Raw genomic sequence first — 144,179 nt, 5'->3', positions numbered from 1 at the left:
AAGTCAGTTAGTGCAGACACCAGGTCATTTCCACATGAAGGAATAAAGTTAAGCCCCTTTGAAAGTACTGATATATGGGCTTCTTGCAGCTGGAACGTTGATAAATTTAACGTACCTTTAATTATTTTCGGCCCATCTTGGCTGTGCCTAAAGGGCTGTTGAGCTTCCTTTTATTAGATGCCTCTGAGCGTATAGCTGGAGAATTCCTCTGTGTCGTCGGTCATTCTTTCACAGTTTCAGGATGTTCCAGTGAAAAACGCTTTGAAGCGAAATTAAAAGTTAGTTGCTGTGACTTTCTCCCCACCTCATCATTTATATTTCCAGGCGTTGTGATCACTCGCTTTGGTGTTACAGAGGGATTAGAAGTCTCTGCCCCTATAGCTGGCGTTACATGGGTCAAACCATTCGCGGATTCAGACGGGGGAGGTTGTATTACATGCCTTTTATTCTGTTCACTAGAAACTGCAGTAACGTCGCTAATATCGTCCAAAGTATCCAGGTTACTTCTTGTTTTAACTTTATAAGCAAACGAGGATTCATTTTTGGATCTATTGCTATTATTTATAGGGACATTCTCCCTGGGCCAAGAGAAGATATTCCCTCTGCCAAAATCATTGATGTCACGAACAAGTTTTCGTTTTTTAGTTGCTTCCATTCTGGCATCCAAAGTTTGTAGTCTCCCTACCATGTCATGAAAATGGTTAGACATATTCGAAAAGATAGGCATAGCCAATATATCATTTTCAAGGGTGCAAATATCTTTCTTCAGGTCTTCCTCTATAGATAAAAAGTACTCATTCATGAGCAACATATAGTCCAAACCTAATTTGATATTCAGCTGTTGCCACTTCTTGAGCAACTCTGGGTAGGCGTTCCCATATGAGGGCATTTTAAGAATACATAACCCTCTGGGAACAATCCCTCTGTCAATGTATGCTAAAAAACTAAAACGTTGCCATTGCAAACGTTTAAAAGTGTTAGCCTTTCTTTCCAATGTTTGTAACACTTTGTTAAATTCAGAGACAGCATCTGTGTCAGGTACAGCAGAATCCAAAATTACAGGATTCATTTCCTCAGCAAAAGTTAATAAAGGATTTGTCTCGACATTTATCAGAGACTTAACAGAAACAGTTACACTTGCCATAGCAGGCTAGTAGGCTGCAGGACGGACCTTGATGGTGGAAAATCCTCACGGCAAATATATAGCAAATATCAAAAGTGCCAAAGTACTGCAAGTAGACAATCCAAAGGGAAAAACCACTTTAATGACAAAACACAGCAGAGCTTTCGGACATAATCCTTCTTCAATACTACAAACTTATAAAATTTCTTTCAACTTATATATAGGCCCAAAATAGTCATGTGGTTAGCAGCTCAAAAATCACATGACCATAAATATCACTGAATAAAACAAGTTTAAAACAATACAAATAGTAATAATTTCATTCTATAGTACATAACAAAATAATTTAAAATTCAGCATGCTAATATAATTAACAGCCAAAGTTACACATAAAATTCACATTACAAAATAAAACAATATACATAATTATAAATTCAATCTACTGAGCTTAACCAAAATTGGTTTAAGGCTCAGCGTACTGTTCAAGCCAGGAGAATGGTCACCAGCAAACCTTAAAATCCACTCATACTCTTTAATTTCTAAAAAAATTATTTATATCGCCACCTCTTGGGGAGGGGAAAACAGAGTCAATAACCCTAAATTTAAAAACATGATCTTGTCCACAATCTAACATGTGTTTATATAAAGCATTTGTTTTGACACATCTTCTAATTTCAGACTTATGCTCTGTAATCCTCTCTTTCAACCTATGAGTGGTTTTGCCTACATAAAAAGATTTGCATAACACACAGGTAGCCAAATACACTATATGTGTTGTGTGACAGGTAGCTGAAACATAAAATTTAAAAGTTTTCCCTGTTACTGGATGAACAAAAAGGTCACTCCCTGTGTCAAAAATATCCCCACAGCATGAACAATTGTGGCATTTACATGTACCATACTTAGAGGAAAGCGTTTTCATAGTGTTGGTAGAAAAATCCTTATAACATAAGGAATTTTTTAAGGTTCTCATGTTCCTATAGGCAAATAAAGGTATATCACCCAATAAAGCCTTTAGTTCATTTGAAGCCATTAGTATCAACTTTTTTTTATAGCCAAGAGGGACTTTTGGAGAAGGTGGGAACTGAACTCCATTTAATTTTTAGGAGAGGGGCGACCATTGAGAATTTGTTAGAAAGGGATGTCAACATTTTATTCCATCATGGTGTTCCAGGGACCAAAAAAATATGAGTTTTGTGGCCAATCTAATTTTATTCTAAGTACTGATAAGATTAAAATCAACCACACTATTAGACCGTCGGGGAGATTTTCTTGTAACCCACAAGGGGTTGTTTATGCTGCCCTTTGTACAAAATGTAAATGTTTTTACATCAGGAAAACTAAGAGGAGGCTAAAAGAGAGAATCTATGAACAAGGGAGGGATCTTAAAAACCACAACCCTAACAGTGATTTATTTAAACACACAGAAAAAATCCTAACCATGATTTCAAGTTTTTTGTGGTTAAAAAGGTCCCCCAAGATCCCAGAGGTGGACCATGGGAAGACCTACTTGAATTTAAGGGATTATGTTGGCAAGTGAGATTAAATGCTCTCACATTCCCAGGTCTCAATGACAGTCTTAGTTTGAGCAGTCTTTTAAAATTGCAGTCTTATATAGTTTAGTTAAACTACATCAAATTAAAATAGTTTGATTTTTTTAAGCTTAAACATGCTAAAATGATTGTTCACAGTTTATTTTTGTGCTTGTTTAAGACCTGTAAGGTGTTTGTATGTTTTGTGTTTTTTTACAGGCTATGCAATTCTTGTAAAGTATAGCTTTAACTAATTTGTATTTTATATTGTTAAGATGTTTTTTACTAGTTGACTGAGTCATGTGATGTTCTCTGAAAGGTACTTATTTGTGTTTTAATTGGAGTTTTAAATATTCTGAAGAAGTCAACTGAAATAAAATTTGGTCGAGTTTGTGGAAGTCACCTTTTGCTCCTAGTTTTCTGTGGATTTTATCCTGCCTTGGTTCTTGGTTTTATTTGTGAACTTTCTTGGAATCCCAACCAAATTACCCCTAGCCAATAAAATACCAGCACAGGTCTCCCATCAAAACAGCAATGTCTAATGAGATTACCCTAATCAACTAAGTAGAATAAATAATGAAATGTACAAACCATGTTTTTACGACAAACTCAAACCTGCTCAACATTTTATTACTAGAATTGTGAAGTTATATTTAGTATTTGTTATATTTCAGGAGTCATTTACTTCACTGTTTTTGAAACATATGGTTCGCCAAGGTCTATGAAAATGTTGGAGCATTAATAGCACCAAACCCCCACTCCAAATAATTCACTTCAGAAGTTCCATAAGGTAAACCAAAATATTTAATGTATAATTCATGGAATATCATCTCATGAATTCTTGTGGTAATCCTCAGATGAAGGATCAGACAGTCCCCCCTTCATGAAAAAAATTCAATGCAAGTCAACAGGAAATAGAGTCTAAAATAAAAATGATCACTCTGTGAAGTGCTTAAAAGAACATCAGATAAAGAGAATGTGATGGGGACGATCGTTGTTCAACGATTTTTTAATGTATTTATTCATTCATTCATTCAGACATTTTCACCTTACTGAAAAAGATGCATTTCAAGTCGAGAAGAAATTTGAAAAGAATTTTAACAGAAAATGTAATTGTGTGACCTGCTTAAAATATGAGCAAAGAGACAGAGACATAGACTCTTGCATCAAAAGCACACATATATGTTTTGTTCAACTGTATTTATTCATTCATTCTTTTAGGTAGGTGGACTAAGCCACAAGGGTACATTTTCAGTCACAGCATTTTCAAATACAATGCCAACTGCAGCACAAGAAATATTAACTCAAAGTAGTACAGTGCTCCACCAGCTAGAGTAAAATGATTTTATATAATCAATCTTGCTACAGGTTCAGCAGTACAAAGTTTCCTCTTAAGAGGATATAAAGTTAAGTATCAAAATTATGTAGGGAGGGTGGTGAATGAAGGAACTTATGAGTTCTGCTTTAACTGTGGTTAGATAAAGCTTAGGGGAGTTTGAGAATAAACATTATTGTGTTTTGCCTTGTTTGAGACATGGTCTAGGAGTGTTTGTTTTGCAAGCCTCAGCTACATGGAGCCAAGATGTATAAAGAGAATTAGTGAGTTTATGATTAAAAAGCAGTTGAAAACTGGCAATGCAAATATATGAGCTTAGAAGCTAATTTTAAATTAAATTAAGATGGGTTTTCCACTTATACTTCATAAAATGGAATCCCAGGGAGAAGGCCCTACTAATGAGAAGACACCAGTTATGAAGGACAAGCTTTGGTAGTTGTAGTGATTTGCAGTGCAGAGTAAGCTATAGTGGAAAATTGTAAGGGGTCTGGTGCATACCTCTCAACTCTCCGGTATTTGTCAGAAAATACCACATTTTCTACCGAAATAACAGGATGCCAACAAATTCTAACTATTCCCTTTTAAATTATGATTATTTTAACAGTTTAATAAAAACGTTCAAAACTAATAGGCACAAGACAAGACGAGCATACACTGCAAAGTCCAACAAGGTTTAATAGCTGAGTAAAACAAGCTTACAGCAATCAGTAGCATGGACGTCGGGAGGCATACTCACTGAACGCACTTCAGTACATTTTTTTTTGTGACTGGGGTAGAACGTGGAGGGCACTAGGACCCAGGGGTGAAATCTAAAATTCAGGTAAATAAAATAAAATAACAACTTAGCAAATGCAAATGCCTTGATTGAGACAGCATTGTAATTTGCAGCTCATCTGGCATTTGCGTCATTGTCATTTTTTCAGTAAATGGGAGATAATTACCCAATTATCGCAGTTCAAAAGGCAAGGGAAAGTGGTGTGAAAATGAACTGACTTTGTGGTTCTTAGATTCGGCTTGTCTTTCATTGTTTAGCCGGTATTGTGCTTGAGAGTGAAGGGGGTGCATCAGTGACGTCAGCAACTGCAGTTGTTTAGGCGAGGAAGTTTTAACGGCATTCTTTTCTAACAAAACTTTAAATATACCTTAGCACCAGCAGTGTTTTGTAGAATTCCATACAGTTTTTACTGGATGGTGGTGCTGAATTCCTTATGTGACAGCTTTTGTTTTATTTATTTATTACTTTGGATCGTTTTTTTTCTGGAGTCTCCTCTTAATAATTTCTGTTGTCTGTTCTGTTTTCTGCTGCAGGCCTCTGTTCTGTTTTCTGCTGCAGGCCTTCTACTTGTATTGTGACCTGTTTATATATATATATATATATATATATATATATATATATATATATTTTTTTTTTTTTTTTTTTTTTACTAACAAACTTTTTTCCTTTTTGGAAGGAATGCATTCAGTCAGTTTTTCAATCCATGTCATAAGAGAGAACTACAACAAGTTTCACTGTATTGCCCAGGATTTCTTTGGTTAATTCCTTAGTGAGTTAGGGGAGATACACCAATAGTAAGTGATGTATAACTGTAAAAGTTTTATATTTTTACAAGTTACTAGAATATGAAAATTGGCAATAACAAGTAAAGTAAAAAAAAAAACAGGGATATGTTTTGCTAAATCAGCTAGGAAAAATACTTTTTTGTTTTAGATTAGGAGTTAGAATACACTAAGTGATGTAGCTGTACACAGCCGTTTTTAAAAATTGGCAAAGCAACCAAAAATTATGTAAATATGCTTCATTTGGTGTCATGTTTTGGTCTAGTCCTTGTAAAACATGTAGCTTTCTGTCAAGCCATTAACATATATGTTAGCTCTTATTTTTTTGTAGGTTGGCAATGATGCAAGTAAATCAGTGTGGTGCATTTTTAATAAGTATTTAAATAAAACACAGGGATGTGTCATTGATTGTGCTTTGCATTTCTGATATGTTCTTCTTAAAGTTTGTAGTTTTCTGGCAAATGTGTTGTGAGTTGCAGTCACTAAATAAGGTACATTTGAGTTTCAGATGTCATATGCTTCAGAAAAAGCATTCTATTACAAAACCTGCAATTACAGTAATGTTCTAAGTATATAAAGTCTATCCTTGATAAAATATTTTCCTAATGATGTCTTTCTTCCCCATCACACCTCCAACATTTGCTATCTACCTGAGGAAAACTTCTTTGGAGTCTGCTTGGGGTATGAAAATACCTATGTAGAAACTTCCAAGCAAAGATCCGAAATCTTCTAGACTTTGTAGCATATTTGGAAGTCATACATATATTGTCCCATTGTTTCTTTGTGATTTGCTTATCCAGTCTCCCTTCCTAGTGTTTTCTAACCTTATCTGATTGATTCCTATAGTTATTATGCAATATTTTATTGCATCTTTCCATCTTAAGCCAGACTTCAAGATAACAAGGAGGTTCATAAGTCTGACTTTTCTTTTTTTACTGATGCAGTACTATTTCCCCTATTGAACATTATGGATTTTGACACATATTTCTTGTCTGCTCCTCATAAAATGCACACTTTTCTGGCAGATTGTTCAACACTGCAGTAGTTAGTAAATAGTGAGACATCTGCACATAACTCTCGACCTTCCTTCTCCAAAATGAAAAGCAATACCTCTTATAATGTGGAACAAATGGGCAAAGTGTGGAACACTTGCTAACAGTTTACTAACATCTTCAACTAGGGAGCTCATAGGATGTTTAAAATTTATTTTTACTTGGAGAACCTTTTTAATGACTTGATTTTGTTCTATTTGTCTTGTTTATTAGTTACAAAAATGCCTAACACTGAATGTGTGGCAGATTCTTTCAATGTGGAACTTTGAGGAACATAAACTTTTTAAGACAACAAATGAGAAATGTTCCTAATAATAAGGTACACTTGAGAAGCATGCATCTGCACATTACACTTCATATTTTAGAGAAAAACTATGCTAATTAAAAACCTGTTATTTTACCAGGACAGCTCTGTTAGTACATAACAACAATATTAGGGCCTGAGTCTCCCTAAGTTTTTCATTTTGTTTGGTCTCATTCTCATCCTAAGGATTGAGAGGTATGGTTTTTAGTACTTTGTGCAATTTGTACAGCAATTTGTCTACCAGTCAAGGCAGGAGTAATGCAGGAGGTGTGTGTGTGTGTGTGTGTGTGTGTGTGTGTGTGTGTGTGTGTGTGTGTGTGTGTGTGTGTGTGTGTGTGTACGTGTATATATATATATATATGAAAACAATGTGTGCACACACATTCCACATTTGTTGTCACTGCTGAGAGCATTCATAGGTAGTTTATACTAAATGTATAAAACAGTGTTGTATTAAGTTTTACTTGAATTATCAATAACTAAATGGGGAATAAAAAGGAAAACTGTATTTAAAGGAAGTGGGTATGGGGAGAAATGGATTACTCATCTTTTATTTTTTGCACATATTATTTTTCTAGTAGTTAAGTATTACAGAAGTTTGCTGGAAGTTTTGAAGCTGCCTGTAGATATGTAGTTTACAACCCTACAGTGTACAAGGTAAATGGGCCATGTGCCCATTCACAAGTTGCCAGTACCCACCCTTAGAACTTAGCTTTTTCAAGGAGTTATAGGCAAATAATATCAGGGTTGAATTTATAAACACCCATCTAGTTGTCTAAGTCCTTCTTAAAGGAAGATAGTGTCGCAGTGCTTGATCTGTAGAGGAAGTTTGTTCCACAGAAGAGTAGTCATTGCATGATAAATCTGTTTGTTGTGATTTGTTTATTTGCTGAAGCAGGTTCAGATTTCTGGTTCTAGTGTTCACCGGTCTGTTTGATTTACAGATAAAGAAGAGGTCTTGCCCTGCTGGGTCCCTAATAGCCTGGAAGGCAAGACACAGATCTCCTCTAGGAAGTCTACAGGACACTGAATAGTGGGGGCAAAGCCTTTAGCCTCTCTTGATAGCTCATGTCCTTTAGGTCAGTGATATTTTTTGTCACAAGTCTTTGGTGCCTGATCAGTGCAGAATATAGAGAGGCAAAGACTTCCTTGGATCAAGAGGAAATACTTTTTACAGTCAGTTATGTCAGACAGAAAGATTTCATGACCATTGTAGCAGCATGATGATTAATGAATCTTAACTACCAGTTAGACTGCTGACCTGTGAGTACCTAAGAAGTCTGGCCTTGCATTTGTATGGTAATTAGTATCCCTTATATTTTGCAACATGATTACCCAAAGATGGCCCAAACAAGTTTATGATGGGATAGTTACACATTTTCCCTATTCTTGAGGGTCAATGGTACTAAGTCGGGGATGAATTTGCAGTTACCCATCCATTAGTCCAAAGTATATTTGAATACAGTAGGAAAGTACTCTGCTTTATATGGAATAAAACATGGTTCAATAGAAGTGATATTCTGTATGATAAATGCCTGTCCCTCCAGCATGTTCTATTGAGTGGGTGTTTATGACACCACCAAACTTGTTAATGTGTAATGGATTTAACAGAACAGGGTCTGGTCAGACTAGGGAAGAGGTCACCTCTGAATAGTTTGTGTGATTCTGAGAAGAGAGTCCAGGCTTTGAGACAGCCTGCATAATTTTTATGATTTAAGCTATGAATTTTCTTCTTTTTTTTTTTTTAGTGAGAAAGCATTGTGGTCATTCCAGCTGTGACAAGTGTTTCAACAGGAACATACTAAAAGGGACATTATACTTAACGATTGGCCTAATGAGTGCCAATTACACTAGAATAATTATGTCTCTGGATCTGGACACCATGCATTTAGATACAAGTTGTGCAAAGAAAAAGAGCTTCCTTACAACAGTGGGTATGCGGTCATTGAAGGACATCATATTGTTGGCATAAGTTCACAAATGAGAGTGGTCAGGGTTACGGACATATAATTGCCTTAATCTACTGAATCCTCATCTTTGTTGAAGGGTAAGGGAAGGACTGTCGCTGTCCTTCATTCATCTGGCATAAAACATGCTTTGAGGCTAATATTGATTAGCCTCTGTAGGGGTTCTAACAAATCATGTTTCAGACTAACTAGTAGGCAGCTTGCTATGTTATCTGGCCCTATAGATGTAGTGTTCTTTGCCTTAGATAGTGATTTTATAATGTATTGTTTGGAGATTATAAGGTTAACTTTCCTGGTTAACAAATGTTAAATAACATAAATACATACATACATGCATACATACATACATACATACATACATACATACATATATAAATATTACAGATGCAGGTATTTGATCTGAGAAAACTGAAGGGTCAGGGTGCTTAAGCTGAATTTGTTGGCCAGTTGATTGGCACTGTCTGCTGGATCTAAGTATGTGTTATCAGTTACTATTAATTCTACACAGTGCTGGGCATTGTTTCTGAGATTTCTAACATAGATAAATAAGGTTTTATGGTTGTCTTTTTGCCTGGGTGGTTTTGACTGATTTCATTAGGATCCTGAATTCCTTGTTTCGATTAATGTTTAGTTCAGCAAGAACTTTTTTGGGATTCTTGAAAGTTAGATTTATTTTTGCATGCAATACTTTTTTATTACTATGCACCCTGTTTATATTAGGGCTCCACCAAATGGGGTTTATTTTTGAATTTGGTGTATTTATTTCTGAGGGGAACCAGATTTGTTTATGCAACTATGTACAGACTTTGGTTGTAAAACATTCTGTAATGTAAAAGTTTGATATAGGCTTAGTAAACAGACCCCATCCTCAACTTTTGCCCTGTGTCTCGAGCAGTAAGAAACAAACTCTACTCAAGATGTGTGCACACAAGATCCCTTACACTAGCTTATATCAGGAGTAAGAAGAGTGTGGTAATTATTTGTTTAACGTTCCTTACAATCGGACCTATGAGAATGTTCATTTGTTCTTTCAGCATGTAACACCATAGGTGCACAAAAAAAGGTGACTGTTTTCATTTTGGTGGTGGGAGGTAAAGAAGCAGGTTGTATTTGCAGTTATGTTTTTTTGTCTTCGCAAGCAACTATCTTCTCAGTACATTAGGATATAGTATCTATCTTGTCAGCTCTGAATGTTGAGCCTTGGGAACAATTTATGTCTTCCTTGAAAGAAAAATTAGAGTTTCTTTCTTGGGCCTAGTGCAGTTGCCTTGGTTTAGTATGCTTCCCTTAAGCAAACGCTTGAGATTCAGTTCATGTATGTAGGGTGCTAAGGGTGTAACTGTCAACAGTTTTTCTCTTTGGTTCCCATGGATACACATCTTCTGTTTTTCTGAGATTGATGAACTGGATCTTATTTCCACTATTTTCTCCTTACTAGGTAAACAGCTGTTTTATTGCAAATGTTTTAAATTGATAACTATGTTAGAACAGCAAAAGCAGAGCTCAAAACAACTTAAAAGCAGTAGAGCAGGCCTTCATTTAGAAAACTCATGCTGCTGATGTTGTGTTGCACTGACAAACACCTTTAACAGACTCTACTATATTTTTTAACTGGAAAGTAGCTGCTTATTTCAATAATTCTATACTGACTATAGTAAACTACTTTTCTGCTGTGATTCATATACTGTCTCTTAAAAATCCAGTTTGCCCAGCAAACATCATTTTGTTTACAGCAGTTGATAATTCAATTTACCTAGCAGTTCTAGTTTTGCTCAGCTACTAATCCTGTACTAAATGTCATACAACACTGAGAACTGGGAACAGTTTTTCTGTCATTGGTAATTATGTCTAACAAGGTTTATAGGACAAATTCAGAAAGTAGTATGCAGCAATGCTGAATTGTCCTAATAGATGAATATTTAGAAAAGTAGGTGGCATTGTGTGTGCTTGATGTTTAGTGTTTACGTTGCCTTGTATAGCTCTATGGTACTTACAGGCACTTGGGACTATTTGGACATTTTGAAAGTACCCACCCTCTTCATCACAAGAGGGCCGTGATTAAGGGACAATTAGTAAGAGCAGCCTGCATGACATCATTGGAAGTGGATTTTAGGGAAGAATGTAATAAACTGAAGGACATGTTCCAAAAACGAGCATATCCACTTGAACTTCTAGATCAGCTTGTACAAGTAAAAAGAACATTGTGGGAAAATGGATAATAATGTTCTGAGTCCTTTACCTGAGACTTTAGCTGATTCTCAAACTAGTTAGATAACAAGTTTTATCACTACTTTTTCCTCACTTACTACACAAATAAGGAAAATTTTGTTTAAGAATTGGGCTATAGCAACAGAAGATTGTGCTATTAGATCAAAAATTGTAAATGCACTTAAATTGGTGGTTAGGAGGGGCCAAACTATAAAGAACTTATTGGAGCTGTCCCTTCCCCCTGTTGTTTATATGCCAGGAATGAGAAAATGTGGGGCTTGCACCCACTGTAAATTTGTCACAGTAGGAGAGATGTTTAAGATACATGACATCTCATATAAACTATGAGGGAACTTTAACTGTTGTATACCAGGGGTTGTATATTTAGCCCAGTGCCAACAGTGTACATCATTTTATATTGGGAAGATCGAAAGGCAATTCAAACAACGTGTTTATGATCACCAATAAAACATAGGGAAACAAAACATTAATAATGCCTTAGCTAAACATATTGTTGATTTTCCAGACCACCATTTTGAGTACTTGATAGTGGAGCAAGTTAAGAAAAATATTAGGGGAGGACCATGGCCATTAGACTTAGAATTAAGAGAACTTTTATGGCAACTAAAATTAAATGCATTTTACTTCCCAGGCCTGAATGATTATTGTTCTTTAGGTTGCCTTCATAAATTAAAAGCTTTAGACAGATGATTTTTATTGTCATATTAAGTTGTTTTAAAGCCTACAACTGTGATACCTTTAAATTATAATAAGGTAAACATAGGGTATTGATGTCCTTAATTAACTAATTTTAACCTGTGGATTAGTATATAATGCATTATGGTTATTTAAATAATTTGTCTCAAGAGGTTCATGTGATTTATCTGAATGAAAGCACTAACGTGAATTAAATTTGATTTGGTTTGCTGGTATTGGACTGCTTGTTCCTTTTTCATCTGGCTTGGTTTTAATAGTTCGTGACTTCATTACTCAGTGATTTGCCAGAAAACCACAAATTTTATCAGGAACAGATGAAAAATATGAGGCAAAAATCTGGACAATTGAGAGGTATGTCTGCCAGTGATCTATTCAGACAGCAACATTGTGGAAGGGGTGTGGTGTGGTCAGCAGTTTAAGGGAGTGGGCAGACAGCAATCTGCTGCTGTGAGTGTGGTTTGCTGGGGGGGAGGGGGTAGCAGTCTGGGAGCTGTGAGTACAAATCTGAAAATCCTGTCTACACCCCTGATCAATAGTCTGTTGCACACTCCGGTAACTGCCAAGCAATAAAAAGTTAAAAATGATCAGGCTGCACAGAATCCAAGTCACAAAGTGTAAAACGCTTTTCGTTAGGAAACACTTCTCCTAACTTCTTCAGACAATAGTGCTCAGAAAGAAAAAACAAGTTTAAGTACTATCCTAGTGACTCATACTTGTTAATACAATTAAGCCAATTAAGCACAGTCACATAATTTAAAGGTGTAATCCTAAAATACTGAAGTCAAACAGTTTGTTTTTTGTTAAGTCATTAGGTAAAATGAGTGCCTTAGTTTTATAAAAAAGCAAAGTTCTGTTGTCTTATAACGGAACATATAGTAAATTAAATAGTATTAATTAAAATTGTAGTTAGCTCACTTTACTTATAACTAATGTTCAGGGACCCGTGGAAGTAGTAATCTTTTCATAAAAAACTGTGTTGTGTAATGTTTCTTTTAACCTATAAAAGGTGGGTGTAACTTAGCAATTGTAACCTCCCTAGGGCTAATAAGCATCTGTTATTTAACCATCCAACAAAAATAATGTGTGTGCAGCTACTATCTCTTAAAGCTCTTTAGTTTTAGCACACATAGAATAGAAGTCATTTCATTCAAGCCCAGTGGAAAGCATGCATTGAGTCTAAGCTGCCACAAAAGTTCCAATTTCTCCAACATAAGTGTAGATGCCTCTCCTCTACTATTCATCTCAATTGAGTTGATGGCCTTAAATTTGAAACTGTGGTTAGGGTTTTCAATGCAGTGTCGAGGTAGTGGGCTCTCCATTTTCCTTTTGGTAATGTAATAAACATGTTCATAAATCCTCTCCTTAAACTTACGATCAGTCTTGCCTACGTAAAAACTAGGGCAGCACTGACATAATGCTACATAGATTAAGGCTTTGGAGTTACAGTTAAACTTGTTCTTCAGGAAATAGTCTCGCCCCCTAATAATGAATTTTGACCCTGTAGCAATGTGTCGACACTGGTTACATGCCTCACATTTAAATGTCCCTGGGGTGCCTCTAAAAGTGCTGTTACTACTTTCAGTAAGTTTTTTTAGGTTCCTTCCTTTTTTCCAGGTGACCAGCGGTTTGTCTCCCAACTTTCCTTGTATATCCCTATCGGACAATAACAACTGCCAGTTTTTACCCAGTATTGTGATCAGAGCTTCATAATCTAAAGAGAATGTAGTCATGAATCTCAAACAGTTTTGCTCCCTTTGTGGTCCAATACTATTGCTAACTACGGGGTTACTCAGTTCTATCTCTACTGAGACATTGGTTTCAAAAGTGTGAGCTGTTGTCCATTCTTGGGAGAGGATGGGTCTGAAGTGTCCAGAGGCCCTTTTACTACTCACCTCCCTTATAAGGTCAGCAATCAACTCAATGGGGTACCCCCTCTTGAGGAACATGGACTTCAAAAGTTCACATTCCTCAAAGAAGTGGTCATCCTCCGTAGTCATCCTGGCCGCTCGTACCAGTTGGCCCTTCACTACACTCCTCTTCTGGTGCAGTCAGTGAAAACTAGTGTAATGTAAGAATGAATCCAATAAAAAGTACTGATAGATATAATGCACGGAATCCCCAATATGTGCTCGCTCATCTTAGTGCAACAATAGCAAGAACACACTCTGTTCGTTCGTTAAAATCAGCTATTTAATGCCCAAGACAGAATAAAAATGATAAATACATCCAACAAATTCACTTTGATGCCAAAGTGTTCGAAAGTCCATGAAAATGGCGAACGTAGGTTTAAATACATCCAAGAAATTCACTTTGATGCCAAAATGTTCAAAAATCCATGAAAATGGAGAACGTAGGTTAAGCGCTTTCACCCGATAATCGGGCTTCTTCAGAACACTGTATACCAAAATAATACACCTTAAATAAATATTTTGGCACCAAAAATGTTTCAAAAAATTAAAGGGACATTGCCCATGTAGTTGTGTTTATCCTAAAGTTGTTTCCCATATTTTTTAGTTAAGCATTCGCTATGAGTGCAAAATAATCATAAAAGTGTGCACAAGTCTAAATGACTATCAAAACTACAACAAGTATGTTACATAGTGAACACTTAATTTACATTTTATACCATTGATGATGCAAATAACATCTTGCTGACTTTTACGAAACATCTCATAACAGTGATCTGTCAGTTATTAATTATAATAAAATATACTGAAAGCGATATCACTGAACATTATATATATGTCTAAAATAATATATATATCTAAAATACTACATATATATGTGTTGATTTTTTAAAAAATGTGTAAAAATCATAATAAAATAAAACTGCTGCGCTTCTAAGTATGCGCTAATCTTTTGTTGTTATATGTGCAATCAAACATTATCTGCTTATTCTCCTATACCTGTCTTGAAATAAAAATTGATAGGTGGATGCTTCCTCTTGATGTTCGCACAATTTATACAAAGTATTGCTGGTGGCTACTGCCCATTTATATTCTATTAAGCACCATAATGAAACATAAAAAGACATAAAAAAATTGTTCTATCACTATTCCTACATATGTATAATATATAGGGCATATAAAGTGTGTCTAATATTAAAGTATTAAAGTGTTGGTTTATATTCGTACTATGTCGCTTGTCATAGTGAATGTTTAATTAATATAACTCCCAATTACATAATATCATATCTATAGTTAAACTGTGTCAAATGAAAGCTATATCAGCTGACCTGGGTTCAAACGAAGAACGAATATATAATAACCATACACAAATCTCTTTTAAATATGTTTTGGGTAACATATTATTCTACTATCTATATTCTCCTTTAAAGTTAAGGAATCCTATAAAGGGATGACTGTCCTTCTAGGTAAATGTAATGATGAAAATTACTCCATGACTTAAATATTATTGTACATAAAATTTATTGTACATACATTTTTACTAATCCTGATTATTATATATCTATAGTTCAAATAAATAATTGATTGATTAAAATTGGTCTTATCTAATATAAATTTATATAATTATATTAAAAAATAAACTAATTAATTTTCATGAAAAATTAATGTGTTAAAATTGATTTTAATGAAATACTGTCATTTAATCCAGGTATGGTGGTAGCAGTCAAATAGATTTGCCACCTTACCTCCTTATATAATAGATGTATTTTAATGTCACCCCCTCTAGGGTCAACTTTAATAGTATCAATTATTGCAAATTTAAATCCTTTAGTATGTCCCTTGGTTTCTACGTGTCTTGACAGTGCATTGGTTGAATCCTTCTTCCTAATTTTATAATTATGTTCATAAATGCGTTTATTTAAACTCCTCTCTGTCTTTCCCACGTAGTAACAATGGCATTGATTACAAGTCACCAAATATACTATCATTTTATAGTTGCAATTGCCCTTTGAACACTTTATTTTGGTTCTCATAATATTTTGTAGTTTAATTTCCTTAGTTAGTTAGTAATACCACAATAGAAGATTATACTAAGAAATGTGGACGTTGCAATCAATGTAATTACAATAATGAAACTAAGGAAATTAAACTACAAAATATTATGAGAACCAAAATAAAGTGCTCAAAGGGCAATTGCAACTCTAAAATGATAGTATATTTGGCGACTTGTAATCAATGCCATTGTTACTACGTGGGAAAGACAGAGAGGAATTTAAATAAACGCATTTATAAAATTAGGAAGAAGGACATTTTTGATGAATATTAACTCTTTAGCTTATAATGAGAACTTTTGTTTTTTAGCAGTGGATGTTTGCAATCTATACACGGTGATCCCACAAACCTTGGGAACAGAATGGGTTATTGACCATATGAGATTTAAAGGGGTAGAACATTCAGAACTGAGATTGGTGGAGGAATTGCTAGGTATAACACTGTCCAATAACTATATTACCTTTGAAAAATAATTTTTCAAACAGCAGATTGGTGTAGCTATGGGCTCCCCTTGTGGAGCTAGTTTCGCCAATTTAGGCATGTCCAAATGGGAAAAATACACCATTTTTGATAACCGTGGATTGAATGAGTGTATTTATTATTACACCCGCTTTTTAGACGACATTTTTATGATTATTAAAGGGGGTGTTGAACTAGCTGCTGAAATTCTGGAGCAGTTTAATAGGTCCACCACCTTTCTCAGGTTTACTAGTAACTTCCATATAGATTCTATGAGCTTCTTGGATGTTAAACTATCTAAAGATAGAGCCCAGAAAAAATACCTAGCAAGGATTTTCCAAAAGAGTACTTACTCTAACTCATTCTTACATTACACTAGTTTTCACCCGCTGCACCAGAAGAGGAGTGTAGTGAAGGGCCAACTGGTACGAGCAGTCAGGATGACTACGGAGGATGATCACTTCTTTGAGGAATGTGAACTCTTGAAGTCCATGTTCCTCAAGAGGGGGTACCCCATTGAGTTGATTGCTGACCTTATGAGGGAGGTGAGTAGTAAAAGGGCCTCTGGACACTTCAGACCCATCCTCTCCCAAGAATGGACAACAGCTCACACTTTTGAAACCAATGTCTCAGTAGAGATAGAACTGAGTAACCCCGTAGTTAGGAATAGTATTGGACCACAAAGGGAGCAAAACTGTTTGAGATTCGTGACTACATTCTCTTTAGATTATGAAGCCCTGATCACAATACTGGGCAAAAACTGGCAGTTGTTATTGTCCGATAGGGATATACAAGGAAAGTTGGGAGACAAACCGCTGGTCACCTGGAAAACAAGAAGGAACCTAAAAAAACTTGCTGAAAGTAGTAACAGCACTTTTAGAGGCACCCCAGGGACATTTAAATGTGAGGCATGTAACCAGTGTCGACACATTGCTACAGGGTCAAAATTCATTATTAGGGGGCGAGACTATTTCCTGAAGAACAAGTTTAACTGTAACTCCAAAGCCTTACTCTATGTAGCATTATGTCAGTGCTGCCCTAGTTTTTACGTAGGCAAGACTGATCATAAGCTTAAGGAGAGGATTTACGAACATGTTTATTACATTACCAAAAGGAAAATGGAGAGCCCACTACCTCGACACTGCATTGAAAACCCTAACCACAGTTTCAAATTTAAGGCCATCGACTCAATTGACATGAATAGTAGAGGAGAGGCGTCTACACTTATGTTGGAGAAATTGGAACTTTTGTGGCAGCTTAGACTCGATGCATGCTTTCCAATGGGCTTGAATGAAATGACTTCTATTTTATGTGTGCTAAAACTAAAGAGCCTTAAGAGATAGTAGCTGCACACACATTATTTTTGTTGGATGGTTAAATAACAGATGCTCATTAGCCCTTGGGAGGTTACAATTGCTAAGTTACACCCACCTTTTGCAGGTTAAAAGAAACATTACACAACACTGTTTTTTTGAAAAGATTACTACTTCCACAGGTCCCTGAAAATTAGTTATAAGTAAAGTGAACTAACTACGATTTTAATTAATACTATTTAATTTACTATATGTTCCGTTATAAGACAACAGAACTTTGTTTTTTTATAAAACTAAGGCACTCATTTTACCTAAAGACTTAACAAAAAACAAACTGACTTTAGTATTTTAGGATTACACCTTTAAATTATGTGACTGTGCTTAATTGGCTTAAATGTATTAACAAGTATAAGTCACTAGGATAGTACTTAAACTTTTTTCTTTCTGAGCACTATTGTCTGAAGAAGTTAGGAGAAGTGTTTCCTAATGAAAAGCGCTTTACACTTTGTGACTTGGATTCTGTGCAGTCAGATCGTTTTTAACTTTTTATTGCTTGGCAGTTACCGGAGACTACTGATTGCTGTAAGCTTGTTTTACTTAGCTATTAAACCTTGTTGGACTTTGCAGTGTACGCTCGTCTTGTGCCTATTTTAACAGTTTAACCCATGGCAGGATACTATGACCTGTCTGAAAAGGTGAGCCACCCACTTTAAGCAGCAAAATGCAATTGTGGTGTAAAGTCCCAAAACAGCAAGACTATTTGGAAAGAAATGATAAAAACAAGCTGACACTTTAGAGATTATGATTGCAAGCAGAAATGACGACACACAAGTAAGATTGTAAACTATGTAAAATTGTGAAGTACTACTTTCATACATATCACATGTGTACAGTGTGGGCAGCTCCTTACAAAAAAAAAAGCATGCATGTGCATGAAGCCAGTGTCAAGATATATGTAGCCTCAACATGTACATAAATTAACTGCTCATGCAGGGTGTCATGAAACTATTTCCTTACTCAGCAGGAGTCTTCTTGCACATTCATGCAACTTATTTTTCTGCATCTCACTGTGTAATGTAAACAACTGTAAAGGCTCTGTCCTTCTCTGCTCATCTGGCATATGTTTCACATTTTACCTATACAGGGCCATTCCTAATCTGCACATCTCCTAATTTTCAGTGATGCTGTTAGGGTCCACCAAGATCTGCATAATTTTGAAAATACTCCAGGGCCTAGTCTAACAGCTCACATACTAGTGTTCAGTGCACTCTTTCTCTTATTATGGCATTCTGCATATCCCAGTGTGCCTGAGCATGTGCCACAGCTACTTACAATTATCATATATGTTATGACTGAAAGAGCATATACTACTATATTTGTGATTACCAATGGTACAGAGATGACCTTTATGAAGATACAACTGAAGAGATGTGCAGTGCTATGCAGAACATCTTGAGATGTTGTAAAACACTACGATGAAGTGTATGTGCATTCACATACACTCATACCCACGCACATCTTGCTCTAGGGAGCATTGTACAGGTAAAATGGATAACTGTGGGATACTTAAACTGCTAAGTGGTGGTTCCATATCTGCAAACAGGCAGTTAGATGCGTCTTTCTGGTTAGCAAGTGTTATCTAACCAGTAAGAAACTTATCTTAATCCAGCAGTCCTCACATTTTCCTAGAACAGGTGTTGGGATAATGGTACACCAATGGAAACTATGAATGTCCATTTTATAATATACAGAGAAGGTGCCAGTTTGGTGGAATAATTCTAGTTCCTTGAATATTAAATACTCCTGAAAACATAGTAAATTTCTCAGCTAAGGTTTCCACGCATTTCTGTAAGTGTGGTTTTATCATGTGTCACACTACTATACTTGTATGGGTACCTACAGCTTTTTATGGGTCAGGTAGATGAGACAGTATATGTATAAAATGCATTTGTTGTTATTTAATTTGTTTATTAATCAGGTGAATCCACAAGGCATAAGTAACACGTTCCAGAAATGACCTATCAAGGCTGTTTGGTCAACTGACTTGCTCTGTCACACAGCTGCCAAATGGAGACTTAAGGAATCAAACTTACGACTACAGGATGAAGCTGGTTAGCAGCATGTACCCTTAATCTTCTGTGTTAAACTGTTAAAATAAAATAAAATAAAATATATGGAGGCTCACTTAAGACAATTATTATTTAAGCCAAAGCACCATCTCCACAAATCATACTTTTGATCTATAGTTTTTAGAAAGGGAGAAAAGAGTAACAAATTAAGGTTTACTTCCCAAACAAATGCCCTGCTAGTTTATCTTGTTATGCCACACAATGTTTCTGGCTGTACAAATAATTGTGTTGCTATTCTATACTTTACTCCGTAGCATATCCCCTACTTCGAGGTGATCACTGCCTAACATATAAAGCTATGTCAAACCCAGAGCTGTTGGACATGCTACACCTAAAGAAATCCCAATCTCTCTGAGCTACACACTCTAGGGACCTAAACCTTGTCACCACAATAAAGAGGACATGCTGGAGGGATAAATTCCTGTCTCAGAGACTTCCTATACTCTGGAACAGGCTACCCATCTATGTCAAGCAAAGTTCTTCATTAGCACTCTTCAAGAAAAATCTTGGTGAGTGGATGGGAAATAGGAAATACACCCCGGGGATCACTTCTGTGTCTCTGCTCAACAGTGGCAAAGGAAAATAACTTTCTTGGGTGACGTAAGCCAGGGAACCTTGTTGGCTAGGCTTACATAGGCCCTTGGGCCAATAGCCTAGTACCTACCTAGTACCTACCTATGAACCTATGAAAAGTGCTGGATGTGCTGTGTACAGCAATATTTAAAAGTATTTCTGAAATAAACTAGCCCATATTGTATGAAAGTACATTTGTGTAAAATCTTGCTATAATGGTAGATGTCCTTGCCTTCACTGCTGCAGTATTCAAAACGTATGGGGATGCCCTGCTGTGAAGCCCGTTGTCTGGCCAGTCTACCAAAGTCTACCATTGCTTTAAGGTAAGCTGAATGTCACCTGCACACTCCTCGTGTAGTGTAGGGCATAAAGGTGGCATTCAGGTATACCATCCTCAGAACTGATTGCCTCCATAGGAAAAGTAGTCCAAGGAAAACCAAAGAGAACCTGTACATCCAGGAAGGAAAAAAGACTAGGGGGATGGAGGGAGGGAGTGAATACTGTAGCAGTGAAGGCAATGACATCTACCATTATGGTAAGATTTTACACAACTGTACTATGTCCTTACATTCATCATTGCAGTATTCATAACTTATGGGAGAGTGCAAAAGTTCAAGAAGAAACGTGGGAGGAGGAAGCAGCAGTAGATCCCTCTAAGAAGCCATGAAGAATGGCCCTAGCAAAACCAGCTCTAGCTCTGGAGATACCATCCAACTTGTAGTGTTTGGTAAAATTATGCACAGAAGTCCAGGTAGCTGCTTCAAGAACAGAATTAGTGGCTGTGTCCTTGAAAAAAGCACCAGAAGAAGCCACGGGTCTAGTAGACTGAGCCTTTACAGAAGGAAAGCTCTCAACATGAAACGTGTAACAAAAAGAAATGGCCTTTGAAATCCAAGTAGAATTAGTATACTTGGAAACAGCCAATCCTAAAGACCTAGGATGAAAGGAAACAAACAACTGATCAGATTTTCTGATAGCTTTAGTCTTATCCAAATAAAATCTGAGCTGTCTATGCATGTCTAAAGTATTCAGCACCCTCTCACTGTCAGATTGAGGAGAGGGAAACATTTAGGCAAATTAATAGACTGATTAAGTGACAACTCAGTAACCACCTTGGGCATAAAAGGAGGATTAGTACACAAGGACACCCTATCCTCATGAAATATCAAAAAAGGTGGACAAGCCATAAGGACTTGCAATTCAGGCACCTGTCTGGCAGAAGTTAAGAGCTAACAAAATAACTGTCTTCCAAGAACAATGTTGCCAGGAAGCTGAAACAGCAGGCTCAAAAGGAGCCTGAGTCAATTTCCCCAAAATGAAATTAAGATCCCAGAGAAGGGGAACAGGATTCCTGGGAGGTCTAATATAAAGGACACCTTTAAGAAATTGCTTAGCCTCAAATCTCAAAGCTAACAGGGGACTTAAAGGCAGACAAGCAGAAATAAGTGGGCCTTAATAGAATAATAGGCCAAATCAGCATTGAGCAAATCACACAAATAAGAGATAACCAAAAGAACATCCACAGTAAGTGGGTCCACGTCATGAGAAAGACACCAAACCTAGTAGTAGGTTTCCTGGCCTCTTTTAGGACCTGCAGCATGTACTCAGAAAACGGTGTCTATGTGGAATCAAAACCCTATCATCCACAGTGTTAGTTGAAACATGGACAGGTGGGAATGGATGAGAGATCTGTTGTCTTGTGTGAGTAGATCCACCCTGTGAGGTAACTTGTGATGATTGCCCTTGGCTAGATGCAGAAGTAGAGGGAGCCAGTGCTGTAGCAGAGGAGTCAGCAACAAAATTTTGGGAGCATTCTGTTGAATCATGAACCGGACTCTTGGAATGACAGGAAGAGGAGGGAATGCATGAAGAAACATCCCCTTCCAAGAAAATGAGAGGGCATCCATCTTCCAGATCACAGAACCTGGAACTCTGGCACAAAACACAGGAAGTTGTTTGTTCAGAGGGAAGGCAAAGATCTACTTGAGAAGTACCGCTCTGGTGAACAATGTCCAGAAACTTATCCCTGTGAAGCACCCATTCTTGGGACTGAGTGAAGGACCTTCTCAGAGAGTCTGCCACAATGTTCTGATCTGAAGGAATATAAACTGCCTGAAGAGTCACTTGATACTTGACAGCCAGATCTGATACCAAAAATATCAGCCAGCAAAGAAGGAAAGATCTTGCCCCCCCCTCCCCGTTTGTTGATGTACCACATAACTGTGGGATGGTCTGTAAATACTTTGAGAGGCCCCAGAGAGAAAAAGAGGATGAAAGGCGTGAAGAACCAGCATAAGAGCTCTCATCTCTTTGACGTTGATGTGCTCCTTCTGCTGATGAAGTAACCACACACTATGAACCTTTAGGGAGCCAAACGTTGCTCCTCATCCCACATCTGAAGTGTCTGTGAATAGAGCCTGAGAGGGAAGAGGAGGATGAAAAGAGAGCCCTGGATTCAGAGACAACTGCTGAATCCACCAAAGAAGTACCTGCTTAAGAAAAGGGAGACAAGGAACTGTAAAGTCTAGAGGATGTGCAAGTTGAAGCCACACCAACTTCTCAGAAACACTGGAAGTTCCTTATGTGGAGTTTAGCCAGAGGGAGCATCAGAATGGTGGAAGCCATTAACACCAAAGGTCTCAGAAACTCCCTGGCCATAATGAAGGGAAGGAGAAGAAGAGTTTGAAAGTAAGAAATGAGAGTTAAGGCCTTTAGAGGAGGCAGGGATGCTAACATTGGCACCGTCTGAATCCTGCAACCCAGAAAGACATGATCCTGAGAAGGAGTCAGGGAAGACTTTTTGAAGTTTATTGTGAACCCCAGGCTTTGAAGAAGAGAAATGGTAAAACAAACATTTTGAAAAAGGACCTCTGGAGAGCAGGTCGTCCAAGTAAGGAAATATTTGGATCCCTTGAAGCCTGCAAAAAGCAATCACAGGAGAGAGGCATTTGGTGAACACCCTTGGGGCAGTAGAAAGAACAAAGGACAAAGCAGAGAACTGAAAATGCGAAGAAGCAACAGAGAAATACAAAAACCTCCTGAAAAGAGGATGGATTGGAATATGAAGATAGGCATCATTGAGATCCAGAGACATCAGAAAGGTCTGAGCAAGCAAGAGAGGAAAAAGGGTCCGAAGGGACAATATCTGAAAGGAAGGCACCTTCAGAAAAGTATTTATATGAGAGAGGTCTAGAATTGGTCACCAAGTATCTTCTTTTCTGAGCACTAGAAACATTCTTGAATAAAACCCCTTCCCCCTTTGTGACACAGACACCTCTTGAATAGTACCCTGAGACCACAGATCTCGAAGAACTTCTGGGGAAGAAAGGAAATTGTTTCTGAGGAGACTGAGAAATTCACAAAAAAGGAGGACAGGAAATCCACACCATGAAGTATCCCTGACAAATGATTGACAAAACCCAAGAATCCCAGGTGATTTAAAGCCAAACAGGAAGAGAAAGAGAAAGGTGAAGACAAAGATGGAATGTGGCTGGGAACAGGTGGATAGTCAGACATCAGCTCATTTTTCAGGAAAGGAAGGCTTTATAATCCCTGCAGTCTGAGTGGCCTTGGTAGGAGGAACCCGTTTACCACCCTTTTTACATTTAGCAGGAGTGTGAGATTGCCTATGAACAAAGGCTGGCTTAGAAGGGTAGTTTCTCTGAAATTTAGGCACAGGAGAAACAGAAACATGTTTAATCTCAAGTAAGGCCTTCCACTTGTCCTGAGGAGACAAACAAACCAGCAGCCGCTTCCCCAAGCAAAAGATTATTATCCAGAGGAGAATCCATCAACTTAACCTTAATATCATCGTTTAAAGGGTGAAAAGTTCCAAGATGGCTGCACACTGAGTAACAGCTTATTATAGCTCTCCCAGAGTGAAAACAGAAACTCAGCAGAGAAGGCCAGTAGACTTGTGTTTATGGGTGAATTTCAGTAACTGAGTAGTAAGTACACTGCCTGGTTGCCAGGAATAAAGAAATATAGAAGACCTGAAAAAATATCAGCTACAAAAAGTGGGGAAGAAGCACTGACTACAGAGAGTTCTGCAGCTGTTCAGTAACAAGTAATGCAACCTTCAGACATGAATTCCAGTAACCTACAGGAAAGTATAAGACAAATGCATACAGACCTGGTTAAAATAAACAAAACACTGACAGAGTATATCAACACAAACAACAAAAGGCTTGAACAAATGGAAGAAACTTTAAACAGATATTCAGATGAGATGATAAAGCTACAAAAATCAGAGGTCAAAATGAAGAAAAGGCTGGATGAATATGAGACTGCTCAGGAAGAGATGTTTTAAAAAAAATAATAGAATTAGAGGACAGAGCAAGTAGGGAAAACTTGAGATTTTCAGCTATACCAGAGAAGCTGGAAGGAACAGAGTGCATTAAATTTATGAAAGTACAAATAAGCAACTGGACTCGTATTCCACAGCAGGACTTCTTAGTTGAACAGGCACATCCTGTGTATGCTCCAAATCTGGCTATAAGAAAGCAACCTAGACCTTTAATAGTAAGGATGCAATCCTACCAGAAGAAAGAGCTGATTCTGTCAAAACTGTGGCAGAAGGACAAAATACAAAGCAGGAGACAGCAGAGTGTTTGTGAAGACTGCTCGACTTAAGAAACGCCAGCTGTACTCGGTTGCATACCACCTACTCAGAGGTGATCTCTGCCTGACATTCAAGGCCATATCCAACCCAAAATTGATGGACTTGCTCCACCTAAAGAAAACCTTATCCCCTCGAGCCACACACTCTAGGGATCTAAACCTCACCACAACAATAAATAGGACATGCTGGAGGGATAGATTCCTGTCCCAGAGACTTCCCATGCTTTGGAACAAGGTTTCAATCTACATTAGGCAGAGCTCCTTGCTAACACTCTTCAAAAGAAACCTTGACGAGTGGATGGGAAACAGAAAGTTTACTCCGGGGATCACTTCAGTGGCTCTGCTGGACAGAGGCACAGGGAACTAATCTAAACAGGTGTTGTTTTTATTTTCTCCCCCTCTTCTCTTTTTCTTCTTGTGCAGTTTTGGGAAACATAGGCAATGTAATAAAAAAAAGGAAAAAGGGAACCTGGTTAAGGAGGCATGACAGAGTTCAAATTTATGTGCTTTTTTCATTCTTGCATGGGGAGATGACTGATTAAGGACCTTTGTTTTAAGACAGAGAGCAAGTAAATGAAAAAGAATGTTGTATATTGTAAGGCTTTTTTTCTGGCACTTGAAGATATGTATATTAAGTAGCATTTCTGCAGCTGGTCTTCATGCCTCCATGGAGACAATCCGATAAAGAGAAATTGGAGACAGTCTGGTCGAAGGGGACTGGCTGAGGGAAAAGAAAAAAGAACAGAGAAATTGACTAGGACATAATGTTCCCTGAAAACAATCAGGTGTTTTCCCAGGTATGACAGCTTTAAAGATAATACAAAACCAGTTAGACTTGAAGTAAAGTTATTTCATATTTTTTTAAATGCAATGGGGATACTAATATAAACAGATGTTTTTTTTTCTTGTTCACCCTTCTCTCTTTTTCTTTGTTCAGTTTTGAGAAATGTAGACACTGCAGTACAAAATAAAATGAGGAGGGGAGGAGATGGGGAAAGATTGGAAGGGTCTGGTTAAGAGAGTATGACAAAAGAAAAATCAGTGTGCTTTTTCCCATGCTTTTGTAGGGAAATGATTGAGTAAAACCCTAGGTGTTACCCAGTAACAAGTTTATTACAAAGCATGTCAGTGAAAAAGAATATTGAATATTGTAAGGCTTTTTTTCTGATAAGCAAGGTACCCTTAGCAGTTTTGTGTTTGCTTTGCATGTCACTAGAAAACAATTTGATAAAGACAAATGGCTTGGAGAAAGTGTTTACTGAAAGCATTCAAGTGTTTTCTCAACTGGAAGAGTTATAAAGATATACAAAATCAAATAGCACTTTCTAATAGCACAGACTGTACCTTGCATCTTATCATGACTAACCTTTCTTTTTTGTTAACTTTAGCCTGTCTGTGTAGCTATCAACCTAAAACTTATTATTTATTAGGCAGCAAAAACTTCAATATTTGAAGATGCACATAGTTGTGTGTGTTCTTGTTACCTTCATAGGTTTTAGGAAGGTTTTTTTTTTTTGGGGGGGGGGGGTTTGTCCTGTTTGAGGGCTTAGAAAAAAACAAAAAGTTATGTAAGATGTGACATAGGTGCAAATGGATATGACATGAAACAACTGTATAAAAGACTAACCTAGCGAACAGTATATACATGTAACATAAAAGTTGGAAACTAGACATTTAGCAAAAGAGCAGTTATATATAAAAGGTGGTAATAATAGCCATGTAAGAAAATGCTTCCTATTATGTTTTTCAATCTGAATGGTCTTACAGATAAAAAAGAAAGATTAGTGAACTACATTAAAAATGTAGAGTACAAGTAGCTATACTATGGAAGACACACCTGGAAAGAATTGAACATGTGAATTTAATATAGAAAGGTTTTCAGGATGGTTATTCAGCGGAGTATCTGAGGCAAAGGAAAAGAAGAGTACTTCTATTAATTACAAGAATAGCTCCAACAGTGATAGAAGTGGGGAAAAAAGATAATAATGGAAGATACAAGGGCTAATGGTTAGGGAGGAGGATTACACTGGCATGCATCTATATCCACCTAAAACTGCTATAATGGAGCTTAGGAAAATTCTGGTAGAAATAATCACTTTTCAGCAAGGAATATAACTTATAGGTGGAGACTAGAATTTGGTTTGCAACAGTTAAGATGTGTCTGGGAGGCCTAGAAGGGAAAATATAACAAAGGAGGGTAGATTTTTGAAGAAATTTATGAAAATGTTTGGCATAGAAGATGTGAATTCAGCACTATGAGTTCTAAGTGACTTTACATATTACTCACAGAGCTACAAAAACTGGCCTAGGCTAGACAGATTTTATATTGCACAGGAACATGTGCATTTAATTAAAGGTCTTGAAATGCACCCAATAACTATTTCAGATCATGCACCAATAACAACTAAATAAAATAAAAACGCAAGTTAATAAAATAAAAATGAGACACTGGCTCTTTCCCACCTATCGGTTGAAAAGAGAAGAATTTAAGGAATGGGTTGTGAAATTAATTTAGGAGCTACTAGAGAAGATAGAATTATCTTCTAAAAATATAGCTGAGTGGGATAAAATTAGAGTTTAAAATTAGGTTGTAAATAAAAGAAAGGAAGATATAGTTAAATAGTAACAATAATTATTCAGAGGAATTCATTGACAAATGTTAAAGTATTGCAAAATAGGGGAATTTCTCAGAACAAGAAAAGGAGCAACTGCAGAATGCTAAACAGAAAATAAGGGATTACCTCGATATTATGCACAAGTTTAGAAAGATTGCTGTTAGGCAACTGTTTTTTTTTTTTTATAATAATTCTAGAGGACAAAAACTTTTAGCACAACAACTCAGGCAACAGAAAGTGGAATGAGCAGTCACCAAGCTTAGGGAGCCTGTAACAAGGAAGATAACAAGAGAACCTGTAGAACTATTAAAAATATTTTGGAAATTTTATGAAAATTTGTATAAAACAGAGAAATATGAAAATCAAGAAAAGGTACAAATGGAAATGTTTATGGAAGAATTACGTATGCCAAAGTTAGAGGTAGATAAGGCTCAATTACTAACAATAACAATAGGAAGGGATGAGATAAAAAATGGCTATGTATAACCAATCTACAGGGAAGTCCCCAGGAATGGATGGTATTCGTGTGGAAGTTTGGACGTTAGGAGGGAAAAAAATGATAATGATTTGGATGGAGGCTATCCTGACAATTTATTGACAAAAATTGAGAATGAAGTTATGAAAGAGAGGAATGGAAGATATGGGCCTATTTTAGATCAAGATGTTTCATTAAGTAACTTTGCATGTAGTAAGGATTCAGATGACTTTGTCAAGTCCATTATATTGAAATATAATGGGGGTTCAGGATTAGTTAGACACATTCTTAACAAAGAATGGAATAAATTCATGCTTTTTACTGATTTAGATGTATTAAAAAAAATGAGAAAATTAAAGTTGTCTACAAAAATGCAAGACATCTGAAAGATTACCTGTATAAAAATAACAAGATTAATGGCAGTAGTAATAATAATTACAAAAAGAAATTTGGTACATTTAAATGTGGCCGATGCTGTCAGTGTGAATATATCAGTAACAAAGAAAGCATTGTTTTAGAATGTAGAAACACTACTTTAACTAGTATGGCATATTATAATTGTGAGTCTAGTGGCCTAGTATACTTAGCATTATGTCAAGCCTGTCAGGCTTTCTATATAGGAAAAACAGAGAGAAAGCTTAAAAGGAGAATTTATGAACACATGCACGATATACAAACTAAGAAGGACAGTAATGCCTTGTACAAACATTCACTGGAATGCCCTAGTGCTTTTTTTAGATTTTTTGTTTTGGAAAAAAATAGCATGGATAAAAGAGGGAGCATGTGGGAAGAAACCATTGAATACAGGGAATTGTGGTGGCAATTGTCCCTGGAATCCAACAGGAAACTGGGCTTAAATGAACATGTTTCCCTTGCCCCACTTTTAAAATTGAGAGCGGCCAAATTATAAGTATGTATACACAGGACTGCTCCTTTGGCTTCACTGTCATGCACACAGCACTTTAGTTTTTATTTATGTAGGTGATATGTTGTCTTTTTGGGATGTTTTAAAACAGAAATGTTTTTAAGGTTTAAATTATTACAATTTTAATTGTGCTTTGCTGCTGTTAACGTTATAGGTGCATTTTTACATTGTGTCTTGCTTTCATAGGGTTGTGTCAGGTTTCGATTCTGTTACAAAAGGACTGATGGAAAACATTTGACTGAATTTTAATGGATCTTCATTGGATAATTAATTTAGTATGTCATTTATTTTTGAGTATTTAACATGATGAGTTATGCTTCAGCCCACATCTGATAAAGTTGTTGAAACGAAAATGGATTTTTAACTACGTTAATGGTATTTTTTATACTTCAATAAAAGTGTTTTGCTGCATTAATTCCCTCCGAGGCTTTATTGTTTCACTTTGCAAGGTAGTTCTCTGCTTTCTTGTTTGGTTTTAATCACCTCGTTTTTGCCTTACTTTGGTTTATTGTTTCTTATTCTGTAACAAGGATCAGAAGTAGGTTATTATAATTCTGCCAGAACCAATAATTTCCCTGAAGCCCTTTTCTACATTAACATGAATACCAAGAATACATCCCACAAGGATTATCATTCTGCCTCATCATGCTAAATCATGAAAAAACGTTCGCACAGTGCAGCTACTCTCATATGATCACAGTGAGGCACAACATGCAGACTCAGATGTGATGTTGTAACAACATCCCACACACAATCTTTCATAAATTATTTCTCACAAATTAACTGGAAATGCCAATATAGTTGGAAATATCCTATTATCCAAAGTCTGGATACCTTCTGGCTGATGCAACCCCTTTTCTTAAAGGCATTTCTGATACTGACTTAGCCTATGGTGCTGAGTTACCAGTTATACCCAGCATAGATGCCAGAAGCTAAACTTGTACACATAAAATGGAAACCCATGCAAGCTCTAGGGGAACTTGTAGAAGGGTATTAATGATCAGACTGGGCAAAATATACAGTTGAACCACAAAGAAATGAACTACACAGCTTTAGCAGAATTTCAGACAAGACATGCGATACATCATGGACAGGATGAAGTTGATAAAAATTCCTGCTGAAGGCTAAATTACCACAGAGTGCAAGGTCTTCATTTGTCATGCTGAAAAACACTATTAAACTATTCAAGATAATCATTAAAAGTATTCCTAGAAGAGGCAGCTTCATTTACATAGGATCCATAACACTTAGGGAACATGATTACTTATCCTATTTGTTACTTAAAATTAATGGATTATACGTACGGATAGGGTCCACATAAGACTTCATGTCATAGTACCAAAAATACATCACATTACTAAAGCACACAGTCCAGCTGAAGTTTACATAGTTTTAGCACAACAGGGTGAACCAAGAGTCTGATGGAAATGCCTATCCAACACAGTGTTAAGAAGTAAATTGGAAGAATGTAATATGCATACTCTTGAAGCGTAGAGGCAATATTTAATATGATAGAAACAGTTGAGTATCTGCAGGCAAGCCAGACAGTCCAAGCTGATACACTCCTTCAAAAGTAGAATGATACACTAATGTGGCCCTGCATACAAGGATATGATTATAGGAGATGATTAAAACCACAATATGAAACAATTATTATTCTACTTACAATTTGTGACATCTTGTCATTCTGCTTTTAAACTTTTCTGTGTTTGACTGCCTGCATGTCATGATCCTATTAGAAGTTGGGGTATGTTACTATGTAGGGAAATATCATATTAATTTGCTGTCCCAATTTTTTGTGCCAGATACACATATATTTCAGAGCCATTTTCCAGATTGTTGATGCCTGCAGGTTGGGAGATATGGTCTGGTCAGTATTCTTGAATTATGTTTGACAAATAAGGAAATGTACTGGTTCAGATACAGGAGTTTTTATTGTTAATGTGCAAAGGGTGTTGGAGAGTAGTAGGCATGATATTCACTTTAGTGCAAGAGAATTAGTAATGTTAATTCGTGAGTGAGATGCATAGGCAGTGAGTTTCTGCTGTGACTGGCATAGTATAGGCGATGGGTATAATGCACTTTAAGACTGTGAGTATGGGTAGAGTTAAGCAAGAAATAATGCTCAACAAGGTGTGTGTTATTGTGTAAATAATACATGCCCAGGGGTGTTCTGAGGCCTAATGCAGCAGGCTGAGGGCCTCAACACCAACGGAAGGGCATTATTGTGCTTAGAGAATGGGCTATATAGTAAATTGTTTTGTATTTGTTTAATTGCTATATGTATTTTAATATTTTTGATATAAAATAGCTCCTCAGCCTAATATTTAAAACTTGCTGTAGTACATGTAACTGTTGGAGGAAGTCTTTTACATCCAAAATGTTAGTCTAGTATTTAATATCTACACACACACACACACACACACACACACACACACACACACACACACACACACACACACACACTCTCTCTCTCTCTCTCACAGACACATACACATACACACACACACACACACACACACACACACACACACACACACACACACACACACACACACACTTAGAAGCAGTGTACGTATAAAACAAACATGATTAAACACAGTTAATAATGCCAGCCATTAAAAGTTTCACACCTGCATATCTCTCAACTGTCCAGATTTCTTTTGGTCCGTTTCTCATAAAACTTTTGTTTTGCTGGCAAATCATTGTGGGTTGAAGTCACTAAATAATGACTTACATCTGAGTATCAGACTTCATCTCCTTCAGAAAATATATGCTAAAACAAAGCCTGTTCTATCAAGGCAATTCGTTAGTTGACTGGAAATGGTGCTGGCTACTACTTCAGACAAGATGTAGAAAATTGATATAGGGTAGTTGTGGTCAGGGGCTGTGGTGTTTATTATGATGGTTGAGGATTTCAAATAGGTTAGGGAGATGTTGAGAAGGCTGTATCTGTTATATTGTATCCCCACGTTTTAATTTGTTCTGTGGCTAGGGATGTGGTGAGAGGGCTTTAGCTATGTTAGATCATATCATCATATCAAATGGTGATTGATTTTTTATGGTGGGAAATATAACTTGAAACTGCAATGAAAAGAGAAAAAAGCTATTTTGCAGGAAAGTAAACACCCCTACATGTAGAACTTCATTCCCACATACCCTTACTTTAACATCTTCATTAAATCAGAACTAAAATGACAATTATACATAGACTAGCAGAAAACAAACCATAATATTTCACATTTTTAGGCAGTATACACACATGCTTTTTTAACAATTGTCATTCACTCTAACAGTACATATTTTATTATTTTATTTATATTTTATTATTATTTAGGAATTGCTCAATTCCTGCTGTCCCTTAACTTTCAGTCCTCCATCTGAACATAATTCTATTCCATATGTATTGTGTCTACAATTTTCATTTATTTCTATGTAGTTTGCTCCCTCGTGTTTTCTAAAGATCTCACTTCTTTTATCTATTTTACAATATTCAGTATTTCAGTTACAGCTGAATGATTTCCATTTTCTAGTAATTGCTTTTTTTGGCAGCCAACAGAATTAAACTTAATAAGGTCTTATCATATCATCATCCTTTTTTCACTTTGAATTATAGCTTTGTGCTTGTGGTATGTATATGAGCCTTAAGTGTGCAGCTCTAAAATATATCCTTAAATCAGGTAATCATAAACCACCTTGTTTTTTCCTAGATAAATTCCTTCAACTCTTTAAACTATTATCCACAACTTCTCTTCTGGTTGATAAAAATAAGCCTGACCTGTATACAAAACTAAAGGAACTAAAACCATTTCCACTGCTTGTATGTTGCTATCCATATCCATAAACAAGAGCTTGCAGTTTGCCCATTTTTGCATTATCTGCTGTTTAGTCTCTTTCCACATATCCTTAGCTGGGATAACAGGATCCCTTTTGACCCATACTTTTAAATACTTCATTTTATCGTGTCCCCATAATTGCTGGACAAATTCATAAGGAAGTGCATAGTTTATAGCTATTGCATTTGTTTTGTCTTCATTAACTTTATACCCCAAAAGACTTGAACCATCTCAGGATGTTTCACAGCACTGAAATGTTCTTTTCTGGTTTCATCATGTACAGAATAATATTGTCTGCAAATACAGCCAGCTTTTCTGGATTACCATACTAATTACATTCCTGAATTTCTGAGTCCCTTACTTTATTTGCCAGTGGCTCTAAACATAAAGCAAATAACAAAGGGGAAAGGACACTCCTACTGGGTTCTTCTGTTCAGATACAAGTTGTCAGAAAGGAATACTCCCACTTTATTTTTTGCCTCTGATCTCTCATATACCAACCTAATTAACTTTATTACTATACTTATTTCCAACCAGTGTAAGAAAAAAGTATACTAATAACAGACAACGAGTTGATAAACCATACCAGTAGACTGTGCTGTAAAAATAATAATTGATAGAACTGATACGTCAAAAAGAAACTATTTTAGCATTTTCATTCATTTTATTACCGAACTTCATCAGAAATACACACAATCAACACTTCCAACTTATATAGTCCCCTTATTTACAATAATTAAATCAGTTAACCAATGAAAAACTTCCATAAATAAATATTCAATTAGAAATATTCATAATACATGATATACAACTTTCATTCAAAAACATTTTTTGGTATGGCAAAAAGGCTTATCATGGGCTTCAAGTTATTAATAATACTGAAAAAATCCCAGCTCTCAATCATAAAACACTACTGATAGAAATGTTATCATTAATCCCTGGTAGGTGGGTAGCATCTAACCTTAACTGCCAAACCAGCTCCCGTTTTTTCCAGGAATGTTTCCCAATCCCCTACCAAGACATTTCATAGAACTATCTCTAAAATAAAAAATATTTTTTTAAATCCTTATATATAAGACTATGCCTAAATAATGCATTTCTTACATCTTTTTTTCCTTGTAGTGTAATAATGTTCATAAATTCTTTGTCTTAAGGCTGTCTCAGTCTTCCCACATAGAATGCATCACAAGATAAACACTGTGCTAGGTAAACTACCCCTTCAGTATTTTATCTACCATTGTCATTTAATGCTCTTAGGAAAAGACCAGCACAATGTTGGCACTTTTATATATTGACATCTTGAACAAGTTCCACATTTTGGTATTTTTACTTTATCTTTCCTGAACATGATGACAAAAAATTTTATTTTGAATGAAAATGTGCTATATAATGCATCTGGGTATTTTTATTGAATATTTATTTATGGAAGTTTTTCATTGTTTAATTGATTGAATTACTGTAAATAAGGGCAGAATATAAGTTTTGAGTGTTGATTGTGTGTATTTCTGATGAAGTTCAGTAATACAATGAACAAAAGCACTAAAACAGTTTCTTTTTAACATATTAGTCCTATCAATTATTATTATTTTACAGCACAGTTTCCTGGCATGGTTAAACAGCATGTTGTCTATTAACATTATTATTTTATTATGGAATGAAAATGCTTCCATTGCCCTACTCATACAATCCCAGCTTACTCTTGAATGCTTTCTCTGCATCAAGACCCAAAAACAGCAGGATTTTCTTATACTTTGCTTCCCTATGGATCACCATTGTTCTAGTAATGTTGCCAGATGTTTGCCTACCATCCGCAAAACCACACTGATCCATATCTTACTACTTCTGGCAACATCTTTGCCATTCTTTTAGCTATTATAAACAAATACTCTATAATCATGGTTTAACACTGAAATGGGTTTATATGAAGATAGGTCTGATGGGTCTTTATCATCTTCCGGTATTACAGCCACTACAGGATGCTGGCACTTCCCCTCCTTTTAAATATTGTTAAACAAAACTTTCCTGACCTTTATCACTTTCTTCCCTCCTAGTTTCCACACTTCCACTAGAATACCATCTATTCCTGGAGGCTTTTATGCAGATTGATTGTGCAACACCAGCCTTTATCTCCTCTCCTATCTTAACTGTTAATTGTCAAGCCTCCTCTACTTCTAAGCCTTGGCATATTTAAATCTTCCATAAATGTTTCTATTTGTGTTCATTCTTCATATCCATATTTTTCTGCTTTATACAAATTTTCATAAAACTTCCAAAATGTATCTTAATACCTCAAGAGGATCCCTAGTTATTTTTACTGCTGTAGGTTCCCTAAGTTTGGCAACAACCCTTTCTACTGTTTGTTGTCCAAGTCATTGTGCTAAAGGTTTCTGTGCTCTAGAGTTATCATAAAATAGTTGCTTAACAGCAATCTTTCTAAACTCATGCATATTATCCAGATAGTATATTATTTTCTCTTTAGCACTCTGCAGTTGTGCCTCTTCTTGTTCTGTGAGACTTCCCTTATTCTGTAGTACTTTCACCTTTGTCAGACCCTGTAAATAATTCCTGTTACCTCTTAACCATATGTTTTTATTTAATTTCTATTCTATTTTTAAGATCTACTTTTATTTTATGAAATTCACTAGCTATAACTGAAAAAAAATTCCTTCTTCCCTAATAAAAAGCCATTTAAGAACTGGGTAGTAAGTTAACAGGTAGGTGGAGAAGCGGCAGTACCACATTTTTACTACATTATCCTATGTTGTTATTGGAGCAGGAGGTGAAATAGTTATTTAATGTGTACTGAAGCTTTCAATTAAATGCACATGTTCCTGTGAAACAGAATTTTTGTCTAGTGAAGTTAATGCAGTTCGGAGAATTGCTTGTGTCTTTCGGCTTTTCCCGGTTAGGGGTCGCCACAGCAGAACTCCGGTCCGCTAATGATTGGCAGTAGAGTTTTACGTGCAGGCTTGCCGGGCCTAACGCACAACTTTCAACGAAGGAACGCCTGGAGAATAATATGTCAATTCTCTGAATTCCTGCTACTGGAATTCACATCTTCCATACCAAATATTTTCATAAATTTCTTCAGAAATCTACCCTCTTTTGTTACAGTTTCCTTCTAGGTTCCCCCAAATACATCATCACTGTTGCCAGTCAGAGTCCAGTCCCCACCAATAAGCAATATTCCCTACTGAAATCCAATTATTTTTCCCAAAATTTTTTAAACCCCATAACAGCAGTTTTACGTGGATTATAAATATATAACCAGCATAATCTTCCTCCCCTGCCAGTAGCCCCTCACTATTACAAATCTACATAATTATCCTTTTTTTTTTTTTTTTTTTTTTTTTTTAGTATATGCTGTCAAAGATCTTGTCATATCCCAAAGATTTGTTGCAAGTGACCTGATAATCATCCACATTGCTCAGTTTTGAATTATCTTCACTGTCTTGTACCCAGTGAGTGCTAGGACAGACTCCTGTTGTCCTGTAACCTGAACTTATCAGGCTAATCAGAAAATGAATTAACAGGTAATCTGCCATTTTTCTGAGAGTTCGTATTACTGCGGCCTGGGCATAACTTGACAGTGTTTGTGAGTCATCTTGAAACACTACTGCGGATTATCTTACAAAAAAGGGTAAGTTACTGCTGTTCTGAAAGTTCAAATTACTGCTAGCCTATGAGCAAGTAGTATTCTGACTAACTGTATGTATATATTAGCTCAGCTTTAGGACATTGCTCTCTTTTTGTCTGAAGTGTTGTAAGCTATGTATAGGAGCTATTCCTGGAACCAGATTTGACTCCTTTCTTCAGTCCCTTCAAACACCAGGGAAGTGCATTTCAACTGTCATTTAACATCTGAGACAAGAGTACTCCCCAGACCTTGGGTATATTGCAAACTGGGCACAACTTAGTTTGTCAGTGTTTAGGAGCCATCCTGGAACATTGCTGGTGATTTGTTTGTGAGACAGGGTAATTTGCTGCAGAGTTCAAATTAGTGCTATACTGCAATGGTTGTGTGCCATGACACTCCACGCTACTTTGTAGTAGGTGGTGCTACACGGTAGCTAGTTAGTGCTTTTCGATAGTCACTCTTAAGACTGTTTAGACTGGACAAACTCAGGTGTCTGGCCATTAGTTAATGTGCTTATCAAGTGTTTGAATGTACCTGTATTGCTGAAATTTCCACATGGTTAAGTTGCTAGTCCTTTAAAATAAGTTGACTGCATTTGTGCTGAACTGCTATTAGTTATCTGCTCTGTCCCCTCAGTGTTACTACATTGATACCAGTTTCAGAATTCCTTCTGCTGTATCAGCTGTGCTGCTCTCATAATGAGTGTGTCTGTGTTGTTGCTGATGCACTGAACTGCTCTTACCATAGCTCTCCTTCTACACCCAACATCTAGCCACACTACAATCAAGTATGCATTGAAAACTTTCACCAAACTACATTCAAGACCCACAAAATGGAAAGCAAACGGTTTCTACCCCTCCTGATGTCAACAATATAGCACTTGGTGCTCTCAGGCAGAGTAGCAACTCCCATATGATCAGAGACAACAAACGTTTTCAATCTGTAAGAAGTGCAGATATCTGTGCAATCTGGTGGCACCTGTCTTATCCAATACAATTGCCTGTGAGTATCACACACTACCACAGACTTCTCATCACAGCTGCACTAAACAGACTTATGTGGAATAAAAGTCACTACTGAAGCCTTCTATGAATAAGGCTAGATCTCATCAGATACCCACCACCATATCAATCACCATGGTAACACGCAGTGAGTTATCAGGAGGCAGACTACAAACCACCCAATACCGCAAATTCCTCCAGTAAAAAAGAAGTGTCTTAGTAATTGGTGACTCTGTTACCAGGCACACTGACTCCACACTCACAAGATTTTAAAAACACTGGGTTAGAGAGTTGTCATACTGATGCCAAGATCGGTGACATCACAAGGTCTACAAAGTCCCTTTCACCACAATGATTATGACCTAGTGGTAGTCTGTGTCACTGTGAATGATGAAGTGCATAACCCTGAAGGATACGTAGTGAGACATGTTGGAATGCACCATAGATAAAACACTGGTGCTGATCGGAATCATTCATCTGCTCAGAATAATATCTAGAAACTAAGAAAAGACAATATGCTTCAACAAACTGGATTAGTATTTGGTATCCTAGTGTGTCCAGTAAAAAAAATTGGATGACTAGCAATCCTGCATCTTTCTTTCCACGTACTGGCTAAAGCCCTTGCTGCAACCATAGTGCCTTTTTAGGTAGTCTGGGTAATGGACATCTGAGTATAGGAAACATCAATGTAGCCATTTCCAACCCTGAATTGGACCACTATCAACAGTGCGTCTTCTCAAACTAAGAAGCCAAACTGCCTGATCTTGAGGCTCCCCTGAATTGGAACATGTACACAATTTCATAATTACTGAGAGTTGTTTTTGGTAACAATATCACTCCTTCCATGCATGGTTGCATTCAGACCTGATGAAAACCGTGGTGGTGTTTCAATTTTTGTCAAGGACTAAACCACCACTAGACATATTCTTGTAGACCCAGAGACTGAACAACAAAGTCAAACGTACCCTAATAAGACAATCTATCAACTTATTGCGTATTACATGTCACCGTGCATGTCCAGATTAAAATGCAAGAATCCCAAGTGTACTTAAGGAACTATCTATTCCCAAATATACTTAGTAATGTGAGATTTCAACTACCCCTCAATAAACTAGAGTACCTATAACACCAAAGTTGGATAAGTCCAAAGATTCTTAGGACTTAAAATTCTTTGGTACAGACAGTTAACAAAACAACTTGATAACATAATATTCCTGACCAGGTCCTATCCAATAGGGCCACTACATCTACCACTCCTCTAGTTTCTCCATCCCTGGAGAGGTCTGACCATAAACTTGTAACACTCTCTTTCAAAACTGATAATACCTCTGCAGTCAATAAGTTTGTTCTAAATTCAGGGATTTCAAATGGTCAAGCCTCCTCAAACTCAGACAAACTAACCCAAATCACTTTTAACATTACCAGACCTGGAAAGACAAAGGTGGTATTTATCAAATGTGTTCTATTCCCAAACAGTTAAGTGCCTTGACCTAGCCATACTTACTAGAGCAAAATATAATGGTTTAAAAACAAAACACCCTGGTGGCACACCAGCATAAACTCTGTAATAAGATAACATTTCTTAAACTATACAACAGATCTTGATGCAGCATTTAATATCACAAATGTCAGAATATGCATAAAGAATTAAAAGCTACTATAGGGGCTAGTAAGGCAAATCATGAACTTAGAAGCCAAGGATAGAAGCCCTCTTTAGCCAAATTAGGAAGCTAAGAAATAATAAAATGTATTCTGAACTTATCCAAAATAGGACCACCCATTCAGACCCATCAGGCATAGCAAATATATTAACAGACAAACTTAGTGCAAACTTTATCCTTGAAATGAAACAGCTGTATTAATTCCACAGATCTCTTATACTTCCTAATATCACAAGAGAGCACATAAATAAAGGTGCTCTCTAAAACCAAACTTGCTTCCATGTCGCCATAAATGGATGCCTAATAAATAGCATCAAGCATGCCTTGCGGAGACCCACTTTATACTAGTACAGGCAATTGTATCTGCAGGATATGCTCACAAAGAAAGCCAAACTGCAGTCATGATGCTCCAACACAAGGGAGACCCTACCACAACCCAGGAAACTACAGACCCATTGCCATGGAACTCATCATATGTGATAACAAACTATATCAAAATTCTTATCAAGCTAGACCCTTATCAGTCTTACTTTGTCAAAGGGATATCCTGCCTCCTCTGTTTTCATTTATTTATGATTTGTTAACTAGGTTAGTCCCACTAGACCAGGGGCCTCTTTTCAAGGAAGACCAGCGGTAATAACCTAATAGAGAAAATTTGGCCAGGGCACCTGAAAACTTCCCAAACTTTTTTTTTTTTTTTTTGTAAGAGCTGTGGGATCTTTTACATCCACCTGAACTATCACCAACAAAGGCAGATGGGATCTAAATTTAACTTCTCATTCAAAGGATGCAATTTAATTTCTTTGAGAAGGTCAAACAGGCTGACAGTGTTCCCTCTGTTCACAGAGCTTATCTGTATCCGGCCAAAGCATTTGGCACTATATTTCATGCTGGCATAATAAACAGGGTAAGTGCCCTAAAGGCAAAGTTCTACATTATAAGGTGGACATTCAACTCAAGGAAAGAGAGAACACACAGTTAAGGTGTCAGGCGCATCCTTAGAAAGTATGAAAGTCCAGGGCTCAGTTCAGGGATCCCTCCTTTTTGGAATGTACTTTTTTAATCTCAAAACTAGGAATTTTTGGACCTTTAGTTAACTAATTTAGCAGATGACTGCAAAATGGATGTTACCATTAATACCCATTACAGCAAGAACTAACATTTGTAAACAAGTGGTGTATGGAAAAAAATGCTAAAATTAAAATGTGAAAAAGTTTCACATTTGATAAGCAGTCCTCTTCCTCAGTGTAAAGATTAGCCAGTGCCCCACTCCAAAATAAAATAGTCTGGGATCTTTGAACTTGGATTGATAATTCCCTTTCCATGTAGCAACAGTAACCAGGATTTTTTTTTATTTAGCACAACTAATGGTTAAATGCAGATCATCCAAGTTCAAATAAGTTAGCAAGCCTTTTTATGCAGCCTAATTAGGACAAGCATTGAGTAGAACACCACTTTTGGGTGTACCTTTCTAGACATATTAAGCAACTAGAAAGGCCATACAGGTTTCTAACCAATGAGATTGCTGGCCTAAACTCCCAGAACTATGCTTGAAACTCTATCCCTCTCATTCCTGGTGATCTACACCTTGATTTCCATCCTCCTTGATCTCTTGTATATTAGCAAGTCAAACATCTCCACTAGTAATAGACCTAGAAGTGTTCTTCATCCTGGAAACTTTCACAACCATGTCTCCCTCAAATACGCTTCCACACAGGGCCAGATCCACATCATTCCTGATTCTGGCCCCCCCCCTTGACCCACACACTCAGATAATTGCCCAAATAAATACTTAGACCCCAAGCACCATCATACAGCCAAGCACTGGGATGGTACTTTGAAATTTTCCTAAGCAGGTGCACTTCCAGGGCAAGGCCCATCACCACCTTAGTCTCATTAACTGTCTGTACCACTCCAGATGCATCTACTTACCTCTACTCCCAACACCTCTGTCTTCTAGCAGCCAAGCCTCCAACAGCCAACAACTTGTAGTTCATGCCTAGCCTTGGCATTTCCTTTCCAGACACAGAGAGGCTCTCATCCTCCTTGGAACTTGTATAATCCTGACTCCACCCAGAACTGGTCCCATAGTACTGCTGACCTTCACAGACTATAGTCACTCACACTTTGGCACCCTGGCAATCAGACACAAATGACTGCATAACTGCCAACTTGTCCTGCCTGTTACATAAATACTCCAAAATGAAAGCTAGTACCTGGACCCAAAGCCACTCTTTTAAATAAATCCAATGAAAACGGCCAAAAAGTTAAAATTCAAACACTTTAATGGTGTAAAAGCAATAAATAGTGAGCACTTTTGTTTAAAACAATGTTAAACTTCATCAGACATGGTTTCAAACACATTTCCTCTTTAAATACCAACAGTTTACATATGATTGGTTGTATTCCTCTTACTTCAATACCACCAAGCCTTGTAGTGGTGTTGAAGTAAGAGGAATACAACCAATCAAATGTAAGCTGTTGATATTTAAAGAGGAAATGTGTTTGAAACCATGTCTGATGAAGTTTAACATTGTTTAAAACAAAAGCGCTCACTATTTATTGTTTTTACACCATTAAAGTGTTTGAATTTTAACTTTTTGGCTGTTTTCATTGGATTTATTCAGAAGAGTGGCTTTGGGTCCAGGCACTAGCTTTCGTTTTGGAGTATTTGGTCTGTTCTTGTAGATTTTATTGTTTATGTGCCATTACATAAATACTTGGACTCTCGGACTCCACCATATACCCAACCACTGGGAGACTGCATTTTTCCACTGCTAGCAGCATTTTCAGGGTGTCGGATCTGACTACCAGTGCTGTCCCTGCTCAGCTGCACCATTGTAACCCCATTCACTGCTTCTAATCCTAGCATCTCCCAGATTATGGGCCAGCACCACTCACCAACATCCTCTTCTTGATGCCCAGCTACAGCAGTCCATTCACACACAGGTACTTTCCCCTCCCTGGGACCTTCAGTGACCATGGATACCCCTTTGTCTTTCACTCCAGCCTGGAACCACATCAGTTCCAACCCAGGGACAACAGCCAGTCACCCCAGTTACCTCACTCACCCATCCACAAACACCTGTATAATTGCCCAGGGGCCCTAACCAGTAAATATATGTATAACACTTGTCCAACCCAGTCTTCATAAATGAGCTAAAGAATGTTTTCTGATTGTCCTTGGCCTGAAAGGTCAGACTTACCACAGATTTGGCTTTGGTAAGCTTTATTTGTCTTCTGAGTTAAGTTTAATGAGAGTGCTTTTATCTTGCTGGGTGCTGCACCTCCTAAATTTTGCCATGATTTTTTTCCTTCTGTTATACAGTCTATTGGTTTTTGTGATTCTACCAGGGTGGCTTGTTTTTTTAGTTTGTTCTGTACTTCCTGGTAGGTACAGCTGGCCTCTGTGCAGCTATTAACATGCTTATATAGGGATTCTGTGAAGTGTTCTGTATAGGCAGTAGTGTTCTTAGGGTTAATGGTGGCTGGAAATTTTGCCAGGTTATCACTTAATAGCAGGAAGTTAGCCTTAGAGTAGTTCCTGAATATTCCAGGGTTAGCTTGGGGTCCAGGTTTTATTTTTACTTAAAAGGAGACGAGTTTGTGTTCTGACCTTAGCAGGCAAGACATTACACTAGGTGGTGTGCAGCACTCTCCCATATTAGTGAGGACCAGATCCAGTATGGTTGCACCCCTGGTTGGAGTATTGACTATCTGGTCCAGGGAGTTTGTTTTTACAAAATCCAGGAATCTCTGTGCCTGTACATTTGGTATTGTATAGGATTCCCAGTTAATAGTGGGGTAATTAAAGTCACCCATGAATATGGTATTGGGTTGGATGGTGAGTGTTTCCAGTAAATTTAAATACATGGTATGGGTTTTCTGGGTCATAGAGGGGGGACCTATAGCTTGCAAGGATGTTGTATTGGATTTTGCCTATGGTGATTTGAACATGGAGCAGCTCAGGTGCATTGTCCTCATTGACCAGTCTTGAGGTATATTTATTTTTGGCATAAATTGAGACACCTCCACCTTTAGTCCCTGGCTGTGTAGTAGCTGGTCTAAATGTATGGAAGGCATATAACCTTGTACTGTTGGTGTGCTCCCTGTGGCTTTAAACCATGTCTCAGTGACCGCACAGACATTGGCATTCTCTAGGTTGAAGAGCGCTTCTAAGGAGTGGAGTTTTTTTTCTTTTCCAGACTTATCCCAATCCCAACACCATTCCCCATGCTGGCAATCCACAGAAGCTAAATGCTTTAAAAATTGACCCAGCTGTGGTAAACTGGTAGGAAATTTACTTAGTGTGAGTTGTATATACGTAATCATAAAGTATGAAAGTGACCAGCAGTATACCTCAGGGCTTGATGCTGGGACCTCTATTGTTTTGGTATATACTTCTCAAAAAGCTAAGCTCTCTGATTAATTAAGTTTGTAGATGATTTCAAACTGGCAGTTGTTAATTTACTCTTCGATACCCAAACCATCCAGAATAAATTTTCCCTAGCAAACTCTTGATGTATTAAAATAGTTTCAAACTAAATGCTAAAACGTATAATACTTTTACTTTTGATAGACAGTACCTCTACTCATAGTACTCCTCATATTACTGTGATCACACGCCACTATAAAATAAAAATGTAGTTGGTGACCAAAGTACTTTGCTTGATAGTTCTCTCTCTCTCTCACTTTGAGTTGTCAAGAAATCCTTCTATTTAGCCTGGCTAATTGCCAGAGGAATATCATTAAAGTCTAAAGAAGTAATTACTCCCTTATACTCAATATTGATTAGGACAGTCGAGTGGAGTAGTCCCTCCTCCTTGTGATATATCTCACAAAACATATCCCAACAATTAAAAAGACTCCAAAGGTTCTTAACTAGAAAGACCACGGCCTAAAGTCCCGGAACTGCTAAGAGAGTTGTGAAGCTCTTATCACCTTTATTCAGTGTCATACTTTTTTGAGGAGAAAGAGCTGTCTCTGTTACTACACCATTATACATCACACTGTTCTGGACCTCTTGTTTTTCAGTAAGTCCAATATTACCACCAGTACCAGAATCAGCAAACCTAATTTTTTACCAACAGATATATAAACCTGCCCCTGTACTGTATTTTATTTATAACCTACATCCTTCCTTAAGACAGATGATTGGATGGGTATCAGGAAATTCACTCTGGGATTGTCTGGTAATGGAGAAAGGAGATATCACCTGAGTAATGGTATTAGCAAGTTGTGAATGGTCATAAAGCTCAGTGGCCTTAAGGGTATCCAAAACAATAATGCCTGTCTGTCTTTTTTTTGGGTGGCAAAGATCTTTCTTGAGAGGTCCATAAACATTTCTGCAATGGTATGATTCAGTTTTGTAAAACGCTGAATGTTGTAGAGGAAATCCCTTGGCCATCAAGTAGTTGGTGGGGTTCTGGATGCCGCTTTAATTTTATTTCATTTGTATCAGCAGGTAGGTGGAATGCACTATACTTGTTAAGATATGGAAACATGGTTGGCTGGATCATTTCAGTAGATCTTTATCATTTAAAAAAAAAAAGGCGATACAAAGTTGGTACTTTTAGCTTGAACATCTGTATTCATTGATTTTTATGGCTGTCTTGGATGCCAAAGTTTAATTTGAGGGATGCTAAGGTGTCACTTTGTCTAACTTGCAAAGGATGTTTGTTCCAGAGGTTGGGGAATGCATCTGTCTGTCCAGCTCATTTATTTATGTGCCGGTGGAGGTTAAAGTCTCCATCGCCAGGTTGAAAGTGCCACAGCTGGAGAGAGATATGGAGGAGCTTTCACCCTGGAACCCCAGCTGCCAGAGTAAAAAAAAAATGTCCATAGCTGGCCAGATGGTTGGTGGTATCCCTGGACAGTTATCCAGGTGTATGTGTGGTTAGATGCTCATGTGTTCTTGGGTTAGGATGGTGAATGTTAAACCAGTCATGGTAGGCCTGAGGTGAGACAAGGTTAGGTGAAAAGTGCCTGTCTGGAGCCAGGAAAGAAATGCAACAGCTGGACAGGGAGAACTGGGTGTTAAAGAATGGCGGGGTTGCAGGTGGTGGAAGTCTGGACGATTTGCAAATTTTGCAGTTAGGGAGGCGGAAAAGGGTTGGGGAAGGTGCTGTTCAAGTCCAGCTGCCTGGGTGAAAAAAAATCAAATTCTCCCTCAGTGTTTAGCTGTATCATGATGTCCTGGGCTGTATTTGACAGGGCCCTTGAACAATTATTCACAAGCTGTGACTGGATGATGCAGGGGGCTCATGGGTTAGGTGTGGTGTAGGTCCATCTTGAGGTGGAAGCTCTGGGGGTATGCTGATATCATGGAAGTACCTAGGGGAGAGCACTTTTCTGCATTTGAGGCTGGAGTGCTGTGGATAGGTAGGAAAAACTGGGTAGTGGAGGGGGAAGCTGTACAAAAGAAAACAAAAGTCCTTCATGGTGGTTGTATTCAGTGTGAAGCCTCACATCTGCTTATTTATTTGCTGGTCAGGACCACTAGGTAATTGTAAAGATATTTCTAGATAGCTACCACCGGGACACTGTAGTATGAGTTCAGGTCAGGTGGGGGTCTTGCTTGGTCCAGGGCCATACAAATCCCAAAGGAGGGAAAGGCACCTGTCTGCACCGATGAATCAAGTGCTACTGCTGGACATGGATAATAAGTTGTTTGGTAGTGACAGAGGTCTTATTTCCTGAAAGTTTGCAGGGGTGGAAGAGATGGTCATGGTTGGAGTGGTGATGCTAGGCAAGGATGACAGGGTGGTGAAGGTCTGGTAGCCTGGAACTGTTGATGCTAAGGAAAACTCTGTCTTTCCAAGTTATTAGATGTGTGGTGAAGAACTGCAGTTCCAAGTATTTATTTACTGACCAGAACCTGCACTCTGTTATGCAGGTATTTGTTTCTGGGTGAAAGGGGTTGCCTATAGGTGAGTGTTTATGGTCCCCACAGGGTCAGAGATGGTGTGGGTTCAGCCTTGGGGGAACTAGAGTTACAGAAGTCCCTTTCTGCCTCCAGGAAAGGACAGCTACAGTTGGCTAGGAAAGCAGAGTTTTGGAGAGGAGGTCCGAGCTCTGAAACACCTCAGGGGAAGGAGTCACAGCCACCAGCTGAGGTTGAAGTGGTGCATTCACAAGTGTAAGCACAGTGTAGGGGGCTGGTGTCCAGAAAGTCTAGCTACCTGGGGAGAAATTCAAAGTCCCTTCTGCTGGTTGACTTCATGGTGTTGTCTGGGTGTGTAAATATTTATTTCCTGTCCAGGATTCTTGAGAAATTATCTATCTAAGAGAATGTATATATGTATTCAGCAGAGTCCTGGAGGGTGGTTCTGTGGGACAGGTGTAGTGTGGGTCTAGATTAGGATGAAAGCTCAGGGTACAGAGTTATGGAAGTCTTAAGACAGAATATTGTCTGAAACCAGGAAAGGAGTACCACTGCCTTGCAGGAGGGCATGGCGGAGGGGGTGAAGGTCCAGGTGGCAACATTTCCTGGGGAGATTAGTGGCTGGCATCTGGGCTGACAGTGCTGCTGTCATGTGATACAGTAGGGTGGGAGGGCTGAGTTTCTGAAATCAAGCTGCTTGGTTAAATATAAAACACTCTTGGTGGTCAGTTCTGTGCTAGCTACAGCTTTAGGTTTATGGCCAGGACCCCTTGGCAGTTATCCATGTGTGTTTGACTGAGTTATAGGGTCCCAGGGTTAGGATTTTATGGGTCTGGCCTGAGTTGGAAGCTGTGGAGTAAAGTACAGTCATTGAAGCACCAAGGGAGAACAGCACCTGTCTGCAGGTGAAACAGGAGTGCCACAACCAGGCAGGCAGCGTGAGGTTTTAGGTGAACATCTGAGTGGGGAAAGTTCCCAGGTGAGAGTGTGATGGCTGAGTTGAGTGTGTTCCAGCCGGGGTGGAGAATATGGTTGTGGGAGTGGCTGGAACCTGGAAATTTGACTGTCTTGGGGTAAAAAAAAATCCCTGTTTGTGGTTACATTTATGTTGATGCCTGGGGTTCTAATTATTGGCCAGGATCCTTGAAAACTCTGTGTGTGTCAGTGCAAGTGGAGTCTTGGGGTCAACAGAGATGTGGACTCAGCTTGGGGTGAAAGTCCTGAGGTGAGCAGGGACAAGGAACTTCTCAGAGGAAAGAACACCTCTCTCTCTCCATAGTCAGAGCCAGAGCTGTACAATGGGGCAGGGGAAGCAGGGTGCTGGGAAACCAACACTCTTGAGGTTCAGCTGCCTGAGAAAAAAGTTAAAGTCCCCAGTGGTTGGGTATAACATAGAGCATTGAGTTCTAATTATTTGTTTACTGACTAGGACCTCTGGGCAGTTGTGCTGCTGTTTGTGGCTAGGTGCCCTGTGGTGACTAGTGGTTGTTACAAAAAAAAAAAAAAAAAAAGAAACATATAATTTATGACAGGCAATCATACATTTATATAAATGAAAATAAACCATACTGACACATTTTTAGTTACAAACATTACTCATCACTTCCAATCTATCCAGTCATTGTCAGTCAAACATTACATAGTTCAGTCCACTCTGGCCTTCTTTTAAACCTCATTCCTCCTCCATAACATTATTGTGCATGCATTATTCCCACAACCCCCATTTTTTCTATGTAATTTGCCCTTAGCCTTTTCTAAAGATCTCATTTCCAGTTATTTTACCTCTGTTATTATATTCACTACTTCTAGTACAGTTTGGTTTAGACTTCGATTTCCATTTTTTAGTAATTGCTTTTTTGGCAGCTACCATAATTAGACTCAGCAAGGCCTTACTATGTCTAGGCAATTCTGATTCTGTTTCATAGCTCAAAAAATAATTTCCTTACTTATACCAATTTGTTTACCCAGTATTTCTGATACAGTAGTCTGCAGGAAATTTTTAAAGTCTGCCAACTCACGCCCAGAAAATATGTTCCCAATTACTTCTTTCTTTCCCATCACACCTCCGACATTTGCTATCTACCTGAAGAAAAATTATTGAGTTCACTTGGTGGTATAAAATACCTGTGTAAACTCTTCCAAGCAAAGATCATAAATCTTCTAGACTTTGTTGCATATGTGGGAGACACACACATATCCCCTATTGTTTTTTTTGTGAATTGCTTATCCAATCTCTCTTCCCAATCCTTTTTAAAGTCCTCTGATTGATTCTTATAGTTATCATGCAGTATCTTATATGCTGTGCTAATTATCGCTTTTTAACATCAGCTTCTGTTCCAGATTTTACTAAAACCTCTACTAGTGCTGGCCTTTCACTTTGGATCCCCATATTTCTTTCTCTTTGCCTATAGACTGACATCAATCCTTGATAGGTAAGGCAATCTCTAACCTGCAGTCCAAATAAATTCTTGGCATCTTCCCATTTTGTTACCTTTCCCTCTCTAATTATTTGCTCCAAATACTTTGGTTCCTTTGCCAGTTTTCTCCAGTAAATTCCAGCCCCCTCTTGCCTATTGTCAGTATCTGTAATTGCAGTCACCCCTATGGGCAGAATTTCCTTTCTCCATTCCTGTGTTGGCTTAGTTTTTACAATACTTTCTGTTGCTTTATGAATATAATATTCTGTATGGTTATTGTTATTCTCCTTAAGGATCTGCATCCAAAATCACAGTCTCTCCTTGTTCAGGGTGAGCGGTTGTTCTTGAATTCAGCTGTGATATGGTTCTGACCCAGGTCATGGAAGGCCCTTTGGGAAAAGGGACCATCTGTGGCTGGAAATGGATTGCTATAGACAAGCAGTAACATTAGGATGTTGGAGTGGAGGTCTGAGACCTGGAAATCTCAAGGGGTGGAAGTAGTGGCCAGCAGCCCGGGTGAAGAGGTGTGACCAGGCAAGAAAAGCAGGGTGATGGTCTCATCATCACGGAAGCCCCTAAGATAATAACTAAAAAAGCCATTAGTATAAATTAATGTAGCTGTGAGTTTTTTAAACAATGTAGTAATTTATTTATTCTTCAAATGTTGAAGCACCTAAGAGAATAATTGCTGCCACTGGTATGTGGAGTCCTTTTGGGGAATGGATTTAAATTCAAAAGAATAAAAAAATTGGAAGTAGCATCTTACAAATGATGTATTTTTTCTGATGCTTGAATGTCATATTCATGTACAAGATGAAATATTTGCTAATTTAGTTCCCTTTTCATTTATTTATTTATAATTTCTTTCTGTGTACAGTTTCTGGACTGATTATCTGAAAGAATGTGAAGTAGAAGTGACAGTGGATGCTTGTCATCAAATCTGAGGTTCTGAATTGGAGTTCTGTGGATTAATCTGGGTTTGGCAGGTTCATCTCTCTGGAATGCCTGAGAGATGAACCTCATGATGCCATATGGATGTGCATTCTCAACAGCAAATGAAGATGGAGCAAACCATGGTGTCAGATGGTATGCAGACTCAGACCTCTCGGCCAGGCAGAGGAAAAGGCTTCTGTAAGGGAAGGTTCAGTAGTTGAAAGTCAGTGTTGGAGTCCTCCAGCCAGAGTGAGAAGTCAGGTAGTGCCATCCTTAGAAGATCTGCAGGTGGAAGTCTGAGTGAGAGCAGGTCTGTCTACCTGTGCACAAAGGGAATTCCACAAGATCAGTGATGGTCATAGGGACTTTTCTTCAAGGGGACCTGTGTAGGAAGACAGCCACTAAGAGGCATGGATGTAGGCAGAATTGTAGCAGCAGCCAAGATATAAGCATGGGGAACCTCTCGGCCTAGCAAGGGAAGCAGACTCTGGAGTCAGCCTTGTGGAATTCAATAAGGGAAGGTTTGCTGATCCACATTCAGGGCAGGGATGCTAAAATCAATGTTAGAAGGGATGGGTGTTGCGCTTCTTGAAAGTCCCACGAGTGGAAGTCCAAACGGCAATAATGCTACTATCTGACTTCATTTTGCTGAGGGATGTTCCCAAAAGTCAGTCATGGTCAGAAGCTCTCTCTTCCAGAAAGCCTTGAGGGCACTCATGATCCAACACACAGCCACTAGGTGATAGGGTGGTGGTGTAGATTATTGCAGTGGCCAGCCTACAGGCATGGACCCCCTGTTATCCAGGTACTAAACTAGCACATGAGGGTTGGAAGTCTATAAGGGAAGCCTCAGCAGTCCAAGGCACCAGTAGCAGTGCTCTGGTCTAGATGAGAGAAGTCAAGATATACACCTCAAAAATTCTGCTTTGGAAGTCCAAATGAGAGCATATTTGCCTTCCTGTAGCCTCTGAGATTTTGTCCCAATGGACAGTCAGTTCGACTGACCATTTCCCAGTGGCAGAGGATCTCTATGTCAATGATGTTGTGGTTACTGTACACAGGACTAGTTTCTCTACCAAGAAAGCCAGTGCAATTTCTGGTTTTGAGCAGTTAATGTTCGCACCATTCAAGTTAAGAATGATGTGCCCACACTGTAGTGAAGGGGGTTCTGTCATTCACAGAGGTGTACCATATTATGAATGCTAGTTGTGTCTTTTTGTTTTGACCACCTTTTTGCAGAAGGGTCTTGCTGTACCCCTATATTTTACAAGGTTCATTCCTTAGAATTGCTGACCTACAGCTCTTGGATATAGCATCCAGGGTGTCCTAGATGGGTAGAGGCCCCCTTTTAGTACAGGCTGTGGTTACAGCCCCACCTTCATTCCATCATGTGGTGTTTCTTTGGTGGATATTGCCAGTAACATGTGCTTGTTTCTAAGATTAAACCATGCAAGTCTGGGTACAGTGAAACTGCAAATGGCTCATTAAGTGATTTATGATTCATTTGATCACTGTATCTTTAGTTGCACAACTAAGGCAATTTCAGAGTTAATGTATGATGATATTAATGATTTTTGATTGCTATACAGTTACTTAGTTAACTGTGGTGATTCAACAGTTAATACACACAGACAAGTGCTGACCTCCAGGGATGCTGATATTGGACCAAAACAAAAGCAGGTCTCAAACCAAGTAGTCTTGGTGATTCTAGATAAAATTTTAATGATTGTATGTCCTCATGACAATGACAGAACATTGTAATGTCTATCATGTCATCTTTCCATGGTACTGTCTGTGCAAACTATGGTGACCATAGGCAACAGGGAATCATGACTTAATTCTGGAAGAGTCTGAGAAATAGTACCATATGCAGGAAAGCCAGAAGGCATGCAAATTAACCACTCGTGACATAGAGAGGTATTGACAAAAAGGAATACAGGACTCGCTTCAGGCCCTATAATTACAGTGCATACACTTTACATCAATTACCGAGGATACTTTGCAAGGCAAGTCTGGTGCCAGCAACATTGGTAATTTCTGGTCCAATAGCATATTAAAGTTCTTGTTTCAATCTTTGGTTGGGCTGGTAGCCTACAGTGAAGTAAGCTACTAACAGTACCCTCATCTCCAAGCCACTTGATGCTTCTTTGATGCTCTTAACTGAGGGTCCCAGGGTTTCTGAAGCATTTTCTTTTTTCAGAAAAAGTCTTTACAGCATGTCATTTGATTGCATAGGTCATCTACGAGTAATGTGACATGCTTCTGGTAATATTCTTTTGTTTTTTTTGGAACTGAGGCCATAATTAAGAGGAACAGCCAGGGGCTTCATACTGTGCTGGTTGAGGCAAAATTTTTGTACCAGCACATCACTGGGTCCTCATAACAACAGGCCTGGAGTGAGTCTTCAATTATTTTGACTGACTCAGCAAGTCTTGCAACTACTTCCCATAACACTAGTGGTAAGACTCAACAAGTCTTTCAACTACTTCTCATAACACCAGTGGCAAAACAAACACTCTTTCTGGAGATCTAAACGTGTACTACCATATTAACGCCAGATGGCATGACTTGTACTTAACCCAACATATTTTGTTTCTGAAACATGCTGTCCTTATGTAGCAGCCGAGCAGAATACTTCCCTTTAAAACCTTTCTGGACAGGTGGATAGGTGATTATTGATTTTCAACAGAGTGATGTGGCTTTGCTTGTTGATCTCCTCAGTACTTCATAGGTTTATAGTTTCTTGTGAAATATAAGCCTGTCAGCCTTCATCAGAGACTGACACCTCTTTATCGAAGTCCAGACGAGGGGGGATCTGCAGAGCTAGGGCTGAGTGGAGCTTCACAAGTTCAGTCTAAGGAAGTGGGCCCCTTCCCCAGGGAAGGCTGAAGAGCAAACTTGATCAGACACATGTATGCAGCTTATGAGGAATGTAGAGAGAGAGAGTGGACTTTAGAGGTGTCTAGTATGCTAATATTGGCATCCTTTAGCTGGCCAAAAGAGAGTTGCCTGAGGATAGCAACCTTGTTGAAGCCTGTAAAAGATGGCTTGGTGGTCTGCGGCTGTGGTAGCAGTGCTTCTACTGTTTTGAAAGAGGTTCGGCTTTACTCCCTTGACATTCAGTGGGTGGAAGTCCAGATGAAAGTGGATCTTCATCTAGGGCTGAGGGGAGTTCCACTCAGTTAACCATGGTCAAAGATTGTCTCCACTGGGAAGGCTTGATAGCAGACATGTTGTGGCATGGCTAGGTAGTCTGTATGAGAACAGAGGGTTGTAGGGACATTTGGCTTGTACATGAATGCAGGAGTGGAAAATATGTTAAGTCTCTCAGAATATCTTGGAATTATGGGTTTAGGAAGTCCTTATGAAAGAGGATCTGCCTATCTTGACTGGTAAATTCCATATTTTTACATGAGGTGGTGGATTCATCCCTATGATCAACTCTGGTGCACACATAATCCAACACAATTAAGTTGCCTCCACAGGATAATGGAAGACTGGCATACCTCTCAACCTCTTAGAACAAGAAATGTGGACAAAGCCATAAATAAATGGGGGGGGGGCAAAGACCCACAAATAGGGACAGTTTTTAAATAGTGCTCTTACAAACTTAGAAAGTTGAGAGAATAATAGGTTTTGCATTAATGTGAATTTTCTGAAAAGTATGAAGTCTAAAACTCAAATGTTTGCCTTTACTTTCTAACTTCAGTCATTAATAATTTGCCACTAATTTGCCAGAAAACCACAGTTTTATGAAAAACAGACCAAAAATATGATGAGAAAATCTGTACAGTTGAGAGGTATGAAGATTGGTGCATGTGTAGTTACTGCATACACCATGTGCACATTTTGAATGTTTGATGTGCTGTTGCATGCATAGTGTATAGGTGTTTACCTTAGACCTTTTTTTTTTTTTTTTTTTTTTTCTCATCTCTCCCATTATTGAAAATTGTTTCTTAAAGGGTCCTCTTTTGGGCTGGGAAAATTACTCCCTTAAGGACAGAGGCACATCTTCCCTCTTTGTTTTGCAGAGTCCATTGCCACAGACTTTTCTTTGAAGGCAATATCTGCTGATGCTGAGAATGTGTTTGGTTACTTCAGGAGCAGGAAATGGTTCTCTGTTGTCTAGCATTCCCTTCCCTTGAGAGCAGGTACATAACTGTCCTTATTTAGCTATGTCTGTTGCCACAGACTGTTCATGAAGGCAGTGTTGGCTGATGCTGAGAATGTACTTGCTACAGTAGCAGGATAGGGTCCATTGTGGGGCTGAAAAGAGCTCCTACCACTTATCAATTCACCTGGGCACCTGTTCATATCTTCCTAGTTTTGCGAAGCCCTTTCATACAGACTAGGCTGTTTTCTGAAGGCAATGCTATCCATTACAGGGGAAAATGAGGCACTGTCTTGGTAATCTTGCATTCAAGTTGTGCTTCCATTTTAAAGTTACAGTGTTTGGTAAGTAGAATGCCTGGATATTTGTTAACAAAAGTTTAAACTGGTTTGGGGTGGAAGAAGAATGTGGCCTAGAGTATAATAGAGGAGTTACAGTGGAACGTAATGGGAGCTACAGACTGTAGTGGGTTGTTTAGTCTTGCAGGTATAGGCAGCAAGGAACAATATATGAGGAAACAACAAGTAGAAAGGTAGTAACAACAGAATATACAGTTACTGTTGGTGGGAACAGTCTGAAGAGTAGCAGCAAGACAGGTAGACAGGAGGACAGATGGATAAAGCAGTATGATAGGTGATCCACAGGAAACCAGTAGACAAAGATAGAAGGTGGTGGTGAAGTCAGGAGATGAGGTAGACAGTTTATGAGAAGCAGATTGATGGAGTAAGACAAGTATTGAAGACAGGTGAAGTTATGGTAGATACAGCCATGGCCAGGTATGAGGAGGCATGTGAAGGAGATCAGTGTGGAATTCAACAGAAAGAGGAGGGTGATGCACAGAGGTGGGAGATAAGATGAGTAGGTGGCCAGCCGAAAGATTATCATGGGTGATCAGGAGGTAGGCAGATATGACAGGAAATAGACCGGTGTAGAGTGGGAGAGATACAAGGGATAGTTATGGTGAGGGACTTGTTTGCTAAAGATTCAGTATTTGGTGAGATAGGAAAATGAGAAGGACCTTGGAATAGGTAGCCAATGCTCTAACACTTAGAGGACATAGCTGGTCACAAAAAGAGCAGGAACAGTTTCATATGGTAATTCATGTAGAAACAAAACACCTGGTGGTAGGGACATTACTAGTGCTCTTACAGAAGAGTAAGAACATAGTGGCAGTGTGGACATGTTTACAGAGTCTGAAGTTCCATATCAGGAGCCATTACTGTGATGAAGGAGCATCTGACAGTTTTCCTGGGGTAAAGCACAGAGGACTGTGGTAATAGGGGAATGATGGAGTCTGGGAGACTGACAAATTCATTAAGATACAGATGCTGGAATTCATTTAGGAGAGTTTGATGATCAGTAAAGCAAGGGGCAAAAGATATTCTGTTGTAGTCTCCAGGAAAAAAATGTGTTGTTAAAGCAAATGCGGAAAATTTACATATGAATTATTGCACCTTTAAACCAAGCTGGAAACTGTGGGTTTAAGCAGAATGCTGGCCAGTGCAAATACAGGATGGCAGTAAAGGGGGATGGGTGACAAGGTGAAGGAGGATGACGCCTAAGGAAATGGCAGGAAGTAGATGTAGTTAGGGTCAAGGATTCTGCTAATAACTATAGTGTGACTACACAATGGCAGTACAGAAAGGTTACATGGGAAGGCAGTAAATAAGTACTTGAATGAGATGGTAGGAAGAACAAAGAAGGTTATCACAATAGGGAAGGAGTCAGAGGGCAGCTGGACTAAGTAGGTGCCAGGAAAGGGCAAAGATGAGAAACAAAACTGACAGATTATAAAAAATTGAGATGGGAAGAGCCTAGTAACATTTGGAATGAGAACTAAAAGGAATGCGGTAATGAGTAACTGAAAAAGGTATTGCAGGCAATAATTATGTTTTCTCCCTTTTTTTTAATTTCTCCAAATCTTTTGGGTTTCTAATATGATGACAGGAGTGGACCCCATTTCTAAGTTAAAGTATGATTAAAGTTCATGAAATTAGTATTGTTTCGATCTTTGATGTCAACCAGAAGTGCTCTTTGCAGCACCCGCAATATGCCCAGTAATGACTCCTGCAATTCTTACAAGGCTGCATGTATTGCTAACATTATCTAAATATGATTATAGATTCCTTTGTTATAAGACCCATTGCTCCTACTACTATTGGAACTGTCTGGGTATCTTTCTTTCACATTGTTTCTGCCTGCAAGTCCTGATATTTTATGGCTTTGTACACAAGACACTGTAGTCATTGGGTGTGGCAATTTCAATTTTCAATGCCACTTCTGTCTTCTTTTCATGGGCCACTACGTCCGTTTTCTAGTATCTGCCTTTTGAACAGTTGGTAATGGGAGATCCGATGTGATGTAAACTTAATTTTCTATGATGCTTTGTGCCTCATGTTTCCAGTGTTTTTCAGCCACTTCAATACCATAATGTTTGCACAATCCCTAGTGCAACAGTCTTGCCACATCATTATGCCTTTCAGTATACAGTCCTTCTACCATTAATATGTCACAACCAGCAATGAGGTGTGCGGCTGTTTCCAATTCTGTTTTACAAAACCTACATTTGTCTGTTTCTCCCACATGTTCAATGGACTTTGTAAACCAATGTCTACATAGCTCACTGTTTTGGGCCGCCAGTATTAACCTTTCATCTCTTGGTTAGAATTCACCTTTCATTAACCATTCCTGCATTTCATCCTGATCAACATGAGGTTCTTCCATAAGTTTTCTGTACTTGCAACTAAATTTATGGATTTTTTCACATTTCTTGCCTTCTCATCTGGTCCTTCACCTTATATTCGTTCTTTTGTTTTATGGCACATTCAGTTGCTGCCTGATTTTTATCTACTTCCGATTTGATTTCCATTCCTGCTTGATGCCAATATGCTTCTACTAAATTAAGCAGCAAAAGTCATGTTGGATTTATTCTCCTTTTGTTTCAAAACTTTCACTACTTGTGGGTCTTGTGAGGTTAACTGATATGTGTGCAGTCCCACGACTGCAGATCTATACATGTAATCAATTTCAAGGTGGCTCATCTCTCCTTCAGAATGGGGAATATATAATCTTGGTATGCACTGATTTTTATAAATCATTTGGTGAGCATTAAGCATCCTTATTTTCCTGTCTAATCTATCCAAAACATTTTGGGGCCAGTCAAACACTCCAAAACTGTAAATTAGGATAGGAAGAGCAAATTGGTTTATAGCTTGAATTGTGTTCCTAGATGTCAATGCTGCTTTCAGGATTAATTTGTCTTCAGAAATATTCCTTACTAAGTTTTATTCACATTTGTTCATGTTTTATTACTGATCCTTCATCAATTCCCAAATATGTTTACACTCTCTCTTGCTAAAGTTCTTTTATGTCATGTTCTTGTCCCAAACTGATGTTTTCTTGGTATTGCAGTTTTCCTGCTTTGAAGGTTGCTTTTGCACATTTATCAAGATGACATTCTTATATCATCTGAAAAAGTTTTGACTACTTGCAGTTGTGCTTTCAGTTCCTCATCTGATGAGCTGATGAGCTATACAGTTGTAAATCATAGACAAAGAGAAGATGAGAACTCTTTTACACTTTGTTGTTTTCTAGGAGCCAAATTATAGCCATGACCTAAGCTGTTAAGTAGACAGCTTAGTGGATTAAGTGTAAGACAAAATAGCAGCGGTGACAGAGAGTCAACCCTGTAATACCTCCCTTTGAATTTTTATCCCTGTGATAATAATTTGTCCTTTATCATGGCTTAATTGCAAAGTGGTCTGCCACTGTTTCATGGTCACTGTAATGTAGCCAATCAGTGTAGGATGCATCTCACTACATTTTTAAGCACTCGTATCCATGAATGTGGGATACTATCATGTGCTTTTGTGTAGTCAATCCATGCCATACTTAAGATTCTTCCCTTTTTTACAGTTCTCCACTATGACTTTATTTAACAAATGATCCTTTGTTCCATATGACTTTTTTATTCCCCTTTTGTTCTATTGTCATAACTGAGTTTTCTTCTAAATGACTATAAACTCTGTAAGCATCAATTCCAGTGTATAGTTTATACATTGTTGGAAGGCAAGTTATTGTTCTATAATTTTTAGGGTAGCTTACAGTTCACTTAAGTAGGAGCATTGTTTTTCCTGTTGTTAACCAGGTTGGTGTCTGCTCAGGGTGCTCATATAAATAGTTCTTACTCATAGCTAAATCTTCGTGCAAAGATGTTAATACATTTAACCAGAAGTTAGGTACGGCATCTGGGCCTGGAGTTTTCCAATTAGAGATTTTTCTTAACTTTGTTTCCAGTCTTTCTGGCTGTTACTTCACCCCATTAAATATCCTATACCTTTAAACTTTTTATTCTTTCCTTTACTTCTTCTATCCATTTAGCTTCATTATTTACCACAGAATCTTCATAAAATACTTCTCCAGAATGTATCTAGTTCTTTTTTTGGTGGTCTTTCAGTTCTCTTTACTTTGCTTCCCAATTTTCTATAAAACACTTTTGGGTCATCAATAAATTGCTTATTTGTACTTTTCCTTTATATTTATCTGCGTATCTTCTAAGGTTTCCTGCCTGTGCTGAGATTTTTAGTTTTTTTTATTTGCGATAGTGCAAGATAGATCCTGATCTATTCTAATACTGCACATTGCTTTTATCACATCTATCTTTCTTAGTATTTTTTGTTGATCTGTTCCCTCTTCTATATTCTTCTAAAAGTGACACTTCTTGTCTTAATTGTTTTATAGTTTTCTCTATTTGATACTTCCATGATGGTATTTGATTTCTCCACTGCCTTTTCCTCACTACCCTGTTTTTCTGTGGTAGAACTTTATCAATGATTAATTTAGCTGCACAGTAATATATCCTATTTCCTACTGTCATATTGCATGGATCTCTACGAACAGTCCTAATTACTGTATTCATTTGTTTTATCAAACTTCTGACTTTGGGGGGTTTATTGGCCTTTTGCAATCTATTTCTTTCATTGATTTTAATATGTCTATCTCTATTAAATCAAGCAACTCTTCTCTTAGCTCATTTTCTTCTAAACTGAGGAAACATTTTTTGTTTTTGATTTCCTGCAAACATTCTATAGAAAGTTGTATGGCATCTTCCTGTGGCAAAGTCTCTTCAATTTCATCCTGTGTTATCTGTTGCTCTGTCATATGGGAACTCGCTGGCCTATCACTCCTCAATTTTAACTGCATCAGAGTTCCCACAGCTTTCTATTCCTTCCCTTGTTGTCCAGCTTCACGTGAACGTTTGTAGTGGTCTCCTGTGGAAGGCTGCAAAATATCTTCATATGGCACCTGACCAATCATTTTCTATTCCACTGGTTCCCTTAATATGGATATCCATTGCTCTATCCTGTTGTGGTGCTTTCTGAATTAGATTGTTTTACACTGAATCCTTCACTTCACAGGTACTCCATAACCTCAGTTTCTATTTCTTTAACTTCTCCATTATTAATCTCCTTTTCTACTTTTCCTCTTTGTCTTCTTATTTTCTGTATTGTAAAGTTTTCCATGTCCAGATTCTTTTGCCTGTATTTCTCTTCAAATATCTTTGGTGCTGTTCTTTTTGTATTGGTTAGTTTTGCTTTCTCCTTTGCATAAATATTACACCACATTAAATCTATTTTTCTTTCCCATGTCCACATTTCTTCTTCAGATGTCTCCTGATCTTCCTGTTTCTCCTTAATTTGGGGACTCACTCTATCATGCTGTGATGTAACCTGTGTTAGACCTTCTACACTAAAGCCTTCACTTTGCAGGCACTCCATAACTTCAGCTTCTATTTTTTTAACTTCTACTTTGCTAATCTTCTTTTCTACATTTCCACTTTGTAGTGTTATTTTTGTGAAATTTTCCATATCTGGAATGGATCCATGAGAGACATCTTTTGTGTGCATTTATCTCACTTTTTGAACCCTGACTGCCTATGCTCCTTGGGTTCCTTTTCTCTATCCTTGTCTTTGGACATTTTGCAACTCTGAAAAAAAAAAGGCCGTATAGATAATCTAGTTAACAGCAAACAACTATAAAGGGGAAACTACCTTTTTTAATATAAAAATTGACAAGAAGCAGTAAGGAAGAAAGAAGAATCATCCTCTAACTTAAATGGATTTTAACTTCTACACAAACAAGACAAGGAAAATGCGGGGGAAATGGCACTCTAACTTAAATGGGCTGCGAGAGCCCTCTAAGTTAAACAGAAACTCTCACCGGGTTGGGAAGGGGATTTCTAACTAACTATGGCAACCTAATGCAGACAACACAAAAACTAACACTCTAGAAAGATAAAGGGAGTATAAAGAGAGAAAATAGACTGAAAAAACCTACACTTAGCCAACGAGCCAGCAGGAATACTTCTCCATCGCTTGAGTGGCAAATGACATTTGGGGATGTGGTCCAGAGCATCATGAGATAGGGCTTAGCCTTGAGCCAGTGGAAGCTCTCGAGCTTTAGTATTCGACCTAGTTGGAGCCATGAATGGCTCCAAACCCAACCAGCAAGAATTACAGCGAGACAGGACAACATAACATTCTCTTTTTCTTTCCCATGTCCGCATTTCTTCTTCAGATGTCTCCTGATCTTCCTGTTTCTCCTTAATTTGGGGACTCGCTCCATCATGCTGTGATGTAACCTGTGTTAGACCTTCTACACTAAATCCTTCACTTCGGAGGCACTCCATAACTTCAGCTTCTATTATTTTTAAACTTCTACTTTACTAATCTTCTTTTCTACATTCCCACTTTGTAATGTTATTTTTGTGAAATTTTCCATATCTGGATGCATTTGCCTGTATTTCTCTTCAAATATCTTTGGGGCTGCCTTCTTTATATTGATTAATTTGGCTTTCTCTTTTGCATAGATATTGCACCATATCAAATCTGTCTTTCCCGTGTCCATATTTCTTTTTTATACTTTTCAAAAATCTCTAGGTTTTGTTGTTTATATTTTTGCACTTCCTCAGATGCTTCTTTTTCCAAACAGATCAATGTTTCTTGCTCTATATACTGTTTTTCACAAAAATGTTGCACTAATGAATACAAATTTTTATTTGAAGCTTCTGACAGTTTTTCTTATGGAAGTATTTCTCCTCTAATTTCTCTCAATCATTTTATATATCTTGTGTCTGGAAATTCTGAGCTTTCTGCATAATAGTAACAATACATAATTTCTTTCTTATCCTCAATAGTCCACAGTTTATCATCTTTATGGCTCTTCTTTGGCCTATCAGTTTTTGTGATTTTTGTGGACTGCTACTTCCTTCTACAACAGGGGGGACATCCTCCCCCTGGGCCTGGCTTGACCCCATTGTAGGAAGTTTTCCATACTTTGAGGATTCTACACTGTAATTTTTTTGAGTCCTGGCACCAGTGTGCCTACCAGGACTGGGCACTTTTTTACCTTGGGTCTTGTGCACCCAGCTATCTTTTTTTAATTTTTAACCTACTTCTCTCCATGATATATGCTATATAAATACAGTCTATATATCTGTGTAATCTTGGTGAGATTTTGTGAAAAACAGGGTCCACCTCATGAAGGTATTCACCAATACTTGAGGATGAATTCAATTGCATCAATACTATGCTCCTTAGCTTGCTGACTTGTCATCTCTCCATCCAGACCCCTATAATTATGTCAGTATGGAGGCTTTGGTGGGAAGATAGCTGAGCTGGAAACAATGCTACTTTTGAATCAAGCAGTCCTGATTTGGGTAACAAAGATGTTAACTGTTGAAATTAGGGATTTGGGTTTAGTGTGTTAGGTATGCAACAATGAAGGGACTGCAATCTACATGAGGGAATGTTTAGAGGGGGTGATATAGGGTACGGAAGATGGAGAAAGTAAGGAAGAAGGCTGGGTCATCAAGTGAAGGAAGAGGATGGCAATGAATCAATAGTAATCATTATGGCAGAACTGCATGAAGCAAATGGGGATGGTTGATACAGTAGTATCCTCATAGATCCCTTAGCAGATGTGTGATGACGTAGTTGGGAATAGAGACACGGAATGGACAGGGAAAAGACTGGATTAAGATGGGAGATATCAGCCTTCCATATACAGGTTGGAATATCTTTTTCATGGTATGCAGTAAAAAAACTGCTTGCGGTATTCCATTTATAAAGCTTTGTGTAAAAGATGGTGGCTGAAACAGAAAGGCAGATTCTGGCATGCTGCTCTCTTCAGGCAAGAATGAAGTAAAGGTTCTTTGGATCAGGTATGCTGGCTGTTATTGACCAAACAGTATTACGGTTTGCAGTAGCTAGAAAAACGAGACAAGAGAGGGCATAGACACTAGAGAATCTGGATTATATGATGTCTGACTATGAAAAGCTGGATGACTGATAAAGATAAGTATAGGTAGGCATACAAGGGAGCAGAACAGCTATTGAGTACCTTTACAGAGAAAGTTTAGGGGAGTTAAATAAAAAGGATACCAAACCATAGAGGAAGAGAAATCTTGCATCCCTAATGAAATAAAATACAAAGTAAAACAATGTAAAATGCACAAGGATCGAAGACTGGGGTGGTCAGTGGATGAATTGTATGGAGAGATGAAGTAACATACTAAAGTGTGTTACAAGGGAAAAGGCAGAATGGGAAAACAAAATAAATTTTGAAAGAGCAGTGACTGATTTTTTTCTGGTAGCAAGTACTACAAAGTAAGAAGGTAGGGAAGTTGTTTAAGTAAAAAGAAGTTATGTACTCACCATAACATTCCATCTGAGTAGTTCTACTTCATTTGCCTTCAACCTGTGGGATACCAGATCCATATCGGATCTGAGCCGGCAACTTTACTAGCATCTGCTCTGAGCTCCAAGCTCCTCCCCTTACCCATAATACACGTCCACTACCTTCCAACCCCCAGATCGAGTTTGCAGAACCTTGTACTGATAACCCAACCTGAAATAATACTTGTGACCTATAACTGCAGCCTGTAGACTGTTCATATACCATGGTCCAGGGGAAGGAGGAAGGGACGGTTGAAGACAAATGAAGTAGAACTACTCAGATGGAAAGTTATGGTGAGTACATAACTTCTTTATCTGAAGTAGTTTACTTCATTTGGTCTTCAACCTGTGGGACAGAGTCCCCAGCTACTAAACTCCTGGGAGGCCCTCATGGAAGGATATTCTGGAGCACCGTGGAACCAAAGGATGCTCTCCTTTTGGAAGTCAAATCCAACTTGTAATGAGAAATAAATGTATGAGATGAGGACCAAGTAGCTGCAGAACAAAGATCATCCAAAGACATTTTAGACCAAAAAGCTGCAGACGTAGCCATCGATCTAATGGAATGAGCTCTCACCTGACCCGAAGGAGAAATGCTTATGTCCTTATAGACCTGAAGGATCCATGAAGAAATCCATCTGGCAATAGTGACTTTGGAGATAAGTTTCCCCAAAAAGGGTTTATAGAAGGATACAAACAATTGATCAGATTTACAGAAATTTTTTGTCCTGTGTAAATAGAATCGTAACTGCTTATGAACATCCAGCAGACAGAGTTTGTATTCCATCTTGTTAGTAAAATTAGGAAATAACACAGGCAAACTGATGGTCTGATTGATATTGACTGGTGACCCCACCTTAGGAAGAAAGGATGGATTGGTCCAAAGGGAAACCCCATCTCTGTAAAAAATCATATAAGGAACTTTGATGGACAAGGCCTGCAGCTCTGAAACCCATTTGGCAGAGGTAATAGCCAACAGAAAGGCTGTTTTCCAAGATAACTATTTCAGATCTACTGTTACAGGAGGCTCGAAAGGCGGAGTGACCAAAGCTTGAAGAACCATAGTAAGGTCCCATGGGGGAACAGGATCCTTGACCGGGGGGGGCGTAACAAGAAGGTACCTTTAATAAAGGCTTTACATAGTCTGGAGGAAGCTAAAGAGGCAGAATTCTCGCCCACATGAAAATGAGAAATGGCAGCCAACTAAACCTTGACAGTAGAAGAACTAGTTCCGTGCTGAAAAATATCAGCTAGAAAATCAAGAATGGTGGAAATAGGAGCCGTGAAGGGGTCTAAACTCCTTTGAGGGGTCCAAAAGGAAAAACGTTTCCACTTGCTGCGATAAACCTTCCTGGTCAAAGATGTATGAACAGCCACCAAAATAGATCTAACTGAAGAAGATAGTCCAGGAATCCTAGCAATCATGGGAACTGGAGCAGCCAAGCTGTGAGCTTCAAACTGTCCAGATTTGGATGAGGAACCACCGAAGGGTGTGAAATCAGATCCAGAATGAGATCCAGGATCCAAGACAGAGCCAGAAGGTGAGACCAAAGGAAGGGAAACTATACCTGGCGAGCCCAAAATGGGGCAATGAGGATAACTTTGCTCCCCAGTCGACGAGCTTTCTGAAGAAACCTCGGGATAAGAGGTAGTGGAGGGTAAGCATGCAGAAGACCGTGAGGCCATGCATGAACTAGAGCATATCTGGGGTACTCCCCTGGCAGGGGGTTCAGAGTGAAAAACTCGCTACACTTTGCGTTGGAAGGAGAGATGTGAGGAGATCGCAGCAAGGATGACCCCACTCGCAGAAGATCTGTTCCGCTACTGAAAGATTCAGAGACCACTCGTAAGGCATCAGAATAGTCTGACTTAGCCTGTCCGCTAGGATGTTGGACCATCCTGGAATTTGCATTGCGATGAGAAAACAACCACTGGAGATTTCCATTCCCACACTCTCATGGCCTTGCAACAAAGGGGGTAAGATCTGGTCCTTCCCTGTTTGTTGATATACCAAACCACTGACGTGTTGTCTGACTGAATTGCAATCATTCCCAGAGGAAGAAAGGCATGAAGGGCCTGCAAAACTGGAAAGGACTGCCCTCATCTCTAGGACATTAATGTGCAAGCTGGTCTCTACAGGGGACCACAGGCCTTGGACTGTCCTGCCCAAACAATGTCCCCCCACCCTAGTTGGGAGGCGTCTGTGGTCACTGTGGCTTGGGCCAGGGCTGGAACAAAGGGTCATCCCTCCAAAATGTCTGGAGGACACATCCACCATATGAGGGATGACCAACAGACTCAACTGAGTTGAATTGGATATGCCAATGGCAGTTCCAACAGGGACCATTGTACTGCTAGAGTCCACTGTAGAATTCTCATGTGTAACTGGGCACATGAGAGAAGAGTTATGGTTACTGCCATCGAGCCTAAGGCCCTCAACACCGATTCCGCCATTGGGAGATGAGAATGGTAGATCAGGGAGATATGCATCCTCAGGTTTTGTACTCTCTCTGAGGTCAGGAAGATTTTGCACTGTAAAGTATCTATCCTGGTGCCAATGTAGTCTATCACCTGTACAGGATCTAGGAGTGATTTGGGTGTAATGATTGTGATCCCCAAACGCAGGGCAAGGGTCAAGAAATAATCCCTGGTTTGGGAGAGTAGACGTCTGGTGGGAGCAGTGAGGAGCCAATCGTCTAGGTACGGATAGACCTGAATCCCCTGAAGCCTCAAGTGAGCCGCTACCAACGCCATCACTTTGGTGAACACCCTTGGGGCTGTGGTGAGACCAAAGGGTAGGGCTTGAAATTGGTAATGATTGACTCCTACCTGGAAGTGGGGGAACCTCCTGGAGCTTCTGTGCATCTTTATGTGATAGTAAGCATCCTGGAGGTCTAACGAGTACATCCAGTCGCTCTCTTGCAGGTACGGCATGATGGACTGTAGTGTGACCATCCAGAATTTCTCTTTGGCAACTGACAAGTTCAGGGTAGAAAGGTCCAGAATAGATCTCAAGTCCCCAGTTTTCTTTGGCACCAAAAGAACCTGGAGTAGAAGCCCGATCCGGACTGATCTGGGGGGACGGTTTTGATGGCTCTTTTTTTGCAACTTGGAAATTTCCTGTGCTGCTGCGTCCCTTTGTATGGGTGGTACATCCAGGAGGTGTTTGGGAGATTTGGGGGAACCCAAAAAGGGGATAAGATTATCCTATGAATATGATCTGAAGCACTCAGCAGTCTGATGTTATGGACTCCCATACAGCTAGGTGCAAGCACAATCGTCCCCGACTGCCTCCAGAGTAGAGCAGTCGGTCCACCCCTCAGGGTTGCTGCCTGGGTCTGTCTGTAAAAGGTTTAAGACCCAAAATTCCTTGGACCCCCCTCTGCCTCTGGGCCGGCATCCATTCTGTCTCCCTCTGCCTCTGGGGGAAGAAGAGCCCTGAGTGTCCCGGGAATACTGTGAATTCCAGAATCACATCTTCTTTTGCCCTCTCTGTTTTTGAAAAAAGGACCTTTGAGGGTTCGAGAAGCAGATCCCAATGGCAGACAGTGTCTTCCCATCCTTCTCACTCTGGACTAACATCTCTTTGATGGTCTTACCAATGAGAGTAGAGCCGTCAGAAGGGGCATTGGCAAAGGACGCCTTGAAAGGTACCGAGAATTGACATAATCTGAGCCAGGCATTGCGCCTCATGGACACACCAGACCCAGCTGTCCTAGCCGCTCCTTCAGTAGCATGTGAAAGGAGTCGCATGGACATGTTGGAGACTGCTTTAAAAGTGACCATCCTTGCGGAGAACAAGACCCTGTCCTCCTGCAATATGGACTTAGGGGGAGACTCCTCTAGCTCCTTTACCAGGTCTCATTGGAGTCTGGTGACATGGGCCAGGTAGTTCAGCTCCCTAATAGAAAAGGTAGCTGAAGAGGAAACCCGCTTCCCTAGGCAGTCCATCATCCATGACTCTCGGTCAGGAGGATGAACCGAGGAACTCTACTGGTCAAGTTCCTTCTTTGTGGCTGCTGCTTCCACCATAGCGTCTATGGGGGCGCCCTTGTTCCATGCTGGCCTGTCTGTGGGAGGACTCAACATTTTCTCGGGTCTTTTTAGAATTGGTTCCATGGTGTCAGGCTCCTTCCATGCCCGCGAGGTGACCAGGTCCACCAAAGGATCCATGGGAGGGGACACCTAAGAGGTAGATGGACCCATGCTGAAAGCCTCCAGGAACACGGACTCATCGGAAGGTTTGGGGGAAGACCAACCTCCCCGTTGGCGTAGGATTTCCATGATGTCTCCAAAGAAGACATTCTTGGGAGGTGACCTAGGGGAACATTCTCCATCATCCAAGTCCATATCCTCGGTGAGGGACTCGGGGGAGTCCAAGTGCCTCCTCTTGCACGTATGCTTGTGAGGCACCTCTCCAGTAAGGCTCTCTGGAGGGAACTTGCAAGCCACTTGTTCCTCAGGAGGAACCATCTGGGGCTCCTCGAGCATGGGGTGTCCCTCTGGTAAAATGATGGGGACCGTAGAAAGAGGCAAGGGGTTCTGGGTGGAGTGCAAGGGGCCAGTCAGGGGTCTCGATCCAGTGGAGAGAACCATTTCTACCATGCTGAATGCTGAAGGAGAGCGAACCTCCTGAGAAACCAATAAGGAGGCAGGTCTCCCCGGGTCCAACGAGAGAATAGAAGCCGGGCCTAAAGTGGATAGAGCTCCAAGAGAGGGAACTTGGCCTGACAAATGTGAAGCTGATGAAAAAATGTTCCACTCCCTTGGATCCGACACCCAAGCTCCGGCTCCGAGAGTGGCATGGATCCAAGCTGGTCAGATCCGACATGCTCCAGGCAGCTGTTGGCATTGAGGAAGCAGGTACTGTCGCCACCGACCCCCTGACTAAAGCCATCCTCGGATCCGACTACTCCAAACCTGATGGACAGATCGGAGAAGGAGATATCGGCTGGAAAAAAGGAAGCGAGCTCCCCCTCCTGAGGCAGAGGGGGCTGGCAAGACTTCCATCTGGATCTGAGTACGGATGAACCTCCACATCATTTTCATTCAATGGAGAGTTGCTGGTGGAGAGCCAGGGTGAAAGTTTGGGCCTGCCTGATCATCATGAACATTGGTCTAAGTGCTAGGGAGAGACAGTGTTATCTGGCCTTCCCTGGGGTTGAAGTTCATAGCTGTGGTGTGAATCTTGGCTTCCCAGCCCCTACTGTCTCAGTAATGATGACAACAATAGGGATGGCCAGTTACAAATTGAGCAGTGAGTGCAGAAGCTGTGGTATATGCATTCCTTTCGGGGCAGTGGTATATGTTCATAGGATGATACTAACCTATTGGCCTGGAGACCTTTATAAGCCTAGCCAAGAATTTTGCCCATGTTCCCACAAAGTCAGCACCTGTTTCGACTGTCCAACAGAGACACAGTTGGGATCCCAGGGGTGTATTTTCTGTTTCTCATCCAGTCATCCAGGTTACTCTTAAAGAGGGTAGTGAGGTACTCTGACATGGAGAGGGAGTCTATTCCACAGGTGGGGGAGTCTTTGGGACACAAATCTATCCCGCCAACAAGTTTCATTAATGTCACAAACCAGGTTGAGGCCTTACGTGTGTTTGATTTGCAGATATGCAGCATCTCCATCATGGCTGGGTTTGAGATGGCCTTGTATGGCAGACGCAGGTCACCTCTGGATTAGAACCCTAAACACCATCCCACAAGCTAACTGCCTTAGCCCTTTGAGCCACTGAACCATATGGTTTGGATCTGGGCCTTCCAGATTCTTGTGCCTCTGTCTTAACCACAGCACCACTGGACTATTCTGAGTATATGACTAGGCACATTTGGGGCAAGATACAGACTTCTCACACCTGTAATAGGGAACCAGTCATAATGGAACCTCTTACATTGTAGATGCTGGAGTGCAGTAGCATCAGAGTATCCCAAACCATGATTCAGTTGTGTTGGCTGGCAGTATACATGTTGGAGCAGTGGCAGGGTTGCATCTGAACCTCACGCACCATGTAGTCTCAGTGATACAAGCATCACACTATCTTAGACCTGGAACTGGGTACAGAGAGCAGAATACAGTGGATATAAAAAGTGTACACACCCCTGTTAAAATGCCTGTTTTTTTGTGATATAAAAAAATGAGGCCACAATAAATCATTTCAAAACTTTTCCCACCTTTAATGTGATCTATAACCTGTACAATTCAATTGAAAACCAAACAAATCTGTTAGGGGAAAATATAAAAAAAATAAAAAACTTACAATAAGCTGGTTGCATAAGTGTGCACACCCTTAAACTAATACTTTGTTGAAGCACCAATTGATTTAATTACAGCATTCAGTCTTCTTGGGAAGGAGTCTATCAGCATGGCACATCTTGACTTGGTAATATTTGCCCACTCTTCCTTGCAAAACTGCTCCAAATCTGACAGATTGCGAGGGCATCTCTTGTGCACAGCCCTCTTCAGATCACTCCACAGATTTTATATTGGATTTAGGTCTGGGCTCTGGCTGGGCCATTCCAAAACTTTAATTTTCTTCTGGTGAAAGCCATTCTTTTGTTGATCTGGATGTATGCTTGGGGTCACTGCTGTGCTGAAAGGTGAAATTCGTCTTCATCTTCAGCTTTCTAGCAGATGCCTGAAGGTTTTGGGGCAAAAGTGACTGGTATTTGGAGCTGTTCATAATTCCCTCCACATTGACTAAAGCACCAGTTTAAGCTGAATAAAGCAACCACAAAGCATAATACTGTCACCACCATGCTTCGCTGTGGAAATGGTGTTCTAGTGATGCGAAGTGATGTTTTTGCGCCAAACATACCTTTTGGAATTGTGGTCAAAAAGTTTAACCTTGGTCTCATCAGACCATAAAACATTTTCCCACATGCTTTTGGGAGACTTGAGGTATTGTTTTGCAAATTGTAGCCAGGCCTGCATGTTTTTCTATGTAAGAAAAGGCTTCTGTCTTGCAACCCTACCCCATATGGAGAATACGGGAGATTGTTTTCACATGTAGTACACAACCAGTACTTGCCAGAAGTTCCTGCAGCTCCTTCAGAGTTGCTGTAGGTCTTTTTATCAATTCTGGAGGTGTGTCCAGTTCTTTGCAATGTCACTGTTGTCCCATATTTTCTCCACTTTTTGATGACTGTCTTCACTGTGTTCCGTGGTATATCCAATGCTGTGGAAATTTTTTTGTATCCTTCTCCTGACTGATACCTTTCAACAATGAGATCCCTTTGATGCTTTGTAAGCTCTCTGTGAACCATGGCTTTTGCTGTAGCAGGAAACTGAGTAAATGTCAGGAAAATACTACTAGGACAGCTGAACTTTATTTGGGGTTAATCAGAGTCTCTTTAATTGATGGCAGGTGTGTGCCTAAGAAGACTGAATGTTGTAATTAAAGCAAAAGTGCTTCAACAAAGTATTAGTTTAAGGGGTGCACACTTATGCAACCAGCTTATTTGTACATTTTTTATATTTTTCCCCTAAGAGATTTGTTTGTTTTTCAATTGAATTTTACAGGTTATAGCTCACAATAAACGTAGGAAAAGTTTTTAAATGATTTATTGTGGTCTCATTTTTTTATATCACAAAAAACTGCCATTTTAACAGGGGTGTGTACACTTTTTATATCCACTGTATATGCCTTCTAGTGGCAGTGGCAGGTAGCAAAGTTGAGAATCTCCTCCCAGAGTGTGTAGTCTCCATCTTGGATAGCAGTCAGGTGTCATACAGTCTCAAATCAGAGGCTGAGCACAGTTGACAGTAGTACAAGTTCTCCTAGGGGCAGTGGCTGCAGGCCATACTGCAATTCACCCAGAATTTTCATTTTCAGTTACACTCTATAATCTTTAACCTAGACCTGGGAGATGAAGGAGCAGTGATATATGCACTCAACCTTGGGGCAGTACCAGAAGACCAGAGAAGAAATCTGGGCCTGTAAGGCCCTGCAGCCTCTGTCTAATCCATGCCATCATTAGATCATCACAGAAGCCAATCTTGCAGCAGTGGGGTAGTAAAATATGAGGTCCTTTCAGAGTAGGTGAGAGGCACGCAGGATGTGAAGCTGGGCCACCCAAATGTGAAGAGATTTTAATAAGAGGGTGAAAGTGTCTTTTCTTTCTGATGCTGGGTGTAGAATGAATGGCACTGGGTACTGTCATCCCATATATAGTAAAAAGGATTAGGGTGCCAATCTGGGCCTGCTAGACCATTCTGTTGGTTTGGTGAAACTTACATTAGAACATCTCAAAGCAAGTTTCAAGGGTCTGTGAGAAGGCTAAATACGAGTTCTGCTAGGTAGGTGTGAAGGAGTCACAGTATGAATCCAGGCCCCACAGACTCTGGCTGTATTCTTGTCAAATGTGATGTCAGACATTTCAGACCTAGAGATAGATGTGGGAGACAGTGGTAGCATATGTGGCCTCCAGTGGCTGTAATGGTGATATAAGGTGATAATCGTTCCTTCCTTTGACCTGGAAGGCTTGGAAGCAGTAGAGTCTGATTACCTGAAACCCAGGTACTGGGGAGAGTGATGCATGAAAGACCCTTCCATAGAAGAGGGCATGAAGCCATTATGTAAATCTGAGCCTTTAAGACCCCCCTGTCATCTTGATCTTTGCAAAAGCAATGTCAAGACAGGTCCCTATTAGTTCATCAAAAATTCAGTTCAGCAAATGGCATTTCCAGTGCATTTACATTGAACATGCAGTTTGAACTGTTCATACTGAGATCGCAGTACAGTGAAGATTGGAAAATTTGCCATTCCCTCACTGTAGTGCGATCTTGGAGTTGGTATATATAGTTAGTGGGGGAGGGTGCAGCCCCCCCCCCCCCCCAGAAGAGCGTAATTCAATAAAGGGCATTTCCGATGAAATGTCGTTTGTTGAAGTGAGTTTTCACTGATTTAACATAGACCGATCAAGACAGTGTGGTATCAAAGGCCAGATGGGGAGATTCCTCAATAAAAGAATACAGGGTGTAAATAACATGTCCTATGACGACTGCCTCAAAGCCCTGTCCCTGTACTCAATCTCCTACAGAGTATGGAGGGCAATCGATGCCTAAACTAAAAGGCATTCTCCAGTCCAGCTCTGATAGATCTGCTACACATTCAGAAACCAAATAGCACTAGAATTACCCAGTCTAAGGATCTAAACCAAGTCTGTGACATAAACAAAACACGTTGGAGGGAGAGGTAAGTGTCTCAGAAATTACCTTTCTCTGGAACCGACTCTCCATTCATGTGAAACAGCTCTTCTTTAACATTTTCAAATGCAGTTTGGACCAATGGATGGGAAATCGCAAATTCATCTATGAATTGTCACCTGTGGTCCTTAAAGACAAGGGTAGTTTGTAGAGCACTAAGGGTAGGTATATATAGAGCACTAATAATTGGGAAAGGTAAGGCATGAATGGCTAGGCTTAAAGAGGCTCTTGAGCCATTAGCCTAGTAACCTCCTGTGATCTGAAAAGCAGTTGTTCTTGCCACAGGGTGGCAAAGCATGGTGATAATCTGTGTCTCCTAGGCCATACAGTCTGATGATGTTAATGACTGTAGTCATAACATCTCAAATTTTGAGTCTGGAGTTTGGGGAACAGCTGGATATGCAGTCTACTGAGATGGTAGGCAGAGCCAGGGTGTGAATTTATGCCTCCTTTTATATTATAGTCTTGGTCATTGTGAGAGTTATGCGTGCTGTGTACAAAGGGCAGAGAATTTAAGCAGCCTATTGCCACAACAGCATGTGTTCTGCCTATGATGCTGGCAACCAGGAATGAATTGGCAAACTGGGAAGTTAGAGTGCTGGCCAGGGGAAATTAGAGTGCTGGCCAGAACTAGGTTTGAGCAACTGATGGCTAATTCATGTGTTTTATCAAGGGAATTGTACCATTATTGTCATCCTGCTGCAGCCCACTGTGGTACTGGGTTGGACACTGAGTCACACTATCATCTTGACTTTTGGACTCGCACAACACTAACAAAATTAAAACTATTAGCTGTGAGTCTGAAGTTTGGACACTATCAAATGTCGTAACATTTTTGGCCATAAATATTTGCAATTAGCTCTCTAGTGTAGCTATTCTTATGACTCATTTGGGAAGCCTCCAGCAAACCATAGTCTTTGGGTGCTGGGAGGAGTGTGGTTGCAAAGCTGAAACTTAAAGGGATTGATGGCATTGCAGTACCATGAATGTGGCTTTAGGTTTAATCTGACTTGGAAATGGAACTGTTTTGCTTCTGTGAGTAGTGGAGCATAGCTGCCATTAGCTGATGGAATGGTTGATCAGTTCTGATTAAAAAAAAAAAAAAAAGACTTTTGCATGCTAATTAGCTTCATGTAGAGTCAAGTAGCTTTCAGCAAGTAGATTAAATATTAACAGGTCACTGATGTATTTGAGTATACTGGCATGCATCCTCCCTTGGCTGACAGGTGTGGGTCTTATGCTGAGGAATTCATAATACATGTTGGCTATTAGTTTCTGAACTTTTTTGATCCTTATTGCCAGGATGACCATCTGCAGTAGACTGGTGCCTCTCCTTCCTTTTACCTATCTATGAGAGCTAACCCCTTAAACAAAGGCTGCCAATGCATGAGTACAGTAGAGAAACTATTAAACCATCTTTGAGATGGAGTAAGAAATCAAGGCATCTTAACAGCATATCACCCACTTATGTTGCTGTGTTTTTTTTTCTATTCCCCAAAACATATAGGGGTGGGGCATCTGCTGATTGAAAACATACAAATGTGCACTCCTGCCCATGGTACATTAATGTCTGCACTTCTCTCTGTGCATAAATGCTTCTGTCCATCCACCAGTGGAGAGCAGCATTGTGCCAAAAGAATCACCCAGTCCCCTACATAAGTGAAAAAGAAGTTATGCACTCACCATAACATTCCATCTGAGTAGTTATACTTCATTTTCTGCAACCTGTGGGTCTTCGGATCCATATCGAATCCGAGCTGGCAACATTTTATCAAGCATCTGCTCCAAGCTCCAAGCTCATAATCTCTCACATCTCCTACCTTCCCACAGATCAAGTTTGCCACTAATCAAACTATTAGCAACTCAATAACACTAACATAGAACAAGTTCGGGGGAAGGACGGTTGCAGAAAATGAAGTATAACTACTCAGATGGAACGTTATGGTAAGTACATAACTTCTTTATCTGAAGTAGTTAACTTCATTTATCTGAAACCTGTGGGACAGAGTCCCCAGCTACCACAACTCCTGGGAGGCCCTCATATAAGGATATTCCTGAGCATCGCAGAGCCAAAGGAAGCTCTCCCTCTAGAGATCAAATCCAACGTATAATGAGAAATAAATGTATGTGACCTTGCCCACGTCGCTGCTGCACAGATATCATCAAGAGAAACCCTAGACCAAAAGGCAGCAGATGTTGCCATAGATTTGGTAGAATGAGCTTTAATAGGACCAGGTGGGGATAAGGCCTTTATCCCTATAGACTTGCAGTATACATTGTGTAATCCATCTAGCTAAGGAGACCTTGGAAATGGCCTTTCCCAAAAAGGGTCTGGAAAAGGACACAAATAATTGGTCAGACTTATGGAATTGTTTAGTCCTGTGTAAATAGAAACAAAGCTGTCTATGAACATCTAGCAAATGCAGCTTATATTCACCCTTGTTCTGGAAATTTGGAAAGAACACAGGCAGATTAATCATCTGGTTAATATTAAATTCAGAAGCAACTTTCAGTACGAAAGAAGGGTTCGTACAAAGTGAAACCCTGTCTTTATGAAAAACCAAGTAAGGGGGCACGGCAGACAAAGCTTTGATCTCAGAAACCCTTCTAGCCGAGGTAATGGCCACTAGAAAAGCTGCCTTCCAGGACAGGAATTTCAAATCTACTGATGCTGCTTGTTCAAATGGGGGTGCCACCAACACCTGTAGAACTAGGGTAAGGTCCCAAGGAGGGACGGAATTCTTAACTGGGGGACGCAAAAGAAAAGTACCTTTTAGAAAGGCCTTGCACAATCTCAAAGAGGCCAGAGCATTCAGATTTTCGCCGACATGAAAATTAGATATGGCTGCCAGTTGTACTTTCACTGTAGAGGAACTAGCCCCTTGTTTGAAAATATAGAACAAAAACTCCAATACCACAGGAACCGGGGCTGTAAAAGGATCTAGGTTTCTCTGAGAAGCCCAATTAGAGAAGCGTTTCCATTTGCTGCGATAAACTTTCCTAGTAGAAGCTTTGTGGGATGCCACCAGAATACTCTTTACTGAAGATGATAGACCGGGAGTCCTAGCGATCAAGGGAACTGGAGCTTGGGGCTGTCCATATTGGGCCGACTGATGCCCGAGGGATGAGAGATGAGATCCGGGCATGGATCCAGAATCTGTGGAGGAGTTAGAGCATGAGACCAGAGGAAGGGGAACCACACCTGACGAGTCCAGAATGGGGCAATGAGGATCACTTTGCACCCCAATTGGTAAGCTTTCTGAAGAAACTTCGGGATGAAAGGTAGCGGGGGATAGGCATACATTAACCCGGGAGGACAAGCATGGATGACAGCATCTCTGGGGGAGTCCCCTGGTGAGTGGATCATAGCAAATAACTTGCTGCACTTCGCTTTGGAAGAAGATGCGAAGAGATTGCAGCAAGGGTGACCCCACGCAAGGAAAATCTCCTCCACTGCTGACCATTTCAGAGACCACTTATATGGCATTAGAATAGCCCGACTCAGTCTGTCCACTAGAATGTTGGAGCATCCCAGGATGTGCGTTGCAATCAGAAACTAACTGGTGGAAATCGCCCACTCCCACACTGTCATGGCCTCGCAGCAGAGAGGGTAAGATCTGGTCCCTCCTTGTTTGTTGATGTACCAGACAACAGACTTGTTGTATGACTGAACTGCAATCATCCCTGGGGGAAGAACAGTGTGAAAGGCTTGCAACGCTAAAAGCACTGCCCTCATCTCCAGAACATTGATATGCAATCTGGTCTCGGTCTGGGACCACGTGCCTTGGACCGTCCTTCCCAAAAAGTGCCCCCCCACCTGAGCTGGGAGGCATCCGTTGTCACTGTGGCTTGGGCTGGGGTTGTTAAGAATGGATGACCTGCCAAGATTTCCAGTGATTGGAGCTACCAAAGGAGAGAAATCTTGCAGGCTTTGCTGATCCATATAGGGTAGTCCATGGGGAGGTCTAACCAAGATGACTGAACTGCCAGGGTCCACTGAAGCATCCTCATGTGAAGGCGCGCACATGGAAGAATTGAAATTGCTGCAGCCATGGAGCCTAGGGCTCAGAGAACATCGCCTGCCATCAGCGTCCTAGGGCAGAGGATCACTGACACATGGGCCCGTAGGTTCTGGACCCTGCCCAGAGTGAGAAAAACTTGCAATAGTAGAGTAACCAAACATGCTCCTATGAATTCCAAGGTCTATGTCGGGTTCAAGCTGGACTTGGAGATGTTGATAGTAATCCCTAGATTAACTGCAAGATGCAGGAAGGAGTCTCTGGCCATGCAAAGTAGATGCTTGGTGGCAGCAGCAAGGAGCCAGTCATCTAGGTAAGGAAACACCTGAATTCCCTGAAGTCTCAGGTGAGCCGCTATGACTGCCATAACCTTGGTAAACACCCTGAGGGCTGTGGTGAGATTGAAGACCCAAGGGCTCTGAACTGGAAATGACTGGCTCCCTGCTGGAAGCAAAGGAATCTCCTGGAGCTTCTGCAAATTTTGATGTGGTAGTAAGCGTCCTGGAGCTCTATCGAGCACATCCAGTCGCATTCTCGGAGGTAAGGAAGAATGGACTGCAAGGTGACCATCTGGAATTTCTGCTTGGCTACAGCCAGGTTTAGGGTTGACAGGTCCAAGATGGGTCTGAGGTCCCCCGTCTTTTTTGGCAATAAAAAGAACCTGGAGTAAACGCCTTATCTGGACTGATCTGGGGGGACCGGTTCGATGGCCCAATTGTAAAGCAGCTTTGAAATTTTGTGCACTGCGGCCTCCCTCTGAGTGGGTGGAACATCCAGGAGGCACTTTGACTGGATGGGTGGGGCAACGAACGGAATGGAGTATCGTCTGCATATTATTTGGAGCACCCAACTGTCCATCGTAATGGACTCCCAAGCCATTAGGTGCAACAACAATCTTCCCCCGACTGTCTTCGGAGTAGGACAGTCGGGCAACCCCTCAGGGTTGCTGTGTGGGTCTGTCCGAGAAGGTCTCCCTAGACCCAAAGTTCCTCAGGCCCTCTCTGGCAGCGTCTGTCTTGTCCCCCTCTGCCTCTAGGGGACAAGCTGTTCTGAGTGTCCTGGGAAAACTGAGATTTTCAGAACCACATCTTCTTCTGCCCTCTCTGATTCCTAGAAAAGGATCTTTGAGCGCTAGAGAAGTGGACTCTGATGGCAGACAGAGTCTTCCCGTCCTGCTCGCTCTGGACCAGGGTGTCATGAACTGTCTTCCCAAACATGGAGGAACCATCAAAGGGAGCATTTGTGAATGACGCCTTGAAGGGGTCCGCGGATTGACAGTGTGTGCCAAGCATGCCGCCTCATAGCTAAGCCAGTCCCAGCTGCCCTAGCCGCTCCTTCCATGGCATGGGAAAGAAGATGCATGGACGTGTTCAAAACGGATTTCAGAATTGACATTTTCACTGAGAACAGTTGCTTGTCCTCAGGCGAGAAAGACTCTGGGGGTGACACAGCGAATTCCGTGATTAGGTCTCACTGGAGTCGAATGCTGTGTGCCAAATAATTCAGTTCTCGTATGGAAAACGTCGCTGAAGAAAAGACTCACTTCCCAAAGTGATACGCCACCCTAGACTCTTTGTCCAGAGGGTGGACCGAAGAACATTCCTGAGCCAGTTCTCTCTTGGTGGCAGCTGCCACCACCATAGCATCCACAGGGGATCCCTTGTACCAGGCCTGTCTGTCTGTGGGAGGAGAAAGGATCCTGTCTGGAAGTTTGGTTATTGGCTTTATGGTGTCAGGCTCCTTCCATGCCTACGTGGTAATACGATCCACTAATGGATCTGCAGGCGGGGACACCCAGGATGTAGATGGGCCTGTGCCAAAGGCCTCCAGAAATACTGACTCGTCCATAGAGGTCTTTGGGGCTGACCAACCTCCCCTCTGCCAGAGGATTTCCATGATGTCTCCAAAGGAGACATCCTCTGGAGGTGACCTGGGTGAACCCTCACCTTCATCCAAATCAGTATCTTCTGTGAGGGACTCGGGTGAGTCCATGTGCCTCCTCTTACATGAATGCTTACGGGGGGCCTCCTCAGTGGGACTCTCTGAAGAGGGCTTGTAAGTCATGGGGGTTCCATGATGGGATCCTCCTGGGGGTTCTCTAGCATGGGCTGTCCCTGGGACAAGCTGATGGGAGTCGTGACCAAATCCACGGCAGCCTGGGTGGAGTCCGAGGCAATGGGCTGGGTCTCAATCCCTGGGAGAGAACCCTCTCCACCATGTCGAAGGCCGAAGGAGAGCACACCTCCTTGGCAACCAGCAAGGAAGAAGTTTTCCCCGGCTCCGTCATGAGGATTGGAGCCGAGGCCAAGGTAGCCAGGGTTCTGAAGGAACGGCTCAGATCTGACAAAGTCGGAGCCGAAGACATCTCCGTTCCTTCAGATCCTGCTCCCTGTTCTCGGCCCCGAGAGTTGCTCGAATACGAAGAAGTCTGATCCGAGGAACTCAAGGTAATGGCCGGCGTCAAGGTTGGAGGAACCATCGGTGCCAAACCCCCAGCTCCGAGGATCCTCAGATCCATAAACCCTGAAGCCGAAGGTTGGATCGGGGAAGGAGAGATAGGATGGAAGAAGGGCATAGAGGTCCCCACTATGGTTGGAGAGGGGCCTGGCAAGACTCCCATTTGGATTTGGGTCCGAATGAATCTCCGCATCATCCTGTCCATGTCAAGCTCTGACAGACTCTGAGTCGACTGCAAGGAGGTGACCGACTCTGATCTGGCACTGTGATTCAACCTCGAAGAAGGCCTCTGGTCCGAAGGCTACGTCGGCTCCGGGGAGAACCTCTGGGAATAGAGCCGAGGAGAAGTAGTCCTAACAATTTTTGAAGGTGGACTGGGAAATGGCTCCAACTCCGGAGATCACTTACAGTGCCTTTCCACCCTTTTCTCTTTCTCCCTCTTGTCCTTATCCTTTGATTAGTTCACATCTCAGCAGGCTTAGAGGGAGGTTGAGTCCCAGCCAGAGGGGGGGGTTGATCAGCTACTGGAGCCAATATTGAGGCCGTCGTGTCTAAAGCAGAAACTGGTAGCAGGCCCTTAGCTAACAGTTTCACCTTCCTCTCTTTTAAGGCCCTGGGGTTGAACCCTGCACACACACTACATGGCAGGCTTAGGTGGGGAACGCCCAAGCAAATAACACACAGAGTGTGGCCATCAGCCGGTGAAAGCTTGTGGCCACACTCTGTGCATTTTTTAAATGTTGGTTTTGGCTGGTCAGCCATAAACACATTCCACTCAGCCAAACACTAAACCAAAAATGCACACACACAAGGGTTGGTTTAGGCCTACTCTACCTCAAAAACGCAAACTTTCTAAACTGCATTTTTTTTTAAACAACAAACCGACGAAATGACGAAGGGGAGGAAGGGTTGCTCAGAAACAACTGCTCTCACACTCTAAATATATATACCAAAAGTTCCACTTACTACACCCAACTTGGAGCTATAGAGACCACGATGCAAATGCATGAAGCGGCATCTGAGATCTGAGGGAAGGTAGGAGATGTGAGGGATTATGGGTAAGGGGAGGAGCTTGGAGCTTGGAGCAGATGCTTGATAAAAATGTTGCTGGCTTGGATCCGATATGGATTCGAATACCCACAGGTTGCAGATAAATGAAATTAACTACTTCAGATCTAGCCAAACGCTCACGCTTAGCCCAGCTAGCTATTCCAGGTTGCAAGCCAGTCTATGGTTGCTAGCATTACAGAAAAAATACATTCCTCAGCCTATAGTCAGTCTTAACTCTTTACCCTTTGTATGCAGCACCCATCAGTCCTCTTGTCTGAATGGTTTAATAAAGTCATTAGTGGTTTTGTTGAAGTTTGTCACAGCACTGACAATGCAATAATAAGAAAATCTGGACTACCTAAAGCAAGTAAAACTCATAACTAGGCTTCCATAGGTAAAACTGCTGAAGGACTGTTAATGAAGTGACCACATTACAGTTGTTCCTGTTGACTTTATATAGCCCTAGTATACCAGTAATATTCTGCTCCATACCTTCTGTGACACCTACCCTGGGCATACTTTATCACTGTGTATGAGTAAGGCATTTTAAAGTAAATTATAAGATGATTTGTCCTCATCACTCTAGAATTCCCTTTGCTTTTTTTCACATCTGGCATTTGATTAGGAGAACAGAGATTAAACTTGAGACAGAAAAGGCAGGCTAGGTGTAAAAGAAAATAGTTGTAGAAATTTATAAGAAATATCGAGAGATCAAAGAATGACAATGTGACCGCATGGAAAAAGTAGCACTGACTGGAAAAAGAGTCAGAAATGTTTTGGTATTCAGGATGTTGGCTGGGGAAGCTTTTGAATGAGAGAGGATGTGGGGTCTATAGGAAAATAGAGGAATGCTGTGAGAGGCTGTGGGCACTGCACATTGCAGTGTGATTGGGTAAATGGATGAAGGACAGTGGGATTTAGAGAAGGCAATATCAGGCGAATACGAAAAAAATGTGGGGATAACAGAAGAGAAGAGGACAACCTGAGATGAGGTTATTATAGAACTACTCAGTGCCATACCATTTACTTGTACTTTTCTTGCAGTCTCTGTCCACGTCTTCCTGTTCTCTGCCACTCCCTCCAATCCCTTGAATCACCCCATCCTGTCAGCTGACATGCTGCTTTCTCCTTTACAAGTGGAGTCTACTGTTTGTCACCTTGCTGGCATCTCCAGTACCATGCATAGCTCCAATATTCTCCCCTGACTTCATCAATTCTAATGCACTAGACCAGCTGGTCTCATCCCCCACTAGGGGAGATAACATTCTGGACCGATTTCTCACCAATATGGGCGACCGCTGCACCACTCCCATAGTATGTTCTTTCCTGGTGAGATCAGATCATTGGTCTATCTCATTCAAAGTTTCTATCCCACCAAACCTCTCCCCACCAGTAACCAGGCTAAAAAACTTCTCAAAAGCTGACTACAACCTCCTAAGGGAGGGTATCAGTAGCTTCACACCACCGCCCCCTCAGAAGATGCAGACAACTATGTTGAACAGTATGCCAGTGTAGTATACAAGCACCTGTACAACTGCATGGACTCAGCCATACCCAACAGAACTAAAACCTGCTCCTCAAGGAAACACAAACCTGTCTGGTGGACATCCTCTATCAACAGACTTTACAACAAAAGGGGAAGAAACTGTTGTCCAAGGGTAAAAAGGAACAAATTCCAAACTGGAAAATCTCCATCCTCTACCTCAACAAGCAAATTAGATCACTAGTGAAAACCTCCAAAGCCAATTATGAGTTGAAACTAGCCTCCAAAACAAAGGGAAACCACAAGTCATTCACTTATGTTAGGAACCTCCATGGCAAAGCCCAGGTTTGTTCTGAATTAGTACTTAATGGTACCACTTACACTGATCCTTTTGACTTAGTCAACCTGCTAGCTGATAGGTTCAGCACTAACTTCACCCCTGTCGCCCTCCAAAGGCTAAGTCGACATCCCCGACACTTGTCCCCACCTCACATCTCCATAGATCAAGTGTTAAAGGCCCTATATAAGGCAAAGACCACAGCTTCCATGGTTTGCCATTGAGCACCCTATTCTACCACTGCCTAATTACAGGCTTCATTCCAGCTGAGTGTAGAACTCCCATTGTCATCTCCTTGCACACAGATGTTGCCACTACTGACCCAAGAAACTATCACCCCATTAGCTTGACAAGTCTGATCTGTAAAACCATTATTATGAATCTCATAAACAAGGACAAAGGCAATCTCCAAGCACTTGACCCCACCCAGTTTGGATTTGTCAGGGGCAGATCTTGCCTACTGAACCTGGTTGACTTCTTTGAGACTGTCATCAAGGCCCTGGATGAGGGAAAGTCAGTACATATAGCTTACCTTGACTTGGACAAGGCCTTTGACACAATTCCCCACTCGGGCATCATCAAAAAGCTACCACAACTTGACATTAATACTTATCTCATCAGGAGAGTGGCCATCTGGCTCACCGATAGGACCCACAAGGTCAAAATAGATGCCACCACCTCCAACAGCAGATCTGTCACTAGTGGTGTTCCCCAAGGAACTGTCCTGGAAGCCTATTGTTTGGCATCTACTTCTCAGAGGTCCAGGCAAAGACAAAGAGTTAGTGGCTGACCGAGTTTGCGGATGACTGTAAGTTGGGTGCTGTCATTGTCTCCCCAGATGATGTTAACATACTGCAAGTGGGTCTAACAGCTACAAATAACTGGTGCCAAAGTCATGGCCTTAAGTTAAACTCAAAAAAATATATTATCATACCATTCAGCAAAAATTCAGCCCCTACTAATTACCACATCAATGGTAACCCCCTAAGCACACAATCTGTGGTGAGACACCTGGGTACTCAGGTTGACAACATTGCCAACAATCTCACATTCGACCATCATGTGGCAGCAGTGGTCAAAAAAGCCTTTTATGTGGTTCATCTCATAAGTAAAGGGATTACATCCAGAAAAAAGGAGGTTCTTACCTCTCTGTACTCCTCCCTCATTAGGCCTATACTTGAGTATAATGCCCCGTTTGGTATGTACACCTCTCCAAATACCTTCACCAACTTGAAAGGCCACAGAAATACCTCACAAAGAGAATCCATGGCCTCCAACACCTGTCCTATGTGGATAGGCTCAAATCACTATCACTCTACTGGGTATCATACAGATTCCTCAGAGGTGATCCAAGTCTCACCTGCCAGGCAATATTGGACCCTGCCCTACTAGAGATGCTCCATATCCATAAGTCTAACTCCACACACATTACCTGCTCAATAAAAATCAAAAATCTAAATAAAAATGTAAATCAACAAAACCTGGTGGAGAGACAGTTCTTTTCTCCCAGAGGCTGCCTCGTCTCTGGAATAGACTTCCCATACATGTCAAACAGAGTACCTAGCTGACCCTCTTCAAGTGCAACCTTGATAAGTGGATGGGAAACCACAAATTTGTCCCATGCATTCCCCCTGTGTTCCTCAAGGACAGGGGCAACAGGTGGTGACTGAGGTTTCTTTTTGGGGACAAACTCTTGGCAAGGCTTGTGAGGGCCCCAGGGCCATTAGCTTAGTAACCTCCTATGATCGTAAACTCCCCATTCTCATGCAGATCTTACATCTCTGTGCATCACATATCTTCCAGAGCCAAACATATGCCCTACCTGCTATTACCAACATCTCTCCATTTTTTTTCTGTGCAGCTTGTATTAATCCTTTCAAGATGTCCCTTCTTGCATCCATTAATTCATTGGTTATATTTTATTTGTTCTGCTTTTAAGCATCTATCTAGTAGGCTTTTCTAACTCGAGTGTATATCAATGTCATCAAGTAAATTCCACTGAAGTGTTAGCTGATAATTAATACCAAACTAGATTGTATACAACACTGGCCATGAGACCAAAGGGAGTTCCAGGAAGTCTGATTAGAAATGTCAGTTCTGTTGCTAGAAGTGTGTGAGGAGGCATAAGACATTACTGTGTGGAAACTTGAAGAGTGAAAGGTGGAAGAACTGTCTGCCCATTCATTTTCAATGTAGGAGGCACCATCTATTGGCATCCTACAAGACTGGAAGCACCACGTAGGATCCAAGGGATCTATTGCAAGAGTCTTCTGTGGACCTGTGAGTGCTCTGGTCTGCTATGGTTGAGCTATATGTGTGAATGCTGTCCTTGAAGTATCAGAGGTCTGTGCCTCAACTGTATAATTTTGTGGGAGACCACATGTAAGGCTTGTAAGCAGAAAGCAGTTCTGCAAAGTTGTGCAGAAGCAGTTTCATCTCTGGAAGTGGGTGCAAGAATGAAAATCATGTTATTAGAATGTAGACTCCTTAAGAATAGAAGGTGATACAGGCCTTCACTTTGTCTTCTCATTCCAGTAGACACATCTTTTGGACCGCTGTAACCATACTCCCCTGGAGAGGTCCTCCTGAAGGGAATGGGACAATGCACTGTATGAATAGCAGATACCAGAGATATTAAAAGATGCATTCACTTTTTGGTGTGGCTTAGAGGTAAATGCGATACATTACAGAAAGGCAGCCATGAGGAGGAGGGCAAGGAGTGGTCAGTCTGTCTCCATGCAGTGCATGGGATGCCTCCCACTGTCATCCGGACTGTTTTGGTCATGTCCCAACACAGGTAGAAGCCATCAGAAAGGACCTACTGAAATGTTTCTGTGAAGCTGGATGTTCTGCTATTGACCATTTCCAAATAGGGAAGCCCATGTACAAGTCTAGTGGTAATTTTAGTTGGGTTTTCTACAGGTCTATGAGAGATCTGTCCTGGGAAGCAGGGTTGCAAGTTGTGGCTGTTCTGGAAGAGACAGTGACTACACCCAATGTGGGGAAGTCCATATTGAGCAAAGAGCAAAGCTACAGTTGCATAGTTGAAAGTTCCCATTGGTTTGCCAGAATCAGTCTTGATTTTTGGAAGGACTTTAGGGCATGTGATCTAACAAAGAGAGACTGCATGACAGTGGAAAATAGTGAATGCCATTGAAATGTTCTTGCCTTGTGGCAGGAGGTAACTTTCTGGTCTTCTTCCCAATGACAGGCTACATTAGAGGGTTTAAAAGTGGTTGGAACTGGTGCATAGCCATTCTTTGCCAGGCCCATGTGCCTCAAAGCCAGAATGAATAACCAGTGAGTTGGTAATTCACTGTGCCAATGCAGAAGTGCTATTGTCTGTCTGCCCTGAATGGATAGAGCCAGGGCTGTATACTGCACATAAAAGTGCATCTAAAAGACCTTGCTGAAGTGAGTTTTAAGGTATCAGCCAGAAGACGAGATTTCATTCTTGGGAGCGGTGTATGCCAATTTTTCAAGGGAGCATATATTTGAATGGAAGGTCAGGAGCCACTAATGAGTTCATGACTATGGCAGCAAGTAGTGCCCCTGGAAATCCTTCCCCTTCCAGTCCATCTGGGGGTCCTAAATGTATGCAATGAGTGCAATGACATTTCTTTTCATGCCCAGGTGCTGTAAGGTTCGCATGCATTTTTGAGGACTCATCACAGAAGTATTGAGGCTGTGATTTCACAGCCCTTCAGTTTAACCTGGAAAGGTTCAAATTCTCTTGGCTGAAAGTATAGATCTGATGATTCAATTTTTATTCATTCCTCAGCCACTGGGGTTTGGATCCAACTCGGCCATTATTAGAACTCATGACCAATGAAGCTCTGAAGCTCCTCCCTACCAGTAATGCACCATCCCCTAATATACCACAGACCTCATTTGCCACTTTTATGTATAGACATGGTTAGCTTATTTAAAGATAAGTGCTATTTCAGTAACTTTCTCTTCCTTTTTTTTATTCCTGTGTACACTTGGTGTATTTGTCAAATACCATTGTTGGTAATTTTCTTCTAATTTCTTAAAGGTTTAAAAAACTTTATTTTATATATACAACTTTTATCTTTACTTGTAACCCTTCCTCTTACATCATTGGTGTATTCGTTTGCACCACTGTTGGTAACTTTTTCCCTTTTTCATTCCTCCTTACTTTTTCAAAAAAAGTCTTGGAAGCAGTATCTGTGGCTCACCTCCCTAAGGATGCACAAAAAAGTCCCCGAAAAGTTGGGTTCTTTGACTCCATCTTCAACAGAGTATCCACACAAAAAATCCAGGTTGGATCCTAAGCCTTCTGCCTCCAAGACTTCCACAGGATCACCTAAAATGTCTTTGAATCAGAGTATGTTGGATCCTAAAGTATTTCCTCTCCCTCTATAGACCCACTGCTGTCTAGTGTTCCCTTCTCCCTTCCTAGAGAGACATCAATCCAAATCATCATCTATTGCTCCATCTCATTCTTCCAGGAGTCTCACTGAAGTTGACATGGATACAGTGATGAGAAATTTTCTCATGGTGCACATACAGATGGGGGTTCTCCCAGCTCCTTCCTCCTTGGGTCAGGAAGTCTTGGCCAGCTCTGTCCATCCAGCATTGGCTCCTTCTCAGATCTGACATTTTGTTTCAGAGTCATTGGATCCCAGTTTGATGAGACTGTTTGGATCGGATCCAAAGATTTGTCTGAGTGCCCCAGCTCCAGCAAGTTCAGAGATGAGTGTCTGTCAGAGCCATAGTGTCCCGGTTGGATCCAAAGTGTTACAGTCGACTCCAAAGGTTTTGGAATCATCTCTACTCCTTGCAGCCTTGGCCCAGAACAGCTCAGCTCTGACCTCTGACTCTTTTATATTGCCTTTGGGGCAGATGAAGCCAATGGGGCAGAAGCATGGCTTCTTGGCTTTATCGGCTTCCTTCTCCCCAGGAAGCTCTGCCTTTGAAGTAGTGGAAAGAGTGTTCTCTGCTTTAGTGGGATGGATGGATGGCCTCTTCCCTCCTTGGGTCTTCCTTCAACATCTCATGTGTCTCTGCACCTTGAGCCTCAACATTTGACTCTACAGGGACAGCTAGTCCAACCCCTCCAGACCACCCAGCAGGGTATCACCATCTCTTCTTAACCTTCCCTGAAACATCCCACTGAGGAAGTACCCTAGAAGAAAAAGTGCAAAAGGAGGCACTTGGATTCCCCACAGGAATCTATCAAAGAAGAACCTGATTTCAATGAAGGGGAAGGATCCCCTAGATCACCACCCGAAGATGTCTCATTTGGAAACATTCAGGAGATTCTTAAACAATGGGGTGGTTGGTCCTCCCAAAATCCTTCTGCATAGGAATCTGTTTTCTTGGAGGTATTTAGATCTGGCCCATCTACCTCCAGGGTAGCTCTGCCCACTGAAACCAATTGATTTGATCTCTCAGCAGGTATGGAAGGAACCTGATGCAAGTGAACATTTCCATAAGAGACCAGCCTGAATTCTGGCACTTCCGACAGGAAGGGAATACTGGAGCAAGAGAGTACCAGTACATGCCATTGGTTGTGGCAGCCATGAAGAAGGAACAAAATTCCACTGGCCATCCCCCTAATAGAGAGTCTAGGGCTTTAAACAGGCTAGGGAAGTGTCTATGGTCGCTGAACTATTTGGCACATTTCACTAGATTGCAAAGACATTTAATACTCTGTCAGGGACCACTACTGCAGAGACTCAAGCTTCCGTAGCCTCGCCATTGGCAACCCTTCAGTTCAACTCAAATTCTTCTATGAGGCTTATCTCTCATGCAGCTGAGGGTACCTCAAGGGCAGTGGGTTCAGACATCTCAATAAGGAGACATGCCTGGAAGCTCTGGCTTGACTTTGCGGAACCCTTCAAGTCTTCTTTTGTCAAGGCTTCCTTTGATGGATCTTTCTTATTTAGCCCCCAAGGTGAAGAACACACTCTACATGAGTGAAAAAGATGGAAAGAATATCTCTGCTGTAGAAGTACATTTTTCGAACCCTCAAAGGACATTGTATAGTTATCAATGAGAGGGATGGAAAATGTGATTCAAAAAAAAAAATCACAGGGTCCTTTCCAAGATCAACGTGGAGATGGATCCCCCAGAGGCAGAGAAGGGAATGCTGATGTAAGATGCCCAAGCAGCAGAAGTGGCCCACAAAACCAAGGGTCTAGGGACATGTACTCTGACAGGCTCCAGAAAGGAGGCCCCATCATCCCTCTCTGGAGACAAAAGGGGGTCATTTATCCCTGCATCAAAAAGCCTGGCTAGATACCACAAAAGACACTTGGGCACAGAGGTTTATTTCAGGAGGTTATATAATTCCCTTTTCCCTTCCACCTCCATCCTCACAAAAGTTTCCCAATGTTCTACCCAATCAGAGGAAAGCAGCAGCACAGGAAATACAAAAGCTGCTAGAAAAGAGAGTCTTCCAGCAGGTCCCACCATACCAGAAAGGATCCAGAACTTATTCAAGATTCCTTTAGTGCCAAAGAAAACAGGGGACTGAGACCGATTCTGTATCTCAGCAAGTTGAACAAGTCAGTTCAACACTCAAAGTTGCGGATGGTCATGGTTCGGTCCATCCTGCTGTTTCTAGGCAAGGATGGTTGGATGTTGTCAACAGACCTTCAAGATGTGTACTATCGGTTAAAAACAAACAGGTACTCCAGAAGGTTCTTAATCTTCCATCTGGGAGCCAGTCATTTCCAGTTCAGATCCCTGCCCTTTGGTCTGACCACAAGCCCCCAGGGTGTTCACCAAATGCATAGCAGCGGTGGCAGCTCAGTTGAGACTGCAGAGATTCTGGGTGTTTCCGTATTTAGGCGACTGGCTCATTACTGCTCCAACCAGTCATCTACTCATAATAGTAAGAAACCAGGTATTCCAATCTTGCTCCCTTCTATGAATTACAATAAATTACACCAAATCTCAGTTGCAACCATCTCAAACATTGGAATTCATAGGGGCAAATTTCAGTGCAGTATCAGCAACAGCTTCACTTTCCTTAACCAGAGTACAAACACAGATTCCAGGTCACAAAACTTGTTCACAACAGAAAAATTTCAGCACAGTTGATTCTTCAAGCCTAGGGGTCAATGTCAGCGGCCATAATTCCAGTCCCACTGGCAAGATTTCATATGAGAATTCTTCAGTAGATGCTAGCATCCTGATGGTCAATTCTTTATCATCAGATGTCAGTTCAAACAAGGATCACACAGACATGCAAAAAATAACTTTGGTCTTGGATAAGGTCAGCTCAGCTTTTACAAGGCTGTCCATTTATTCTCCCTTAACCCAAGGCCATAGTGACCATGGACGCATTAAAGGTTGGGTGGGGGGCACTTCCTAGGGAAAACAGTCTAAGGCATTTGGCCCACAGAATAGGCCAATTAACATATAAATGTCCTGGAGATGAGGGCAGTGCTTTAAGCATTGCAAGTTTTCAGGATACTCTACCTCTGGGGACAGTTGTGATCCAAACAGACAATATGTCAGTTGTTTGGTACATCGACAAACAAGGAGGAACCAGATCTTACTCCTTGTCTCGAGAAGCACGCAGAGTGTGACAATGGGTGATCTCATCCAACTGTTTTCTGATAGTAATACACATTATGGGGAAGGCCAACATGATAGCAGACAAATTGAGCAGGTCCATTCTACTACCTCACAAGTGGTCTCTCAACAAGAAAGTGACATAAGTGATTTTCCATCAGTGGAGCCAGCCTTGCTGCAATCTTTTTGCACCTCCCCTAAACAAGTGCAGCAGGTTTTTTGCCATAATCCTCCCACTGGGGGAACCACAGAGGGATGCTCTGCCCCATGATTGGCCCTCCTGTCTTCTCGATGCTTATCCACCAACCCCATTAATTCCCAAGTTTCTACAGAAAGCTATATGTTTGAAGAGCAAAGTCATCCTCATTGCACCTTACTGGCCTCGACAGGTTTGGTTCCCCTACCTTTGGCCTCATCTTCTTTACTCACCATGGATCCTGAATCCAATTCCTGACCTACTGTCTTACCTGATAGACATGATTTATCCAGATACATCAAAACCTCAAGCTAACAGCGTTGTTTCTCCACTTCTGATAATAAATTCTCCTATCCATCATATACTTTTGTCTTCCCATAAAGCTTCTACTAGGAAAATCTACAAAGTAAATGGAAGAGGTTTGTTTGTTGGGCACATCAAAAACATATCGATCCCTTTTCAGCCAATACACAGTGTCCTAAAGTTTTTAGCAGAAATTTTTAATGAGGGAGCTAGCTCCTCTACCATTAATTAAGAAACACAAGACTTTCCTAAGAAGTACTATTTTACTTAGACCACCTTATATATAAAGATTTTTCTCCTCAGTGGGATTTGAATCTTCTTTTGCAGGCTTTAGCATGGGTAATCTTAACTGTAGGTCAGATAATTCCTGGAGGTGCAGCTGTGAATTTGAAGCAGTTGTTCCTTTCTGGAGAGTTAAATGTCAACTTTTGAGGATGTACCTAATTTTATGTTTGTTCCACATTAATAGGGGATGGGGTGTTTTGAAAATGTTACTTTTTTGTTTGAGGGTTTTCATTAAGAGAAAATGTTTTGAAAAATACAACAGGTTCAAATGGGGATGAGAAATAACTACTGTACAAAAGCCTGCCAAACATTAATGTATATATGCAACACAAAAGCTGGAAATACATGTTAAAATAACCATCATATATAATATGTCAGAACAATACCTTTTTATTGTGATGGCTATATATATTATCCTGGAACAAGAATGGCCTTACAGGTACAGGTAAAAAGGAAGGAGTATTGAATTATATAAAGAAATGCAGAGTGCACACTGCAGTGCTGCAGGAGAGACATTTTGAAAGAAATAACCATGCGAATATGACAAAGAGAAGATTTCAGAATGGATATTCAGCAGAAAATCAGGGACAGAGAAAAAGGGGAGTTATTATACTAATTGCTAGAGGGGCAAAAAAAGTAAGGGACTCAGAAATACAAGGATATATTTGGTATGGCAATCAGTAAAAAGTTGGCCTTATTTGTAGATGATATTATTTTCTACTTAATAAATCCAGAAAAGAACATCTCAGTGTTGTGGAACATTCTGAGCCAGTTTCAGGTCTTTCCAAGATATACAATTAATGAAAATAAAGCAATGGCTATAGTTGTAAACTATGTACCCACACACAACTGGGTTTAGTAATACCCAAATTCATGGGTACGTGATAAGATGAAGTAGTTAGGCGTATGGATTATAAAAGCGTCTTTAATGGCAGTTAAGGATATGCAGGAGTTTTTTATTAGAACAGAAGCAGCTGTTATAAAAAGATAATTAGTAAGACATATAAAATACTGCATATTAAGTATAAAAATCAATCAGAGGAGGTTAGAAAAGATTGAGAAGAGAAACTGAACAAGCAATGTACAAGAAAACAATGGGAAGACATTTGTATGGCTCCCAAATATGCAACCAAGTCCAAAAGGTTTAGGATTGTTGCTTGGAAATGTTTGCATATATATTTCTATACCCCAAACTGACTTCAAATAATTTTTCCTCAGGTAAACAGCAAATGTTGGAGAAAGGAAGAGGTAACTGGGAGCATATGTTTAGGAATGTAATGAGTTGATAGATTTTAAAAATTCCTTACAGAGTACACTGTCAGAAATATCGGTGTGAACAAATGGCTGTAACTAAGGAAATGATTCTTTTGATCTGCAATACAGGATCTGAATTGTCTAGACATAGTAAAGGCTTATTCTGTTGGCTGCACAAAAAGCAATTACTAGAAAATAGAATTCTAAGTCTATACCAACTATTTCTGATTTAGTGAATTTTATAAAACAGATAAAATAGGATCTCTAGAAAAGGGGAAGAGCAAATTACATAGAAATAATGGAAATTGTGGGACTAATACATGCATAATAATGTTCAGGAGGAGTGAGGTTTAAGGGAAGGCAGGAATTTTGTAATGTTGGACTGATGAAGGTTACAAAGTATATATGATATATATTGCAATTAAAGGGACATTTTTAAAACAGTTTCCTTTCTTTTCTGTTAATATATGTTTGCCTGTGTCTTAATTCGGAGTTTAATAAAGATGTTAATAAAAGATGCTGGGTGAGTTAGGGAAGACATGGCACCAAGGAGAATCATAGCAGTATGGAGGGAAAAGCATATGCTAGATGACTGGTGGATAAGCATTCTATTGCCAGTATATAACAGAAGGGATGTTCATAACTGTAGGCAGTACAGATGTATGAAATTCTTTTTATACTGCATAAGAGTGCTGTAGAAGGTGATTTATTAAACAAACATGAAGAATACTAGAATGCTAGATGGGAGGTAAGCAGTTTGGATTTAGAGCAGGATGCAGCATGACTGACCTGATGTTTGCAGGGAGGAAGATGGTTGATAAAAAGCTAAAGTCTCCAACTAGTTATTTCTACACTTTGAAATGACGTATGACAGGGTCCAAATAAAGGTAATTTTGGGTAGTTCTGTGATGATACAAAGTCCCCAAAACATCAGTAGAATTAGTGCATGCTTATGTACTAGGGACCAATGACACAAGTACAGTGTTTGGACTGTGAAAGAAGTTTCCATGGTGAGTAGGTATGTATCGTGATTCATCTTTGAACCCACTACTATTCATAGTGATGATGGACTACATTAACAAACAGGGTGGGGAAGCAAATCAACAAAACAGCTGTATACAGACAATGAGACATTACAGGTAAACTCAGAAAAAGAAGTTATGTCTTACCATAACATTCCATCTGTACTGTTGATCCTCGTTCAGTCATTACATGTGGGTATCGGTTCCGACCTCGGAACCGAGCCGGCCATCTTCCAAGCTCGCGTCAGCTACAAACTCTCGAGCTAAAACTCTTACCCAGAATTCCCCTCTCCCTGTTACCTCAGATTGAGTTTGCAAGTCAAAAGAAGGTTGAGGCTACCTCTGGTCAAATGACCTAATAGAACCGGATTGTGAGATCCACTAGAAGCCACAGGAGGGGGAAGGAGGGAGGGTCATAATGACTGAGCGAGGATCAACAATACAGATGGAATGTTATGGTAAGACATAACTTCTTTATCTGATATTGTTAATCCTCGTTCATTCCTTACATGTGGGACAGAGTCCCCAGCTACCTTTATTCCTGGGAGGCTCTCATGGAAGGACATTCCTGAGCACCATAGAACCAAATGATGCTCTTCCCCTGGAGGCCAAATCCAATTTGTAATGATTGATGAAGGTATGAGGAGTAGCCCAAGTTGCAGCTGCGCAAATGTCATGCAAAGAAGCTCTGGCATGGAATGTAGCAGAAGTTGCCACCGACCTTGTAGAATGAGCCTTTATGGTAGAAGGTAATGGAATATTACGTTGTATATAAATGAAGGACACAAGGTCTTTCAACCATCTAGCCAATGTGACCTTAGCAACAGCACATCGTAATCTAGGTCCAGAATAGGCCAAAAATAACTGGTCTGATTTACGAGAGGCCTTAGTCCTATTCAAGTAGAAGCAAATTTGCCTGGGAATATCTAGGGTATGTAGGCAATACTCTCCTCTGTTTGAATGATTGGGGAAGAAAACTGGCAATTCAATGGTTTGATTAACAGACATTTCAGAGATCACTTTTGGTAGAAAGGAAGGGTTAGTTCTCAAAGACACTCTATCTCTATGAAAAATCAAGTATAGACTCTTGATGCATAAGGCTTGAAGCTCAGAAATAAGTATGGCAGAAGTAATGGTGACTAAAAACAAGGTTTTCCATGACAAATATTTGAGGTCGCATGAAGAAGCTGGTTCGAAAGGTGGCAGTGTCAGAGCTTGTAGAACTAATGACAGGTCCCATGGTTGAATAGGTTCTCTAAAAGGGGGCGTCAGATGATTCACACCTTTTATGAAGGTCTTGCATAATTTGTGTGACATAAGAGATGAGTCTTGGACACCCTCATGGAAATTAGATATTGCAGCCAAATGAACTCCAATAGTAGAGGCCAATAGACCCGATTGGAATAGATCGGCTAGATACTCTAGTATTATCGACACTGGTGCTGAAAAAGAATCTACTTGCTTTTCTTTCAACCAACAGGTAAATCTTTTCCACTTGCTTAGATAAGTAATTCTAGTGGAAGACTTATGACATGTAATAAGAATGTCCTGTACTGGTAAAGAAAGATAATTCTGCCTGGCAATCAAGGGAATTGGAGGAGCCAAGCTGTGAGCTTCAGGCTGTCCAAGTTGGGATGAATCAGATTCTGTGGATGGGAGATCAACCCTGGGATTGGATGGAGGATCCATGGTTGATCTAGCAGGTGAGGCCAAAGGAAGGGGAACCAAATCTGACGAGGCCAATATGGTGCTATGAGGATCACCTTGCTCTTCAACCAACGGGCTTTTTTCAGAAACTGGGGAATGAGGGGAAGAGGTGGAAAAGCATAAAGAAGACCCAAGGGCCAATTGTGGACTAGAGCATCCCTGGGTGACTGTCCCGGAGGGGGAACCAGAACAAAGTAGTTGCTGCATTTGTAGTTGGTCAGGGATGCAAAGAGGCCGCAGCAAGGACGGCCCCAGTGGTGGAAGATCTCCGTCGCTATCAAGGGATTCAGGGACCACTCGTGAGGTTGTAGAATGCACCTGCTGAGTCTGTCTGCTATCACATTAGAACTCCCGGGAATGTGCGTTGCTAGAAGAAAACGGTTGGTAACCATCGCCCATTGCCATATCCTCATGGCCTCTCAACAAAGGAGGTAAGATTTGGTTCTGCCCTGTTTGTTGATGTACCAGACTACCGCCATATTGTCTGATTGTATCGCAATAGTCCCAGATGACAGCAGGGGATGGAATGCTTGCAACACCAGAAGCACCGCCCTCAGCTCTAGAACATTTATATGCAGTTGGGCCTCCAATTCAGACCAAGTGCCTTGGACTGTCTGACCCTGACATAGCCCCCCACCCCATCAGGGAGGTGCCCGTGGTCACTGTAGCCTTGGGCTGATGGGGAGAGAAGGGGCGAGACCATTGTGACAGGTTGTGGGTCATCCACCAATTTAAATCCTGTTTGCACCTGTGGGTTACTCGAATCTTGGCTGAAAGAGGATTCTGAAAAAGATACCATTGGGTGAGCAGTAGCCATTGTAGAAGCCTTATGTGAAACCTGGCCAGGGGGACAATGGTGGCTGACCTCTACCTCTTGGACATCTGTATCTGCCCCTTTGAGGTCTGTCTGTAACTGGAAAGGACCAATTCTTTGTTGGCCAATTTCTGCTAAATCGAGAAGGCTGAACCTGTAAGAAATCCTTCACCGTTTGCATAGATTTTGCCTTACCCTCCATTTTCTTTAATACCTCTTCTGCCTTAACTCCAAATAACACATCCTGCTGCAAAGGTGCATCCAATAGTTTTGCTTTAACATGATCTGGTAACGTATGTTCTTTTAACCAAACATGTCTTCTAATGACAGAACCTGTAACTGCTGCTCTACAGGAGGCCTCTAAAGAATCAAAACCACATTGCAAAGTATGTTTTCCCACTTGTTCAGCTGCATGCAATAACTCCTGCATTTCCTTAAAATTAGGAAGATCTGAATCTGGAAGCATTTTTTGTTTCAACTGAGACATCAAAAATTGCTGATATTTTAGCATGTGAAACTGGCAATTTAAGGCCCTCATTGCTAAAGTTGCAGACATATATACTTTCTTCCCCCATCTGTCTAATGCTCTAGAATCTCTGTCAGAGGGGACTGGATTCTTTGCTGATGAGGCCTTAACCCCTTTGGGTCCCTGAGAAATAGTTTCAGGGTCAGCAACAGGGCTTTTATAAAGAAATTTGTGTGAGTCAGGGACTCTGTAGTATCTGTCAGGCTTAACTGGGGCTGGAGGTAAAGAATCAGGATTTAAGCTGGATTCAGTATACACATCATCCACAATATCTAACACTGGCAGAATAGCAAGGGGTCTGTGTTGAGGTAATAAAATGAAGTCTCTGGGCCTTTTCTTGGATTCTGAGTAATCCTGGCCTTCCAAATGGAAATGCTCCCTCATGGTATGTAAGGTTTCCCCAAAGGAGTAGTCCTCAGGTGGAGAGGCTGATGGAATTGATTCCTCAGCATCAGAATCCTCATAAGGGGGTAAAGAGTATCCTAGGTCTGAGGATGAATCTGAAGAGATGGACACCTGGTCGGATGAGTCATAGTCTGCATCCTGTCTAGGCCTTTTATCAGGAGGGGGAGGGGGATGGGACCCCCTGATCAGAGTGATTAGGCCTTCGGCCATTTTGAGCATTTGTTTCTTAGGCATGGAGGTCTGTCCTGGATAATGCTGTATTTGTTTCTTTGTTTTTAAAGGAGATTTAGATTTAGCAGAAGGTTTAATGCTTAACTGAGTAAGTCTGAAAACACCCTCTGAAGCTGCGGGTTGTTCAGCTACTCCGGATCCCTCTGAAGGGTTAGTTTCGGTAGGCTGAAAATCTTGTGCATCCGAAGGCCCAGCCATCTCCATGTGGGAGTCAGAGGCGGCCTGTGGTTCTACAGAAGTGGTCATCAGGGGCTGCAAAGGTGCCTCACTGAAAACCGGAGAACTGGTGACTGGCCTAGAAGAGGCTTCGTCGTCAGTTTTGGGCCTCGGATGCCTATCCTTGTCTTTACGCTTTTTATGTATTCTGGTCGTCGGAAGTTCCGACGACATGGTGTAATTGAATTTTCTGCCAAAATAATGTCGGGCAAAATCAAACCGACATTTAATAGTGCGCTTGTTAAACCTAGCACAAAACTGACAGCCAGTGACGTTGTGGTCTGGGCCTAGGAATAGGATACAATAAGAATGGAAATCCTTATGAGGTATTTGCTTCCCACAAGAAATACAGTTATTAACTTTTACTGACATCGGTCTGAGGCAAGAAAAAGTTTCCCCAATGGGGTACTTAGCTTTGTAGAAGACTTCGGTTCTGGATTCGGAATGAAAATCTCAGGAGTCGGCCGACCGGCACTTGCGACCTGCATTTGCTTTGGGCACAGCGTGGCAAGAAAGACTGAAGAAAATGGCGTCAGCTGCATCTTATATACCCCTGTCACACTGACATCAGGGAGGAGGCGACAGCAACTGACGCCGGACCAAGACTTTGGATCTCAGGCCGACTGGGGAACCACCTGATGGCAGGATAACCCAAGTGTAATGACTGCAGCAGTGTAACACGATGAACATCCTGGCCAGGGGGACAATGGTGATGGAGGCTGTCATGGAACGCAACAGCTGTAGGACAGAGTGAGCTGTGGATTTCTCCCTTGAAAGGATTGGGTTCAGTTGTTGCTTTATCCTTAGAATTCTGTACTCTGGAATGGATGCTCTGCAATTCTTCGTATCCAATATGACCCTATGAATTCTGTGGACTAAGATGGGGTGAGATTGGATTTTTGCCAGTTTATGGTTATGCCTAGCCTTTTTGAAACAAGGAGAGAGTATGCCAGGGCTTCTTCCAATAGATGTCTGGTGGGGGCAGAGATGAGCCAGTCGTCTAGGTATGGAAACACCTGGAATCCTTGTAGTCGCAAGTGAGCTGTGACAACTGCCATGCACTTTGTGAACACTCTGGGGGCTGTAGAGAGTCCGAAGAGCAGTACTCTGAATTGGTAGTGACTGGCTCCTGCACGGAAGGGAAGAAATCTTCTTGATGGCCTGTCCAATTTTATGTGGTAGTACGCATCCTGAATATCTATCGAGCACATCCAATCGTCTTTTTCCAAAATGGGAGGATAGACTGTATTGTGACCATCCGGAATTTTTGTACTCTTACAAACTTGTTCAATACACTGAGATCCAAAATTGGTCTCCAGTCCCCGGTTTTCTTTGACACCAAAAATAGTCTTGAGCAGAATCCGGATCCTGTCTGGTCTGGAGGGACTATTTGGATGACTCTTTTTCTTAGCAGCTTTGCTATCTCTAGTGCTGCTCCTTCCCTTTGACTGGGTGGAACATCGGGTAAGTTTTTGTGGGGGCAGGACAAAGATCGAAGGGGATATGGTAACCTCTGGTTATTATCCTTTGTACCTAAAAGTCGGTGGTGATGGTTAGCCAGGCAGAAGGGTGCAAGGAGAAATGACCCCCAACCACCTCCAGTGGAAAGGAGTTGGGCCACTCTTCAGGAGCACTGAAAGGATTGACCAGGAAAGGAATCCCTGTAACCCTGGTTACGCAGATCCCCTCTGCCCCTTAAAGGGCGTCTTCCTTGTGAGTTTCCCCCCTCTGCCTCTAGGGGAGAACTCAGCCTGTGTGTCATGGAAAGGACTCTGAGACTTTTTGTACCATATCTTCCCACTCTTCTGGTTTCTGGAGAAAGCACGTTGAGGGGAAGAATAATGGACACATATGGCAGAAAGGGTCTTACCATCCTGTTCACATCTGGCCAGTGTGCTTTTAACTTTTTGGTCCAAACAAAGAAGAGGCTTTGATGGGAGTGTTGAGAAAGGAAGCCTTGAAGGGTTCCGCAAAATTACATAAGCGCATCCAGGCGTGCCGTCTCAAAACAATGCCTGAACTCGCTGCTCTAGCTGCTCCTTCTGATGCGTGAGATATCAGGTGCATGGAGGAGTTTGATATCGATTAAATGGTAGCCAGCTGAGAGGCCACTTTGTCATGGACCTCATCAGACATGGCACCAGCCAAAGTTTCAGAGAGCTCAGATAGTAAATCCCTTTGAAGCCTGGTGAAGTGTGCCATATAATTCAGAGACCTGATTGCAAAGGTCACTGATGCAAAAGTACGCTTCCCTATTCTGTCCAGAGCCTGAGACTCTTTGTTGAGTGGATGGACAGTCTGGCTTTCTTCTTCCACCAGGTCCTTCTTGGTTGCAGCCACCACCACCAGAGCATCTACAGGAAGACCTTTGGACCAATCGGGGTCAGTAGCAGGAGGGGACAAAATTTTATCTGACCTCTGGGAAATGGCCTCAATGATGTCAGGAGCCTTCCACGCATACTGCACGATGAGCCGGACCAGTTCGTCGGCAGGTGGAGTAACCAAGGAGGTAGTGGGCCAGGTGCAAAAGGCCTGCAGGAACACTGCACACACAGACTCTTCAGAGGTCGGGTTAGAGGGCTGCCAGTCACCTGTCTGTTTAAGGATTTTGAGGATATCACCAAAGGATACCTCAGAGGGTGAGCGAGGGGATCCTTCCCCATCATCAAAGTCTGTGTCTTCAGTAAGGGACTCCTCTGTGGAGTCCATGTGCACCTCTTGCATGAGTTTTTGTGATGAACTTCATCAGAGGGAAAAGCTGGGGGAGACAATGCAAAAGGGGTTTCCTGTGGGAGTACATCCTGAGGCCTTTGCGCTAGGTATCCGCTAAGAGCGACTTGTGTACATAGTGGTCCAGAGGAGGGCGGGGAGATTGACAGCACAGTATCGCCAGCAGATGCCAAAGCCTTCTCCATTAGTTGGAAGGCTGGTCCACCTGAAGAGGTCTCCCACCACCACAACAAACAATGGTTCCTATGAGGTCCATAAAGGGAACCATAGAGGGGAAGACTGTGCTATATCAAGGGGCTCAAAAGCAATGAAGGAGGAGAATAAGTAAGGGTCTTTAGGTGATCTGTGCCAAAGTCACAGATGGCGCTGATGGCCTCGGTGCCACTGGTCTAGGCACCAAAAGCACTGGAACCAAATGAGGCAGATCCAAAGCATAAAGCTTAGCCTTCTTGGGTCTCGGTTGATGAGAGTCCCCAGCCGGGGTCGAAGGAAGAGATTTGGCCTTTGAAAGATCCTCAGTCTTTTTCTTATGGGATCTTGGAGGGGTTGAAGCCTCCGACCCAGAAATAGCCTCTGAAAAAGGAGATTTGAGTAGCCCCTTCAGTAACAATTTATTTTTCCTCTCAATCAACGTCCTGTTAGAGAAGTTCTTACAAATTCCACAAGGCGGATCAACTGATAAATGAGGCACACTCAAACAATAGACACACAAAGAATGTGCATCTGAAGTAGGTCATTTATGTCCACAATCTGAACATCTCTTAAATCCTGGACTACCTTTTTTATCCATGATAGAAAAGAATGAAATCAGAAAGAATACCAGCAATGGTACAAGAAATACCCGAAGGTAATGAAGAAAAGGGGTCTACCAACGATGGTATAGAAGAAAATACCTCACGGTAAAAAGATTGAAAAATTTTAAGAAGAGATAGTCGCTAAAAGCAATAAGGTAAGAGAAAACAATTTAGAAACTTTTCTGAGAGAAAAAGTTGTTTTAGACTAAAATAACAAATATTGTACTTAGCTCAAGAGAAGTAGCTTGACACAACCCAATGGCGACGCGGCAAACAAAATCTGAGGTAACAGGGAGTGGGGAATTCTAGGTAAGAGTTTTAGCTCGAGAGTTTGTAGCTGAAGCGAGCTTGGAAGATGGCTGGCTCAGTTCCAAGGTCGGAACCGATACCTAAGGAATGAATGAGGATTAACAATATCAGATCAAGAATTTCAGCAAATGATAGGGGAATGGAATGCAAAACTGAAGGCAAATGGAATGAAACTCAGTACAGAGAAGACTGCTGTCATGGCAGCAAATGGGAAAAATCAGAAGAAGACAAAAATTAAGATAGAAGTGAAAACAGTAGAATAGGTTAACAGCTTCAGTTATCTGAGAGGTTTGGTTGAGGGAAGGGAAGTCTGAATTTGGAAGTCAAAGCTAGAATATAGGGACTGCAGTAAACTGGCTCATAGTGTTAGGGGTAGTGTTTGGCAGAAGAATGCCAAAGAAGCTAAGAACTAAGGTGTACAAAACAGTGGTGTGGCCAATACTACTGCATGGTTCAGAAATCTGGGCAGTGATGGCAAAGCAGCTGAGGAAAAAGATAGGTGGTATGATGCATGCTGTGGGGCAGAAGAAGAAATTAGTACATCAGAGCAGAAGCCGAAGTAGCTGCAGTTGCAGAGAAGGTTGAAGAAGACAGATTGCAGTTGTCTGGACATATGTGCAGGGAAACAAAATTCAGTCTAGTCAAGAAGATGTGGGAGAAACAGGATGATGGCAAGAGGATACAAGGCTGACCAGCACAGAGACTGATGAATTGCATGAGAGAAAACTTGCAACAGTCAAGCATGACCACTGAAGAAGGTATGAGTGGCAGTGAATCAAGAAAGATTGCAACACTGAACATGACTCCATGGTCTCATGTAGAAAATAGGGAGAAGATGGGATTGTTGATGATGGTGATGTCTGAAGTCCATGTTTGTTTTTTCCTCAAGACTTTTATTTTGTAAGGTTCAGCTACAGTATTATTGTTCTTTAGCCTGCTGAGGTGCAAACCTCCTGATCTTATTCTTCCTGGAACCTGTACTATCATCTGTCAGAGCTGCCCACTTTTGATGTGTAGAAATCTGAGAAGTTTTCTCCTGTCCCTTTGCTGATGTGATAGAATCCGACAAAATATTAAGATTGCCCTCAGTTGATAAATGTTAGAAAAATGTGTATTTGAATATATGAGAAACGCTAGTTTAAAAGCAAAGTAGTATATAATGCATTTTATTCTATTAATCATATAGTAGAGAGAGGATTAATTCATGTTTAAATGTAAAGTAGTTTTGAAACAGCAGTGTGGCTTGAAGCAAGCTGACCTTCGACCCTGGCAGATGCTAGCTTAGCAAGTTTTAATGTTTATGCTTTTCACAAATGATTATCTGCTGGGTCAGGAAATTAAATGTGTGAAATAATGAAATCTTCTGCTCTTTCCTGCTGGGATGATTTGGCCTTCTATATGTATTACTGAGATAGCATGCAGCTGTGTGAGAAAGTGTAACAGAGAACAAAGATGTGTATTAAAAGACTGAATCTGCTATTGTATTCGAACTGATATGAAACCTTGAAGAAGTAACTTTACAGAAAGACATTATGTCTGACCAGGTGGATAGCAAGGCCATATTGTTACCAGAGGAAAACATTTTTAAAATATACAGCATCAGCAGTTTTAATGAATAGAGGACTGTAAGCTAAAGTGATGTAGATGCCCTGTGACATACCACGTCAGTAAGGTGGGCACAGCTTGAATGTTAAACCTATATAAAATTGTGTGCTTCTTGTTTCATGTTAGACAAAATTCTGTACTTGTACGTTTTTTGCCTCCTGGTGTACACTAGTAAACTTTTGAATCTGAACCTCCTGTGTATTGAATTCTTGATTTTATTTAACAGTTTGGTCCTTCTTAGCCGGAATTCCCTTGGACAGCTGCAGATCAGAGTCTACCGGTGGTCGAATACTGCGCAGGAGAAGTTACCGAAATGGTTCTTCTTGGGTGAAAAGACCTCCGACTGAATTGTCGTTTAAAGAGGCTGGCCACTTTCTGATCTGTGGCCGAAGAGCGGATATTGGACGATTTAATACCGGAGGCTCAGGTAGGAAGAATTGCCTTTTTTCTGTTTTAGATCAGGGACTAGGTTACAGTATATTGTTGTCAAGATTTGTTTTACAGATCAGGGACAAAAGGAAGTACTGTATATTTGGTCATAGATCAGGGTAACAGAATAAGGTAGGCAGTCATTCTAGATAAACTGTGAACAGGAACTGAGAATTTGATATCATGTGATAAAAAAGGGTTACGTAACATTTTCTTTGCCATGGGAAATCAGTGCACTAAAACATTGCGAGATCCACCCCTAACCGAAGACGCAAAATACATGCAATCACAACGTTCCGATAACATTAGGTATTATACGAAATGGGTTAACAAATATGAATTTGATGGTAAACTAGATAAAACTTCACTAGTTAAACTCCTTAAGCAGCTTAAATATGATGCAGGAGGTCAGGCAAAAAAGCAACGCCAATTAGGCATTCCTCAGGCACACAGGTGGATTGAGGAAGCAAATCATAGAGAACAGAAGCTTAAAAATTCAAAAACATTGTTTTTAGACAAAGAAGATAATAACTTGGTAGTAGCAACAGCTCCTCCTCCTCCTCCTCCCTTGCCCCCTCCCTTACCCTTTTCAGGATATGAAGCGAGTGGACAGGCTGGTCCGCCTCCACGTTATCCTGAAGTTTCAGCAAGACCACAACCATTTGTTAGAGATCCTATTGAAACTAGGTCCCGAACACGCAAAACACATAGGGACACAGAATCATATCTAACAGGGAGAAACCTACAGGATGAGAGTGAAGAAGAAATATGCCCACTTATAGAAGTTCCAAATCCTCAGGCAGGACAGGAAGGGCAAAAGCCAACACTCTTAGTATATAGACCATGGACACCGGAAGATATCCGGAAGGCTACTGAGGGAATCCCCCATCCGAAAGTTAATTTTACAAAATTTTTAGAAGATTTACAAGGCATGAGGTTGAGTTACCACTTGAATGGGGAAGAAGTAGAAAAAGTAGTAAGACAAATTATAGGTCCAGATTGGCACATGATTTGTGGCGCCTGGAATCCTCGTAATGCAGAGCTTAAACCACTCCCACATAGTGACGCAGAGTTAGACAACAGAGTGAAAGGTCTAACAGACTGAATCTCTGAGAAATGGAAACCTAGAGCAGACTGGACTTGCATTAATCAATGCATACAACAGGAAAATGAGACAATAGATGGGTACTATGCTAGATTATTAGAATGTTTTAATAATCATAGCGGTATGTCAGTTCCTGAAAACCAAACGAATGATTCCCCGTATGAACAACAACTGAAAAATGCATTTTTAAAAGGTTGCATTGCACCTATTAGTAGCTTCATTACAAAGCATATGATAGACCATCGAACAGGGAGGCTACAAGCCTTACTTGAATACGCTAGACATCCTGAACGACATTTTAATAGTAAGAAGAAAAAGAAGGCACAAGTCTTCACTGCTGAAGACGGAGCTGAAGTATTTGTGTTACAGTCAGGTAAAAAGGGCAAGAAGAATGCCCAGGGAAACAAACAGTCTGACAAATGATCAGAAGATTTTGAAGAGAGAAAAAAGAGAGATGAATGCTTTAAGTGTGGGAAAAGGGACATTTAGCAAGGGATTGTAAGCAAAACAAGAAGGTAATTTCAGAAGATAAGGGAAGTGAGGACTGACTATATGATAGTGAATATACATCATGTGAAAGTCAGAAATCATCAGGAAAAGTTAATAAACAGAAAACAAATGTAAATGTGATAGAAGGAGTAGAGGAAGTGCAAGTAGATATGGAAGATGAAGAAAATGAAATTTTGGACTTAGCATTATTGAGCTTAGAGCTCTACTTAGCAGATACGAAACCGGAAGTTACACTTCTGGTGGAGGGAAGGGAAGTCAAATTCCTGTGTGACTCAGGAGCGTCACGGACTTTGATACACCCCTCCAAGTTACCAGAACATTCTGAATCACCTGATTATATACTAGTAAAAGCAGCAAATGGACAGCTATACAGGGAACCACTTTCCCATGATATAGCAATAACTGACCCTGTTTCAGGTATGACTAGGCTTGCCACCCCTCCGTTTTTTTTCCGGACTATCAGGAAATCAAACTGATTCTCCAGTAGTCCAGAAAACACTGTACAAACACCGGTATTCTGTTTCAAAAAGGAAACAGACTATCGGTGTTTGTAAATCGGCTGATTTACTATGCTTTTTTTACAGAAAAGCATAGTAAATCAGCCAAAAGCAGGCGGCGGAACAAAAAGAGGGCGTTCCCGTTGAGTGATGCTGTCGTGACATCACAAAATAGGAGGTATGTTGGCGGGAGAGGGGGTTGGGGTGGGCGGGGTTACTGGTGACGTGAGGGGCATGGCTTTGCTCCGGTTTTAGCCGTGAAGGAAGGTGGCAACCCTAGGTATGACCCAGAGAAGTAAAATTGTTATTTCTGCAAAGTGTCCAGTAAACCTATTGGGCAGGGACCTTATGCAGATATTTGGCATAGCAGTAGTTCCAACTGTACAAGGTATGGAGGCGCAGAGACAAATGGATACCTTTGTAGTGCGATCGGAGGGTGAAACTTTTTACTGGTACAGCCAGGATCTAGTCACGACTGGTCCAGGGGCAGTAACCAAGGAACTGATGAATGTAGCCATCAGTAAAGCCCCCTCCCTTGACACTGATCGACAGCATTTGTTACACTGTACTCTATACTACTGTACTACACCAGGACTTGATAGAGAGTATGAGCAAGAATTGTTTAGAAATCGTGCAACTAGACTAGTATTGCATACTTTGTACTGGGATACTGAGGGGAACAGTGTAGTTAGCTGTTCATTACCTCAAGAATTCCTTGCATTATATAGATCAAATCGATCACCACATGTCAGCTTGACAAAGAACAAAAGTGTAAAATGGGCAGACTTAGGAGAAAAAGTAACAAGATGGGAGAAACAGACTGATTTAGAACTATCAGAACAAAGGATACAAAAACAAAAACTGAATTGGTTGACACAGACACATCCAGCTGTACACTTGCAATCTAGCGAGGACAGCTGATTAGCATTTTTATTAGAAGAAGAAGAAAAGGCCTTATGTGAAATTCCAACAACTCTTTGATCAACAAGCAAGTCAGATGTAGGACTTATTCGAACAGCAGGACCAGTTACAATTACCCCAAAGTCAGCTTTTAGACCACAGAAAAGACAATACCCTTTGAGAAAGGATGCAGAAATAGGAATTAAGCCTATAATAGCAGCATTACTCAAAGAAGGAGTACTGGTAGAATCTCCTGATTCACCATGTAATACACCCCTATTTCCTGTTAAAAAAGCAAACGGGGAATGGCGGATGGTACAAGATTTACAAGCTGTAAATAATGCAGTAATACCCAGAGCACCTACGGTGCCAGACCCACATACTTTGTTAAATGATTTAAAACCGCAACAGAAGTATTTCTCTGTGGTAGATATCACAAATGCTTTCTTCTCGACACCTATACATCCTGATAGTCAATATTGGTTTGCATTTACATTTCAGGGTAAAAGGTATACATATACTCGACTACCACAGGGATATTGTGAGAGCCCAACAATATTTGCACAAGAAATGGCTAGCAACCTGGCAGGGTTTACCCCACCGGGAGGTAGTCAAATTCTACTTTATGTAGATGACATCTTGCTAGCAGCCCCCACCCAGCAACAATGCAGGGAGGATACTGTAGCATTATTAAAATTTTTAGCAACACAAGGACACAAAGTAAACAAAAGTAAGTTACAACTTTGGAGAAAACAAGTTAGATACTTGGGATATGTAATATCCAATGAAGGTAGAATATTAGACGAGGAAAGAAAAATAGCGATTTTGTAAGCACCCAAACCAGCAACCAAGAAGGAAATGATGTCTTTCTTGGGTACAACTAATTTCTGTCGGAGCTGGATACCAGATTATGCCTTGGAATCTGCTCCACTGACTGACTTGATATATAAGACACCAATGGCAGCACAAGATATCTTACAATGGACACGCGAAGCAGAAACGGCTTTCTGCAAGTTGAAGCAGTTGATAGCTTCTTCATTAGTTTTAGGACTTCCAAATTATCACAAACGGTTCTTTCAGACCGTAGATTGCAAGCAAGGATATATGATGTCAGTATTGATGCAACAACATGGGGATAAGCAACGCCCCATAGCCTATTATTCATCACAGTTAGATCCAGTGGCGCGATCTTTGCCTCACTGTGTACAAGCAGTAGTTGCAGCTGCAATGGCAGTACAGGCTTCGGCCTCAGTGGTGTTATTCCACCCCCTCACATTGAGAGTGCCTCATGCAGTTGCAATAATTTCACTGCAAGAAAAAGTGGCATACCTTTCTCCTGCTAGACATCTTTCATGTATGACTATACTGCTGAGCCAACCTAATATGACAATTGAACGATGTACGACATTAAATCCATCAACATTACTTCCACCTCCTGTGGATGGCACACCACACAGCTGCCTGCAGGAAATTGAACAGTTAGCTTTACCTAGACAAGATCTCACAGATATGCCCTTGGATAATGCCGAGGTGACATATTACGTGGACGGCTCATGCAGAAGGGGTCCTACAGGAAAGAATCTGGTAGGGTATGCAGTAGTTACAGACACTGAAATTTTAGAAGCCCAATCCTTACCACATAACTTATCTGCACAAGCAGCAGAATTGATAGCTTTGATGAGGGCATGTACTTTAGCAAAAAACAAGTGTGTAAACATATATACTGATAGTCAGTATGCTTTTTCTACAGTACATGTATTTGCGCAACAATGGAAAAATAGAGGAATGATAACATCTAATGGAAAACCTATTAATCATGCGCAATTTATTTTGGAGTTATTAGAATCTATTCAGTTACCTACCAAAGTAGCTATTTGTAAATGTGTAGCTCATACGAAACAACAGGATAAGATTTCAAAAGGCAATGCACGAGCTGATGCAGCTGCAAAGCAAGCAGCCTCAGACTCAGAAACTTTACTTTTGAATGAGGAATTACAACCCTCTGAGATTTTAGATTTAGACATGTTAAAAACAATGCAGACGCTTACTACAAAAGCAGAAAAACATAAATGGGTAAAACGAGGTGCAATTCTTGAGAATGGACTGTACATTTCCAAAGAGAAAAAAACGATATTGCCGTCTAATTTATTTAGATATGCAGCTTTGTTGAGTCATGGGCAGTGCCATGTCTCAAAAGGGGGGATGGTACAGTTAGTAAACCGAATATTCCAAACATATGGATTCACAAATTACACACAAAAATTTTGTGCAGCTTGTCATACTTGTAACAAGCACCATGCACAAGGGGCATTTAAAACCAAGCAAGGAAGTTTTCCTATACCACCATACCCGTTCCATACTATTTGTATGGATTTCATAGAATTAAATAAGTGTGAAGGGAAAAAGTTTTGTTTAGTTATTGTAGACATGTTTTCCAAATGGGTAGAAGCTTTTCCAACCAAAAACCCGGATGCAGCAACAGTGGCAAAAGCCCTGATAAAAGAGATTATCCCTAGATTTGGCATTCCGGAAAGGATTTATAGTGACAACGGCATTCATTTCGTGAATCAGACAATCCAGCAACTTGGGAGATTTTTTTGGTATCTCCTTAAAGAACCATTGTGCCTACCACCCACAGTCAGCAGGACTGGTGGAAAGGTACAATGGTACCCTCAAAAATAAGCTTAGGAAGCTAGTTGAGGAGACTCAGAAGAATTGGATACACTGTCTGCCATTGGCACTGCTGAGTATGAGAACGGTTCCAAATGTAAAGGGTTTGACTCCCTTTGAAATGGTTTTTGGAAGAGCATATTATGTGCCTCAGTGGAAAGCTCTCATGCCTGCAGAGCAAGAGGCTGACAGTTCATTAGCTAGTTATATGAGGAAACTGTTAACAAATAAATCTGTTTTGCAGTTTAACTCTTTTTCAGATAAGGAACAGACCAGACCGGTGGAAGCAGTCTTGGCCCCTGGGACATTTGTGTGGCTGAAAGTGACAAAAAGGAAGAATTGGGCGAGTCCAAAGTGGGAGGGACTGTACCAGGTTCTGTTGGCAATGCCTACTGCAGTTAGAGTGGCTGAGAGGACGTCCTGGGTTCATTTGACACATTGCAAACCGGTAAAGAACTTTCAACTTGATAAAAACTTTGTGACTGATACACAACCAGACCAAGATGGCCAAAAACAAAGCGAATAGAAATTTAGATCAACCCCAGAGATGTTGCATAATCATTTTGTTGAGTGTACATTCATTGACTGTAATTGTGACAATTTTCTTCTTGTTGTGGTTTATCCTACACACAACCACACAAGTGAAAGTGGGAAGGCGTGATGAAACGTCTATAGACTGGCATCCGAATTTTAACATATACCTAGCCATGAAACGTGTATATGCAGAAACAATGAACATTTCAAATTGCTGGGTTTGTACAGCTATACCAACAGCATATGGAGGACTAATAATGTCCGCTGTCCCTTTGGGGATAAATGAGACTTGGGAGAATTTACTCTTCGATACAGGAACTGTGAGATCACAGGACAAAATAGCTTTATTTTTACCTGTCACACAAAAAAGGAATTGGATGTTTTTATAAAAATGATACCCTCCAGGTGGGCTGGAGCAATTGTAACATAACCATATCTTACCGATGTTATATTAAGAATAGTAATGGCAATACTTTTTGCAATACTAATTATGACTCATATTTGAACTCATTGAAAACAACCATGAATGACATTCGCAAGAATCCAGTTTTGTTTAAACAATTGTCAGTTATAGATCAGAAAATGTTTCATGCAGGGCTGATGCGTATTACTACTAAAGTAGAAAACTGTTATTTTATTTGTGGGAAAAAGGCATATAAATGGTTACCTGAGAATTGGTCCGGCAGTTGTTTTTTGGGTAATTTGGTTCCGGCAATAAGACATACTGCAGAATTACCTTTGGGTAAGATACGAAACATGAGAGAAGCAGCTCGAAAACCTGAAGGTCCAGTTGAAAAACCTGTGAATCCAGTCGGAAAGATCGAAGCTGGCTGGAAAGATCATAATGCCGTGAAAGACAAAAGCAAATTGACTCATATGGACTTGAGTGACAGTGTTATATCCTGGGCAGGAATATTCCCAGCCTATGGAGCAGTCAAATCGATCTGGGAGCTGAGGAAGTTGTCGAGACTTCTCGAAGTAATGAGTAATGCAACATTTTCTGCCCTAGAACTGGTGACTGATGAACTGAATGCAAAGAGAACTGTTGTGCTACAAAATCAAAAGGCTCTTGACTTCACCCTAGCGGCAAGAGGTGGTACGTGCGTGCTTATCAAAGAAGAATGCTGTGCGTATATACCAGATAACAGGCATGAAATTAATAATCACCTAGAGGTAATTCAGCAAGTATCAGCCATGACTGAACCAGGCTCAAACCCACTGACGGACTTTTTCCAGAATCTATTTGGGGGTGGGGTTCCATCCTAATGAATATTCTGATTGCCATTTGTGTGGGTATACTCCTAATAGGAGCATGTGTTTGCTGTGGAATTCCCTGCATGAAAAGATTAATCAAAGATTTTATTGATGTATCTGTTACTGAAACTTTGTACCAAGATATTGAGATTGAAAAATTGAACTGAGATGACATTTTTTCTGAAGTATAGATTGAATGACTCACCTAGCTGAAAATCCTAAGTGGAAGAAGTTGGGAGATGAAATGACACAATGCATACTTCAAAATAGAATAAAAAGTATTAATAGGGGGGAAAATGTTAGAAAAATGTGTATTTGAATATATGAGAAATGCTAGTTTAAAAGCAAAGTAGTATATAATGCATTTTATTCTATTAATCATATTAGAGAGGATTAATTCATGTTTAAATGTAAAGTAGTTTTGAAACTGCAGTGTGGCTTGAAGCAAGCTGACCTTCGACCCTGGCAGATGCTAGCTTAGCAAGTTTTAATGTTTATGCTTTTCACAAATGATTATCTGCTGGGTCAGGAAATTAAATGTGTGAAATAATGAAATCTTCTGCTCTTTCCTGCTGGGATGATTTGACCTTGTATATGTATTACTGAGATAGCATGCAGCTGTGTGAGAAAGTGTAACAGAGAACAAATATGTGTATTAAAAGACTGAATCTGCTATTGTATTCGAACTGATATGAAACCTTGAAGAAGTAACTTTACAGAAAGACATTATGTCTGACCAGGTGGATAGCAAAGCCGTATTGTTACCAGAGGAAAACTGTTTTAAAATATACAGCATCAGCAGTTTTAATGAATAGAGGACTGTAAGCTAAAGTGATGTAGATGCCCTGTGACATACCACGTCAGTAAGGTGGGCACAGCTTGAATGTTAAACCTATACAAAATTGTCTGCTTCCTGTTTCATGTTAGACAAAATTCTGTACTTGTACGTTTTTTGCCTCCTGGTGTACACTAGTAAACTTTTGAATCTGAACCTCCTGTGTATTGAATTCTTGATTTTATTTAACAATAAAAACAATTGAAATTTGATAGTACAGAAAGCAAATTAGCATATAAATTGGAGTAGATGATGTTATATAAAGATTAAGGATCATTGCAGATTAGACAAACTCACAGACATGGGAGACTATGACAGTTATTTCAAAAGAGCTTTTGCAGAAAATGTAAAAAAAAAAAAAAACAATATTTTTTTCCTCAGCTTCATAAAAATTGGTTGCATAAGGCGGCATGCTTAAGGTGCAATTGATGTAGCAATTTTATCAAACTGGCATTTGATTTCTATAATCTCTAGTGAAAGATGATGTAAAATGGTATGCCACATTTTCTTTCCATTTTTCTGCAATGTAACAGGTTATACCTAATTAAAATAGTTCATAAAATGTCACAGGTAAGTTACATCATGTTAAATATTACTTTTGCAAGTTCACTGATGTAAAGTAAAACTATGGGGAGTCTGAAGGAGCATGGAAGTTACAGCAGAAGAATTTACAGCATGAAAGAAGCCTGAAAGGGGTGACATGTTATGAGAAGACAGATGTCACTAATTGGTTAAAGCATCAAATGGTGTTTCACTTTATTTAATATGGTGGTTAAATATTGTTTTTTTTTACATTGCTGAGGAAAAACATATATTTTATTTATCTTTGTTTCTTTTAGAATTGTGCAGTTCAATGTACAGGAATCTGAATAACCAAAGGTGCAAGGAGGAAATGCCTGCTAATTTGAAGAGTCATCCGTGAGATTTTAGCATACATTTGTTGCACAGGTTGTGAAGAATTGTCATGAAAACTTTTTTGAACAATAAAACTGCTGTATTTCTTACAACAAATGTTGCAAAAAAGGGGAAACAATGATTTGAGCAGAGAATTACCATTCTTCAGTCATGAAGACTAGAAAACAATTGATGTCCTTCTATTACTATATTGCATTATTCTTTACATGAGGGATGACTATCGTAAGCAGTCCCGATGTCTGGCCAGTATATAAAAACCTTTCACCACTGCAGAGTATGTTGGACATCACACATAGGCCTACAGACAGCGTAGACCATAAAAGTGACATCCGCACGTATCATTCTCTGAACTTCTCTGCAGCCAGTCCAAACACCATCTTTAACAGCTGGTCTGCTTGCCCAAGTTGTTTGTTTGTGTATGACATTCAGATAAGTGCCTTGTTGGGATCTTCTTTTTCACCTTTTGCTACTGCTTTTGTATGAGGTTACATGCCATCCAGGAAAGGCAAGTGCCAGTGTGGCAGGCAAATCCCTCTTAAAGACATTCACGATCAGTGCCTTTTCCACTTACGGCCTAATCGCGGCCACAAGTCTTGCCCTGTCAGACGTTTGTTCCGAAGACCCTATGGAGCCGCCTTTCTTCTCTTTGATTAAAATCAGAGATTTAAAAGATTAGCATGAGACGTTATGGAGGGTATGCCAGGGCCTTCTGTTAAGCCTGTAAAGAAGGCTAAGAAACAAAAGCCTGTTACTTCAGTTGTTCCTCCTATTCCAGAGATCCCTCTCGAGGTTGAAAGCCCAGAAGTCTGTTTGGATTTTGGCTCAGATTCCTCTGCTTGTAACACTTTGGAGGCAGTCAGGGATTCAGCTACTGGTACATTCTCAGAGGTTATGCAGATGTCCACATTGGATGGACAGGGGAACTAAGGCTGTCTGCTACAGATAAACCAAAAAGTATCCCACAGATCTTAGTCTGGAAGGATATACTGATGGTGGGTGCTCTGGGTATGCCTATGTTGGGCCCCTCCACCTTACACAAAGCAGATATTCACCTTAAAAAGAAACAGAAAACTAAGCATGTTTTTGTTCCTCAGGAGTCATCTTCTGACTGGCAGGCCTTTTAATAAGTTTGTTCATAGGATCATAGGAGATTACTAGGCTATTGGTTCTGAGGCCCTTATAAGCCTAGCCAAGAGTTTAGCTCATGTTTAAACAAGTCAGCACCCAATGCCACTGTCCAGCAGGGACACAGGTGGAATCCCAGGGGTATATTTTCTGTTTCACCGTTCAGTTATCCAGGTTGCGCTTAAACAGGGGTAAAGTACTCTCCTTGACATGGAGAGGGAGTCTATTCCATATATGATGGGAGTCTCTGGGCCACAAATCTGTCCTGCCAACAAATTCTGTTGATGATACAGACTAGGTTGAGGCCACGCATAAAAGTTACTCGAGTGGAGCTTGACTTGCTGATACGCAGCAGTCCCATCAAGGTGGGGTCCGTGATCGCCTTTTATGCCAGACAGAGGTCACCTCTGAGGAGCCTGTATGAAACTGAGTGGAGGGACAGGGCTTTTAGCCTGTGTATGGTAGATGTTTGAGGCCCTGGATTCTCCTGATGAGGAACTTCTGTGATCTCTCTAGATGCTGCATGTGCTTTGTGAGGTACATGCCAAAAGGCACATTGTACTCAATAATGGGCCTTATAAGGGAAGAATACAGGGATGTTATGACCTCTTTGTCCCTGCATGAGATACCCTTACTTATGAGGTCGGCCATGAATATAGCTTTCTGTACAACAGAAGCAACATGGTTGTCAAAAGTCAGGTTGCTATCAACCTTGGTGCCCAAATCCCTCACGACTGGTTGCGTGCTTAGGACATTGTTATTAATGTGATAATTTGTGGGGACGTCACTCTCCCCAAAGAGGATGATGATGCATTTTTCGGTATTCAGCTTGATGTCATGTTTCTGGCACCAGTCATTTGCCTGAGTGAGACCCCCTTGGAGGATGTCCACATCACTTGGGGAATTGATGACACTACCCAGCTTGTAGTCATCTGCAAACCTGGTCAGCCATAGCCCACTAGTTTTGGCCTGCACCTTAGAAAAGTATATCCCAAATAACAGAGGCCCCAAGACTGAACCCTTGTGTATGCCGCTTGTTACAGGTCTACTACTTGAGGTGGGTTCCCCTATTTTGAGTAGGTGGATTCTGTCAGTGAGCCAGTTTGCTACCCATCTGGTAACATATGGATTGATGCCTAGTTGAGAAAGTTTATCTATTATGCCTGAGTGGAGAATAGTGTCAAAGGCTTTGCCTAGGTCAAGGTAGGCGGTGTGCACCACCTTCCCCTCATCCATGGCTTTGGTGACTGTCTCAATGTTGTCAACTAAATTTAGCAGGCATGACTTCCCCTTGACAAAGCCAAACTGTGTGTGATCAGGTGTTTTAAGGTTGCCAGTGTCCTTGTTAATGAGGTCCATGAAAATCCATTCTGTGGCCTTGCAGATCAGGCTAGTTAGGCTGATGGGTCTATAATTTCCTGGATCGGTGGATGCTCCACCTTTGTGTAAAGGGATGACAGTGGTTATCCTCCACTCAGCTGGGATGAAGCCAGTACTCTGGCTTTGGTTGAACAGGGCACCTAATGGTGCTGCAAGTTCCTGCTTGAGTTAATGTAGGATGCAGCCTGGTATGCTATCGGGTCCCATGGAGGCTGTATTTTCTGCCTTTGAGAGAGCAGTGATGACCTGTTCCCTAGATATAAGGGGAAGGGCCAGGTACTGGGGATGTCCTGATTTACTGATGGGGGGACAGGGGGGGTGAAATTTTCACTAAATCTGTCAGCCAGCAAGTTTGCTATATCTACGGAATTTGTATATGTGGTGTCCTTGACTACCAGTTCTGAACAGATCTGGGTGCTTCCTTTGAGGTTGCATATGTGAAGAAAGCCTTATGACTGTGTCTAGTAGCTGTGGCCAATTTGGACTCGAAGTTTGCTTTGGAGGATTTTACTAGTGCTCTTATTTGTTTGTTCAGGCTAAGGAGACATTGCTTCCAATTGGGCATCTTCTCCTTCTTGGTCTTGGACAGGAATTTTTTCCTTTTGTTACAGAGTTTATTTATTGTTGATGTCCACCAGACAGGTTTACTCTTCCTTGCGGAGGATGATTTAGTCCTGTCAGGTATTCCTGATTCCATGCATCTACATAAATTCTCGTATAGTGCTTTGGTGTAGTTTTGGATATTGTCGCCAGTTCCTACAGAGGGGGAAGGGGCTGTGAAGCTGTTTATACCATCCTTCAGGAGGCTGTAAGCAGCTTTAAAGAAGTTTTATGTCTGATCCTAGCTAGAGGCAGGTTGGAGGAGACGGTGACTTCGAAAGTGACTGCTTTATGGTCGGATCTTACCAGGGAGGGAAGATGATACTATAGGGATGCTGCAGTGGTTACTCATGTTAGTTAATACCAAGTCCAAGATATTGTCACCTCTTGTGGGGGTATCGACTAGCTGTTCCAAGGCATTTGCATTGACAAAATCGAGGAATTTCTGGCTATTTATGTTCTGGCATAAGTAGGTCTTCCAATCTATGTTTGGGAAGTTAATGTCACCCAGGATCAGGGTAAAGGGTTGAATTTTGAGTGATTTGAACAGGTCCAAATAGGCGGATTGGGCATCTTGAGTCAGACTTGGGGGCCGGTAGCTAGCTATGATTTGAATAGGGGTCTTGTCAATGGTTAACTGCACCTGTAGTGTCTCCTGTGTGTCATACTGTTTGACCAGCCTAGAGGTGTGTACATCTTTAACATATATTGAAACTCCACCTCCTTTAGCTTTACTGCCCACACTTTGGGGTCTGAATGTATGTTATGATGAGTAACCAGTTCAGGCTGGGGTGCTCTCTGCAGCTTTGAACCAAGTTTCTGTGACTACACAGATGTAAGCATTTTTCAAGGTTAAGAATGCTTGTAATGAGTGCAGTTATATGTTTAGACTCCTAGCGTTTAGCAGCATGACCTTTAATTTGTGTTTTGTTGAAATTTTTATGTTGGTTTTATCAACCTCGGGACTTTTCCTAAAAAGGCACTATGGGGAGGCAACAGCCTTTGCCAAAAGACTGAAGCCCAATTGAGACAGATGCAGGCCATCTCTGGCAAAGCATCATGGTCTGTCAATCATATCTTCACACGCTGTCAGGTACTGGATCTCCCTGGAATGACACCAGAAACTAAGCCAATTGTTAAAGTCAATCATTTTCTGTTTGTATCGAGGCATCAATCTGGGTGACAGCAGAATTTTGCTTAAGGCTAGGGACATACCTGCCTGGGACACATAATCAGAGAGATCTATCATGTCTCTCTTCATATAGTCCACAGAGGTACTTCTCAAGTCATTCACACCAACATGGACTATAACAGAGTCATAACAGTACCTGTTGTTGAGAGTCTTCAGAGCGTGTGTGATATGGTGGATTCTGGCACCTGACAGACAACTAACCATGACTTTCTCCTTAACCAGCCTGGTGAGAGGCATATCTGTGTATCTCATAATGGAGTCTCCTATGACTAATATGTTGGGTTTATGGTGAAGCCTTCATGGCTGTGAGACACAGGTGTGTGGACTATGCATAGTATGTGGTGTGGAGGGCTGTGGTGATCATGTGTGTTTTTGCCTTGGAGGTCTCCTTTGTTTGGGTATGTTTATGTGGAGGACCTCTGCATATATAGGTGTGTGTTGTGTAGGTGTGGGTGATGTCTAAGGTGTAGTGATTGTGTTGACAGCCTTTTCGGTGCCAGATATACTGGCTTGAGGGGGAGAGAGCATGGACTCAAGGTTCCTAACGTAATTGCATCTCACAAATTGTGTTCCTAGGTGGTAGTAGTAGATGGTTGTCCATGTACATGAGGCAGATGCTACACTGTGCCAGTATGCCCATATCAACCAGACTGACAGGAGAAACTGTGGAAATTGTCCCTCCATATTTCTCAGAACCTGTGGGAGAAAGGCCAGGGAGAGCTAAAGGGTTGGCCTAAAGCCCAAGTGCTTAAACCAACACTAAGAGCTTAGAATAACACAATTTAGACAGGCTTTAAACAAGCAGTAATAAATGCATAAAGTGGAAAGGTAGACAGCAGGAACAGAAGATAATTCATGGTTAAGGGACTAAGGGGTTTGGTCTTCCCAAATGATCTCAGTATTAGGTAGAATGAGCTAATGAGATGGGACTGGGAGGAGTGTCCCAGATCTACTTTACAGTAGGGATGGGCAACTGCAAAAGCCACCAACTTTAAGAACACAACTGTAATTGGGTGGGAGAAACTTCAGCACAGATCAGAAGACAAAATTCGGTCAGCAAATATATAAATAATTAAGTCAAGCAAAAATAAAGACAGTACAGAACACTGAACAGTTAAAGTGCTAAAAATATACTTATCAGCATTATATTTCCAGATTGTTTAAGAAGCACTCACTCAGGCACAAGGAGATTCTAGCACTGATATGCAAGGATTCACAAAAAGATAATATTTTTACACCAGCAAGACAAAAGCCAAGTCCTGAAACAATCAGATAACACAAAAGCTGTTAGACCAGATTTTCCACCCTGCAATAAGTTTAGTACAAACTCTCTGAAAAACAAAAACTTCAGCACAGATCAGAAGACAAAATGCCCTCATGGCCTTAGGGCCTCCCTCAGAAGTCTCCACTCTTAATTCTTCACCTCACAAAAAGGTTAAGAAACAGGTTCTTACTAATGAGGAGGATTCCTGAGAATGAATCCTTGGCTTACTTTGCCCAGATTGCATCTCCTTTGGAGTATGTTTCCCTTGAGGAAGAATCTAATGATAATGAGTCTCCTGGTGAGGATATCACATTTGATGAGAGTATTGCACGCATGAGGCAGTACTTCAAATGGAACTGATCACATATGTCTGAGGTGCAAGAAACATACTATGATTTCCAAATGGACTCTCCATCTTATGCTGTACCTCCTGTTTTACTTGCTTTTCTGGATGCCTTCTGCTTCAAAGGCTCAGGATACTCGGCCTCTTGCCCCTAAACGGCCAGACAGATTTTACAAAGTTCCTCAGGACTTTAAATTCCTGGGCATCTACAAGTTTCAGCCAAGAAACTATAGTCCTTGGCGACTTCAGTCTAGACTGGCAATCCTGTTCATCTAACACTCCATCAAATTTCATAAACCTGTTCAACTTCATTCAAACCATCACATGTCCAATCGCACAGATAAACATTCCAATAAGCAATCTATACTAGACTGGATTCTGACCAATAGACCCAACCTACACTATCTAGCTGGATGTCTGCCAGATTCCCTTAGTGACCACTCTCCAACCTTTCTTTACAGAAGACGCATACAATCTCAAAGCAACATCTCCTATAAATACATCCATAGCACAAAAACTTTCTCACCCACTACCTTCAACCTATTACTCCAACAATGCGACTGGTCACCACTTAAACACCTCCAACTAGACCTAGCTGTTCAATATTTTAACGACACCAACATTAACATACTCAACCTTGTTCCCACTAGAAAAGTACAACAAAGAGCCAAGCACCTACCTTGGCTATCAAATGACACCAAGCTACTCCTTAAACATAGAGACAGAGCTTGGTCAACCTACCATACCACCAAAGATGCATCGAACATCTTAGCATATAAACAACGTCAGAATTTGGCTAAGAAACAAATCAAAAAAGACAAACAAGCTCATATCCAAACCAGTCAACAAAAGCATCTAAACAATCCCCACAGATTCTGGCAAAGCATGAACCTACCTTCTTAGCCCCAGCCACACCCCAACCTCAGCACCTATCTTTTCCAATAACAACAACCCAATAGCTACTCAATTCAACTCCCACTTTATCAAGTTCATAACCACCCTACTTTTCTCTCAGAACACCCAGTCTCTTACCCTGCCAACTCCTACCCCAGACAACCAAACCCCCTAACTTTTCATACCAGCCAAACTAGCTACATAACAAAACTCCTAATCCAACTAAAACCCTGCTGTCTAGCGGATGACCAACTCCCAAACAAATTTCTAAAGATTGCTGAACCTTCTATCATCTACCCCATATCCATCCTGATCAACTGTTCCATCACAGAGCAGTACATCACTCTTCTCTGGAAAGTATCCCACATCATCCCCCTCCACAAAGGTGGACCCTCTAGGGAACTAACTATCGCCCCATAGCCATCCTCACCCCCCTCGCAAAAATCTTAGAGAAATGTATCATCAATCAGCTCCTTCACCACCTCCTTAATCAGTACTTGGTAGCTAGCTCCCAACATGGCTTTTGACCCAAACACAGTACTAGAACAGCTCTAATATCTTTCACCAGCAGCATTAATCATCTCCTAAACAAAGGTCACTATGTGTCTTCCATCTTTCTCGATATGTCCAAAGCCTTTGACACTGTTTCTCACCAACTACTTCTAGACAAACTCACATCCCATGGCCTCACCACTTCAGCCCTAACCTGGTTTCATAGCTTTCTTTCCTATTGTCAGCAAGCAAACAAATGGGCAAACAGTCTCTCCCCCCTACTCCCTATCTCAGTAGATGTACCCCAAGGCTAAATCCTTGGACCCCTCCCCCTTACCATATTTACAAACAACTTCAGTTCAGCAACTCAACTGGCACATATTGTTCGGTACGCTGATGACTCCACACTTATATGATCAGCCCCCTCACCACAAGAACTTAAACTAAAAATGCAAAACTCCTTTCAAGGCATAGAAGAATACCTCTCTGAACATCAACTCATTCTTAACCCAAACAAGACTAAGATTACAGTCTTCAAAAACAAAATATCCAATCCTAATCAGTCCCCTCTCTCTCAATCTTGTCTTTTAAAAGAACCATAATTGAATCATCTAACCACACCAAACTTCTAGGTCTCATAATTGATAAGAATCTAAAATTTGACAAGCATATTTCTCTATCAAAAAAGTTCACGCCAAACTTGGCACCCTCTATAGAGCTAAACCATACCTTAATCAGAATGCAAGACTTGCCACTGCTCATTCACATCTGCTTTCCACCCTCTTATATGGATCTCACATATTCACAAACCAAGACTGAGCTCAATAACCTGGAATCCTGCTACAACAAAATAGCCAAGTTTGCCACCAATCAGCCATACAGGACACACCACTGCTCAGCTCTCTCCCAACTTAACTGGCTAGAACTCTCTAATCTTTTATCCCCTCAACCAAATGGCTATGGCTCACAAAATGACCTACAAACCCAGCAACTTCCTCACTCTCTCCAACAACCTTGTCCAACTCAATACTAAACCCGTTCCCTCAGATCCTCCACCAAGCAAATGATAAAGGCATCCAGCACCCACAATTACCATGGCAACTCCTTTTACTCCCACAAAATTGCCAAATTATGGAATACCCTTCTACAATCCATCACTCAAAATCCTAACAACCATGAATTCAAACAACTCCTTAAGAACTACCTATCCAAACACTGGATCTGTTCCTGCTACTCACCAGGCTAATTTTCATTCCTCCCTGTACCTTACCTTAACCTCTACTCCAATCCTCAACTACACTCCCTCCATCTATCTGCTGCCTCTGCTGACTTACTGTACTCACATCTAAAATAGCACTTTAACTCTCTGTCATTATTTCACTGTTGATATGGATACATATGGTCTCTGAATGTATACTGTTCACACCTGTCTTTCTACTTTATATTTCTGTACAAGTTTAACAATGGCTTGTCCTACACTAGAGACTCTGTATACTGTTTAAACTGTACATATTATAAACTAAATACTGTGTTATAAAACCACTATTATTGCTAAATACTGTATTACTGTACGTATGTGGAGCTTTTCTCTCAGAGCCTCCGCTGAAAACAGGCTTCTGGCCCAGTTGGACACATCCAGTCAATAAATGTAATAAATAAAATAAAAATAAATACTCAGCTTCGTTCTGAACTTCCAGATTCAGATGTTAAGTCTCAACTCAGTTCCAGTCTGGGGACTTCTTTTCTGGTGGCTCTTCATTCCATTAAATGCAGCTGAAGTGTCTTCCAGAGCTGCTGTTTCAGACTCTGTCATCTTTCAAGGCTAAGATTATGAATGCCACTTTTAACAATAATGCCCTGTTTGGAACTGCTGCAGCTAATTTTTTCAAGTCACTGCAGGAGATGGGGAAGTAGTTACAGGATTTAAGGCACATTTCTGTGTCTCCAGTTCCTAAATTCCAAAGAAATTGTCCTGCTAAAACTGCTTTTGTTAGAAAAACAATCTCATTCTCCTCCTTCTAGAGGTAAGAGGACAGCTAGGAAAATTCCTGCTTTTAAGCCATCTGTATGCACCTTCCCAGAAGCAGTTCTTTCCTGACAAGCCAGGTAGTCTGTGACTACCACCCATGCCTCTCCCACATTCCCCTTTCTCAATGTTTCTCCCTCTCACTCCCACCTTGAGAACACACAAAAAGAAGTTATGTCTTACCATAACGTTCCATCTGTATTGTTGATCCTCATTCAGTCATTACGTATGGGTATCGGTTCCGACCTCGGAACCGAGCTGGCCATTTTCCAAGCTTGCATCAGCTACAAACTGTCGAGCTAAACTCTTACCCACAATCCCCCTCTCCCTGTTACCTCAGATTGAGTTTGCAAGTCAAAAGAAGGTACAGGCTACCTCTGGTCAAATAACCTAAGAGAGCCGGATGGTGAGATCCACTACAAACCACAGGAGGGGGAAGGAGGGAGGGTCGTAATGACTGAATGTGGATCAACAATACAGATGGAACGTTATGGTAAGACATAACTTCTCTATCTGATATTGTTAATCCTCGTTCATTCCTTACGTATGGGACAGAGTCCCCAGCTACCTCTATTCCTGGGAGGCTCTCATGGAAGGACATTCCTGAGCACCATAGAACCGAAAGATGCTCTTCCCCTGGAGGCCAAATCCAATTTGTAATGATTGATGAAGGTATGAGGTGTAGCCCAAGCTGCAGCTGCACAAATGTCATGCAAAGAAGCTCTGGCATGGAATGTAGCAGAAGTTGCCACCGACCTTGTTGAATGAGCTTTCATGGTAGTAGGCAACGAGATATTACGTGTGTATAAATGAAGGTCACACAGTCCTTCAACCATCTAGCTAATGTGAGCTTAGCAACAGCAGATCCTAATCTAGGTCCAGAAAAGGCCAAAAACAACTAGTCAGATTTACGAAAGGACCTAATCCTGTTTAAGTAAAAACGGATTTGCCTGTGGATATCTAGGGTATGTAGGCAATACTCTCCTCTGTTTGAATGATTGCGAAAGAAAACTGGCAATTCAATGGTTTGATTAATGGACATTTCCGAGATTACTTTTGGCAAAAAAGATGAATTACTTCTCAGTGACACTCTATCTCTATGAAAAATCAAGTATGGACTCTTGATACATAAAGCTTGAAGCTCAGAAATACATCTGGCAGAAGTAATGGCGAACAAAAACAAGGTTTTCCATGACAAAGGCTTGAGGTTGCAAGAGGTTGATTCAAAAGGTGGCATTGTTAGAGCTTGTAGAACTAATGATAAATCCCATGGTTGAATAGGTTCTCTAAAAGGTGGCTTCAGATGGTTCACACTTTTTATGAAGGTCTTGCATAATTTGTGGAACATAAGAGAGGAATCTTGGGACACCCTCATGAAAATTAGAAACTGCAGCCAAATGAACTCTAATGGTAGAGGCTGATAGACCCGATTGGAAAAGGTCGGCCAGATCATCTAGTATTATTGACACTGGTGCTGAGAAGGGATCTACTTGTTTATCTTTTAGCCAACAGGTAAATCTTTTCCACTTGCTCAGATAAGTAATTCTAATGGAAGACTTATAAGATGCAATGAGAATGTCACATACTGGTAAAGAAAGATCATTCTGCCTGGCAATCAAGGGAATTGGAGTAGCCAAGCCGTGAGCTTCAAGCTGTTCAAGTTGGGATGAATCAGGTTCTGTGGATGTGAGATCATCTCCGGGATTGGATGGAGACTCCATGGTCGATCTAGTAAGTGAGGCCAAAGGAAGGAGCACCAAATCTGTCAAGGCCAATATGGTGCTATGAGGATCACCTTGCTCTTCAACTGACTGGCTTTCTTCAGAAACTGGGGAATGAGGGGAAAGGTGGGAATGCGTAAAGAAGACCCGAGTGCCAATCGTGGACTAGAGCATCCCTGGGTGACTGTCCCGGAGGGGGAATCAGGGTGAAGTAGTTTTTGCACTTGTAGTTGGTCGGGGATGCAAAGAGGTCGCAGCAAGGATGGCCCCAACAGTGAAAGATCTCCGCCTCTATCAAGTGATTCAGAGACCACTCGTGAGGTTGAAGAATGCACCTGCAGAGTCTGTCTGCTATCATGTTGGAACTCCCGGGAATGTGCGTTGCTAGAAGAAAATGGTTGGTAGCCATCGCCCATTGCCATACCCCCATGGCTTCTCGACAAAGGGGGTAAGATTTGGTTCCACCTTGCTTGTTGATGTACCAGACCACCGCCATGTTGTCTGATTGAATTGCAATTGTCCCAGACGGCAGCAGGGGATGGAATGCTTGCAATGCCAGAATCACCGCCCTCAGCTCTAGAACATTTATAAGCAGATGGGCCTCCATTTCGGACTAAGTGCCTTGGACTGTCTGTCCCTGACATAGCCCCCCCACCCCACCCCATCAAGGAGGCGTCCGTGGTCACTGTGGCCTTGGGTTGCTGGGGGAAAAGGGGCGAGACCATTGTGACAGATTGTGTATCATCCACCAATTTAAATCCTGTTTGCACCTGTGGATTACTCGAATCATGGCTGAAAGAGGATGCTGAAACACTTGGAATCCTTGAAGTCGCAAGTGAGCTGTGACAACTGCCATGCACTTTGTGAACACTCTGGGGGCTGTAGAGAGTCCGAAGGGCAGTACTTTGAACTGGTAGTGACTGGCTCCCGCACGGAAGTGCAGAAAACTTCTTGATGGCCTGTCCACTTTTATGTGGTAGTACGCATCTTGAAGATCTATTGAGCACACCCAGTCGCCTTTTTCCAGAAGCGGGAGGATAGACTGTATTGTGACCATGTACTATCACAAACTTATTCAATACACTAAGATCCAAAATTGGTCTCTAGTCCCCAGTTTTCTTTGGCACCAAAAATAGTCTTGAGTAGAATCCCGATCCTATCTGGTCTGGAGGGACTATTTGGATGACTCTCTTTCTTAGCAGCTTTTTTATCTCTAGTGCTGCTTCTTTCCTTTGACTGGGTGGAACGTCGGGAAGGTTCTTTGAAGGGACAGGACAAAGATTGAAGAGGATATGATAACCTCTGGTTATAATCCTTTGTACCCAAGAATCGGTGGTGATGGTTAGCCAGGCAGAAGGGTACAAGGAGAAATGTCCCCCAACCACCTCCAGAGGAAAAGAGTTGGGCCGCTCTTCGGGAGTGCTGGTAGGATTGGCCAGGTAAGAATCCCTGAAACCCTGGTTACGCAGACTTCCTCTGCCCTGAAAGGAGCGTCTTCCCTGTGAGTTTCCCCCTCTGCCTCTAGGGGAGAACTCAGCCTGTGTGTCACGAAAAGGACTCAGATTTCTTGAACCATATCTTCCCACTCTTTTGGTTTCAGGAGAAAGCACATTGATGGGAAGAATAACGGACACCTACGGCAGAATGGGTCTTACTGTCCTGTTCACATCTGGCCAGTGTGCTTTTAACTTTGGGTCCAAACAACGAAGAGGCCTCAATGGGAGCGTTAAGAAAGGAAGCCTTAAAGGGTTCCACAAAATTGCACAAGAGCATCCAGGTTTGTCATCTCAAGACCACCGCTGAACCCGCTGCTGTAGCTGCTCCTTCTGATGCATGAGATATCAGTCGCATAGAGGAGTTAGATATTGACACAATGGTGGTCAGCTGAGAGGCCACTCTGATCCCGTTGAAGCCTGGTAAAGTTTGCCATATAATTCAGGGACCTGATAGTAAAGGTCGCTGATGCAAAGGTGCACTTTCCTATCCTGTGCAGGGCCCAGGACTCTCTGTTAGGCGGATGGACAGTCTGGCTTTCTTCTTCTGCCAGATCCTTTTTTGTTGCAGCTGCCACCACCAAAGTATCCACAGGAAGACCTCTAGTCCAATGGGGATCCGTGACAGGAGGGGACAAAATCTTATCTGGCCACCGGGAAATAGCTTTGATGGTGTCAGGAGCCTTCCAAGCATGCTGCACGATAAGCCGGACAAGTTCATTGGCAGGTGGAGTAACCCAGGAGGTAGGGGGCCGGGCACGAAAGGCCTGCAGGAACACAGATTCCTCAGAGGTCAGATTAGAGGACTGCCAGTCACCTCTCTGTTTCAGGATTTCGAGGATATCACCAAAGGATACCTCAGAGAGTGACCGAGGGGATCCTTCCCCCTCATCAAAATCTGTGTCTTCAGTGAGGGACTCCTCTGTGGAGTCCATGTGCTTCCTCTTACACTAACTTTTCTGGTGGACTTCCTCAGTGGGAGAATCTGGGGAAGACAGCGGAAAAGGGGTTTCCTGTGGGAATATGTCCTGAGGCCCTTGCACCCAGGGTCCGCTCGGTGCGACTTGTGAACCCAGTGTACCAGAGGAGGGCTAAGGGATAGACAGTCCAGTATCACCAGCAACGGTGAAAGCCTTCTCCATCAGTTGGAAGGTTGGTCCACCTGAAGAGGAGTGAATGTCCAGGACAGGGGTCACCCCTCCTCTAAGTGGCTCAGCCTGCCCACCCGGAGTCCCCGGATGGCTGTGGTGCAGCAAACTATGCATGTCACAACTGACATCCTGGGTCATAGCAAAACTTTCCTGCCATGAAGGCAACTGCGGTTCCTTAGTGAGATCCATAAAGGGAACTGCAGAAGGGGAAGACTGTGCTATATCCATGGACTTCAAAGGCAATGAAGGAGGAGAATAAGAAGTGGTCTTTGGAGATGGGTGATCACCTCCCAAGGAAGGATAGTTCCTGGGGGTGGGATACCTCTGGCCAGGAGCACCTGATCCACAAGATGCAACACATCATGTTCAGAAAGGCTTCTAGTGGACCTCAAAAAGACTGAGGGAGAAACAGGCCTGTCCACAGAAGAGGCAAATTCTGTGCCCATCTCACCTGTCCGCACAGAAAACAATGGTGCTGAGAGAGACTGGATTACGGGTGTCTGCACCGAAGAAGTCATCGGTGCCGAGGTCATGTTCTGCACCAACACAGGGATCAGTGCCGAAGTGGTTGTCGGTGCCGGAGCTGGAACCGACAAAACTGGAGTCAACAGTAAAGGCATCGGTTCCGAGTAAGTTGTCGGAGCCGACGTGATCAAAGTCTGCACCGACTGAACGGTCGGTGTGCTATAGGATAAGAGACAATGAAATAGAAACTTTTCTGACAAAAAAGTAATATAAATGACTAATAAACAACAAATAACTGTACTTAGCTCAAGAGAAGCAGCTTGACACGACCGAATGGCAATGCGGCAACAAAATCTGAGGTAACAGGGAGAGGGGAATTGTGGGTAAGAGTTTAGCTCGAGAGTTTGTAGCTGACACGAGCTTGGAAAATGGCCGGCTTGGTTCAGAGGTCGGAACCGATACCCATACGTAAGGAATGAACAAGGATTTACAATATCAGATCTCAAGATTCTTGGGTCCTTTCCATTATACACAAAGGGTACTTCATGGTCTGGAAAACTCTTACCTTTCTTCATGGGAACTCCTCAGCCACCACAACAACTTCAGTTTTTTCCACAGTTGCTTCAGGAGTTGAAATCCCAGGGAACTATTCAAGAAGTTCCACTGTCCCAAAGGGGGAGAGGTTTTTATTTCAGTATGTTTCTTGTACTTGGGGGAAAGATGGGCCTTGGAAACCCATTCTGGACTTTCCTCACCTCAACACCTTCCTAAAGGTTCATATCTTTCACATGCTCTCACTATAGACTATTTCCTCTCATCCTTCTACAGGCTTTTCTGGCCTCCCTGGACATCAAGGATGCCTATCTTCATATTCACATTCATTCCCTCTACAGGAAATTTCTGTGTTTTTCTGTTGCCTCCTCACATTTACAGTTCTGTGCGTTTTCCTTTAGTCTCTCTATGGCACTTTACAAAATGCTTGGCTCCTCTCATTGCTTTGTGCAGAATTCAGGATATACAGGTCTTCCCTTATCTGGATGATCTGCAGCTCCAGGCATCACTTCGAGACTTTGTAACATCTTTTACTTGTCTTTCCCTTCTGCAGAGACTGGGTTTCACAATAAATTTTAAAAAGCCCTTCCTCACCCCATTCCCAAGACCATGTCTTCCTGGGGTGCAGGATTCAGACAGATTTAATTTTAGCTTCCCTACCTTCTCAAAAAGTTCTGTTTCTTGTTGAATATTTCAAAAATCTTCTCCCTTTACACTCTGTGACAGCCAGGGGGCTTCTGAAACTGCTGGGATTTATGGCATCCACTATCCCCATTTTGCCTCTGACCAAACTGCACATGAGGAAATTTCAGTGGTTCCTAAAGTCAGTTTGGAGACTGCATCTGCACTCTTTGGAGTTTGTCCTTCCACTTCTTCCTTGTCTAAAGAGAGCTACATTGGTGGATTAAGCATTTTTCAGTAAACCCAGGCTTTCATTTGCATCTCCCTCTTCCTACTCAAGTCCTGTTCACAGACTCCTCAGACATGGGTTGGGGGTAACCTTTGCAAATGTAAAAGTTCAAGGCCTTCAATCCCCTTCTCAAAGGCAAGAACACATCAACATAAAAAATTGTAAGCTGTTCTGCTGGCTCTTCAGGCTTTCCAAACTGTTTTGCATCCAGAACCCCTAAGACTGTTTATAGACACCACCACAGTACTTTGGTATGTAAACAAATGGGAGGATTGAAATCATATCTTCTGTGGAGGCTAGCTGTCATAGCATGGGAGCTGGCAGATCAGTGCCAGGTCACTCTACAGGCAGTCTATATTTTCGCCAATCAGAATGTAGTGGCAGACACAGTCAACAGGTCCATGATTCAATCCCACAAATGGATGCTTCACAGGGATGTGTTTCTGGACATTCTGCACTGGTGAGGTACACCTCAAGTCAATCTCTTTGCCTCCCCTTTGAACAGACAACTTCCACAATTTTGTGACAGTGTCCCAGTTCCTCTGGTCTGGAAGGTGGACACCCTCTCAATTTCTTGGAAGGGAATGTTTCTTACTGAAGATTCAGCAAGACAAACCAAAAATCTTACTGGTGACCCCCTTTTGGCCAGGACAGCCTTGTTTCCCTCTTCTTCTGCATTTAGCCAAGGGTAGTCATCAGAAGTTACCACACAGGGTGGATCACACAAGGCAAGGGATCTCTCATACACCCACATCTGTCAACTCTACATCTGACATTGTGGGGGATACATTTTTTATTCCTTTCAGACACCTCCTTTCTGAGGACATGCTTAGGAGTCTGCAGGAGGCCAGGAAACCCAGTACCAGAAAATCCTAGTCATCCACTATCACTAAGTTCTATCCTACTTCTACGAACTGCTGAAGGCTTGTGTTATTCTTCTGTTAAAGTTCATTTAACAGCCATTTCTGCTTGTCTGCCTTTGACTCCTTCATTGAGTTTATTAAGAGGCATCCTTTACATAAAGCCTCCCAGAAAACCTGTTCCCCCTCTTTGGGATCTAAATTATGTTCTGGAAAAACTCACCGTGGCTCCTTTTGAACCTGCAACTACAGCTTCTCTGCAACATTGTACCATGAAGATTGATATTACTCGCCACCACCTCTCCTGGAAGGGCGTCTGAGCTTCAGGCTTTGATGTCCTTTCCACCCTTTCTAGTTTTTCATAAGGATAGGGCTTCTTTGCATACCAATCCTTCATTTATGCCAATGGTTGTAAAAGAGTTGTCGCTTAATCAGTCTATTAATTTGCTCACCTTTCCCCCCTCTCCACAGTCCCCTAGTGAGAGGGTCCTACATACCTTGGATATGCATAAACAACTCAGATTTTATTTAGATAAAACTAAGACTATCAGGAAATCTGATCAGTTTTTTGTGTCTTTTCATCTCAGGGCTCTGGGAAGGCCTGTTTCCAAGCAGACTGCTTCTACTTGGATTTCCAAGGCCATTTCATTTTGTTATGCTTTCCATGGTAAGTATTTCTTTTCCCCTGTTAAAGCTCATTCTGCTAGAGCTGTTGCCTCTTCTGGTGCCTTTTTCAAAGGTTTGGATGCTATTTCTGTTTTGGAAGCAGCCACTTAGCTTCTGTTCACACCTTCACTAAACATTACAAGTTGGATGGTATCTCCAGATCCAGAGTGGACTTTGCAAGACCTATTCTTCATGGCTTTCTACATTCTCCTTCCTCTCTTCTTCATGAGCTATGGTACTCTTCCTCATGTAAAGAATACTGAAACATATGAATAGAAGGACATAGAATAGTTGTGTAAAATCTTACCATAACCATACATATCCTTGCTTAATATATTGCAGTATTCTGTCCCTCCCACTTTTGCCCTAGTTCATGTTTTTTCTGTGGATGTATGTTTGCCACCTTTTTTCCTTTAGCTGGTGTTCCTACTGGGGCATTCTGTTCCGATGATGGTACATGCAGAAGTCACTTTTATGGCCTACGTTGTCTGTAGGCCTATGTGCTATGTCCCACATACCCTGCAGTGGTAAAGGGCTCTTGCTTAGTGGCCAGATGTCGGGACCCCTTACAGCAGTCATCCCTCATGTAAACTGCAACATAGAAGAGAAGAGCATCTATGGTTATAGTAAGATTTTTACGCAACTGTTCTTTTTACCATGAAAGGATATATGGTTAATATTGATGGCTAAGGGGATATTCTTCATATATCATATGCCCTAAACCTTTATTTATGTTATAGGCTATTTTGTCAAGTGTGCTGCACAGTGGGAAACACTTAAAGGGATGGGTTCTAAAAAGATTTGACAGTACTTGTTGAATGCCTTAAAGATATGTCACCACATAGAAACATTAAATCATATTGGTTAGACATAAAGTTGACATCTGTGAATGATAAGATTAGAGAATTGTTCTAAGATGAACTATTACATATACCAAAATCATTAGGAGTATCTATGGAAAGTAACACAATGTAGAAAATGATGTGGTTAGTATTCATGGGATCAAACACAGAAATGACATGCTGTAATTGCTATAGGATAATGTAATGTGTGACTTTTCTCAACATGCACAGTGGTTCAGGCTTGTAAGTCTGCTCAGCAAAATGACTATACTTTTCAGGTGCTTCAAAAGCACTGCAAAATACTTGATGTTAACTTTGTATAAGGTTAGAAGCAGGCAGAATTTTTTTTTTGGCTATAGCAAATGCTGGTGCAGTGGCAATAAGGTTAAATGCATGCCTTAGAAGATTTTTTTATTTTTGATCAATTTCATACAGATCATTAATTTTTCAACAAGGGTGAACAGCTCAATTTTATTTACTAATATTTCAAATAAGATAATTAATATAAAACAGTTGTGTCCAGTTCAGATCACATCACGTTTGAATTTACTGTTGTGATGAGTTCATATTTAAACAACCAGGCCAAATTGTTTTCTTGTTGTTCTTTTAGCTATGTAATTATATTTATAATGTTATGTCATTGTTTTGATATTAAAATCTTTAAAATTTTTGATGTAGGTATAATTCAACAAGTTACTTCTTGAATTATCAATGGCAAATCCTGATGATATTACCAATATTTGTGATATTTTCAAGCATTTGTGCTATGAACATCTTAATAAGTTCTGAAAATATATTACACGAAGACTTCAGAAATTCTATTCACCTTATTGGGACATAACACATTCTAAATTTTTGAAAAAGAAAAGGACAAAATTTAGAATATAAGAAAAGTATAGGGGCATTGTTGCAAGAAGAGTTTATAATATAGCTATAAGAAGACTGAAGTCATCTTTAAGAGTTGCAGAATGCACGCATGACAGTAATCTTTTGTCTAATGTTTCTGTGAAGAAATTCTATTCTTCAGTTAATCAGGCCAAAGGAAAAATAAAATGTGTAGGTATTATTGTTGTTGATAATGTCGTACTATATGCAGGTTTAAGATTGGCTGATGTAATCATTTTCTAGCAACTGCTGCAATCAGAAATGTTGATTACGACTTGGACATCATACAGGAGATGCTCAGGAGGGTCTTAACTTTTAATGTGAACACAGTGAGCAAATCTTTGGGCTGAATAAGATATGGTAGAGGTCTAGGTCCTGATAATTTACCAGAATGTTTCTGGGTCACCTATTTTATATACATTTCTGCAACCATTCCATCATTTTTCAAAAAATATTTGTTATACGGTGATGTTCCTCCAAGTTGAAAGTGTGCTGATGTTACTTATTTTATTTTATTTATTTTACATTTGTTGACTGGGCTAGTCTAGCTGGATATATGTCCATTTTCAGTAGAGGCCCGGGGAGAAAAGCTCCAAGTATTAATACATAGTTTAATAAAAAGTAATCATAAAAGTAATTACAGCTAAAATAGTAAGAAGGAAGTCAAGTAAAAAAAAATGTTTTTTTTGTTTTGTTTTTTTAATAATGTTTTTTTTGAGGAAATTGGGAGATTAATAACACAATAGTCTTACACAAAGTGAGATATAAGATCCTACATATTATGTCATGGGCAAAGCATAGTACTTTTTATAAAGTAATATAATTAGAAAGCATAATGAATAGACTGAGGATAAAGTAAGAAAGGAAGAGAAGGAAAGATAGGAAAGGTATCAGAGTTAGTATAGGTTGAATTTATGGATTTAAATATCTTCCTAGGGCTAAATAAAAGAGTTACTTTATGAAAGACAGGCAGAATTTACACCTATGAAAGAGTGGAGAAACACTCAGAGATAACTAGTCAGTGGGTCAGTTCACTATCTTAATGTATAGTTGAGGGGCAAGGAGACATCAACTGGGTTATTGGATAAAGACAGGAGAGAGGGGAGGGTAGGGAGACAAGAAAAGGAAGAGCAAGGCTAGTCTGGGTGATACCAACCCATAAAGAGAAATGAGAGGATAAAATCTCTAATTTTAGGCCAATTGGTTTGACTTCATTGGTTGACAAGAGTTTCAAAAAATATCAGTACTGAAGGAGGATTGGTGTAATGATTAAGGTATTTGACTCATAAACCAAAGGTGCAAGGTTTGATTCTCACATGGGGTAATTGGCTAGGTTTAAAATGGCCTGACTAAGGCAGTTAGCCTAGTACTAACCTATGATTTAAAGGGTAGCTTATTAGATACTTCTCAACATGGGTTTACACATAACAGATCAACTTTTACAAACTTGAGTGTCTGTAGTTGTGGATTATTTAGACCTGTCCAATGCTTTTGACAGCATTTTACACCATGTTATGACAGACAACATGTGTATGTAGCTGATTTACCCTTATATCTGTGATGACCGTGCCCTGGCCCAGCAATCAAGGAGCCTCAATCCTCACCACTAACACCAGGGATGTTGTCTTCTAGAAGAGGAAAGGATAACTAATACACACAGTAAAGTACAATTTCCCTTAAGTGCACACAGAGATCACAATCAGTCTGGGGCTAGTTGCTCCCTTGCTCTCCAGGTCTACAATAAGACTCCCCACTGGCACAGCTATAGGGTCCAGATCTCAGCCTAGCTGGCAAGCTGACCTTCAGTACCCTCTCTGTCCCACCAGTTCTTCGTGTCCCTGCCCAGGTAGCTGACGACACACCACACACACTTTGAGATAAGTATTTATACAACTTCACAGACACTCCTGGGAAAGGCTGACACAGATTCTCCAGCTGTGCCCCTTTACCCAGACTATATGGTAGTAATTTCTGCCACCACCAGCTAATATGATCAGCTACCCAAAGCCCCTTAAAAGGGTGTCCAGTGATTACTGTGCAATATTATTATCCAATTAGTAACGTGACTATTCAGTTTAAGGCTTATTAAAGTGGCCTATCACAGTAAACTCTATAAATATGCAATGTACTCTGGAACCTACTATCTCTACAAAAACTAGCCACAGGTAAAGGTTTTTAAAATATTCAGTAATAAATACATAAAACACAAGACAATACTACTACACCACAGAGATATCTAAGAGTTCAGAGATCACACAGAACCTTAAAATAATACAATAGGACAGGTCTGATGTCAAAGAAAAACACAATCTAACGTTCTAATCTTTAGCTATTCTTAAGAGAAAACACAGTGCTATAATCTTACTTACATACATAAAGAGCATAAGCAGGGCTGGGGTTGATGGTCCAAGGCAAATGCTTTCAGTCTCTCAATGAACAATAGTTTTTAGAACACTAACAAACAGCTCTGCTAAGACCCTCCCAAATTACATCATTTTGACACTTAGTTTGGAGTTCCCAGGCCACAAACTGCATCATTTAGCAATCTAACACCTGCTCAGGAAACTACAACAATAAAAGACATTTCATATGTACACTCTAACAATTCTTCCTTAAGTTAAGATCATAGAAAGAATGTGTTCAGCTAGCCACTTCGGCACCATTTTTTTAGATAAAAGCAACTTCAAAGAACATTTGAAATGCATGGCTTGATTTTCCTTACAGCAGATGGCAATGTTGCAACAATCTTGAAGTTCACATTTTACATTGTTTTCTTTCATTTAAGAACACAAGCCTGTATTTTACATTTATTTACACAAATTATAAAATTATGTATCAAATTCTTTTTGACTAGGCTGGCAGCCTTCACCCATCTTTCCCCAATCTTCACAACATCATTGATTGGAGATCCCATAGAATCAATTTAATATTTATAATTCTAATTTTGTACAGGTGTAGAATTCCACAAGGTTTTATTTTAGAACCCATTCTGCTTAACATGTTTGCTTTGATGCTTAAATCTTCTATATGAATGGCTAAATATGCTGATAAGATTAGGTTTGGATGTGCTGTGACTAAGTCAGTGATATAGATTAATTTAATTTGTACTTGAGTTCAGTTGCATATTTGCTAAAATAAAATTGGCCTAACATTATTAAAGATAAATATGGAGCCTTAAATGTCATTACTAATGCTAGACTGTGATATTTTATATATATATATATATATATATATATATATATATATATATATATAGTTCCCATTCAGAAGCCTGAAACACTATAAGCCTGAAAATCAAAATCCTGAAACCAAAAGCCTGAAAATTCAGAATCCTGAAAACTCAAAATCCTGAAAACTCAAAATCCTGAAAGCCCAAAATCCTGAAACTCAAAATCCTGAAAACACAAATAATGCTAATATGCCAATACAAAGACACTAATATCTACCAACTGACCTTGACCCTAACCCTAACCCTAAGGTCCGTCACTATCGCACACTCACCTGACCCGCGCTCTAACCCTAACTCACTTAAACCGCCCCTAACCCTAATTTCTGTCACTATTGCATACATGCCTAACCTGCGCCCTAACCCTAACTCACTTAAACTGCCCCTAACCCTAACATAAAACCAACTGCACACTTACCTGAACCCAATGCATGACCTAACACCACAGGGCTAACAATAGCAAAGCCACAATGACATCAGTATGTCTATTTTGTGTTTTCAGGATTTTGAGTTTCAGGATTTTGGGCTTTCAGGATTGTGAGTTTTCAGGATTCTGAATTTTCTGGCTTTTGGTTTCAGGATTTTGATTTTCAGGCTTATAGTGTTTCAGGCTTCTGAACGGGAACCATATATATATATATATATATATATATATATATATATATATATATATATATATCTACACACACACACACACACACACACACACACACACACACGCATAGTGGATATAAAAAAGTGTACACACCCCTGTCAAAATGCCAGGTTTTTGTGATATAAAAAATGGGACCACAATAAATCATTTCAAGGCTTTTCCCACCTTTAATATGACCTATAAACTGTACAATTCAATTGAAAAACAAACAAATCTGGTAGGGGAAAAAATATAAAAAATAAAAAATGTAGAATAAGCTGGCTGCACCAGTGTGCACATCCTTAAACTAATACTTTCTTGAAACACCTATTGATTTAATTACAGCATTCAGTCTTCTTAGGTAGGAGTCTATCAGCATATCTTGACTTGGCATTATTTGCCCACTCGTCCTTGCAAAAGCACTCCAAATCTGACTGATTGCGAGGGCATTTGTTGTGCACAGCCCTCTTCAGGTCACCCCACAGATTTTCTATTGGATTTAGGTCTGGGCCATTCCAAAAATTTTATTTTCTTCTGGTGAAGCCATTCTTTTGTTGATTGGATGTATGCTTGGGGTCATTGTCATGCTGAAAGGTGAAATTCCTCTTCATCTTCAACTTTCTATCAGATGCCTGAAGGTTTTGGGCCAAAAGTGACTGGTATTTGGAAATGTTCATAACTCCCTCCACCTTGACTAAAGCCCCAGTTCCAGCTGAAGAAAAGCAACCCCAAAGCATGATACTGCCACCACCATGCTTCACCATGGGGATGGTGTTCTTTTAGTGTTGCAAAGTGTTGTTTTTTGCCAAACGTACCTTTTGGAATTGTGGCCAAAAAGTTCAGCCTTGGCCTTATATGACCATAACACATTTTCCCACATGCTTTTGGGAGACTTGATGTATTGATTTGCAAATTTTAGCAGGGCCTGAATGTTTTTCTGTGTAAGAAAAGCCTTCCATTTTGCAACCCTACCCCACAGCCGAGACATATGGAAAATATGGGAGATTGTTGTCACATGTAGTACACAACCAGTACTTGCCAGAAATTCCACTAGCTCCTTCAGTGTTGCTGTAAGTCTCTTGGCAGCCTCCCTGACCAGTGTTCATCTTGTCTTTTCATCAATTTTGGAGGGACGTCCAGTTCTTTGCAATGTCACTGTATTCCCATATTTGCTCCAACTTTTGATGACTGTCTTCACTGTGTTCCATGATATATCTAATGCTGTGGACATTTTTTTATACCCTTCTCCTGACTGATACATTTCAACAATGAAATCCCTTTGATGCTTTGTAAGCTCTTTGCGAACCATGGCTTTTGCTGTAACAGGCAACTGAGTAAATGTCAGGAAAATCCTACTAGGACAGCTGAACATTATTTGGGGTTAATCAGTGCCTCTTTAATTGACGGCAGGTGTGAAACCAAGAAGACTGACTACTATAATTAAATCAAAATGTGCTTCAAGCAAGGGAGCCTGCAGGATTTGTTGCAGGGGGAGTGCAAACCCAGAGCCCCACCCACTCCCCCCACGCAGCCATTTCAGTGTCCCATTACTTGGCTATTTCTCCCTAGTTGCCATACACACGGTTCAAAACTCTATGTGCATACTGTTTTATGCTTTACTTCTACAATATTACAGATATTTCAATTTAATTTACAATTTTTTAGCACAAACACTGATAGACATTTTAAAAACAAAGAATAGTGCTCAAACAAAACTAACCCCAACAAATAGATAACCAGCAATTAACAAAAGTTTGTCAGTCGTCAAATCGTCACACAATTCACTATTTTGATGTAGAGAAAAATAATAAATTATAACCAATATCCACGAGTCAAAGTCTCAGTTCACGTAGCATAAAATAGCGCCGGGCTGCCACCACCACAACGGCAGCATAGAACCCAACAGCACATGGTTGCCCGCCCGCACGAAACCACGCATATTAACAGCCCACAATAAAATCATCAAAAACAAACATAACACTTTATATTCCGCCAAAAACCACGACTTCATCACTGAGATAACATAAATATTGAACATCTCACTCACTTGTAAGTGTAACTTTTGTGTACTTTTTTATTTGACAACATACACTCATAACATAAAATATAACAAAATATTAATTATTTAACATTATTAAAAATATTTACATATTGTTTATTTTTCAATATTATTTCCACTTTAATTTGTTGATTTAATGTCATTTAACATTAAAATTTTAAAATATATTTAATATTGTTAATATGTTCATCAGCACAATCCGCACCATTTGTCTATTTTGTTACTAGTACCAGCAGTAGTAGGTAAGCATATAAGTAAATAGGAAAATAGTTTGTAATTTTGAATTTACTTTTTTTTTGTTTGCTGCAGATTAATATATGGATAAATATTTTAAAAAAAATTAAAATCAAAAAATTTTAAATGTGTTAAAGCAGGGTAAAAGTTTATTCAGAAAAAATGTACAAAATGATATTTTAAATATTTTAACATATTTTAAATTTTTTAAATTTTTTAAAATTTTTTTTAATATTTTATATATGTTTATATGTAGTAGATCAGATGTTTTTGTAGTAAAAGTGATGTACTAAAGTGATGTTTTGTCTATTAATTATGTATATACATCAGAGTTGACTTCAGTATGTCTCAAACAGGATCAACATGTGATGTGACATCAGTAGTTTTACTTATTTTTTGCTATAAAGGGATGCTAGTTTGTTAGTGGCCTGATGAAGATTCGAAGATGAAGATTCGCTCGCGTAGCCCTGTTTTTATTATATTATAATACTCGGGTTTCTACTTGACGCTTGGATTTTTTTTTTTACATTTGCTGGTTGTGTTTGCCCCAAGCTTATTGCCCAGTGGGATGAGAAGGTCTATGGGAATTTTTGACTCTTTTTTTGACTCTTGTTTATTGGATAAAAAGCAAAAAAGCAGTTTATAGTTTACAGCTTCGCGCTTTTTTTGGTGGATTGGTTACCTTCTGTGACTGACTTGAACTGAACACAGCAAGTATACTTCCCACTATTTAAGCCTGTTTTTTTGTTGTACTTTACTGATAGACATTTGACAATGAAAACAGACGTCATTAAAACGTATCTACCTTTGAAAGTCACATTAACTGAAACAGCACTGAAAACCATATTCAAATAAAATGCATCTGCCCATTGGCAGTTTAAGTTTACCTTTGGGCTGTTTCCAAATCATTGACCCCTTGTACACATTTTAGGACCATGCAAAAGTTCTTTAATGCAATCAGGAAGGTGAATCAATTCTAATATATAATAATTGAATTATATCCCTTGTATAATACAGCACCACTTGATAGAATGTATTTTAAATTTATAGTTTTGAACATTTTCACCCATTACCAACAGTTCAAAAGATAACTGCTAGAAAACCGGATATAGTGGTCCAAGAAAAGAAGACAAAAGTAGCATTAATCATTGAAATCACCATACCCAGTGACTACAGTGTCTTGCATACAGAGAGACACAGTCATAAAATATCAGGATTTGAAGGCAGAAATGAGAGCAATGTGGAAGAAAGATAGCCAGATAGTTGTAGTAGTAGGAGCAACGGGTCTTATAAAACAAGATTCTATAGTCATATTTAGATATGCTAATACATGTAACTCCATACAAATTGTCAGTTGTAATATCAGTTGTAAATACAGAATCATGTCAATTCCTCAATTCTTCTTCTTTCAGCTTTTCCCAGTTAGGGGTTGCCACAGCGGATCACCGTCCGCTCATGATTGGCAGTGGAGTTTTACAGTGTCAAGTTGCTAGCCCGACACCCAACCTTCCACAGAAGGCACACACGTGCACACACTCACGCCTAGGGCCAATTTAATGTGTCCAATCCACCTACAGCATGTCTTTGGGATGTGGGAGGAAACCGGAGCACCCAGAGGAAACCCATGTGACCACAGGGAGGACATGCAGACTCCGCACAGAGGGCACTCCAGCCAAGGATCAAACTGGTGAACCTCTTGCTGTGAGGCGGCAACACTAACCGCTGCACCACCATACTCTTTTAATTATGGCATTATTAATCATGACGTGAGCTTTCTAGATGCAGCTGTTAGTAAAACTTTCACATTATGGGGAGCTACACAGGTATGTACACAAACAACACTCTTGAATTATTTAGAAACTTTAACCCAAACACCACCCATTGAAAATACATATTCACTATCACTTGTTACTGGCTACTGTGCGTATCACCCTTGTAAAATAAGTTAATCTTTTATTATTATTTCTCAAGTGTTGTCTCTTTTCCTTACATCTATTTCTATTTCAATTATATATTTTTCTTTTATATTTCAATTATATTTTTAATCATCATTTCATTTTACTAAGAGCACCAGGGCTGTTGCTGAACTGACATCCTGATGCCATGTACACACAAGTGGGGAAAAAGAGGGTTGTGAATGCATGGATGGATCAGTGCTGTTGAAAAGTCAGATCTGTGTGTCTTGTAACCTATTTTGGCTCTAAATAAAAAATAATTTAATTGACACTGTGGCCAGTTTTTGACTGCAGTTACGAAGTCTCTCAATAGGTACTTCAACCCAAGTCAAACTTAGCATCACTGCAAACAGTATTAAGTGGAGTATGCTATCATCCATGCTGTTTCACTATACCTTATGGTCTCAGTTAAATGTGTTTAATTAGAGCTTTGTGCTTGCTTGTATATATTCTGCTCTTTACCCAAAGTGATTAAGAGCTTCTATGACTTGAATGTTTTATTATATTACTGTACATTATTAAGAGCAATGCATGACTTTGTGCTGCATTACTTTGGTAGGACACCAACTCTTGTTAAAAGTTAATATCTGGATATATTATCCACCTGTTAATATCAAAATGTAATGTTATCAGTACGGCACTAGAAATACACATTTGCAATGTACTTCTGACAGCCACACTGTTTTATGATAATTTAGCCACCAGAGTTATTTCGGTGGCTGAGAACTGTCGGAAGTGCAATGTAACACACTTTACATTATTTGGTCTTTTATCCTGTGCTCTTATAGAAAGAGCACAAAATAAAGTTGCACGGAGTTGGATGACTATGTTTTATTAGTGCATTTAAACATCATTGAATGACGTATTAAAACTGTTTTGATGGTCATCACAGTTGTTGATCTGCATGACAAGCCATTCTCTCGCTCCCCCCCCCCCAAAAAAAAAAAGAAACGTTTCACAAGTACAGATAAAGTTGCACGGAGTTGGATGACTATGTTTTATTAGTGCATTTAAACACCATTGAATGACGTATTAAAACTGTTTTGATGGTCATCACAGTTGTTGATCTGCATGACAAGCCATTCTCTCGCTCCCCCCCCCCAAAAAAAAAAAAAACGTTTCACAAGTACAGATACACCCAAACCTCTTGGTCATCTAAACATCAAGCACCTTGTGATTGATTACCTTCACTTTCCATTATGGCAGCTTGTTATAACTTTCATTTTTTATATATATTCAGCACACTGATTTCATTGGGAGTTTCATTTTGTGCAGGAAAAGAAGCACCCATAGATGCTTGGAAAGTTGGCCGCACCTGTGTCCTGCCTAAGAATAACTGAGTTGCACAAATTATGGTTGGGTGGGGTGGATAATATCCCCAAACACAGTAAAGGGTGCGTATGCGTAATTATGTGAGTAGAGCATTTCCATTTCCCCACTAAAGATCCATGCAGAATTTAAATATTGCAAATGTTTCATTAGTATTATTTAACAGAGAGAGATGTAAACATAAACAATACTGCTAGCGACAGACTTTGTAGAGTCTTCTGCAAACCTGTTCCCTTAATTTGTCATGGAATAAGGGTCATTGGATGCAAGGCCCATCCTGAAAACAGGATGTTAAGGGTCCTTTGTAAATGCTTGTATTTCAGTGATAGCATATGAATGTTATCAGTCACAACACTGATAATACGTTTTAACTTACTTTTGAATAATGACCATATGAAAAACTAAAAATATAAACTAATTGTAATTTACTAAAGATGATAATATCAATTACAGTGCTACCACATTTTAAGCTAAATTTGTAGCATGTATAATGACGACAGGCTTCTTTCAGCCGTGTTCTTTCTGTAATAGTTTGTGCAAAAGCGACCTGTTCTATAATAACTCACAGTTTTGCTTTGGGACAAAATAAGTCATTTTTTTTTCTGTTCTTCATTAAACCTTGATATAATTATTCTCTATTATCTATGTTGAACTAGCTATATTAATAATATCACACAGTCTACAGTTTAGTAAAAGTGTTGTTCACTTTCTGGTGGATTCAATGATTGCTGTGGAAATAAATGCTGGTGGCTTTACATGACCAAAGTATATACAAACAGCACAATCTCATTTTTTTTTACACAATGGATCACACTTAAGTGTGACTGCTTGAATAGTCGGGACTCTAGGCAGTAATTCTGAAGCTATATACTAAATGTTTAGACTTGCTCTTCGTAGAGCATTTAGACAATTATGTTTTGAAGCAGTGCGCTAAATGTCTGTTAATATCAACATTTAATGTTATCAGTACAGCACTAGAAATACACATTTTCTTTTCTGACAGGCTAAGAAAACAACCATAATTTAAACGTGAGCCAAGAATATGACCACCTGACTTTACCAGTCAAAATAACAGTAACAGTCCAGCCTGTTAAGCGCCGTTATGATAGCTACGTGAATGGATAGAATTCAAAATGAATATATAAATTATTTAACGTGAGAACTAAGAAAATCATTATCCATTCCATGGTCAATTAAAGAATACAGAGAACTGTATTCTGCAGGAGAAAAATGCACTGCTTTTTTTGTAAGTAAGTCGATAAAATACAAGAATTAGCATTACCTCAATGCAGATTACTCCACTGCTGAGGAGCAGTTTCAAAGTTGTTAGCCCCACTGTATTTCTATTTTAAAATTAAATTTCTGACTAAGGGTTAACTTTTACAATATCACAGTGACCATTCTTCTCACCAAAGCGCCTAAAATTACGGAGATGTAGCTGGAGGGCCATTATAAAAAAAAAATCATCTGACCAAAACCTCCAATCACATCCTCGATATATTTGGCATGTTTAGTGATAGGGTTCTTTGGGAAGATGTTTTTTTTTTTAAATCAGGTATAACTTAAAAGGGGCCGGTGTGCATCCCTGCCTAAATCCATCATTTTCTTAAATTAAGAAATATCCAGGGGGGTGCAAGTGCACCCCCTTGCACCTGCCTGCGGGCGCCCTTGGCATCAAGAAAGTATTAGTTTAAAGGTGTGCACACTTATGCAACCAACATATTGTACATTTCTTATATTTTTTCGCCTAACAGAATTGTTTGTTTTTCAATTGAATTGTCCAGGTTATAGGTCACATTAAAAGTGGGAAACATTTTGAAATGATTTATTGTGGTCTCATTTTTTTATATCACAAAAACCTGGCATTTTAATAGGGGTGTGTACACTTTTTCTATCCACTGTGTGCGTGTGTGTGTGTCTGTGTGTGTGTGTGTGTGTGTGTGTGTGTGTGTGTGTGTGTGTGTGTGTGTGTGTGTGTGTGTGTGTGTGTGTGTGTGTGTGTGTGTGTCTGTGTGTGTGTGTGTGTAGCAATGAAAATAAGGGGCTCCAAAATTGAAGCATATAACTTGTGCAGTGATAAAAAAGTTAGTTTTATTTGCAAAGAGTATTATTTTATACTTTATAAATCCAGAAATAGAAACATAATTGTTGTAGGATGTTTTGATACATTGATTCATGTCTATATGGGATTGTGATGCCCGTGCCCTGGCCCAGCAATCAAGGAGCCTCAATTCTCACCACTAACAACAGAGGGGGCGTGTCATATAGGAGAAAGGATAACAAATACACACAGTAAAATGCAATTTCCCTTAAGCGCACACAGAGATCACAGTCAGTCTGGGGCTGGTTGCTCCCCTGCTCTCAAGGTCCCCAATAAGACTCCCCACTGGCACAGCTATAGGGTCCAGATCTCAGCCTAGCTGGCAAGCTAACCTCCAGTACCCTCTCTGTCAAACCAGTGCTTTGTGTCCCTGCCCAAGTAGCTGACACACACACACACACACACACACACACACACACACACACACACACACACTTTGAGATAAGTATTTATACAACTTCACAGACACTCCTGGGAAAGGCTGACACAGATACTCCAGCTGTGCCCCTATACCCAGACTATACGGTAGTAATTCCTGTCACCACCAGCTAATAATTATCAGCTACCCAAAGGCCCTTAAAAGGGTGTTCAATTATTGCTGTGCGATATTATTATCCAATAGTAAGTGTGACTAAACAGTCCTATGGCTTATTAGAATGGCTTTGTATAACAAACTCTATAAATAAGCAATGTACTTTAGAACTTAACTTATCTCTACACAAACCAGCCACAGTTAAAAGGTTTTAAAAATATTTAATAATAAATACTAAAAATACAAGACAATACTACTACACCACACCACACTGCTACTCAAGAGTTCAGAGATCACACAGAAACTTAAAATAATTCAGTAGTACAGCTGTGACATAACAGAAAAACACGTAGTCTAATCTTTATAGTCCTAGCTATTTCTACAAGAAAACACACTTCTAAGATAACTTACTTAAGAGAGCATAAAGCAGTGCTGAGTTGGATAGTCCAAGACCAAAATGCATTTCTGCTGGGCCTTCCGAGATTACATCATTCTCATTTAGTTCCCATTACATCATTTCTTTGACACTTAGCCTGGAGTTCCCAGGCAACAGGCTACATTATTTAACAATCTAACACCTGCTCAGGAAGCTACAACAATAAAAGACATTTCACATGTACACTATAGTAATTATTCCTTAAGTTAAAACAATAGAATGTTATGTGCTAGCTCAGACAAACTGACTCCGAGCTCCGGAGATGAAAAGAACATATAAGACATAATTTTAATTTTAAAGAACAGGTGTGAAATGCTTGACTTAGTTTTCCTTACAGCAGATGTCAATGTTGCTACAATCTTGAAGTTCAACATTTTAGTATTTTCTTTCATTTAAGAAACAAGCCTATATTTTATATTTATATTTACAAATGCCAGAATTATGTATCAAATTCTATTTGGCTAGGCTGGCAGCCTTCACCCTTCTCTACCAGTCTTCACATCCCCCCCCCCCCCGGAGAACTCAAGCTAGTTTTTCAAGTGACCCTTGAGAAACGCTGCTTGAGAGGGTTAGGTCTATCTGAGTGTACCTCACCCCATTCCCTGTCTTGAGATCCCATCTGCATTGGCATTGCTAATCCCACTGCAGTGCTGCATTGACATATCATATGCTTGCAACCCCAGGCTCCATCTTAACAACTTGGCATTTTGCTGCCTGGCTCTGTTTAACCATGTTAGAGGGTTGTGATCTGTCATAACAGTGAATTGTCTTCCATACGGATAAGGCTGAAGTTTCTGCAGTGCCCACACTATGGCTAGACATTCCTTTTCTACTGCTGCATAGCATTCCTCTCTGGGTTTGGAGCCTATGACTGAGATAAACCACTGGGTGCACTTTCTCCTCTGAAGAAATCTGGCTAAGTACAGCCCCACCCCATGGTTTGAAGCATCCACTTGCACAACAAATTATTTGCTGTAATCTGACTGGCTAACACAGGAGGTCCTCCCAAAGCTTCTTTAAGCTTCTGGAATGCCTGCTCACATGCTGGGGTCTGGACTACCTTATATGGCCTGTTCTTCCTTGTCAGGTTTGTGAGGGGAGCAGCTATGGTACTATAACTGGGGATGAACTTTCTGTAGTACCCTGCTGTCCCTAAAAATGCCCTCACCTGCTTTTTAGTAACAGGTGCAGGCCATGCCTGAATGGTTTCCACTTTGGCAGGTTCTGGCCTTATCTTACCACTCCCCACTCTACGTCCTAGGTAGGAGACCTCTGCCATACTCACCTGACATTTGCTTGGCTTAATGGTCAACCCTGCCCTCTGTAGTCTGCCCAGCACCTCCATGACATGCTGAAGGTGCTCTGGCCAGGAATGGCTGTAGATGGCAATATCATCTAGGTACGTAAGGGCAAACCTTCCTGCTCCTGCTAGGATATTATCCACCAGCCTCTGGAAAGTTGCTGGGGCATTCTTCATCCCAAAGGGCATCTTTGTGAACTCATACAAGCCAAAAAGAGATACAAAGGCTGACTTCTCTCTAGCACTGGGAGTCAAGGGCACCTGCTAGTAACCCTTGGTAAGATCAATGGTTGTAAGTTACTTAGTGCCACCAAGCTGCTCAAGGGCCTCATCTGTTCTAAGAATGGGGTAAGCATCTGACTTGGTGTAACTATTTAATTTCCTGTAGTCCACACAGAACCTGGTGCTGCCATCCTTCTTTGGCACCAGCACTACTGGGGAGGCTCAGAGACTGTTGGACACTTGCATCACCCCTACTTCCAACATTTCCTGTACCTCCTCCCTCAGAGTCTGTTTGACTCTCTCAGGCACCCTATAAGGAGCCTACCTTATACGCCTTTGGAGTCCTGTATCCACCTGGTGCTGCACCAGGTGGGTGCACCCTGGTTTCCCAGTGAACATGTCCCCAAATTCCTGCAACACTGCTCAGATTTCTCGAACCTGGGTAGGAGATAGCTGCTGGGATATTCCTACCCCTTCCACTGAGGTGACAGCCCAAGCCTCACTGAGGTGATCAGTCCACAGATCTCCCTCAGACTCCTCCTGCAATCCACTGCAAATGGTCAGCACAAGGGCCTCCCTATCAGGGTAACATTTCATCATGTTAACATGGTACAATTTGTGCCCCTGTCATGTGCGTAGCAGTTCCACCATGTAGTTAACATCACCTACCTTACTTACCACCTTGTAGGGTCCCTCCCAAGCTGCTTGCAGCTTGTTGTGTCTGACAGGAATGAGAACCATTACCTGCTGACCCACAGCATACTCTCTAGCTCGAACATTCCTGTCATACCACACCTGTTTCTGTTGTTGGGCTTCTGCCAGGTCCTCCTGGGCCAAGCCCATAAGTTCCCTGAGCCTTGTCATGAGGGTTAGGATGTATGCCACAACAGACTCCTTGTGAGACTCTCACCTAGTCAGGCTTATAGGGCGATAGTTCCCAGGGTCCATTGTGGCTCTGCCTTTGTGGAGTGGGATAACTGTTGCTGTGCGCCATTCTGTGGGTTCATAGCCTGTAGAGAGGCTCAGTTTGAACAGTGTGTCTAGGTGAGGGGTTAGTTCA

The sequence above is a fragment of the Protopterus annectens genome, chromosome 2.part0 (assembly GCF_019279795.1).
Source record: "Protopterus annectens isolate FY-2018-M chromosome 2.part0, PAN1.0, whole genome shotgun sequence".
Taxonomy (NCBI): Eukaryota; Metazoa; Chordata; order Ceratodontiformes; family Protopteridae; genus Protopterus; species Protopterus annectens.
The sequence above is the reverse complement of the archived record's forward strand: the minus strand, read 5'-3'. Positions refer to the sequence as shown.